We start from the raw sequence: 144,179 nt of genomic DNA, 5'->3' as shown, positions 1-144,179 counted from the left end.
AGAGATTGATTTAGATCATGCCTGAATGGTCTAGCAGTTTTCCATACTTTCTTCAGTTTAAGTCTGAATTTGCTAATAAGGAGTTCATGATCTGAGCCACAGTCAGCTCCCGGTCATGTTTTTGTTGACTGTATAGAGCTCCTCCATCTTTGTCTGCAAAGCATATAATCAATATGATTTCGGTGTTGACCATCTGGTGATGTCCACGTGTAGAGTCTTTTCTTGTGTTGTTGGAAGAGGGCGTTTGCTATGACCAGTGCATTTTCTTGGCAAAACTCTCTTACCCTTTGCCCTGCTTCATTCCGCATTCCAAGGCCAATTTGCCTGTTACTCCAGGTGTTTCTTGACTGCCTACTTTTGTATTCCAGTCACCTATAATGAAAAGGACATCCTTTATGGGTGTTAGTTCTAAAAGATCTTGTAGGTCTTCATAAAACAGTTCAACTTCAGTTTCTTCAACATTACTGGTTGGGGCACAGACTTGGATAACTGTCTATGTAATGGAGCATTACTCAGCCATTAAAATAATACATTTGAATCAGTTCTAATGAGGTGGATGAAACTGGAGCCTATTATACAGAGTGAAGTAAGCCAGAAAGAAAAACACCAATACAGTATACTAACACATATATATGGAATTTAGAAAGATGGTAATGATAACCCTGTATGCGAGACAGCCAAAGAGACCCAGATGTAAAGAACAGACTTTCGGACTCTGTGGAAGAGGGAGAGGGTGGGATAATTTGGGAGAATGGTTGAAGCATGTATAATATCATGTAAGAAATGAATTGCCAGTCTAGGTTCGATGCAGGATACAGGATGCTTGGGGCTGGTGCACTGGGATGACCCAGAGAGATGGTACGGGGAGGGTGGTGAGAGGGGGGTTTAAGATTGGGAACTCATGTACACCGTGGCAGATTCATGTTAATGTATGACAAAACCAATACAATATTGTAAAGTAAAATAAAGTAAAATTTAAAAAATAAATTAAAAAAAAATGTCACAGTTAGTTTGGAAAACATTGGCAGTTTCTTAAAAGGGTAAAACATATACTAACTATGTGATCGAACAATCTTGTTCTTAGGTGTTCATCCAAGAGAACCAAAAACATATCCACACAGAGATCTATATTCGAATGATCACAGCAGTTGTTATTCACCATCCCCCAACATAGAAAGCAGCACCAATGTCCACCAAATCTTGAGTGAGCAAATAAAATATTGTTCATCTATACAAACATACTCAGAACTAAGAAAGAGTGAATGATACACACAACATTAATAAATAAATGCATTACACTGAGTGAAAGATGGCATTCTATATGTTATATAGTATATGATTCTATTTCTAACATCTGTAAAAGTTAAAAATTCAGGAGACAGGAAAATGTTTAGAGGTTATCAGAGAATGGTGTTAGGGGAGAGAACTGACTACAAAGAAACACAAAGAATATTTTTGAAGAGATGGAAAATCTTCTATACATTGATTACCATGGTATTTATACAACTATAAACATTTTTCAAATTAACAGATTTGTATATCCTTTAGGTACACAATTCTTTAATTGTTTAGCTGCTAAGTCATCTCTAACTCTGCAATCCTATGGACTGTAGCACACCATGGTCTTCTCTCCATGGGGTTCTCCAGGCAAGAATAATAGAATGGATTGTCATTTCATTCACCAGGATAATTCCTCAATAAAACTGGTTAAAAAATAAGTGACAATGTCTTGTTAATATTACCCACAGAAAACAATGTCTTTGTTTTATGTTCACAAGCTGTCCAGGTAAGTTTTGTTTTTTCAAAGCTATATGCTTTCAAATTATCTGCAGATCAAATGGTTTCTCTGAGACTCTCGCCCATGTATCCAATTCAGTCAGTTCAGTCGCTCAGTCGTGTCCAACTCTTTGAGACCCCATGAATCACTGCACGCCAGGCCTCCCTGTCCATCACCATCTCCCGGAGTTCACTCAGACTCATGTCCATCGAGTCAGTGATGCCATCCAGCCATCTCATCCTCGGTCGTCCCCTTCTCCCCCTGCCCCCAATCTCTCCCATCATCAGAGTATTTTCCAATGAGTCAACTCTTCACATGAGGTGGCAAAAGTACTAAAGCTTCAGCTTTAGCATCATTCCTTCCAAAGAAATCCCAGGGTTGATCTCCTTTAGAATGGACTGTTTGGATCTCCTTGAAGTCCAAGGGACCCTCAAGAGTCTTCTCCAACACCACAGTTCAAAAGCATCAATTCTTCATCCTTCAGCCTTCTTCACAGTCCAACTCTCACATCCATACATAACCACAGGAATAACCATAGCCTTGACTAGGCGGATCTTAGTTGGCAAAGTAATGTCTCTGCTTTTGAAAATACTATCTAGGTTGGTTATAACTTTTCTTCCAAGGAGTAAGCGTCTTTTAATTTCATGGCTGCAGTCACCACCTGCAGTGATTTTGGAGCACAAAAGAATAAAGTCTGACACTGTTTCTATTGTTTCTCCATCTATTTCCCATGAAGTGATGGGACCGGATGCCATGATCCAATTACATAATTGTTATTTTCACTAATATGTTCAACAGAGATTCAAAACCATCATATTCAAAACAAAGCATAATCACTGTCACCTCTGCCTCAAATTTGCTTTACATTTTTGTTTATTATTTCAGATAGTAGGGTCAGTTGTTCAAGCCAGGATTTCTCAGATTAAGCTTGTTCCCTTTTATTCTCTTTCCCCACATTTGGTCAGATTCAATCTGTATCTAGTAAATAGTACAAAAGCAAAATATATTTTTGAATGAGTGAATAAATTAAAGAATTCTGGTCCTGGGAATAGAATCAATGTTTGAATGATACTGAATAAAGAAGCCCATGGCTTCAGATAAGCATCATGAAATATTATCTCTGCTTTTAGAAGCAAAACAATGCCATTATGGACAGCATATGGGAGCGGGGGTCAAAATTAATCTGCTGCTGAGATGCACAAGTTAAATATATTTAGAGAAATGAGGACAGATTGATTGAGCAAAACTATCACAAACCCTTCCATGTTTATCTCCTTAAGTTTTATGTTCTACATCCTGGGTCTTATTTATAATTCTTATATCTGTCTCTATATATGAATTCACAACTGCCTTGTTCTCTCATAGGCATTCCATTTCTCTATATTTTATGCCTGGCTTTGCTAAATCAATTAGGTTCAATTGAATTTAGCTAAATAAGTCACAAAACTAAACTCAGAAGACCACATTAACAGAGACATACTGCTGTATTCCCTCCCAATGAATATTTAGTAGTATCCATATTTCCTCAATCTGAAAGCTTATTTGATTTATTATATAAGCCTGTAAATAGAAGAAAATTGATTGGTCTTAAAATAATAGGCACTCTCATCTAAAGGGAAGAAAAATGGAGCAAACTGAAAATAGTGGTGTTGGTGACAGCTATCTTGGTCATTCAAAAATAAAATGTAAATAGTACTCCTAAAGACATGTGACAAGCCTCCCCTCCTCTCTTTCTTCATTTCAGTTTCTATAGAGACCAGTTGGCACTTATAAACTGAACTGGAGCTGCATATGACTTGTTTTCACAAACCCATATTGGGTAATGGCTGATGGATGGGACTGTGGCAACAAAGTACTGTCTTTGAACAAAATAGTTGTGGGACTTGAGGATATCATCTGCTTCACGAATGCACCAAGTTTCCCAGAAGAGCCGGCCAATAAAACTGCCAGATCAGGGAGGGTCAAGCACAAAAGAACTAATAGGATCTCAGGGGAAGAGCATTGCGGCTGGTGGTTATTACCACTCATGGCTAGACCAGGAGATACATTTTAAAAATATGTATCAGAACTCTTTCAGCAGATAGAATAAATAAACTTACTCTGCTCCATGTTTTTTTTTTTTCTTTTCTTTCTTTCTGCTCCATGTTGATCTTTCTTTTCCTGCACATAATCAAGACTGCATCATTTTCTGCCTTCACATTGATTTAAATAGTCATACCTTTAACTTTTTCAAATGCTCACTCAGAGTAGAGCACTTTTAATTTGGGTTATTAATAGTTTCTTATTCTTATTATTATTATTTTGTAAACCCTAAGTTGGGCATTCCTTGGAGGTCTGTGGTTTAGACTCTGCAGTTCCACTGCAGGGGGTGTTATTTCAATCCTTTGTTGGGGAAGTAGGATCCTGTAAACTGCAGTATGCTTGGAAGGGAGGTGGGGGAACAAAAGTAATGAGCACTGGATGAGGGCATGGCAATCTACTCTAGTATTCTTGCCTGGAGAATCCTACAGACAGAGGAGCCTGGCAGGCTACAGTCCATAGTGTCACCAAGACCTGGACACAACTGAACAACTTAGTAACAATGCAGAAAACAAGGAATATTTTATAATAATGTATATCATCAGATTATTTCTTGTCAATGTCCATAGTTTGATACTAAATAATAACATATTTTAGGAAAGTATCTTAGGTTGTTTTTCATGCATTAATTTAATCATTTTTCTAAGAAATGGATTATTACTATTTTTCATGAAAAAATAAGATGCTAAGATTAAAGAAAAAAGAGAGAATGCCGATTAATCTGACAATTCCTTATCATTAGAGCCATTTAGATGGATTAGACACATTTTATTAATCAACCGTTATCAGTGTATATGCGTACTAAGTCGCTTCAGTTGTGTCTAACTCTTTGTAACCCTGCCTGTAGACTAGCCTGCCAGACTATAGCCTGACAGGCCCTTCTGTCCATGGGATTGTCTAAGCAAGAATACTGAGTGGGTTGCCATGTCTTCCTCCAGAGGATCTTCCCCACCCAGGGATCGAACCAGCGTCCCTTACATCTTCTGCTTTGGCAAGCAGGTTCTTTAACACTAGTGCCACCTGGGAGGCCCCCACCACTGTTCATAGGTTAGTAAAAATATAAGTAACTAGTTCAGGTATTCCTAAAATGCATTGAGAATCTAATCATTAATCATTTTTTCCATGGAGATTCATTGATAATATCAACAATAATATCCTTTACATCATTAAGAGTTTGCAACATTTCTTTAAAACATTTGTGAACTATTCGTAAGCCACTCTTGGTATGCTGTTAAGCTAACTTTAGAAAAACACCACTCTGAGATGGTTATTCTACATGTTTGATTCGCCAACTCCCTGAAACCTGCCCCTAGAGCAAGTCAATCCTGAGGATAAAAACAATATCCCAGGGGTGTCATTAGATTATCTTCCATGCCTCTGTCATCCATTCTACAAATTTTCAACCTGGATGTTTATTACAGGCAGTGATAGTTATAGCATGACTATTCTCCTGCTGACATCAGTTTTAAGACAATGTCAATTATAAGATGCATAGTAAATCAAAACCACAATGAGGTACCACTTTACACCAGTCAGAATGGCTGCGATCCAAAAATCTGCAAGCAATAAATGCTGGAGAGGGTGTGGAGAAAAGGGAACCCTCCTACACTGTTGGTGGGAATGCAAACTAGTACAGCCACTATGGAGAACAGTGTGGAGATTCCTTAAAAAATTGCAAATAGAACTACCTTATGACCCAGCAATCCCACTTCTGGGCATACACACCGAGGAAACCAGAATTGAAAGAGACACATGTACCCCAATGTTCATCGCAGCACTGTTTATAATAGCCAGAACATGGAAACCACCTAGATGTCCATCAGCAGATGAATGGATAAGAAAGCTGTGGTACATATACACAATGGAGTATTACTCAGCCGTTAAAAAGAATTCATTTGAATCAGTTCTGATGAGATGGATGAAACTGGAGCCGATTATACAGAGTGAAGTAAGCCAGAAAGAAAAACACCAATACAGTATACTAACACATATATATGGAATTTAGGAAGATGGCAATGACGACCCTGTATGCAAGACAGGGAAAGAGACACAGGTGTGTATAACGGACTTTTGGACTCAGAGGGAGAGGGAGAGGGTGGGATGATTTGGGAGAATGACATTTTAACATGTATACTATCATGTGAATTGAATCGCCAGTCTATGTCTGACGCAGGATGCAGCATGCTTGGGGCTGGTGCATGGGGATGACCCAGAAAGATGTTATGGGGAGGGAGGTGGGAGGGGGGTTCATGTTTGGGAATGCATGTAAGAATTAAAGATTTTAAAATTAAAAAACAAAACAAAACAAAACAAAACAAAACAAAAAACATGCAGTAACATTACAGAGCCAAGCATAGGAAGCATTCCAAACCAAGTGTGAATGATTTGGGCGTCATCTGCATTTATATAATTAAAGCCACTCAGATTATTTGTTTAAAAAAAAAAAAAGATGCATAGTAATAGCAGTGTTCAACTCAGTGCAAATACATATCATGCCTAAAGATACACAGCTAGTAAATGGTCAATCCAGGATGCAAATTAAGTCCATTAAACACAAGAACTCACATCCTTAATGGCTTTTAATAAAGTATATTTCATATATGTATTAGCATATTAAATATTACAGAGAGAAATGGACTTTTTAAATAAAATTGCCATAATCTAATTTCTTTATTTCTGATACACTTCTTTAAAACTGCTATCCTGATGCAGGGAGCCTAGCCTGGCCCTCTGTGATGACCTTGAGGGGCAGGATGCTGGAGGTGGGTGGGAGGCAGGCTCAGGAGGGAGGAGGTATATATATAGTTGTGACTGATTTACATGATTCTAGAGCAGGAACCAACAATATTTAAAGCAATTATCCTCTAATTAAAAAAATAATAAAAACTGCTATCCTGTTACCTTTAGTTACACTGCACTGAACTATTCCAGCTGTGTGAAGTTACTCATCCATCCTTCAGTGCACAAATTTTTTCTTGCTTGGCACAGAAATGCATTAGGATATTGATGGCTAATGTAACAAATAAGTCCCCCAAGTAAAATCATCTCAAAAAGGGTTTTAGATATACACATTTTAGTTGAGAGTTCAGGTAAGTTTTCAGAGGTCACAAATTGTTGGAAGAAATCTTCAAGCCACTCTTTCCAAGATTATTTCATTCTGTAAGTGAGAACAAAGAATTATACATGGCAGGTGCACAATCCTTATGGAATGCATGGATAAGTGAATGGATTTGATGTTCAATTATCTTGAATAAAATATGAAATTTTTATCCTTGATGGAACAACCCCCTCTGAGAAGTCATACTGAAAAAGCATATTGAAAGCATCTGCCTTTCAATGAATAATTCCTGCTGACCCAGTTAAACCAGAGTAAAATTGGAAATCAATTTTCACTTTTATTTTTATTAAACAGTATCTTCTCATAGGACAAAAAGAGCTATCTCATTTTTAGTAGATTTTTTTAGGATGAAAATGATGGTGCAGTGTAAATGACTACCTAGTAGAAATGAAAACAACAATAAAAAAGATTTCAGAGACAAAATAGTACGTAAGTCAAGGATATCATGACCATATAAAGATCATGTAAGTGAACTTGCTTGGTACACAAATGCATTAGGATGTTGATGGCTAATATGGAAAAATGATGATTCTCAATATATTAGTCTTACTTAAATCAACTAATACTTTTAAAAGTTTTATCAGGAAAAACAGAAAAGTTTTTCTAGAGGTATTATAAGACTGTATATAATTATTTATAAGGTCTGACGATAGACAAAATTCTATCTAGCAATAATTAAAACAAGAGAAATGTATACTTTTCAGTATACATTCACATATGTTGTTCTACCCTAAATTTTCACTTGAATCTTTAAATTAGGATGAAAATTATCATGGCTTTACAAATAAAGAAACCAGGACTCAAGTTAAATCATAACTGACAAGTTCAAGAATTCAACTCCATTGTCTTCCTTTACATCATTTCCATTATCACGTTGAAGAAGAACAAGAGTGAGGTCATTTACCTCCTTCTGGTAGCCAACTCTGGCGTAAGAAAGCTGCAAGTATCACTATTAATTTGATATCTTAAACCAATGAAGGCTGAAGCTGTTTCACATATTTCACTCCCCTAACTGTTATATGTACCCTCTCTCATTGTAGTTCATTTGAAGTAACCTGTGGTGTGCAGCCATGCCTTGCCAGACTTGACCAAAACTCATTTCAGTTCAGTTCAGTCACTCAGTTGTGTCCAATTCTTTTTGACCTCATGGACTGAAGCTCACCAGTCCTCCCTGTCCATCACCTACTCCCAGAGCTTCCTTAAACTCATGTGCATCAATTCCATGATGCCATCCAAAGGTCTCATCTTCCATTGTCTCCTTCTCCTCCAGCCTTCAATCTTGCCCAGCATCAGCATCTTTTCAAATGAGTCAGTTCTTCTCACCAAGTGGCCAAAATATTGGAGTTTCAGCTTCAACATCAGTCCTTCCAAAGAATATTCAGGACTGATTTCCTTTAGGATGGGCTGGTTGGATTTCCTTACAGTCCAAGTAACTCTCAAGAGTCTTCTCCAACCTCATAGTTCAAAAGCTAAGCCCTGGCTACTTTGTCTACTTTAGTAGCCTTTTGACTATTTCTGACATTGTTTCATATTTACTTCTATTCGAATATTCTGAATATTCAAAATACCCTCCAAGCCTTCTGTATTTATTGGATATTTATTGCTTCTGAGTTTTCAAAACATAGATGAAACAAAAGCTTAAAATTTCATCTTGGTTTATAACTTCCCACAGAAACAATCATGTCTTCAAAGGACTGTCTTAGTCTAATTGTTCTGAATAAACTTCAAAGGAAGAAGGCTGTCCTATGATGATTTTTTTCCACTGAGGAATTGGCTTGATTTGAATGCCTGCTTATATTCATTTTGTGAAGATATGAATAGATTTACACAGAAATGTCATTGGAAGTTCACTCTGGATATCCTGGTTAGTGAACCAGTTGAAAGAGTTGAGAGTTTCTTATCCCAGTTCCACCTTCTCTCATCACATGGGGCTGTGCCCAATTTTAGCTTCTCATGGGACAAGTTGTTCCTCTTCCTTGACAGGAGAGGGTGTGACATCCCATGAGCACCAAGCTCTCCAGGTGCTGTGCAGCTGGTACTCCTAGACTACTCTGTCAATAACAGGCATAAAAATTCTAGACAGCCTGAGACCAAGCTCCCTTTGTTTTCCCTGTTTACAGCTACTTTCTCACCCTTGCTCCAAATAATGAAGAATAAGGGGAGTCAATGTCCCTCTTCTAAAATATAAACCACCCTGTATGCCCGAGCACTCAGGCCATAGTAATTTTCTCTTTTGGGGGAACTAGAGAAACTCAGACGGTAAAGCATCTGCCTGCAGTGCAGGAGGCCCGGCTTCGATCCCTGGGTTGGGAAGATCCCTTGGAGAAGGAAATGGCAACCCACTCCAGTACTCTTGCCTAGAAAATTCCATGGACTGAGAGGCTCCTCAGAGCCTGGTAGGCTACAGTCCATGGTGTCGCAAAGAGTCAGACATGACTGAGCAACTTCACTTTCACTTTACTTTCAGGGAAACCTCAACTTTCTCTTTGCTAGCTGATCTAGCCTTGCAAATAATACTTCATTGAATTCAGCCAGAATCTCCATAGAGAAAAGTTTAGAGACCCAGAAGAAATCCACTTTGCACAGCATAATGCTTTGCAACCTCTTGCTTCTGAGCCCTGCCTAACTAATTAGATAAGCATACAGACACTGAGTGACTTAGAAGCAATTTGCACAAAAAAGCACGGCTCTCACCTTCTAACCAGTATACTGTTACTAGCATAAGTATGGGGCTTCCCTGGTAGCTCAGTTGGTAAAGAATCTGCCTGCACTGAAGGAGGCCCTGGTTCAATTCCTGAATTTGAAGTAACAAGAACAAACAACTAGAATTAAATTCAAAGATAAAACTTCACCTTTATATAAATATTTATAGATATATTAATGATATTGTATTTTTGTATTATTAAGTTCACCATAAAATTTTCATTGCTATTATAATTTTAATATGTAATTGACAATTATATTCATTTTGTAATGTCTAATTGCAAAAGAAAGAAAAATACAACTGGTAATCTGAGTAGAGGAATTACAGGTAACTTTCCAGGTGAATTTTTTTCAATGGCCTACAGTTTCTAATTAATTTAGACAACTATTTTTTATCTAAGAACATTTAAAATGCCTTAGAGATTCAAAGATGGCATCTAAATGATTTTTAAAAAGCTTTGTGACTAGGTACTATTAACTATTTACAGGAAAATTATTGTCCAACTCAGAGTTTCTGGGAGAAGTATATAGAATGTTTAAGGAGAAAGACATACCAGATTACTTATACTTTTCTACAAAATCTCAATGGAGAGGAATTAGTCATCTTCTAGGGTTCTCAATTTTCTCATTCAGGTATTCACACAAGTGCATTCACTACTTAATCACTTTTTGATATGATAATTATATTCCTACTTTGGCTTCTTCACTTGGTAAGACTACCCTTTTGATATCCACCATAGTAATTAGGTCTTTGTAAACGAGCATATATATTACTGCAACTTACTGTTTTCTATGTGACAGGAATGATATTTATATTTGTCACAAGTACAATGAAAGCTGTTTAATTACCCAGTTTTTTTAACTTTATCTTTAATTGAAGGATAATCGCTTTACAATACTGTGTTAGTTTCTGCCATACATCAACATGAATCAGCCATAGGTGCACTTGTCTCTTCCCTTTTGAACCTCCCTCTTCAGAATTTTCTATGAGATTATTTTTCAACAGATATTCAAAACAATGCCCAGTTTTAAGGTAAGACAAATAAAGACAAGTGCCATTTCAAAAACTTGCCCAAGGTAAGCTACAAATAAGCAACAGAGTAAAAATTTAGATCCCACTCTTTGTCCAAGGAGCACATTGGCAGTTGAGAGGAAAGGCATTTACCTTCCATCATATACCCTAACCCTCTGCTCTGGCTGTGGAGCTGCCGTCTCCCAATCACCAACAGCCAAATGTGGCAAATGGTTTTGCCTTGGAGCATACAGCTAAGTATATGAGTGATCACACTTATGTACTCCCCCTGAGAATTCATGAATGAACACACAGCTGCTTTATCATTAGTATGAGAGAGCAATATACTGATGTAAGATTGCACTGTCATTACACTTTCTAAGTCAGAAAAATAACATAAAAATGAGAAAGTTGACCTCTCTGTGGATTCATATCTATACAATTTTCTTTGAGAAGTGCCTCAATCAATGGAAGTTCTAGCATTCATATTTTGCCAGTCACTGGTGGATATTAAACTTGCCTCACCTTTGCTGACTGTTATAGGAAAGGCTAAACTTCTTGATTTCAGACCATTGCTTGTAATTCGCCATGATGGTGGGGCTGTACACCCTGACCCAAGGGAAATTTGCTTTCCCTTTGATAAACTGGGATTTCTCAACACTCTGTAACAGCTAAGTGACCTCACTTGTTCTGGAGACAAGCTGTCCTCAGGTGATTCTCTTATTGGCCTAAATGAGAGACTAGTTGCTGCTTCAGAGGATGCCAACTGTTATGGTGTTGGTGAGAGGGAGGGTAGAAAAGTAAATGGCCTCATTTGCATTCAAATAAAGCCTCAGGTAAAAACAATAAGTGCCTTATGCTTAAGTAATTTACAGAAAAAAACCATTGTTTCAGGAAATTACACGCTATGAAAACAGGGAGGAAAACCACATATAGCAGCTTCAGTTCAGTTCAGTAACTCAGTCGTGTCCGACTCTTTGGAACCCCATGAATCGCAGCACCCCAGGCCTCCCTGTCCATCACCAAATCCCGGAGTTCACTCAGACTCACGTCCATCGAGTCAGTGATGCCATCCAGCCATCTCATCCTCTGTAGTCCCTTTCTCCTCCTGCCCCCAATCTGTCCCAGGATCAGAGTCTTTTCCAATGAGTCAACTCTTTGCATGAAGTGGCCAAAGTACTGAAGTTTCAGCTTTAGCATCATTCCTTCCAAAGAAATCCTAGGCCTGTTCTCCTTTAGAATGGACTGGTTGGATCTCCTTGCAGTGCAAGGGACTCTCAAGAGTCTTCTCCAACACCACAGTTCTAAAGCAACAGTTCTTCAGCGCTCAGCCTTCTTCACAGTCCAACTCTCACATCCATGCATGACCACAGGAAAAACTATAGCCTTGACTAGACAGCCCTTAGTCGGCAAAGTAATGCCTCTGCTTTTGAATATACTATCAAGGTTGGTCATAACTTTTCTTCCAAGGAGTAGGGGTCTTTTAATTTCATGGCTGCAATCACCATCTGCAGTGATTTTGGAGCCCCCAAAATAAAGTCTGACAATGTTTCCATTGTTTTCCCATCTTTTTCCCATGAAGTGATGGGATCGAATGCCATGATCTTCGTTTTCTGAATGATGATCTTTAGGCCAACTTTTTCACTCTCCACTTTCACTTTCATTAAGAGGCTTTTTAGTTCCTCTTCACTTTCTGCCATAAGGGTGGTGTCATCTGCATATCTGAGGTTATTGATATTTCTCCTGGCAATCTTGATTCCAGCTTGTGTTTCTTCCAGGCCAGCGTTTCTCATGATGTACTCTGCATATACGTTAAATAAGCAAATTGGCAATATACAGCCTTGACACTCGTTTTCCTGTTTGGATCAAGTCTGTTGTACCATGTCCAGTTCTAACTGTTGCTTCCTGGCCTGCATACAGATTTCTCAAGAGGCAGGTGAGGTGGTCTGGTATTCCCATCTCTTTCAGAATTTTCCACAGTTTATTGTGATCCACACAGCCAAAGGCTTTGGCATAATCAAAAAAGCAGAAATATATGTTTTTCTGGAACTCTCTTGCTTTTTTCATGATCTGGAGGATGTTGGCAATTTGATCTCTGGTTCTTCTGCCTTTTCTAAAACCAGCTTGAACATCAGGAAGTTCACGGTTCACATATTGCTGAAGCCTGGCTTGGAGAATTTTGAGCATTACTTTACTAGCATGTGAGATGAGTGCAATTGTGCAGTAGTTTGAGCTTTCTTTTGCATTGCCTTTCTTTGGAATTGGAATGAAAACTGACCTTTTCCAGTCCTGTGGCCACTGCTGAGTTTTCCATATTTGCTGGTATATTGAGTGCAGCACTTTCACAAAATGATCTTTGAGAATTTGAAACAGCTCAACTCTAATTCCATCACCTCCACTAACTTTGTTCACAGTGATGCTTTCCAAGGCCCACTTGACTACACATTCCAGGATACTGCACTTTTTCCTGAAATAAGGTGTTTTAGTCTGAGAACTTCACCTCTAATGAAGATATTTTATATATTGCTGTCTTTTTTTCCCCTGGTGTGTTATGCATATTGTAAAGATATTGGAGTAAGAATTTAATAACATTAATTAATTCTGAGGGATTTTAATCCAAGATTAAATGAATTCCAGATTCCTTTCAAAATTTTTTTATTTTCATTTAGGGCATTGTAGAAATAATATGTGTGATGTAGAAATAATGTGTGTGTGAGTTCAACATTCAGAAAAATAAGATCATGGCGTCTGGTCCCGTCAGTCAGCTCAGTTCAGTCGCTCAGTCTTATCCAACTCTTGAGATCTCATGAATTGCAGCACGCCAGGCATCCCTGTCCATCACCAACTCCCAGGGTTCACCCAAACTCATGTCCATCGAGTTCTGATGCCATCCAGCCATCTCATCCTCTGTCGTCCCCTTCTACTTCTGCTCCCAATCCCTCCGAGCATCAGAGTCTTTTCCAATGAGTCAACTCTTCATATGAGGGGGCCAAAGTATTGGAGTTTCAGCTTTAGCATCAGTCTTTTCAAAGAACATCCGGGACTGATCTCTTTTAGGATGGACTGGTTGGATCGCCTTGCAGTCCAAGCGACTCTCAAGAGTCTTCTCCAACACCACAGTTCAAAAGCATCAATTCTTCAGCGCTCAGCTTTCTTCACAGTCCAACTCTCACATCCATACATGACTACTGGAAAAACCATAGCCTTGACTGGACGGACCTTAGTCGGCAAAGTAATGTCTTTGCTTTTGAATATGCCATCTAGGTTGGTCATACCTTTCCTTCCAAGGAGTAAGTGTCTTTTAATTTCATGGCTGCAATCAACATCTGCGGTGATTTTGGAACCCCAAAAAATAAAGTCTGACACTGTTTCCATTGTTTCCCCATCTATTTCCCATGAAGTGATGGGACCAGATGCCATGATCTTCATTTTCTGAATGCTGAGCTTTAAGTCAACTTTTTCATTTTCTTCTTCCAATTTCATCAAAAGGCTCTTTAGTTCCTCTTCACATTCTGCTATAAGGGTGGTGTCATCTGCATATCTGAGGTTATTAATATTTCTCCTGGCAATCTTGATTCCAGCTTGTGCTTCTTCCAGACCAGCGTTTCTCATGATGTATTCTACATATAAGTTAAATAAGCAGGGTGACAATATACAGCCTTGACATATTCCTTTTCCTATTTGGAACCAGTCTGCTGTTCCATGTCCAGTTCTAACTGTTGCTTCCTGACCTGCATACAAATTTCTCAAGAGGCAGGTCAGGTGATCTGGTATTCCCATCTCTTTCAGAATTTTCCACAGTGTAACGTGATCCACAAAGTCAAAGGCTTTGGTATAGTCAATAAAGCATAAATAGATGTTTTTCTGAAACTCTTGCTTTTTCCATGATCCACCGGATGTTGGCAATTTGATCTCTGGTTCCTCTGCCTTTTTTAAAACCAGCTTAAACATCTGGAAGTTCACTGTTCACATATTACTGAAGCCTGGCTTGGAGAATTTTGAGCATTTCTTACTATTGTGTGAGATGAGTGCAATTGTGCAGTAGTTTGAGATTCTTTGCCATTGCCTTTCTTTGGGATTGGAATGAAAACTGACCTTTTTCAGTCCTGTGGCCACTGCTGAATTTTCCAAATTTGCTGGCATATTAAGTACAGCACTTTCACTGCATCATCTTCCAGGATTTGAAATAGCTCAACTGGAATTCCACCACCTCCACTAGCTTTGTTCATAGTGATGCTTTCTAAGGCCCACTTGACTTCACATTCCAGGATGTTTGGCTCTAGGTGAGTGATCACACCATCGTGATTATCTGGATTGTGAAGATCATTTTGTGCAGTTCTTCTGTGTATGTTTGCCACCTCTTCTTAATATCTTCTGCTTCTGTTAAGTTCATACCATTTCTGTCCTTTATTGAGCCCATCTTGGCATGAAATGCTCCCTTGATATCTAATTTTTCTTGAAGAGATCTCTAGTCTTTCACATTCTGTTGTTTTCCTATATTTCTTTGTTTGCATTGATTGCTGCAGACGGCTTTCTTATTTCTCCTTGCTATTCTTTGGAACTCTGCATTCAGATGCTTATATCTTTCCTTTTCTCCTTTGCTTTTCACTTCTCTTCTTTTCACAGCTATTTGTAAGGCCTCCCCAGACAGCCATTTTGCTTTTTTGCATTTTTTTTCCATAAGGAAGGTCTTGATCCCTGTCTCTTGTACAATGTCATGAACCTCAGTCCATAGATCATCTGGCAGTCTATCTATCAGATCTACACCCTTAGATCTATTTCTTAGTTCCACTGTGTAATCATAAGGGGTTTGATTTAGGTCATACCTGAATTGTCTAGCGGTTTCCCCCACTTTCTTCAATTTAAGTCTGAATTGACAATAAGGAGTTCATGATCTGAGGCACAGTCAGCTCCCCGTCTTGTTTTTGCTGACTGTATAGAGTTCCTCCATCTTTGGCTGCAAAGAATATAACCAATCTGATTTCGGTGTTGACCATCTGATGATGTCCATGTGTAGAGTCTTCTCTTGTGTTGTTGGAAGAGGGTGTTTGCTATGACGAGTGTGCTCTCTTGGCAAAACGCTATTAATCTTTGCCACGCTTCATTCAGTATTCCAAGGCCAAATTTGCCTGTTACCCCAGGTGTTTCTTGACTTCCTACTTTTTCATTCCATTCCCCTATAAGAAAAGGACATATTTTTTGGGTGTTAGTTCTAAAAGGTCTTGTAGGTCTTCACAGAACTGTTCAACTTCAGCTTATTCAGCATTACTGGTCGGGGTATAGATTTGGATTACTGTGATATTGAATGGTTTGCCTTGGAAACAAACAGAGATCATTCTGATGTTTTTGAGATTGCCTCCAACTACTGCATTTTGAACTCTTTTGGTGGCCATGATGGCTACTCCACTTCTTCTAAGAGATTCCTGCCCACAGAAGTAGATATAATGGTCATCTGAGTTAAACTCACCCATTCCAGTCCATTTTAGTTCGCTGATTCCTAGAAAGTCGATGTTCACTCTTGCCATCTCCTGTTTGACCTCTTCCAATTTGCCTTGATTCCTGGACCTGACATTCTAGGTTCCTATGCAATATTGCTCTTAACACCATTGGACCTTGCTTTTATCACCAGTCAAACCCACAACTGAGTATTGTTTTTGCTTTGGCTCCATCCCTTCATTCTCTCTGGAGTTATTTCTCCACTGATCTGCAGTAACACATTGGGCACCTACCGACCTGGGGAGTTCCTCTTTCAGTATCCTATCATTTTGCCTTTTCATACTGTTCATCACTTTATGGGAAATAGATGGGGAAACAGTGGAAACAGTGTCAGACTTTATTTTGGGGGGCTCCAAAATCACTGAAGATGGTGATTGCAGCCATGAAATTAAAAGATGCTTACTTCTTGGAAGGAAAGTTATGACCAACCTAGATAACCTATTAAAAAGCAGAGACATTACTTTGCCAACAAAGGTCAATCTAGTCAAGGCTATGGTTTTTCCAGTGGTCATGTATGGATATAAGGTTTGGACTGTGAAGAAAGCTGAGCACTGAAGAATTGATGCTTTTGAACGGTGGTGCTGGAGAAGACTCTTGAGAATCTCTTGGTTTGCAAGGAGATCCAACCAGTCCATCTTAAAGAGACCAGTCCTGGATGTTCATGGAAGGACTGATCCTGAAGCTGAAACTCCAATACGTTGGCCCCCTCATACAAAGAGTTGACTCATTGGAAAAGACCCTGATTTTGAGAGGGGTTGGGGGCAGGAGGAGACGGGGACGACAGAGGATGAGATGGCTGGATGGCATCTCTGACTCCATGCACATGAGTTTGAGTGAACTCTGGGAGTTGGGGATGGACAGGGATGCCTGGCATGCTGTGATTCATGGGATTGCAAAGATTTGGACATTACTGAGAGACTGAACTGAACTGAACTGAACTGATTTGTACGTTTCTGTTGTGGCCAGCCATTTCCAGCTCTTTGCGGCCTCATGGACTATACCCCCGCTAGCTCTTCTGTCTATGGAATTTTCAGATAAGAATACTGGAACAGATTGCCGTTTCTTACTCCAGGGTATCTTCATGACCCCGGGATAAAAGTGCATCTGTTGTTTCTCCTGCATTAGCAGGTGGATTCTTTATTGCTGAGCCACCAGTGAAGCCCCATAGAAATAATACAAACAAGCATATCAGTTAAAGGAGATTTAAGCATTGTAGGAAAAAAAATAAATATTTTCTAACAACTAATGAATTTCAAGAACAGAATTTATCCATATTTACTGTTCCATTTTGTCTTGTCTATAATCAGGAATGACTATATTATCTGGTACAAAAATATATATCAGTATAAGTAAGATGGATTCCATGGGAAAAGCAAAAGGTATTTGATTAAATTTCAAAACACTTTACATCTAGCAATTTCAAATATACTAGACAGATTTGGATGGGGAAAGATATTTGTATGGAACAAAAATTCTTGCTTGATGGAAGCCATTGATAACTCTGTTTGTGTCCCTCCAAGTCAGAAGTATGTTTCTCTCACGTGTGGCCTTCTGATGCTTTCCCTCCTGCCCAAAGATCATCCTAGATGATCACATACAACAGTTCATCTTGGGATACATACACCAGCTCATCTTGGGATTTCTTATAACAGAAGTTAACTATATACAAACATTTATTTATTTATTTATTTCTGTTGTTTCCCTCACTTTGACAGCTGGTCTACTTGGAAAAGGTCAAAATATGTCTAGCTTAGTTTCCTTGTATGAGTTGGCCATTTCATTAAGAAAAGGGCTCATTTTGGCCAAATAAAACTTTGGAAACAAAGGGGGCTCTCCTTGGGGCCTAGAAATGAGGTTTTACTATCATCAAGAGATAGCTTCAAGCTGCCTCTCACCTTTAGATTTACCTGGGAGTCAGGCTCAGTTCCAAGAGTTCAAATTGTCCCATGCTTCCGAACTCTCATTTTGCTCTGATCTTGTTCCATAGAAACTCTAGATCTACATTTACCAATGAGTATCTGACATCCACAGATATATCAAAATTCTCGTAATTCAATCCCACTATACACAAATGTCTTGAAGTTACAGAAAGTTTAAATGCATAACAATGAATACTACTGACTTTAAAGAAAAAGCCCCCTTCTCACAAATCTCATTTTTCAGTTGTATATTGGACAAAAGTGGTTGCTGGATAAGAAGCAGAGAACCTGTGGTCAACTGTTGCTGAGCAAGTCCTGATAACATGATGTTTTTAGAACCTTCCTTTAGAATTTCACAGACTATCCCTCACTTTGGGGATTCAGTCAATATTTTGCACAGTTATTAAAAAGTTTAGCATTTGCTTTGCTTTTGAGAAAGACTAAACCCTTTTAGAAAGGAATTTGTTTCAGAAAATCTATTAGGAGGTTTGCAAATGAATCAACCCAGAAAGCTCTATACCTCAAAACTCAGGAGAAGTGGAGAGGTTAGGCACATTCTCTTCCATCAGACACACTACAATTGAAAGCAAAAGAGGAAGGCAGGCACTGTAAGTCAAAAGAAACTAACCAGTCTTTTCATTGACTTGTGTATAAAATTCTGATTGAATCTCTAAGGTAAGGATCATGACTGAAGTGAGTAAAGAGTCTACTAATAGAACTTGGCTCATTTGCCTCATATCTTTCACAGATATGTGATATTTTATATTATAAATATGTGTATAATGTACCTGACAAGTATACAAATATGATAAGTATATTATATGTATATGTGATATATATACATATAATACATATATGTATCTAAATATACATATGTGCATATAATACATATTATATATGCATATATACATATGATAGGAACATTATGTGTGTGTGTGTGTGTGTGTGTGTGTGTGTGTATACATGCTTGCATGCTCAGGTGTGTCTGACTGTCTGTGACCCCATGAACTGTAGGGCCTAGTTTCTTAGTTTGCTATATATGACAAATAGTGTGTGCATGTATATATATATATATAGTGTGTGTGTGTATATGTATATATATATACTCACTTTCATACTATATATATATATATATATATATATAGTATGAAAGTGAAAGTGAAGTCACTCAGTCATGTTTGACTCTTTGAGACCCCGTGGACTGCAGCCCATCAGGCTCCTCTGTCCATGGGATTCTCCAGGCAAGAATACTAGAGTGGGTTGCAGTTTCCTTCTCCAGGGGATCTTCCTGACCCAGGAATTGAACCTAGGTCTCCCACATTGCAGGCAGATGCAGGCAGACACTTTAACATCTGACCACCAGGAAGCCCATTATATATATAATATATAGTATGCTATATAATATATAATTTATATATATTACATAATATAAAATATATGCATACTTTTATATTATAATTAAATTTTGTATTATATAGTCTATAAGTGTATATTATATAATGTATAATTATATATTTTGATAATATATTATATATATAATACATATATATGTATATACACACACAGTCATTAGTCCAATCATATCTGGGAAGGATTGGTTTTCCAGGACCAATACCAAAATCAACAGATATTCAGGTCCCATCATCAGCCCTTCATATGCAGATTCAACATCCATAGATTCAACGAACCACAGATCCTAAAAATAGTACATGATTTACAGTTGGTTGAATCTGTAGATGTAAAACTCATGGATATGGAAAGTCAACTATGTATTTACTGGAAAAAAAAAATGTGTAACTTGACCTGTGCGGTTAAACACATGGTGTTCAAGGGGCAAGTATGTATTTATATAGTGTTTTGGCATCATTGATATATAGTCTTTGGTTGTTATATACTAGAAGGACTCAACATATAGTCATACTCAAAGTTATAATTCATTACAGTAAAAGGATAAAGCAAAATTAGCAAAGGAAAATAGTGTATGGAAACTGCTATAGACTGAATATTTGTATTCTCCCCAAATTCATATGTTGATGCCCTAGCTCCCAATACTACGGTGTCTGGAATTAGGGGTTTGGGAGGGGATTAAGATTAAATGAGTTCATGAGAGTGGAATCTGGTCTGATGGAATTTGTGCCCTTATAAGAAGAAATACCAGACAGCTCTTTATGTCTAAATCTATATATCTCAATCTGTATATTTTGAATTTCTCACCCATGTGTAGCTATAATGAGATGGTGTCCAACTGCAAGCTGTAAAGAGAGTTCTCACCAAGACCCAATATTGCTGCCACCCTCCTCTGTGATTTCCAACCTTCAGAATTATAGTAATTTTCCATTATTTAAGTTACTCATTCTGTGGTATTTTGTCATGGCAGTACAAGCTAACCAATTCAATGTCTTTTCAGAGGAAATTAGGTACAAGCTTCAGAGAGTCCTCTTCCAGTTGAGTCACACAATATGTGCTTAATTCCTCCAGCAATGTGCTGTGACCATGTATGTAAAAGGCTGCCTACCAGAGAAATTCATTAGGGTCTCAGTGCCCAGGATTTCAACTGGAAGTTGGTCTGTAAGCACCCTCTGTTAGCATATTCCAAAATCCCAGAGTCCCAGAAGAAAAGCAAGTGTTCAGCATAAACTTTATCATTTGTACGGACAGTCTAGGCATATTAAGCCATTTTTAATAGTTTGGGGAATGACAGAACCCTTTCTAAATCTCAGATGACAGACAAAGGCGGATCTTGCAAATGGGCTTTTTGAAGAATAGCAATCAAAGGCCTGCTGGGTTAACTGTTTTCTGCCTGTAGCCCAATCTGAGTTGTATCAGGTAGAGAAAACTAAGGAATTCTGCAGAGGAAGAAAAGAAACTGTTGAAAGATGAAACTTTGAATGCACTGAATATAAGAAAGGAGCATTCTAATATCAAATTTCTGAGAGTTTGAAAAACAGTGACAGTTAATGTAGGCTTTAGGGAGGTACCTTTGAGGAGGTGCCTGGGGTGAAAGTAAAGACTGCAATATTACTAGAACTTGATTGGTTACTGGCATTTGATGAAGAGTTTGACAGGAGAAAAATTGCAGGTGAGACATATGTGGACTGTGAGACCATCTGGCATAAGAAGTTGAAAAGAATTTTAGCTTTGTAATAACACAAAAATATTATTTTCAAAAGTCAGTGGAGAGGAAGACCAAAGGATGAGACTGAGAAAGCTAGACAATAACAAAGGACATGTAATTGGGACTCACCTTGCTGCCAAGCTACTTCAGTCGTGTCCGACTCTATGTGACCCCATAGACGGCAGCCCACTAGGCTCCCCCGTCCCTGGGATTCTCCAGGCAAGAACACTGGAGTGGGTTGCCATTTCCTTCTCCAATGCATGAAAGTGAAAAGTGAAAGTGAAGTCGCTCAGTTGTGTCCAACCCTCAGTGACCCCATGGACTGCAGCATTCCAGGCTCCTCTGTCCATGGGATTTTCCAGGCAAGAGTACTGGAGTGGGGTGCCATTGCCTTCTCAGTGCTTCTCCACAGGGGTCCATAAACGTAAAACATAAGGAACTCACCTTACTTGATAAATAAATCTGGGTTATTTTAGCCTCAACCCAGGACTTTCAAGGAGCCTGAGAGCTTCCTTCCCGTGAAGGTTCTCCATCATTGTTAGAATAATCCAAGTGGAAAAGGTAAAAGTCATAAAATACAAAGACCCACCCTGCCTACCTAATCTACACACACACACACACACACACATACACACACGCACACACACACACATCTTTTCGCAGCATGAGTTTAAAATGTATGTGTAAAAAAATAAATAAATAAATAAAATGTATGTGTAACTGTGTGTGCTCAGTCATGTCCAACTCTTTGCAACCCCATAGACTGTAGCATGTAGGGCTCCTCTGTCCATGGAATTTTCCATGCAAGAACACTGGAATGAATTGCCATTTCCTTCTCCAGGGGATCTTCCTGACCCAGGTGTTGAACCTGCATCTCTTGCATTTCCTGCACAAGGATATCACATTAAATGAGTAAAGCAGACAGCCAGAGAGCAAAACAGACTGTTGTGTTGGTGGCCACAGTAAAACAAGCAGGAATTGAAACACTGCTAACGTCACCTTCTACAACCATCACAGATGCATGTAGAAAACTGGCCCAGAACACAGTGAGGAGTTTGAAAGTTGTGACACAGAATTTAAAAGTTTATAAATTGTCATCAGAAAAATGCCGTTCTGATGACAATTTATAAACTTTTATATTCTTATTACCTTGGTCTTGGAATGGCATTGTTTTCACTAATAAATAGATATATTAAGGTATTACAATGCCCAAAGACAGGGAACCTTAGCCTCAAGGATGTTTCATGAGGAAGACTGTGAATGAAGACTGTGGGCAGTGGAGAAAAAAGATGTTGTCTTACATTTGATTCTCTGTTCTAATGTGTTCTAACAAATGATTTAATACTGAAATATGAATCAGGGATAATCTAAGGACACTGAGAAAAGTGAAGTTTCAGGAGAGTTTTGCAGCATTTCATACATAGAGAACGATCTTTCTAGGGCTCCATGGTATTAAAAATTTTGTATTTTCTCCTTGATCCCTAACACAGCTTCTACAGAAGAAGAGAAGTGAAGTCACTCAGTTGTACTGGAGTCTTTGAGACCCCATGAACTGTAACTTGCCAGGCTCCTCTGTCCATGGGATTTTCCACACACACAGCCTCTAAAACTCTCAGAATTCTCTGAGAGGTATAAGCATTTAACATTATTAATAAAAAAGCCCTTTACAACACTTGAGTTTATGCCATAGGGATTAACTACGGTTGGAGCCCTCAGTCATTTCTGGATTTGGGCTGGTCACCCGGCAATCAGATGATTGGAGACTTGGAAATTTCCACCTGACCCTCTGACCTCTGGAAAGAGTAGGAGGACTAGACATTGAGTTATAAATGAGCTTTGGAGAGATTTTGGGTTGGCGAATATCAATATGCTGAGAAGGTGTAGTGCTAAATGAAAGCTCTGCACCCTCGAACCCCAAACTTTGTCCTATAGAACGCTTCCACTGGCTGTTCCTGAGTTGTATCTTTTATAATAAACCAATAATTGTAAGATTCTAGTTTGGGGGGCTCCAAAATCACTGCAGATGGTGACTGTAGCCATGAAATTAAAGGATTTTTGCTCCTCGGATGAAAAGTTATGACCAACCTAGACAGCCTAACAAAAAACAGAGACATTACTTTTCCAACAAAGGTCCATCTAGTCAAAGCTTTGGTTTTTCCAGTAGTCATGTATGAATGTGAGAGTTGGACTATAAAGAAAGCTGAGTGCTGAAGAATTGATGCTTTTTTTTTTTTTAATTTTATTTATTTATTTATTTATTTTTTTAGTTTTTTATTTTTTAAATTTTAAAATCTTTAATTCTTACATGCGTTCCCAAACATGAACCCCCCTCCCACCTCCCTCCCCATAACATCTTTCTGGGTCATCCCCATGCACCAGCCCCAAGCATGCTGCATCCTGCGTCAGATATAGACTGGCGATTCAATTCACATGATAGTATACATGTTAGAATGTCATTCTCCCAAATCATCCCACCCTCTCCCTCTCCCTCTGAGTCCAAAGGTCCGTTGTACACATCTGTGTCTCTTTCCCTGTCTTGCATACAGGGTCGTCATTGCCATCTTCCTAAATTCCATATATATATGTGTTAGTATACTGTATTGGTGTTTTTCTTTCTGGCTTACTTCACTCTGTATAATCGGCTCCAGTTTCATCCATCTCATCAGAACTGATTCAAATGAATTCTTTTTAACAGCTGAGTAATACTCCATTGTGTATATGTACCACAGCTTGCTTATCCATTCATCTGCTGATGGACATCTAGGTTGTTTCCATGTCCTGGCTATTATAAACAGTGCTGCGGTGAACATTGGGGTACATGTGTCTCTTTCAATTCTGGTTTCCTCGGTGTGTATGCCCAGCAGTGGGATTGCTGGGTCATAAGGTAGTTCTATTTGCAATTTTTTAAGGAATCTCCACACTGTTCTCCATAGTGGCTGTACTAGTTTGCATTCCCACCAACAGTGTAGGAGGGTTCCCTTTTCTCCACACCCTCTCCAGCATTTATTGCTTGCAGATTTTTGGATCGCAGCCATTCTGACTGGTGTGAAGTGGTACCTCATTGTGGTTTTGATTTGCATTTCTCTAATAATGAGTGATGTTGAGCATCTTTTCATGTGTTTGTTAGCCATCCGTTTAAACTGTGATGTTGGAGAAGGACTGATGCTGAAGCTGAAACACCAATTCTCTGGCCACCTGTTATGAAGAACTGACTCATTTGAAAAGACCCTGATGCTGGTAATGATTGAAGGCAGGAGGAAAAGGGAACGACAGAGGATGAAATGGTTGGATGGCATCACCGATTCAATGGACATAAGTTTGAGTAAGCTCTGGGAGTTGGTGATGGGCAGGGAAGCCTGGAGTGCTGCAGTCCCTGGGGTTACAAAGAGTCAGACATGACTGAGTGACTGAACTGAACTAAATAATTGTAAGTAGAGCACTTTCCTGAGTCCTTTAAGTTGCTGTAGAGAATTGTCAAACCTGAGGAATAGGTCATGGAAATCCTCAAAACTGTGATTGGCCAGATAGTAGTGTGAGTCACCTGGGAAACCCATTTATATCTAGTGTCTGAAGTAGGGGCAGTCTTGAAAGATGGAGCCCTTCATTTGTGGTATCTGGGCTCCATACATATAACATAACCATGTGGAACATGTAAACATATATAAGATAGAGATTATAGTCATACTGCAGTAAAGTTATCTTAAATGGTTTCAAATATACACCCGTATTAGTACTGTATTTCAGTTCATGTTGCTCCACATCCTCGCTGATATTTGATTCTGTCTGTATTTTTCAATTTAGCCATTTAGTTGAAAAGTAGTATCAACTTGTGGCTTTAATGTGCATTTCCCTGATGACTAATGTGAATCATATTTCTAATATTCAATGGCCTTTTGAACCTTGTCTTTTACAAAATATTAAGTCTTTTACCTGTTAAAATAATCTGATTGTCTGGTTTTCTTTGATTTGCAGAAATGAGTTAATTATTTTGGCTAGGAGATCTTTATGCATATATGAATTATGAATATCTTTTTCACTTTATAGTTTAAATTTTCACTCTCTTAGTGGTGCTTTTTGATGCACCAAGGTTCTTAATTTTAATATAGCTTAATTTGTCATTTTTGCGAGTTTTGCATCCTGTCTTAAAAAATTATTATCTGCTCCAATATTGAAAAATTATTTCTTGATTTCTCCTCAAACCGTTATAAATATTTTTCTTTCATAGTTACATCTATAACCCATTTGGATTTTATTTTTATATATAATTGTGAGATGCCAATGAAGAAATTTGCTCTTCATAAATATTGGATTGGCCGAAATATTCATTGAGGATTTTTCGGTAAGATGGAACGGAAAATCCAAATGAACTCTTTTGGCCAACCCAGTAGATGTTGAATTGACATGTATTGAGACCACAATCATTTCCACGTTTCACTGACATTATCACCATTGTTAATTAAAGATCATATATTTTGATGTAGCTTCCCAGGTGGCCCAGTGGTAAAGAATCCATCTGCCAAAGTGGGAAATGCAGGTTTGATCCCTGGGTGGGGAAGATCCTCTGGAGAAGGAAATGACAACACACTTTAGCATTTTTGCCTGAAAAATTCCATGGACGGGGGACAGAGGAGCTTGGTGGGCTATAGTCCACGGGGTGGCAAAGAGTCATTTATGACTGACCACACATGCACACCATACAGAATCTATATCTTGTTCATATTGTTTTCTTCTTTTATTCTTTTATCTGAACACAATATGTAAGTATAGCTTTGTAGTTTATTATAGTGTTATATTTAGTACTATGTAATATTGCTAAGATTGTTCTTTTACTAGGAGGTTATTCTGCCTTTCTTTTTGGCTCTATTTTTTTTTCCCCCCAACTCATCTCTTTGTATATCCACATGACTTTGTAATCTATTTATTAACTTCTGAGGGGGAAAGGAAGCTATGAATATATTGATTGATATTTCAAACATATAAATAAATTTGACCTATTTACAATATGGAGTCTCTATAAACAAACGTGCTATTTAGTTGGTCATCAATAATTTTTTGAATAATATTTTTTAGCTTTTAGTGTTAGATTCTTACTAACTTTTGTCATATGTGATATTTTCATTGCTGTTTAAGTGATATGACTTCTTAAATTTCCAATTGTGTTGTTCTATTTCTATAGAACATTTTTTTCATATTGACCTTGAATTTAATAAGATGGTTTATAGAATATTTGAATTTTTAGTTGTCATGTTATATTTAAGAAAATGACAATGTTACTGATAGTTCTTTACCTTCATTTCTTATCATCATAAGAAATTTTTTTACCCATTTTTTACCTCTCTTTTACCCTTGCCTTACTGCAATGTTCAGACTCTTCATAAAAATATAAAAGTGGAAATAGTGAGTATCTTTTTCCTCTTCACCCTCTACAAGTTTTCAACTTTTATTTTTTAATCACCAAATATATTTACCTTCTATGTTTTCTGTAGATATTTCTTGTTGTTTAAAAAAAAATTACTTTTTGTCCTAGCTTACTGAAAGATTTTTCATGAAAGTGTGTTGAATTTTAGTTAAGTGCTTCTATATGGCTTGTGTTGATTTTTTTTTTTTTTCTATCTTGATTCTTCCTGACCATATTTAGGATTCATCGTTCTGTCAGCCTCATAAAAGTAAAGGTCACTTTCATTTTTTTTTCCAGAAATTTTGAGCAAGATTAGAGTTTTTTTTTTAATAATTATAAAAATTAACTATTAAAAGCATCTGGTACTGGAGTTTCCTGTGGAAACTTTTTTAAAATAACAAAGTTAATTTCTTTAACAGATGCTTCAATAGTAAGATTTCATATATCACCTCTTAACTTCAGTAAACTGTAATCTGTGGACATTTGTTCATTGTACCTAAATTATATTTCCCTTCTTCAAAGTTATTCATAATGATCTTTAGTTATTTGTATTACAGATCTATATTTATGCCATATTTTCCATTTTTATTTTTGTTATTTTATTTTTTATCTTTTTTGCCTTGATCAATCTTGTTAAGCATTAACAAATTAAAAAAATTCAGGCTTTTCAAAATTCTAGATTTTGACTTTGTCTTTTTCTCTATTCTACAGTATTTTTAAAATGTTCTTCATTTGTTTTCATTTTTAGTATTCCTTTCTTTTTTCCACTCTCATCCTTGAAATAGAAAGTTGATTTTTTTTAATTCACCCATCCTTTTTTTTTCATATATGCATATGTCTATTTTTTTTTTCTTTAAACATTGCTTAACATATCCCACAAGTTTGGATCTGTTATATTTTATTATAATTCGGTTCAGTAATTTTCTGTTATCTATGCTGATTCATTTCTTGATCTATGAATTGTTTAGAAATGTATTATTTAATTTTCAGGTAGTACACTTTTTCCTAGTATAATTTTATTATTGATTTCCATTTTAATACCATAATTAGAGAAAATAATTTGAATTACTTCAAATATTTTAATATTTCAACTTATTTAAATATTTTAAATTTTGTTGAAGCTTTGTTATAATTCACCACATGGTTGTTTTTGATGAACTTTAGATATGCACTTACAAACAAAATAAATTCTGTTGTTGTTGAGTGAGTATTCTACATATGTCAGTTTGTGTTGTGATCTTCAGAACCTTTTTTCCCCTATTTTTGAGTGATTTTTCTATCATCTGTGAAGAGATATGCTGATAATTGAAGTCAAAATAATTCCAAATGAATTTCATTTCAATGAATTTTTAATATTGCCTCACATTATTCCAAATTGTATCCATTCTGGAGAAGATTCAGGTGAGAGATCTATGTCTTAGTCATTGAAATAATCTTAAATGGATGACAACAATCCATTTATTGCATAAGTTTATACTAAACACACATCTTGGGCAGCTTTCCAGAATAGTCCATTAACAATTTTTATTTTTTTTAAATAAGTCTTTCCAGTTAATGCAATCAAGTAGAAAAACATTTCTTTCCTATATAAATATTATTTTTAAATCTAACAAATAGCATTTTGTGAATGTATATAATTAAGTATTAAAGGAACATGATATTTTGATAAAATCTGTACTTAGCTTTCAATATTAAAAAAAAGACAACTTTATATATGCTATCTGTCTTGTTATCCTATAAATCACAGAAGATGATTCTTATTGTGAACTTTTTCCCTTACCAAATATTCTTAGATTTTATTTGGGGTTCAGTTCAGTTCAGTTCAGTCACTGAGTCGTGTCCGACTCTTTGCGACCCCATGAATCGCAGCACGCCAGGCCTCCCTGTCCATCACCATCTCCTGGAGTTCACTCAGACTCACGTCCATCGAGTCCGTGATGCCATCCAGCCATCTCATCCACTGTCGTCCCCTTCTCCTCCTGCCCTCAATCCCTCCCAGCATCAGAGTCTTTTCCAATGAGTCAACTCTTTGCATGAGGTGGCCAAAGTACTGGAGCTTCAGCTTTAGCATTCCTTCCAAAGAAATCCCAGGGTTGATCTCCTTCAGAATGGACTGGTTGGATCTCCTTGCAGTTCAAGGGACTCTCAAAAGTCTGCTCCAACACCATAGTTCAAAAGCATCAATTCTTCGGCACTCAGCCTTCTTCACAGTCCAACTCTCACATCCATACATGACCACAGGAAAAACCATAGCCTTGACTAGACGGACCTTAGTCGGCAAAGTAATGTCTCTGCTTTTGAATATGCTATCTAGGTTGGTCATAACTTTTAATTTCATAGCTGCAGTCACCATCTGCAGTGATTTTGGAGCCTAAAAAAATAAAGTCTGACATTGTTTCCCCATCTGTTTCCCATGAAGTGATGGGACCAGATGCCATGATCTTCCTTTTCTGAATGTTGTTAACAAGTATTAAGTCAGCATTTTTAAACTGAGAGATGTTATATAAAATGGTAATGTTAATGCTTTTGAACTATTGGAAATTTGACAAAAACCAATGCTGTAACCTTCAACAGCATTTTCTCTGCAACCTACAGCCTCCAGTTTTGGGACAGATATCTTCATCTTAGTAGCTTCACCCACTTAAGTTCCCTACCTAGCAAATGTAGAGAGATATTTGTGAACCCTGCCCTAAATACAGTTGTGTGGTCTTTAAGCATCTTAGTAATCATCATTCAGTCCACATCTTGTCAACTGGAGTGTGTTTGGGGTGCTGATTGAATGGAGAATATTGCAGATCAAACTATAACAGAGATTGTGAGGAGCAACTGGCAAATAATATGTGAAGGAGTGTGCATTTCATTTGTAAACCATAAGCTTGGACATTATTCTATCACATGCTTGGAGTTTATTAGTGATATTTTAATTAAGCAAAAGATATATCTGAGAGTTTTTTAATTAAGAAAAAGATTAAATACAGAAGAACACAACCCTAATGGTGGTAATAGGACATCAGAAAAATAGTAGCAAAGATCGAAAACAAACATGGGTGGAAAGACTGAGACCTAATTATTACTTTAAGAAGCCTTCTTCTGTTCCCCAAGTTTTTTGGGGAACTTGGGGAACAAGTTCTTCTCTTCCCCAGATCTTTGACACAGAAAAACAAGAAAAAATTCCCCACAATGAGCAACATATGTATACATTATGTGAGTTACCTGCAATGGTCAGGAAGTTTAGGCTCAAAATCCAGTGTCTATGCCGCATAATATCATTTAATGTTAACATAGCTTAATGGCAGTTTCTGGAATAATGACAATCATTTTTTTTTTTAAGTGTCATTTTCTGGAATCAAGATATTCATTTAGAAGGAGCCTGAAGGAAAATTCACCTGATCCCAAGTTTCTAAACCATATGAAGTCAGAGGTTATGACATCATTTTGCCTAGAAATGTTGTTAATCCAATTGTTTAAGATGAGGATGCTATTTTCAGAGAGGAAAAATTTAATCTTCCCAGCATTTGTGGCAGATTAAATAGTTATTGACATTCATTTCTAAGGCGAGAAATAATTCACTGCGGAAGCTATTTGCTTCTTCAGATCCAGAGACACAGCCAGGGCAACTGGATTTGAATGTACTTCCAAACTGAAAGAAAATGGACTGATTTCTTGGAGTCCATGTACATTCTGGTGTGTGCTCTGACTGAACAAAACCAAATAGCAAGATTTTAAATACCAAGAGCATTCTCTTACACTAAGAAAAATGGATGAAACTGTCTTTTTTTTTAAATTATAAGACAGAGAAATAAACAATTGAAAAGAGTGTAACATTTGGATAACTAGACAGAGAGCTGAAACACAGAAGAGGGTCTCTTTTTTGGAATAATATGGGTAATTTTTTTTCTCCTAAGCCAGTATGACAACATATATCTGCCAGGAAAGCAAAAAATGAAAATGCCTAGTACCATAACATTTGAATAATACTATAGTAATCATTGGATTATAGCACTGATATAGCTTAAAAGTTCACAAGAAAACAGTTTCTTCCACCTTAATTTATATATATATATATGTTTATATATATATATGTATATTTGTGTGTGTGTGTGTGTGTGCGTGTGTGTGTGTTTATATATATGCTCATATGCAGGTCAAGAATCAACAGTTAGAACTAGACATGGAACAATAGACTGGTTGGTTTCATACATATATATAAAGTTTCTTATGTCAACCATATTAAAAAGCAGAGACATTACTTTGCCAACAAAGGTCCATCTAGTTAAAGCAATGGTTTTTTTAGTAGTCATGTATGGATGTGAGTTGGATTATAAAGTTGAGCCCCAGATAACTGATGTTTTTGAACTGTGGTATTGGAGAGGACTCTTGAGCATCCCTTGCAACTGCAAGGAGGTTCAACCAGTCCATCCTAGAGGAAATCAGCCCTAAATATTCTATTGGAAGGACTGATGCTGAAGCTGAAACGATGTGAAGAACTGACTTATTTGAAAAGACCCTGATGTCGGGAAAGATTGAAGGTGGGAGGAGAAGGGGACGACAGAGGATGAGATGGTTGGATGGCATCACGAACTCAAGGGACATGAGTTTGAGTAGGCTCTGTGTGTTGGTGATTGACAGGGAGGCCTGATATGCTGCTGTCCTTGGGTTTGCAAAGAGTCGGACACGATTGAGTGACTGAACTGAACTGAACACAACACACATAGATGGAAAAAGTTTTTATAATCTACTATGACTGTGTTTGCCCAAATATTATCTGAATGAACAGTTGAAGGTTTCCAAAGATGTCTGCATCTTATTTTCACCCACATGGAACTTCCAAAGTATTCCCTGTGAAGAAGTATTACGAAAACATAAACAGTTGGCCTTGAAACTTAAATATATAATTGGAATTCCCCCCTCCCTATGCAGATAAACAATAGCTCTGGTTGAAGCCTGAGATGGCTAGTAATTCAAAATCCACTTTATAGTTTTATTTCAAACCCATTCAGTTTGATATAGACACAAGTTTAAAGCTAATGCCAAATAAAGCCAAATAACATACTTTTTAAGCATTTAAAAGAACTCATGAGCCAGTTTCTGCTGGCTCTTTTTGTTTGTTTGTTTGGCACTCACTTGTGTCTGACTCTGTGATGCTATGCACTGTAGCCCTCCAGGCTCCTCTGCCCATGGGGTTCTCCCAGCAAGAGTATTGGGGTGGGTCGTCATGCCCTTCTCCAGGCCATCTTCTGGACTCAGGGATCAAATCCATGTCTCTTATGTTTCCAGCACTGGCAGATGGGTTCTTTACCACTAGCGCCATCTGGGAAGCAACAAGCAGAGAGAAATAAATTAGTTATAAACGAGATGAGAAAGTAAAAAATATATTACAGAGAGAACAATAGAATAGAGAGTATTTGGATGTGGAAAAGAAAGAGAAACGTGAAAGATTTATTTCACAGTGAGCTCACAGCTTAATGGTGAATCTCTCTGAAGCAGAATACAAAGGAGCAGGGCCACATTTTGGAGGGAAGATAAAGAAATTGGTTTTGGATAAATTAATTGAGATTTCAATAAATGAATCTGTTGTCTCTTCAAAGTATTTAATAACTGAGACAGCAAGGGCTATGATTAATCAAGAGGATGTTGGCTAATTCCCTGGACTAGGGTCCTACAGGCTCCATGACATGCTGGACTCTGGGGAAGAGAAGAGGTGCCTAACTGTGGATGGTTACGAGATCCATTACACCAACTTGGAGCAAGGATCCCCAGTCCAAACAGATGATACTTACGGGTATGAGACAGCAGCTTCAACCAACTCATACAGTGTATTTCACGTGTCTGTAGTCATATCAGTGTACCAGTATGAATCAGTCATGAAAATGTGGACTTTCATATTAGATGAAGGTAGTGGTGCAGTCACTAAGTTGTGTCCTACTGTTTGCAACCCATGAACTGTAGCCCACCAGGCTTTTCTGTCCAGGGGGAATCTCCAGGCAAGAATACTGGAATGAGTAGTCATTCCCTTCTCCAGGGTATCTTCCCCACCCAGGGATAGAACCTAGGTCTCCTGCATTGCAGGCGGATTCTTTACTGACTGAGCCACCAGGGAAGCTCACATATTAGGAGAAGAATCTGTATTAGAAGCAGATGTTTGGGAGTTTTTTCTCTTTGCAGTAGTGACCAGAGTCCTTCATATGGGTAGAATTTCTACTCTTTCTGTTGTATTATTCAATAAAGCTTTTACTCAATTTCTTACAGACTTATTTCCCAAAAAACAGGGGATATTCTTTTCTCCATGCCTTGAACTAAATTAATTAAATGGTTCTTTTATATAAAAGTGTCAAACAAAGAATAATAACCGGGGCAGGGGGTGCTCAAAGACAGATTTATTCATAGGGAGTTTTAAGCATGTTACTTTTAATTTTCTACTTGGGTTAATGTTAGACTAGATATCATCTATTTTGGCTTATTAATCATTTCTTTCTTTTCTTCCATGTCTAAAATGCAAAGTGGGATATCTATACTCACAGCATGTCTCAGAGTGTCAAGTAGTGTGAAGAGTCTTAGATTTTAATCTCCTTGCAAGCTAACAGGTGAGCCTGCCACTGTTTTATGGATGCTAGCAGAAGGCATGACACTCCTGAGTCAAATAATTTTATTAATCACAGCAATTCCAGGAGCCAGAATATCAGCATTTTCTTGAACAAAGTTCCTCAAGCTGCAATTCCCTTGGGGCATGGCAAAGATGGCCAGATAAAGCCTGCACGTGAGTGAAATCTTTAATAGGAGAGAAACTCTGAGTTTAGGAAACCTAATCTTTGATCACAGATACTAAGCTTGATTTCCCTTTCATTCCAGACAGAGACACTATTTTACTGTATTGGGCTATGAATAGATCTGCCCTTTGTGTTGAAAGGAGATATTTCTAGCTTTCAAGGCTCTTTGTTGTGTAAACATCATTGAAAGTAATCTTGATCAAGATATGCAGGACAATAAGAGACTTATAGAAGACTGTCTCCCATTAATACCTGCCCCTCATTTTTCACAATTCTGACTTCTGGGAAATGTCCTTATAAGAACACATCTCCACTGACTATTTTGGTTAACTTGACAGACAGTGGCTAGGACCAAATCTGTTCCATTATTTTCCTTCTGCATTTAACCTAGGCTGTTACATGAGTCCAAGCAGCAGGATGAGCCCTTCCTGCAGATTTCAAACGTGTCCTGGCATGCTGGTCTCTACTGGCTGAACAAATCCCATAAACTATCATGGTCTACCTTAGAAAGGCATGTTCTGTTTTTTGGTTTCTAAATTTGTCATTCCATGAGACATGGATCCAGTGCCCCAGGACTTAGTACTAATTACCAGACTCCATCTCTGTGCAAAAAATTAATTTTAGGAGGAATTCCCCTACTTAGAGCATGAATTTATGGTAACCAGTGGAGAATGTGTGAGGAGAGGGATAGTTTGAGAGTTTAGGACTGAAAATATTATCATATTTAAAATAGGTAACCAACAAGGACCTACTGTGCAGCTTAGGGGACTCTGTTCAATATTCTGTAGTAACCTAAATGGGAAAAGAACTTTAAAAAGAATACATGAATATATATAACCAAATCACTTTGCTATACTCCTGGAATTAACACAACATTGTTAATCAACTGTACTCCAGTATAAAATAAAAAGATTTTAAATAAATAAATAAAATTGGGGAAATAATTCTATGGAACATCTAAATTCAAAGCATACCACTGAACTGAGGATAATCTGAAAGTCTTCTAAGGCCAGAGGAGTATTTTCTTAAACACTTGAAGATCACTTAGAACCATATCTAATGAGCAAGTCACCATGTTTCTGAAAAGGAGGCAGGTTAATACCTGGTTTTCAGCCAAGAACTGTAGTCCAAAGTCCCCAGTTTAGTTTGAATAATTGGCTTAGTACACAAGGACATTTTTATTGAACTTATAAAGATCTACTATGTTCCTCACTTTCACCTGCATGGCATGGTAATGAATTCAGCCAAATGGTCATTATCTTTATGGTCTAAGACTATGCTTATTTAACATGGTAATCTAGCTAACTTAACTTAAAATGAGTATAGCGTTATTCCCTCCTAAAGGAAATCAACCCTGAATATTCTTTGAAAGGACTGATTCTGAAGCTGAACCCCCAAAACTTTGGCCTCCTGATGCTAAGAACTGACTCACTGGAAAAGAGCCTTATGCTGGGAAAGATTGAAGGACAAAGGAGAAGTGGGCGGCAGAGGATGGGATGGTTAGATAGCATCACCAACTCAATGTACATGAATTTGAGCAGAGTCTGGGAGACAGTGAAGGACAGAGGAACTTGGCATACTCAAGTCCATGGGGTTACAAAGAGTCAGACGTGACTTAGACACTGAGCAACAACAAGGCTTATTTCCTAGACTCCCATCAGGATGCCACTCGGGGTGTATACTAATCAGATTGACCTGAAGTTGCCTTTACAGGAAAGAATGAAGCATAATACTTAAGAATGGTGGAGGTAGGAGCCTGAAATAGGTATATATAATCTCCAAGATGTTCATCTTGATCATTATCCAGGAAGTAATTGAGAATGTATTATCCCATCTGGTTACAGTCACATTCAGAGACAAAACATCCTTCCTAAGATATGTGAACAAAAAGGAACTAAGATGGCAGTCAGAAAATGTTTTATTGGGTTGGCCAAAAAGTTCATTTCAGCTTTTCTGTAATATCCTATGGAAAATCCCAAACAAATTTTTGGCCAATACATCAATTTTGGAAGAGACGTTTCTAATATGCAAATATACCAGATGTCTATAAATGGTAAAAAGCATGAAAGATCCACTGAATACCTTGAAAATCATTTATTGTTAAGTGGTTTTTGTGACAAAAGCCTACCAGTATCAGATTTCAGATGGTCCAGAAATTGAAAATTACATGTATTATTTTCAAGGGCTGAAGTGGTATAGCAGAGTCAGCAATTGAGCTAAAGCAGCAAGTCTCTAAACTAAAAGAGCATCAACAACAGTAATGCATAACATTTCTAGCTCCTGGGGTCTCCTACACCATGTAAGCTGGGTCATCTAAGTATAAAAATTAATGGAGGTTGGAAACTATCACATAAATAACTCCCATAAAAATGATGCCTCTCATTCCATACATGAATAATTCCACCCTCCATCACGCTCTTTCCTATTTAGCATGAGTATTAGTTTGATGGGCTTCCCTGATGGCTTAGTTGGTCAAGAATCTGCCTGCCGTGACAGAGGCCTGGGTTAGACCCCTGGGTCAAGAAGATCCCCCGAAGAAGGGAATGACAAGCCACTCCACTCTTCTTGCCCGGAGAATCCCATGGACAGAGGAGCATGGTGGGCTACAGTGCATAGTATCACTAAGAGTTGGGCATAACTGAGCAACTCACACTTTTAGTTTGCTAGGGCCACTGTAACACAGTACCACAGACTGGGTGGCTTAAACAATAGAAACTCATTTTCTCACCATTCTAAAGGCCAGAAAATTAAGGTCAAGGTGCTTCCATGTTTAATTTCTTTTGAGGTCTCTCTCTTTATGATGATCCTCTGTGCACATGCACCTTTGGTATGTCCTTGTGCGTCCAAATTTTCTCTTCTGAGATGAACACTGGTCAGGTTGTATTAGGGCCCACCTCCATGGCTTCACTTCATCTTAATTACCTCTCTGAAGTCCCTATCTACAAATACTGTCATATCCTGAGCTGCTTAGTTACAGAGCTGTTGACTAAAACATATAGCCACAACCTGAAAGTAGAGAGTCATTTTTTCAGTGGGAATGAATAAGACTCCGAGCCTGGGAGACAGCATCACAGTAGCTCTGAGAAAACTGCTCCAATGAGGCAGGAGCAAAAGTCAGGCTGTGTACAAATTTGCAACAGAGCAAGTAGGCAGTCTGAACATCAAAGATCAAGTATCAAGTTAAGGAGTTTAGCATTCTATGTATGGGAACATGCAAGTCTCTGGGTTCACTGAATTCATTCCTTTCATATGCACCTCAGCTATCTGGGGCTTGCCTGGTGGCTCAGATGGTAAAGAATCTGCCTGCAATGCAGGAGACCTGGGTTTGATCCTTGGGTTGGGAAGATCCCCTGGATAAGGAAATGGCAACCCCCTCCAGTATTCTTGCCTGGAGAATTCCATGTACAGAGGAGCATAGCAGTTTAAAATCCATGGGGTCAGAAGAGTCAGGCACAACTAAGTGACTAACTCAACTATCTGGGGGCAAATCCTGTTTCTTTGTTCATTCTAAGGAGTGGTACATACTGCTTCTTGCATTCCCCCAGGTCTCCAGCCATCACCATAGGAGGTGGCAGCATCTGCTGGATCAAAGTTCCGGGAGCCTTCACTCACTTTTCAGTTCAGTACAGCCACTCAGTTGTGTCCAAACCTTGGAGCCTACCCAAATTCATAACCATTGAGTCAGTGATGCCATTCAACCATCTCATCCTCTGTTGTCCCCTTCTCCTCCTGCCCTCAATCTTTCCCAGCATCAGGGTCTTTTCAAAGAGTCAGCTGTTTGCATCAGGTACCCAAAGTATTGGACTTTCAGCTTCAACATCTGTCCTTCCATTGAACACCCAGGACTGTTCTCCTTTAGGATGGACTGGTTGGAACTCCTTGCAGTCCAAGTGACTCTTAAGAGTATTCTCCAATACCACAGTTCAAAAGCATCAATTTTTGGCACTCAGCTTTCCTTATAGTCCAACTCTCACATCCATACATGACAACTGGAAAAACCATAGCCTTGATTAGACGGACCTTTGTGGACAAAGTAATGTCTCTGCTTTTTAATATGCTGTCTAGGTTGGTCACAATTTCCTTCCAAGGAATAAGCATCTTTTAATTTCATGGCTGCAATCACCATCTGCAGTGATTTTGGAACCCCCCAAAATAAAGTTTTTCATTGTTTCCACTGTTTCCCTGTCTATTTGCCATGAAGTGATGGAACCAGAAGCCACGATCTTAGTTTTCTGAATGTTGAGCTTTAAGCCAACTTTTTTACCCTCTTTCACTTTCATTAAGAGCCTCTTTAGTTCTTCTTCATTTTCTGCCATAAGGGTGGTGTCATCTGCCTATCTGAGGTTATCAATATTTCTCCCGGTGATCTTGATTCCAGCTTGTGCTTCTTCCAGTCCAGCGTTTCTCATGATGTACTCTGCATATAAGTTAAATAAGCAGGGCGTCAATATACAGCCCTGACGTACTTCTTTTCCTATTTGGAACCAGTCAATTGTTCCATGTCCAGTTCTAACTGTTGCTTCCTGATCTGCATACAGGTTTCTCAAGAGGCAGGTCAGGTGGTCTGGTATTTCCATGTCGTTCAGAATTTTCCACAGTGTATTGTGATCCACACAGTCAAAGACTTTGGCATAGTCAATAAAGCAGAAATAGATGTTTTTCTGGAACTCTCTTGCTTTTTCCATGATGTAGCAAACGTTGGCAATTTGATCTCTGATTCCTCTGCCTTTTCTAAAACCAGCTTGAACATTTGGAAGGTCACAGTTCAGGTATTGCTGAAGCCTGGCTTGGAGAATTTTGAGCATTACTTTACTAGCGTGTAGAAACCAGAAATCGCTGATGGCTGTGATATTTATTGTTTATTAACATGGCAGGAGATATTTTCATTTCACAGAGCTTTAACATATGAATTTTGGAAGGATACAATTCAATCCATTTTAGCATGTTTCCTTATATATTTGTGTTCCAAATTGTCCGTCTCATCAGGGTTACTACCTTTCATACGTTAAATGTCAGAAAAATTTCACTAACTTTCATGGAATAGACTCAGAAAAAGGAGAATTTTAGAAGCCACGATTCAGCAAAGGAAAAAAAATATGTGTTTTGCCCATTCTATCATCCTGCAGAGGGCATGTGAGGGATGATTTGGGACCCAAAAGATGAATATGCTATCTAGTGAAGGGACCTTCTTAGAATACGCAATCTGATCCACAGAGAAACACATGCAATTTCCAGATTTGAGTGTCAGGCTGTCTGGCTTGGCTTCTAAGTGCTTTCAAGAGTTGTCTGGAAGAAGGGGCATCTCGGATATTGAATGAGTCTCTCATTTCCACAGGAGAGTGAGATGACCTGAGGTAGTACCTCGTAAACCTCCCACCATCTCTTGTTTAGAGGGGATCACAGAATAATCCTCTAAGACTCAGACAGCAGTTCTTCAAGTCTTTCCCCAGGGATCTATGGAGAATATACATGAGGTTGTCAGGACAATGTGGTGATTCCAATCTCCATCCAATTCGCTTGCATCATTTTTCTCACAACCCACGGTCAAGATTCATGATCATTTTTAGAAAAACCCTACTTTTTGTAACAGCTAGGTATAGTTTTATTGTTTAATCGTGAAGTCATGTGCAATTTTTTTCTGATCCCATGGACTGTAGCCTACCAGGCTCCTCTGTCCATGGGATTTCCCAGGCAAGAATACTGGAATGGGTTTCTGTTTCCTTCTCCATGGGATCTTCCCAACCCAGGGATCAAACTCATGTCTCCGGCATTGGCAGGTGATTTCTTTACCATTCAGATATCAGGGAAGCCACTAGATAAATAGTACTTTGTGCTAATCAACATCTCTCTGATTCTGATGCAAGAGGAGTGATTTCTGTGTATCGGTTTGATTACAAGATGGAACTTATGTATTCTGTAGACATAATGTGATTTTGGAGCAGTAAAATAACTTATTTTAAGAAAAAAAAAAAAAAGTTATGGTTGAAGACAAAGATACATTAGTGTAGATTGCCTGTTATTTCTCTCTTTGATCTCACTGACCTTAAATGTTATTGACAGGAATTTGGTCATTCTGTGAGAGGTTACTAGGATCTTTTGTGCAAAACAAATTTTAGCAGATGTTTTAAATTTCAAAACACCACAGTTCTTTTTAAGTCATTTTACACTTAAATTATTCAATGTGGGCAGATAGTTGGAGCCATCTCATTAATGATGGTATCTATGAGTTCTTTTTTTCTCTTTTATGTAAATCATGGCAATTGTAATGATAGTTTAGGTCACTTTAGATGACTGGAGGCCAGAAACTTTGAAAGAAGCCCAGGATATTTTAGAATTAGAAAAGCTCTGTTCTCCATTTCACTCTAATATGAAAAAAATAGGAGATTGGCACCATCATACTGAGATTAAAATAGACTCATTCAACAAAATGTCTTTTTAGTTGTGACATGTATATTATTTGATTTTGCAAAATGTGAGAAACTGAATCTTATTTCCTGCCATAATAGCATGTGATTTTAATGTGTGTGTGTGTGTGTGTATATATATATATATATATATATATGTATATATTCACACAGATAAATTAATGTCATGAGCCAAATGATCATCATTAGTCAAATGATCATATAATTTTAGTTCCTCACCCCTGCAAGTTGAGAAAGAAAATACATTGCATCATAATACCTTTCACTGAAACACTGCAGAAATAGACAGTTTTAATAAGCAATAGTGTTCAAGAGACATTAAAATAGAGTACTAAGCTTCAGCTTGGGAATACACAATGAGGATTAGTCACATTGCTTATTCAATATCATACCCCATAGCATCTAACTAAATCTGTACTATATTTGGCATTAACAGCTCACAATAGAAAAAGAAGAAGACGATTTAATAGTGGGAAGTGATCTGTGTTGGTTATCTAATATAGCAGTTTTTAATGTGGAGAGCAAGATTGCTGGGGGGGTCTACAATGCAGTCTGGTGAGATGCTCAAGGATGCTGTTTGATATACACCTTTGTTCTGTCTCTTCTATTTTATTTTCATCTTCAGTCTTTTAAATATGTTTGTTTATTAGCATTATGCAAATATAAGTTGTATAGTCATGAGAGAGTCATTTCCTAGATAGGTTGATAAGAAGTCTAGGGGTCCTCAAGGAGAGAGGGGTCTGGAATTCTCAAGGAGGAAGAAAGGACAAACTTTTTTCTTTTCTACATTCCTTAGGATTATATAACAACAATGTATTCTGCCTGAGGACAGTCTCTGGATTAAACCTTCTGGCTAATTCTGTTATCTTAAAATGTAAATTATGGGAGTAGGTCCGGTGAGGTCTTTACAACCTCCAGACATTCTTTGGATTTACTGGAAAGTATATAACTTCATTGCTAACACTAACAAGCGGGTACTCTTTCTACCCCCTTCTGATGCCTATGTCAAAAGCTTTCTTTATCTCCTTTGTACTTTAATAAAACTTTATTACACAAAATCTCTGAGAGATCAAGCCTCATCTCTGGCCCCAGATTAAATTCTTCTCCTCCGGGGGCCAAGAATCCTGGCATCGTGATTCAACAACAACCTTTCAGTCACACATGCATATAATTTAAAGAAATATAAACATGTTTATTATGTGTAATTAATTTTGCTCATAAAGATGAGAAAACAAATGAATTTAAGAACAAAACGAAAAATATATTCTTTTAGACAAATCATTCCATTATTTTTTTGTTCCATGCTTAGAGAATAAAAGGCAAAAAGTATCATATAACTTATATTCTGACAATTGGATGTTCAAAAATATTTCAATGGTTCAAAATATTGATAACAGCCAACAAGCTCAAAAATCAATTATTTAAACATGACTTTGCAAAAATTAATTTTCATAATATGTCTTTGTTTCTTATTGTGACTGCAACAAATTCCAACAAATTCAGTGGCTTAAACCAACATATATTTGTTCTGGAAGTCTATAATGGGTGAGCAGGACTATGTGATCTGAGGCTCTAGGAGAGATTTCATTTCCTCACCCTTCCCAGCTTTGAGAGGCCACCTACAGTCTTTGACTCATGGCCCTCTTCCTCTGATTTCAAAGCTGAAACTGTAGCATCTGCAAATCTCATTTTGTGTCTCTCTGCTTCAGTAGTTACATCACCTTCTGTCTGACTTGAACTCCTCTTGTGTCCCTTATATATAGACCATTGTGATTACAGTGGGCCCACTTATGTAATCCAGGATAATTTTCCCATCTCAGAATTTTCAACCTGTTAACATCTGTGAAGTCTCTTTTGCAATTTAAGGTAACAGTCACGGATTCTGGGTGGGCTTCTGGGTGAGATTCTGGGTGCTGAGTGGTAAACAATCCACCTGCCACTGCAGGAGACATGGGTTTGATTCACGGGTTGCGAAGATCCCCTGGAGAAGGAAATGGCAACTCATTGAAGTTGGTTATACTTGCCTGGGAATTTCTAGGGACAGAGGAGCCTGGCAGGCTACAGTTCATCACCTATTCTGAGGATAAGGACAGAAACATCTCAGGAAGCCATTATTCAACTTACCATACATATAAAACATGTTTAGCTTCCTGAGCTCCTCCTAGTCAAAAATAGTTTCACATAGTACTGATAGCCACTCAGAAATATGTCTTTAGTCTCTTCATACTATTAATTCCTTGAAGAAGGACTAGGGAGGGTAAGAGAAGAAGAACAAGAAATTGTGTGTAAGCTCAGGAAGGGCTCAGGTTTACCCTGCAGACGTGGAGTTCAGGCACAGTTATAAGATTCCAGCTAACTAGATTTATTGGCGGCAGATTCAAACCAGGTAAGAGAAGTCTAGGCAAGTGATTTTTATCATAGTTCTGTCAATCTTTAATTATTAATCTTGGTCATCATTTTGCTTTTGTCTAAAATCTATCTTCAAGTAATTTTTTCAAAGTGTCTATGATGTCTATACTCTAATATATAATAATATTTTACTGTCTTTATGTATGAAAATTTTACTAGTTATAAAATTCCCAAGGGAGAAGATCATTTCCTTTTTAAATGTGAATACCTTACTTCAGTCAGTCAGTTAAGTCACTCAGTCATGTCCAACTCTTTGTGACCCAGTGGACTGCAGCACACCAGGCCTCCCTGTCCGTCACCAACACCCGGACTTTACTCAAACTCATGTCCATTGAGTTGGTGATGCCATCCAACCATCTCATCCTATGTCATTCCCTTCTCCTCCTGCCCTCAGTCTTTTCCAGCATCAGGGTCTTTTCAAATGAGTCAGCTCTTCACATCACATGGCCAAACTATTGGAGTTTAAGGTTCAACATCAGTCCTTCCAATGAATACTAAAGACTGATTTCCTTTAGAATGGACTGGTTGAATCTCCTTGCAGTCCACAAACTCTCAAGAGTCTTCTCCAACACCACAGTTCAAAAGCATCAGTTCTTCAGTGCTCAGCTTTCTTTATAGTCCAACTCTCACATCATACATGACCACTGAAAAAACCATAGCCTTGCCTAAAGGAGCTTTACAATATTCAGTCTAGGTTGGTCACAACTTTTCTTCCAAGGAGTAAGCATCGTTTAATTTTATGGCTGCAGTCGCCATCTACAGTGTTTTTGGAGCCCCCAAAAGTAAAGTCTGCCACTGTTTCCACTGTTTCTCCGTTTATTTGCCATGAAGTGATGGGACCAGATGCTATGATCTTCGTTTTCTGAAGGTTGAGCTTTAAGACAACTTTCTCACTCTCCTCTTTCACTTTCATCAAGAGGCTCTTTAGTTCTTCTTTACTTTCTGCCATAAGGGTGGTGTCATCTGCATATCTGAGGTTATTGATATTTCTCCTGGCAATCTTGATTCCAGCTTGTGCTTCATCCAGCCCAGTGTTTCTCATGATGTACTCTTCATGTAAGTTAAATAAGCAAGGTAAAAACATACAGCCTTGACATAGTCCTTTTCCTATTTGAAATCAGTCTGTTTTTCCATGTCCAGTTCTCATATCCTAAAAGTATGATTAACACAATTTTTCTCCCATGTGAAAACTTTCCTTCCCTTTTTTATTTTCTTTTATGTTAATTAATTCTATCAGCTAGGAACTTTCAGAACTACTTTACATGATCCTATTTAACCCTTGAAAAAATCTAGAAATAGGTGAAATTATTAGCTATTAATTAAAGATTAATAAAACTGAGTCATAGCAGAATAATTTTCTTACATAATGTTGCTCTGATTAAACACCCTGTTATTCAGAATGGCTACATTATGTTGCAGTTAACAGCTCCTGTAATCCACAAAAGGTTGTTTTTAATAAAACTCAGATGTATAGTTAGACACTGTCTCAAGGCAACGATACTCCTTGCGTTGGCTCAGCTGCTTGATCTGATGACCTGCCCTGTGCTTCTATACCCAAAACTGTCAGAGAAGAAAGCACAGAAATTACACTGGCTATTAAAAGACTCAGAGTGACATACGCTAGCCAGACATATGCACCAGAACCAGTCATAAGGCCCTGTTTAACTGCAAATATGGCAATAGGTCATCCTGCCATGTGTACTGGAGGGGATGATGATTTGTTATACTTATTTGTAAGTAGTTTTCAAAAACGTCTTCCACAATGGCAGAACAGCATTTCAAGCCTGGACAGTCTAGCTCTAAACCATAAGTTAAACTACTTGGCATCATGTATAATTTTTCTCTGTTTTTATAATATGACCTGTATCAGGATTTATTCAATTAATTGAAAATTCCCATTTGTTTCTACTAAGTGCCTGGCAATATTCTTGAAGCTGTGAATATTGCAGTAAATAAAGTTCCTGACTTCATGAAGCTTAGATTCTAGACACTGGTCTTTTCTCACTGCAAAGATCCGTTTTAATCTGTCTCCAGATTGAAAATTCAGTCTTTTTCATTTTAGCTCTTTATTTCTTTTTGAAAATACAGTTCTTTCTTCATTTACTCAGCTTTATCAGTTCAATATCCCCATCAAGGGTGCAACATACCATTATTTTAATTTTACTATGAAATTAAAAGTCCTGCCAATTAAAATATGAGACATGTTGTAAGCTTCCTTCTTATTTCAAAAATATTAGCATATGGAAAAGTAGGATATTAGAACTGGTTAAATACAATATTTCTTGAATTACTACTTTTATCTTTCTTTTATTCTAACTAAAATAACTCTATTACTTTGGCACTTTTTTTGACAATATTTACGAACATCTGCCCGGAGAAATATCAATAACCTCAGATATGCAGACGACACCACCCTTATGGCAGAAAGTGAAGAGGAACTAAAAAGCCTCTTGATGAAAGTGAAAGAGGAGAGTGAAAAAGTTGGTTTAAAGCTCAACATTCAGAAAACGAAGATCATGGCATCTAGTCCCATCACTTCATGGGAAATAGATGGGGAAACAGCGAAAACAGTGTCAGAGTTTATTTTTCTGGGCTCCAAAATCACTGCAAATGGTGATTGCAGCCATGAAATTAAAAGAAGCTGACTCCTTGGAATAAAAGTTATGAGCAACCTAGATAGGATATTCAAAAGCAGAGACATTACTTTGCGACTAAGGTCCATCTAGTCAAGGCTATGGTTTTCCCAGTGGTCGTGTGTGGATGTGAGAGTTGGACTGTGAAGAAAGCTGAGTGCTGAAGAATTGATGCTTTTGAACTGTGGTGTTGGAGAAGACTCTTGAGAGTCGCTTGGACTGCAATAAGATCCAACCAGTCCATTCTGAAGGAGATCAACCCTGGGATTTCTTTGGAAGGAATGATGCTAAAGCTGAAACTCCAGTACTTTGGCCACCTCATGCAAAGGGTTGACTCATTGGAAACGACTCTGTTGCTGGGAGGGATTGGGGGCAGGAGAAGGGGACGACCCAGGATGAGATGGCTGGATGGCATCATTGACTCGATGGACGTGAGTCTGAGTGAACTCAGGGAGATGGTGATGGACAGGGAGGCCTGGCGTGCTGCGATTCATGAGGTCGCAAAGAGTCAGACACAACTGAGCAACTGAAATGAATTGAACTGAACTGAACTGAACTGATTTTTCATTCATCTCTTTTGACTTTAAATTCAGGTAGTGTGCATGAGTGTCCCCTATAATTTGATATTCTCAGCCAATTCTCTTTTTGAATTCATTTACTTTGAAGTTTTGCCATCCTGTCTTACTTTACCATCTTCCTTTTTATCTCATCTTACCTGATTTTTGTTTTACTCCTATTTCAAAGACATTTTTGGGTACCTGCCCAATTTTCAAATACTTTCTTTCCTAAAATTATAGGCTTCTGTTGTGGATAACAATTAGATCATACTATAAGTAGAACATACTGTTCACCTTCAGGGAAGAAAATTGCCATTCAGCCTCCAGCTGTCACCTCATTCATAGTCAGCCTCAACTGTCTTGTTCCAGGTTATCATTCTTCTGGAACAAGCCACCTCTGCTGATGGAGTAGAGCTGAGTCTAAATGCCTGGCCATAACAGCCTAAAGGCAGGCAAACTTCATAAGCAGTATTTGCTTGAACATTTGCCAAAGCTTAGCCTGAATTTCTGTTCAATTTGTCCCTCTTTACAAGTCTACTTCCTCTCCTTTCCTTTCAAAAACACTGATACTTAATTAATATCTTGGGCTTCCTTGTAGCTCAGTGGTAAAGAATTTGCCTGCTAATGCAGGCGATGCAGTTTTGATCCCTGGGTTGGGATGATCCCCTTGAGAAGGAAATGGCAACACACTCCAGTATTCTTGCCTAGAAAATCCTATGGACAGAGGAGCCTGGTGGGCTACAATCCATAGGGTCGCAAAGAGTCAGACACGTTTTGGGACTAAACAACAACAGTGAACATCCTTCGCTTTAAACTGCAGCTCAGTGTACATAATCCAGAAGAAACATCCTGCTACACAAACTGCATCTATTTGGAGTTTGGCCACAGGGTTATATTAACTTTCACGCCTCTGTCATAACACTGCCTGAAGACAAAGCTAGACCATTTCATTCTTACAGAGGATCACATTTATCCATTTTATTGGTAAGATCATGCTTATTGGGCTGATCCTACCAGGTAGGATGATATCTACCACTGGCCACCCCAGTACCAATACAGTAGGCACAGGACAGGAGTGTTCACTATAGCAATGGCCAGAGAATAGGCATGGGCCTGACAGAATGGACCTTTGTTTACCACGGCTGGCCCAGCTACTGTTATTGTCAAATGTCCCGTCTGCTAGAAATAAATAACATTGCTGAGGCCCCAGTATGGCACTATTCTTCAAGGAGACAATCCAGCCACTCACTGGTAAGTTTTCTGGCTTAGTCTCTTTCCATATCAAAATGGCCAGCAGCTTGATGTCACAGAAACGGACACATATTCTGACTATGAGTTTGTCTTTCATGCCCTCAGACCCTCAACAAGCACCACTATTTGGACGTTTGCAAATTTTTTAATCCAATGACGTGGATCTCAGCTAACACCCTTTGGGACAAGGGATCCACTTTCTAGCATATACATGGTCACACAACCATGGGATCAATTGGTTAGAGCTCGTACTGCATCACTCAGGATCTGGTGACCTGATTGAAGCAATGGATAATGTATACTTGAATCATTAATCTGGATATAACTAACATTCTTTGAAAATGGGATGTCATTCCCCAGAAGGCAGTATGCCTATCAAATCAAAGACCTTTACGTGATTCCATACTCAATATAAAGAATACATGCCTCTAACATACAGTATGACTCTATCATACAACAAGGAGATCAAACTGTCAATCCAAAAAGAAATGAACTCTGAATATTCATTGGAAAGACTGATGCTGAAGCTGAAGCTCCAATACTTTGACTACCTGATGCAAAAAGCCAACTTACTGGAAAAAAATCCTGATGCTGGGAAAGATAGAAGGCAGGAGGAGAAGAAAGTGACAGAGGATGAGACGGTTAGATAGTGTCACTGACTCAAGGAACATGAGTTTGAGCAAACTCAGGGAGAGAGTAAAGGACAGGGAAACCTGGTATGCTACAGTCCATAGAGTCACAAAAAGTTGAACATGACTTAGCGACTGAATAATAATCATACAGTAAGCTCTATCTGCTTACTAACCCTTTTTACACAAAGGCTACTTTTGTCTATGGGTTTTTGCAGTAGATAATTTTCAGACATTTGCTTTCCTCTTGCATCTTTATGGTAATATTTCCTTAATTTTCTATAGAATTTCAATAAAGGCTTTCTTTTTTTCCTTTAATTTCTTTATTACAGATTGAGCAAGAAAAAAATATTTATATTTATTATTTTTATTAATCAAGGTGTGGAAATATCCTTTACCTGGGCACACATTTTGCATGATAACTGGCTATATCTCCTCTTCATATGTAAACTTGAAAGTTGGTTTTGGAATACATAAACCTATTCCCATAAGCTGACTGCATTCATAGAACATAGGTTTCTTATACTGAGCTCCAACTAAGATCATTGTTAGGTTTTCTGATAATCTAAAATAAAGAACAACAAGATGTTGAGAATGTGCTATTTCCAGGAATATTCTCATATCTACCCTGCTGAAAATGCTTTATTTAGGATGAAAATGCTTCTAGGTTGTAATGCTGTATACTTCTATACCACTTTCCGTCTTTCTGACTCCCTGCTGCATTGATTTCTTACAATTGCAATCCCCAAATGGCTATAAAACTATGGGCAACAGTACAAAAGCCTCTTCAAAATGTATCAGCTGTCCAGCATAATAGTAGCTATCCAGTTTTCCAGTTGGTAGAGCCATGGGTCTCTGGGTTAGACTATAATGAAGTTTCTATGTTTCTGTTGATAAGTAAGCTCAATTTCTTCAGTAAAGTGTAAGTCAGGCTATAATTACCTTTCTCAGTCAGGTTCAATTATCCCTGTAGTTGGTGGAAATACTTCCAGACCTTCATATCAATTATCTCAGTGTCTCACTCTGGTGATTTTATTTCATCTCATTTCATCCATTCATTCATTCACCAATTTCCTTGTTTATTTTCAGCTGGCTTCTGCTCTAAGTTTAACTATTTTGAAGTCATAAATTACTTTGCATTTGTTTACTCTGTACCTGATTTTCTCTTCCATTGTCTGCATTCTTGATCGTGAACTATCAATTATTACAACAGCCTTCATAGTCGGCACTTTTTTTGTGCTATTATTAAGCCACTCTGTCTTTGCGTCACACTTTGCTTTCTATATTCAGGCTTATTTTGCTAAGGCTATTGCTTCACGAACCACCTTACTCCATTGGCTAAGTGGCACCTGTGACTTAGGAAACAGTGTGTATGAATTTTAATATGATATGTTGATTGAAAAAGAAGCCAAACAAAAAACTGCATGCATACTGTATCATCTTACTTATATGAAAGGCTAAAGCCAGGCCAGATAAATTTAAAGTTACAGAACTCAGAATAGCCTTTGTGGTAAATGCAGACTAGAAGAGGGCACAAAAATTACCTTAGAAGATTCTGTCTCTATTGGTCACATTTATCCAATTGTACACTTAATATGTGCACATTTGTATATTCAACCATGTGTAGGTTTTAACTCAATCTAATGATATATTATCCAGATAGAGCTAAGAAAAAAGCTAAATCACAGATAACAATGAAACCCACAAACCAAAACTAAAAATGCAGCAAAATGCTAGCCTCAAAATGAACCTATAGCTTTAAAATACATAGTGGTTATATTTCAAACAGGCAGATAGTGACTAAATGGAATGTGATGGAAGCTTCTGGAATGCTAGAAATATTTGTATTCTTGTTATGGATTATGGTTCTGAGGATATGTTCAATTTATAAAAAATCAATTGACTGTACATATCATATTGATATATAAATACATCAATAAAATAGATAAAATGATATCTTAATAAAAATTTTATAAAAAACTCTGCAAGGATTTTTTATAAGTCAATGATTCATCATTAAAATGTTTTTTGAGATAATTATAACTGAGAGAGAACATAGTCATTCACAGTTTTGATTATTATCAGCAAAGAGATAAATAAATGAAAAAAGAAAAAGCACAGCAGAGGAGAAAGGCAAGGGGTGATGATCAACCAGATGAAACAAAGGCCACTTTATAAGAGACAAAGTTCTGAGTCTTAAGGAGTAGTGGAGTTTGTTTCATGCATCATGTAATGTGAGCAATACATTTCAGCTCTGCCCTCCTGGCTGACAGCTGTTCTTTGGATAAGAAAGTGAGGAATTAGAATGATTTCTGCTTGAAGAAAACAGATGGTTACTTAAGTGTGCTAATTTCTGCCATTTAAGATTAAAAGCAGAAAGAAACATACTTTGTACATGGTGTTTATTTTTAGACTTTTGTTGAAACTGCTTGCCTGTTGGCTGCTTTATTGCCATTTTCAGTTGCCACTAATGTTGCCAATTTTAAATAAATAAATACTATAGTCACTAAAACTGTTCCATGTTTAATGTGCATGTATGTACTGTATTGTTTGATGTGCATATATATACTGTCTTTTCAATATACATATCTTTTGTTATATATTTATTTTCCAGTTTTACACATCTGTCTATATGCATTTTCTTTCCATATATATTAATAGATGCACTGTTGATCTATTATTGGCATAGATATTAATAATTACAAATCTCCTATAAAAACACAGTCATCCAATTTTCTACATGAGAGAAATGCTTTTACACGAGAATAGTAACTGAGCTACACTAGTATAAAGCTGTAAGCACTTAAATTATTGCAAAGGTGTTTTAATGATCTAGCGATATTTTTCATGATCTTTACTGAAGAGAAGCCAAAAATATAGTTTGCTATTCAATTATAAATCTGTCAGACTAAATTTCTGGATGTGTAGTCTAAATCCATCCTCATGAGCATTCCTAAATTGTACACTGGAACAAAAGACTTCACATGGTGTATGTTCTTGTTGGACCAGGTTCCTTTTATCCCTTAAAAAAAAAAGAAAAAAAGAAAAAGAAAATTAAAAATCCATGGAAACCTTTCTCTTCATATACTTCTAATAATATGAGAAATACTTCAGAGAGGGGCCTATTTAAATGAACTACAAGAAAGGCCACACTGTACATTTAGTCTCTGGGTCGCTTCCCTGTCTTGTTACCTGAGTAGAAATAATGCAAAGTCGGTGAGAGAAGAGTTATAGGTCCATCTTTGGGATGAGCCAGAAAGAAGAGGGCTTCTTCTGGGAAGGTTGGTAAGTCAGAAAGAGATCTTAAAATAATCTAATATCAAAGTAACACCCTTCATTCACATCCACAGACAAAGATGATTCCCCAGTCTCCAGAAAATGATGGCTACAACTCTGTCATTGTCAAGCAAAACCTGCTGAGAGGTCTGTTTATTTCGTCTGACATATTCCAGGAGGTATGTCCAGTCACATTGCAAAGAATCAAGGAAATAAAGCCAACACTGAGAAGAAAGAAGGCAGTAAACTACATGTCACCTTATCTGTAGAATTTTAAGCATAGTAAGAATAATACACCTGCTGTGGGGACCTCAGTGTTGAAACAGGAAATAAACAGATGTTTTCATTTTAATTTGGGAAATTATAGATTATTTCTTGGTCTTCAAACAAGATGTGTTCAGTAATTTTTTATTGTATTATCCCTGAATATTGAGGCATAGTTAAGATAGTGATCTATCAAATATATATTATATATATGTGCACATATATATTATATACAGATACATACACTTAGCTTTACACATCTATGTACATACTATAAGCACATTAATACATATATATATATGTATTTAGCTTCATATATATGTATGTGTGTATGCATATGTATAACACACACATTTTTTTTCCATAAGATGTTACAAAAAACCCAAATGAACTTTTTGTCCAACCCTGACTGGCGCACTAAGCGCAGGGGAGAGGAGCTACCCCACGTCCGAGGCAGGGGCAGAATCCTGAAGGACCCCATGTCTGAAGGGTGGCAGCCAAGAGGAGTTACCCCATGTCTGAGGACAGGGGCAGCGGCTGAGAGTGCCAGGCTGCAGCGGTGCAGGAACAGCCGAGAGGAACTACCCCACGTTTGAGTTCAGGGGTGGTGGCCGGGAGGAACCACCCTGCTTCCGAGGCCAGGGGTGGTGGCTGGGAGGAGCCACCCCATGCCCGAGTCCAGGGGCGGCGGCCAGAGGAACCACACCACGTCCAAGGAGCTGTGGCTGGGGGGGCACAAGAGGGCCTAGAGGAGCCATCCCATGTTGAAGGTCAGGAAGGGTGGTGGTTCGGAGATACCCCTCATCCAAGGTAAGGAGCAGTGGCTGCGTTTTGTTGGAGCAGTCGTGAAGAGATACCCCACACCCAAGGTAAGAAAACCCAAGAAAGATGGTAGGTGTAGCAAGAGGGCATCAGAGGGCAGATACACTGAAACCACACTCACAGAAAACTAGTCAATCTAATCACACTAGGACCACAGCCTTGTCGAACTCAATGAAACTAAGCCATGCCCGTGGGGCAACCCAAGACGGGTGGGTCATGGTGGAGAGGTCTGACAGAATGTGGTTCAATGAAGAAGGGAATTTGGTAGTAAGGAGTTAATAATCTGAGCCACAGTCAGCTCCTGGTCTTGTTTTTGTTGACTGTATAGAGCTTCTCCATCTTTGGCTGCAAAGAATATAATCAGTCTTATTTTGCTGTAGACCATCTGGTGATGTCCATGTGTAGAGTCTTCTCTTGTGTTGTTGGAAGAGGGTGTTTGCTATGACCAGTGCATTTTCTTGGCAAAACTCTATTAGTCTTTGCCCTGCTTCATTCCACATTCCAAGGCCAAATTTGCCTGTTACTCCAGGTGTTTCTTGACTTCCTACTTTTGCATTCCAGTCCCCTATAATGAGGGCTTCCCTGGTGGCTCAGACTGTAAAATGTCTGTCTACAATGATGGAGACCCGGGTTCAAGCCCTGGGATGGGAAGATCCCCTGGAGAAGGAAATGGCAATCCACTCCAGTACTACTGCCTGGAAAATCTCATGGACAGAGGAGCCTGGTAGGGGTCCATGGGGTCACAAAGAGTTGGACACGACTGAGCAGTTTCACTTCACATCCCCTATAATGAAAAGGACATCTTTATTTGGGTGTTAGTTCTAAAAGGTCTTGTAGGTCTTCATAAAACTGTTCAGCTTCTTCAGCATTACTGGTTGGGGCATAGACTTGGATAACTGTGATACTGAATGGTTTGCCTTGGAAACGAACAGAGATCATTCTGTCATTTTTGAGATTGCATCCAAGTACTGCATTTTGGACTCTCTTGTTGACCATGATGACTACTCCATTTCTTCTGAGGGATTCCTGCCCGCAGCAGTAGATATAATGGTCATCTGAGTTAAATTCACCCATTCCAGTCCATTTTAGTTCACTGATTCCTAGAATGTTGACATTAACTCTTGCCATTTCTTGTTTGACCACTTCCAATTTGCCTTGATTCATGGACCTGACATTCCAGGTTCCTATGCAATATTGCTCTTTACAGCATCGGACCTTCCTTCTATCACCAGTCACATCCACAACTCGGTATTGTTTTTGTTTTGGCTCCATCTCTTCATTCTTTCTGGAGTTATTTCTCCGCTGATCTCCAGTAGCATATTGGTCATTTACTGACCTGGGGAGTTCCTCTTTCAGTATCCTATCATTTTGCCTTTTCATACTGTTCATGTGGTTCTCAAGGCAAGAATACTAAAGTGGTTTGCCATTCCCTTATTACCAAATTACCAATGGTTTGCCATTCTCCTTATTACCAAATTCAGACTCAAATTGAAGAAAGTAGGGAAAATTGCTAGACCATTCAGGTATGACCTAAATCAAACCCCTAATGATTATGCAGTGGAAGTGAGAAATAGAATTAACAGTCTAGATCTGATAGAGTGCCTGATGAACTATGGAATGAGGTTCATGACATTGTACAGGAGACAGGGTTCAAGACCATCCCCATGGAAAAGAAATGCAAAAAAGCAAAATGGCTGTCTGAGGAGGCCTTACAACTAGCTGTGAAAAGAAGAGAGGCAAAAAGCAAAGGATAAAAGGAAAGATATAAGCATCTGAATGCAGAGTTCCAAAGAATAGCAAGAAGAGATAAGAAAGCCTTCTTCAGTGATCAATGCAAAGAAATAGAGGAAAATAACAGAATGGGAAAGACTAGAGATCTCTTCAAGAAAATTAGAGAAACCGAGGGAACATTTCATGCAAAGATGGGCTCGATAAAGGACAGAAATGGTGTGGACCTAACAGAAGCAGAAGATATTAAGAAGAGGTGGCAAGAATACATAGAAGAACTCTACAAAAAAGATCTTCATGACCAGGATAATCACAATGGTGTGATCACTCATCTAGAGCCAGACATCCTGGAATGTGATGTCAAGTGGGCCTTAGAAAGCAACACTACAAACAAAGCTAGTGGAGGTGATGGAATTCCAGTTGAGCTGTTTCAAATCCTGAAAGATGATGCTGTAAAAGTGCTGCACTCAATATGCCAGCAAATTTGGAAAACTCAGCAGTGGCCACAGGACAGGAAAAGTAAGTTTTCATTCCAGTCCCAAAGAAAGGCAATGCCAAAGAATGCTCCAACTACCACACATTTGCACTCATCTCATAAGCTAGTAAAGTAATGTTCAAAATTCTCCAAGCCAGACTTAGGCAATATGTGAACCGTGAACTTCCTGATGTTCAAGCTGGTTTTAGAAAAGGCAGAGGAACCAGAGATCAAATTGCCAACATCCGCTGGATCATTGAAAAAGCAAGAGAGTTCCAGAAAAACATCTACTTCTCCTTCATTGACTATGCCAAAGCCTTTGACTGTGTGAATCACAATAAACTTTGGAAAATTCTCCAAGAGATAGGAATACCAGACCACCTGACCTGCCTCTTGAGAAATCTGTATGCAGGTCAGGAAGCAACAGTTAGAACTGGACATGGAACAACAGCCTGGTTCCAAATAGGAAAATGAGTGTCAAGGCTGTATATTGTCACCCTGCTTATTTAACGTATATACAGAGTACATCATGAGAAACGCTGGACTGGAAGAAGCACAAGTTGGAATCAAGATTGCCGGGAGAAATATCAATAACCTCAGATATGCAGATGGCAGAAAGTGAAGAGGAGCTAAAAAGCCTCTTGATGAAAGTGAAAGAGGAGAGTGAAAAAGTTGGCTTAAATCTCAACATTCAGAAAATGAAGATCATGGCATCTGGTCCCATCACTTCATAGGAAATAGATGGGGAAACAGTGGAAACAATGTCAGACTTCATTTTTGGGGGCTCCAAAATCACTGCAGATGGTGACTGCAGCCATGAAATTAAAAGACGCTTACTCCTTGGAAGAAAAGTTATGACCAAGCTAGATAGTATATTCAAAAGCAGAGACATTACTTTGCTGACTAAGGTCCATCTAGTCAAGGCTATGGTTTTCCCAGTGGTCATGTATGGATGTGAGAGCTGGACTGTGAAGAAGGCTGAGCGCTGAAGAATTGATGCTTTTGAACTGTGGTGTTGGAGAAGACTCTTGAGAGTCCCTCGGACTGCAAGGAGATCCAACCAGTCCATTCTGAAGGAGATAAACTCTGGGGATTTCTTTGGAAGGAATGATACTAAAGCTGAAACTCCAGAACTTTGGCCACCTCATGCGAAGAGTTGACTCATTGGAAAAGACTCTGATGCTGGGAGGATTTGGGGGCAGGAGGAGAAGGGGACGACATAGGATGCGACAGCTGGATGGCATCGCTGACTCGATGGATGTGAGTCTGAGTGAACTCAGGGAGTTGGTGATGGACAAGGAGGCCTGGCGTGCTGTGATTCATGGGGTCGCAAAGAGTCGGACACGACTGAGTTACTGAACTGAACTGAATCATAGATATAGGCTTCCCTGGTGGCTCAGTGGTAAAGAATCTACCTATCAATGCAGAAGATGTGAATTTGATCTCTGATTTGGGAAGATACCCTGGAAATGAAGATGGTAACCCACTTCAGCATTCTTGCTTGAAAAATCCCATGGAAAGAAGAGCCTGGCAGGCTACAGTCCATGGGGTCACAAAAAGTTGGACATAGTAACTGAACAACAACTTTATGTATATAGATAAATAGATAGATAGATATGACAGAGATAGGGACAGAGAGAGAGTTAGAGAATGTATATGTTCTTTAGGTTGAACTGAAGGCAGTAGCTTCCAAACATGTATTTAATTATAAGTATCCATGTACCTAAATACTTATCTGGCTGGATATGTAATAGATATTTCTAGCTTTTGAAACACAATGATTATTATAAATGTATAATGAGACAATATAAAGATCTCAATTCCAATATAAAGACTCAAGACTGTATTCAGTTCAGTTCAGGTCAGTCGCTCAGTCGTGTCCGACTCTTTGCGACCCCATGAATCGCAGCACGCCAGGCCTCCCTGTCCATCACCAACTCCCTGAGTTCACTCAGACTCACGGGCATCAAGTCAGTGATGCCATCCAGCCATCTCATCCTGGGTCGTCCCCTTCTCCTCCTGCCCCCAATTCCCCCCAGCATCAGAGTCTTTTCCAATGAGTCAACTCTTCGCATGAGGTGGCCAAAGTACTGGAGCTTCAGTTTTAGTATCATTCCTTCCAAAGAAATCCCAGGGCTGATCTTCTTCAGAATGGACTGGTTGGATCTCCTTGCAGCCCAAGGGACTCTCAAGAGTCTTCTCCAACACCACAGTTCAAAAGCATCAATTCTTTGGCGCTCAGCCTTCTTCACAGTCCAGCTCTCACATCCATACATGACCACTGGGAAAACCATAGCCTTGACTAGATGGACCTTAGTCAGCAAAGTAATGTCTCTGCTTTTGAATATACTATCTAGCTTGGTCATAACTTTTCTTCCAAGGAGTAAGCGTCTTTTAATTTCATGGCTGCAGTCACCATCTGCAGTGATTTTGGAGCCCAAAAAAATGAAGTCTGACACTTTCTACTGTTTCCCCATCTATTTCCTATGAAGTGATGGGACCAGATGCCATGATCTTCATTTTCTGAATGTTGAGATTTAAGCCAACTTTTTCACTCTCCTCTTTCACTTTCATCAAGAGGCCTTTTAGTTCCTCTTCACTTTCTGCCATAAGGGTGGTGTCATCTGCATATCTGAGGTTATTGATATTCCTCCCGGCAATCTTGATTCCAACTTGTGCTTCTTCCAGTCCAGCGTTTCTCATGTTGTAATCTGCATATAAGTTAAATAAGCAGGGTGACAATATACAGCCTTGACGTACTCCTTTTCCTATCTGGAACCAGGCTGTTGTTCCATGTCCAGTTCGAACTGTTGCTTCCTGATCTGCATACAGATTTCTCAAGAGGCAGGTTAGGTGGTCTGGTATTCCCATCTCTTGGAGAATTTTCCACAGCTTATTGTGATCCACACAGTCAAAGGCTTTGGCATAGTCAATGAAGGAGAAGTAGATGTTTTTCTGGAACTCTCTTGCTTTTTCCATGATTCAGCAGATGTTGGCAATTTGATCTCTGGTTCCTCTGCCTTTTCTGAAACCAGCTTGAACATCAGGAAGTTCATGGTTCACGTATTGCTGAAGTCTGGCTTGGAGAATTTTGAACATTACTTTACTAGCTTATGAGATGAGTGCAAATGTGTGGTAGTTGGAGCATTCTTTGGCATTGCCTTTCTTTGGGATTGGAATGAAAACTTACCTTTTCCAGTCCTGTGGCCACTGCAGAGTTTTCCAAACTTGCTGACATATTAATTGCAGCACTTTCACAGCATCATCTTTCAGGATTTGAAACAGCTCAACTGGAATTCCATCACCTCCACTAGCTTTGTTCGTAGTGATGCACCACTAGACCATTCAGGTATGACCTAAATCAAATCCCTTATGATTATACAGTGGAAGTGAGAAATAGATTTAACAGTCTAGATCTGATAGATAGAGAGCCTGATGAACTATAGAATGAGGTTCATGACATTGTACAGGAGACAGGGTTCAAGACCATCCCCATGGAAAAGAAATGCAAAAAAGCAAAATGGCTGTCTGAGGAGGCCTTACAAATAGCTGTGAAAAGAAGAGAGATGAAAAGCAAAGGAGAAAAGGAAAGATATAAGCATCTGAATGCAAAGTTCCAAAGAATAGCAAGAAGAGATAAAAAAGCTTTCTTCAGCGATCAATGCAAAGAAATAGCTGAAAACAACAGAATGGGAAAGACTAGAGATCTCTTCAAGAAAATTAGAGATAGTGAGGGAACATTTCATGCAAAGATGGGCTCGATAAAGGACAGAAATGGTGTGGACCTAACAGAAGCATAAGATATTAAGAAGAGGTGGCAAGAATACACGGAAAAACTGTACAAAAAGATCTTCATGACCCGGATAATCACAATGATGTGATCACTAATCTAGAGCCAGTCATCTTGGAATGTGAAGTCAAGTGGGCCTTAGAAAGCATCACTAAGAACAAAGCTAGTGGAGGTGATGGAATTCCAGTTGAGCTGTTTCAAATCCTGAAAGACTGTATTAGCCAAGCACATATGTCGATTATTTATTTTGAATAGCAATACCAATCATTATATGAAAGTTTGCATGAACACAGCCTCGGTTAATTTCTTTCTGAAACAGAACGTTTTCAATATTAGAGCACTAAATTTGAAACTTAATATCTGTTCATACCCTGGTAACTTGTATAAGCTCTGTTACATTTGTATGCTGAGGAAAACAATGGAAGAAATATAGAAAACGTAGTTGTTGTTTTTTTTTTTTTTTTCAAAATTACTTCTAATGAGTGAAGGATATTAATAGGTAAAGATAGCTAGCATTTATTCATTGCTTAATATGTACCATATAGCTTTCTAAGTGATTTATATATAATGACTCATTAAATCTACATTAGCAAAAAAGTAGCCGATTATATAAATGAGTAACCTAGGGCAGAGAGAGGTAAGATAAATTACTGAGCTTATTACTTACTCATGTTCTGTGCTTGAGATGTCAGGAATTTGAACCCTGACATCCCAGCTAAATTCATCATATGCTTTACCTTGTGCTGTATATTTTCTTTACTTTCCTTATAACTTATCATGTATCCCTAGATTTATAGATTCAAGCCTATATTAAACTGACTCCCTGAATTTTCAGTTAACATAATATTAACTTACACAAAGAGTTTTCAAAATTGTGTATAATTTTCTGTTACTTGTAAATTAGTGTTAATAAATATGTAAAAGGAGCCCATCAGGCTCCTTTGTCCATGGAATTTCCCAGGCAAGAAAACTGGAGTGGGTTGTCATTTCTTTTTCCAGAGATCTTCCCAAACCAGGGATCAAACCCTTGTCTCCTATGTCTCCTGCATTGTAAGCAGATTCTTTACCTGCTAAGCCACCAGGGAAGCCCCATAAAATGGATAGAAATAAATATAATTCAACTGACCTCACTATTGTGTATATGGATAACTTTTAAAAAAATATTCAAAATAAATGTATTAAAGCAAAAAAGGATGTGATAAATGCCCAATTATCTAAATCCCGCGAAAAGCAATGGTAATATATAGCATGCGAATATTCAACTTTTCTTCTGCTTTCAATGACTGGTGATGTAGAGACTGAAAAAAGTTTACCCATACTGATTAATCTCTGACATTATCCTGTGACTTCTGAGTCATTCCCAGTACATACCATGCTTTCAAGCAATATTGTAAAATGTAAGTATTAGGCCTGCTACTAATAAGTACAACATAAGCTCTTGAATGATTTGCATGCCCCCAAGATAATAACTATAAAGAAAAATCAAGATGAATTGTGACCTTAGTTATCCTCACTGGAAACTCATTCTAGAACGGATACGTAAGGTGGTCAGACTTTTCATCTCACCCTATCCCACTTTGTGCTTGAAGTCTCAATAAATTTCAAGTGATATATGAAACTAAATAGGAAACACTGATAAGTGATGTTCAACTCTCAATTCTTAATGGGGATATTGTTCTTCTTTGGATGTTACAAATGGCACTTCCTTTTCACTTTTCCCTCTGTGATGGCTCTAAATCCTTTGAAAGACCCTCTACCAATCACTCTTGTCATACTTAGCACTGAATAGCTGTGAGCTGCCACGGGAAGGAAGGAAGAAACCAAATGTTTTAGTGGCATCAACCTAGAGGCATATGTCAAAATAGTTATGTACAAAAATCACAAGATTTATTAAACTTATTGTCAAATTTCTGGCCTTGAATATTTACAATTAGCCACATGGGAATATGGTTAAAGTTGTTCTTCAAACCTCTTTGATTCATTACCCTATAGTGCTCCCTCTTCTCTCTCTCTTCTCTCTCTCTACCACCTTCCCTCCCTCCCTTTCTCTCAGTCTCTTTCTCTCCTAAGAGAGAAAACCATGCCGTAATTTAGAGGTGATGCAACATTTATCTTTGCATGGAAAATGATTGATTCATTCATTCATTCAACACAGACATTGCCCCAAGTGAAGTCTATAATTTATTTAAAAGATGACAAATGTCAAGCTTCTCTAGTGGCTGAATGGTAAAGTACCCACCTGCCAATGCATGAGACCTGGGTTTGATCCCTGATATGGGAAGATCCCTCCTGCCTCAAAGTAACAAAGCCTGTACCTTGCAACTATTGAGCTTGTGATCTAGAGCCCAGGAACTGCAACTACTGGGTCCAAGTGTCCCAACTACTGAAGTCCTAGAGCCTGTGATCTGCAACAAGAGAAGCCACCACAATGAGAATGAGAATTGAGAATGGACACCATAACTAGAAAGTAGCACCCATTCTGCAACTAGAGAAAAGCCCACACAGCAACAAAGACCCAGCACAGCCAAAATAAGCCAACAAACCAAAACCAAGAAAGATTACAAGTGTCATCAACCTTACTTTTACTTGAAGGATCAAGAGTTCACAGGAAAATCAAGCATGCAGTTCTGTCAGAAAATGATTAAGAAAACCATGTGTTTTGGGGTTGAGAGGCATTTATGCTCTTGTTATTCATTCATTTTTACCTGGTCTAATTGATATGAAAATAATCAGAATTTTCAATGATGAAGTAATCGAGTTTGCTGTACACATATCCAGTTTGCTCTATTCCTGAATTTTTACCTCTTGAATATCTAATAATTAACTCCAATTAAAATACAGAGGCTATGCAGTGTTGTTTTGGTCTTCCCTGCTTATTATTAATTACCCACTCAATAAAATTTGTCTTCAAAGCAATAATTTTTGCTTGTGCTCAACATCATTGCTATCAGGACCCTATAAAGATTGTATCTTTCATTTGAACCATCTCATAATTTTTCTTTCTCCATTTGACCCCCTTAAACAAATTTTTTTTTTAAGATCTGAATAATGATACACCTGAAAGAAAGTATGACTGTTCCATAATCCTGTCTAAAACTCCTCACTGTCAGCCTGGCACACATTATGGTGGTTTTCAATTGGAAGAGCTTAACTAGACAGAAATTGTAAAACTTGCCCTCCCAAATCTATCTATCCCATTCCTTTTCTCATTATTATATGAAAAGTTAAAGTGAAGTCACTCAGTCGTGTCTGACTCTTTGTGACCCCATGGACTGTAGCCTATCAGGCTCCTCAGTCCATGGAATTTTCCAGGCAAGAGTACTAGAATGGGTTGCCATTCCCTTCTCCAAGGGATCTTCCTGACCCAGAGATCAAACTCAGGTCTCCCTCATTGCAGGCAGATGCTTTACCATCTGAGCCACTAGGGAATATACATAGTATTAAAAGTTACTTATCTTAAAATTCTCTTAGGTGATTCTGCCTCAGACATCATAATTACTAACCTTTTACCTACCCTTCCTTACTTTGAGTGGCAAAAGTCCAAACTGCTTGAAGTAACAATAATAATACCAATAAAGCTTGTCCTATTCTTCCATCCCCATGAAACTTGTCTCATTACTTCTTTTTGTGTTGCTGTTGCATAGCTCAGTCATGTTCGACTCTTTGGAACCCAAAGGACAGGCTGCCCTGTCCTTTACCATCTCTTGGAGTTTGTTCAAACTCATGTCCATTGAGTTGTTGATGCCATCTAACCATCTCATTATTTCCTTAAACTTCCACAATACTTACCATTAATAGCCAGCTATTTTTAGATCATTCTGCAAATCATATTTATCCACTCATAGATACAAACCTGTCAGTCTTAAAGGAAATCAGCCCTGAATATTCATTGAAAGGAAAGATGATGAAACTGAAGCTCCAATACTTTGGCCACCTGATGTGAAGAGCCAACTGGTTGGAAAAGACCCTGATGGTAGGAAAGATAGAAGGCAGGAGGAGAAGGGGGTGACAGAGAATGAGACCGTTAGATAGTATCACGGACTGAATGGACATGAATTTGAGCAAATTCCAGGAGATATTGGAGGACAGAGGAGCCTGACATGATGCAGTCCATGGGATTGCAAAGAGTTGGACATGACTTAGCAACTGAACACCAACATACTAACATCTTTGCCTAAAACAGGGATGAGTGTTTTACCTGTTTTTATAGTTTTATTGGCACATAGCCTGATCCATTTCCTATGTATGATCTGTATCTGCTTTCACACTACAGTGGCAGAGTTGAGAAGTTTTAATAGAGGCTGTGTGCTTAGTCACTCAGTCATGTCTGACTGCCACCCCATAAAGTCAATAGAGTCAACAGAGCCTGGGTGACCTTCAAATCCTAAGATACTTACTATCCATTCCTTCTTTTACAGAAAATGCCATCCAATCCCTAACCTGAAAAGTGAATATATCCTTTTACTTTGCAACTTATAACTGGTATTTATAGTCAAGATACAAGTGTGTTTTAGTTTTACAAGAAATATGAGAAATGTGCATGCCGAAATTGGGTTATTGACACTTGTCTAAGCAAACCTTTCTTCTAGACAACCATATACATTAGGCATATGTATATTAAAGTTTTCTATAGATTTGCCTGTCTTCTTCACTCTACTTTGCAAGAGGCGCTTTCCTTTTTAACTTCTGTATTACCAAGTGCCTAGAACACAGCAAGCAGACAACATTGGCAGTTTGAAGTGAGTTAATAAATGCCAGCGACTGTGCTGGGGAGTGAGGAGACCAGGATAATAAAGGTGCTGTAACAGCAGTCTAATAGATGACATTGTAAGAACAAAAACTTTCAATTATTAATTATTAGAATGCAATATGATAATGATGCTAGTTGTGACAGTAAACAAAGAGAATTGGAGGTTCATAAAGAAAAAAACTAATTGCCAGAAAGGAAGTTTGTCTAGAAAAAAATGTACCAATAAAAGATTTTTAAAAAGGAATCGGAGCACCAAACATATGTCAAATGTGTCTAGCTAGGATGGAATTAATGGTCCAATTATGTAACTAAAACTGCGAGAAAGAAAGCAGTATGACTAAATCACAAAACAAGGGAATAGATAAGCACTGAGTTTTTTCACTTTCTGAAACTCTTTCTCACTATATGAGAAAAAGTTGCCCCCTTGTCCTTCTTCTTAACATAGTGATTAAAGCCTGAAAAGAAAATACCAATCTCAGCCTTGACTCAAATTCTGTCTCCTGCCCTCCCTCAAAACTATGCAGGCTTGTACTTGGAGTGTGGAGTAGATAAGAAAATGGAGCTGGCTTTTTACCAGGCTTATAACTCCAAACTCTTTGAATGTGAGATGGGGGCAAGATTTGATTCTAGGAAAACTTTTACTCTCTTAATTTCTAATATCCAGTTTTCTCTCTTTTTTAAAATATAGCATTTTAAGTATTGTTAATCTCTGTTCTAGTACTCTGCTTCTGCATCCAAAGACAAAGAATACATACAAAGAATATATTCATCATAATTGTAAAGTTGAAATATATATTATTCTATATAAATTCAATAAATGTACTTAAAATACATCATTGGTGTGTGCTAATTGTTTCAGTTGTGTCCAATTCTTCCCAACCCTACAGAGCATAGGCCATAAGGTTCTACTGTCCATGATATTCTCCAGGCAAGAATACCAGAGTGTGTTTCCATTTCCCTCTCCAGAGGATCTTCCCAACTCAGGGATTGAATCAATGTCTCATATTTCCTGCATTGGCAGATGGTTTCTTAAACATTAGCACCACCTGGGAAGCCATCATTGGAATATATGAATATATCTGTTGATACAATTCTAATATATTAAGAAAATGCATTTTTAATAAGTTCAGGAAAATATATGGGAATACACTCACCAAAATATTTTAAAATATTCATATTTCTATAAGAAAATATTTTTTAACATCAATACATCCACCAGGAAATATGTTTGAGTATTATCTTAAATAAGAAAATTCACAGAGACTTCCTAAGATCCTCTGCTTTCTCCTTTTACAGACCATTAACAACTCTAAGTTTAATGATGATTCCTTCTCATTCCAATGGCTTAGGCTACTTCAGACAAAATTTCATGCTTAAATACCTCCAGCAAAGAAGCAGGCACTGGACTCCGGTCATAAGAATGGCCACAAAACAGGTGATGCACATGACATTCTCCTACAGACACCCTTTCCATGCTCTCTCCACCTTGGTTAAAGGAATTTAACCAAGACCTTGATAAACCCCAGTTTATCAAGCATGTTGCCAGGGACCAGGATTTTATTTCCCTATTTGTAGACACCTCAATACCAAAGGGTGATTATCTCAGGCTTCTTTAGTGGTAAATAACCCACATGCCAACGCAGAAGACCTAAGAGCGGCAGGTTCAATCCCTGGCTCAGGAAGATCCCCTGGAGGAAAAAATGGCAACCCACTCCGTATTCTGTCCAGGCTCCATGGACAGAGGAGCCTGGTGGGCTACAGTCCATGGTGTTTGTTATAAAGTGTTGGACAGGACTGAAACAATTTAGTATGCATCTCAAGTTTTTGCTTGAGAGTAAGAAAGGAATTAGGCAGAAATCCTTAAGTAACCTGATTCCCCATTTACTCTTTTCTGCAGTCTAAGAAAAATAAATGGGAATAGGGATGGAGGAGCCTGGTGGGCTGCCATCTGTGGGGTCACACAGTCAGACATGACTGAAGTGACTTCGCAGCAGCAGGGGTGATGGGTTTGGAGTAACAGATCTAGAGTGATCATTTTTAGAAATATTTTTGACTAATCGTTGTATGATTTGATGGCCCTTTCCTTGGAAACTTGAGTGTTTAATGTTTCTTTTCCATCCTTGAATCCTAATTGTTGTATCTGAGGCAGCTGGAAAAGGTACCACTAAGATTACATCTCATAGGTATTAAAACTTGCATTATCAGAGAGGAAAGGTCAACTGAAAACAGAGCATTCAAGTCACAGGAATCAGTATATTACAGTACACAGAGAAATAAAGGGACATTACATGTTGAACAGCACTAAATACTCAAAATTTTGGAATGTAAGTATTAAAAAAAAAAAAAGAAGTAAGAAGGTGAAGAGAAAAAGGTTACTGGGGAACAGATGAAGAAGTGTCTTATAAGGATAAAGTTTTCAGTTCAGTTCAGTCACTCAGTCGTGTCCGACTCTTTGCGACTCCATGAATCGCAGTGCACCAGGCCTCCCTGTCCATCACCATCTTTTGGAGTTCACTCAGACTCACGTCCATCGAGTCCGTGATGCCATCCAGCCATCTCATCCTGGGTCGTCCCCTTCTCCTGCCCCCATTTCCTCCCAGCATCAGAGTCTTCCAATGAGTCAGTTCTTCGCATGAGGTGGCCAAAGTACTGGAGCTTCAGTTTTAGCATCATTCCTTCCAAAGAAATCCCAGGGCTGATCTCCTTCAGAATGGACTGTTTGGATCTCCTTGCAGTCCAAGGGACTCTCAAGAGTCTTCTCCAACACCACAGTTCAAAAGCATCAATTCTTCAGCACTCAGCCTTCTTCACAGTCCAATTCTCACATGACCACAAGAAAAACCATAGCCTTGACTAGACGGACCTTATAAAGTCTTAAAGAATATCTATGTTTTAAATTTGCTTTATTAAACATATTCTGATAACAGAAACATTTTCACTATAAATATCTTAAAATATAAATTCTACCAGAATTGAGTCCTTTGTCTTTATCCAGAGGATCCAATGAACTTTATATGCATAAAGGGTAAAATTTATGTAAAAAATATTTTCTTTTTATAAAATGTTACTTTACACAGAAAGCATTCTCAAAATGATTTTTATATATTTTAAATGTTAACACAATTTAAATATTTGAATAAAGGTACTTAGTACAGTTTAGCTTACAGCTCTGTGGGAAATTCTTGAAAACTAGACCTCTGCAATAAATATCTATTCAGGAAGATATTTGAGACAGCTTAACAATAGCAGACTACTAGACTGAAAATCAGTTATACACACATACACATATACACAGGCCAATGTAAGTGTACTGGGTGTTCTTGAAGCGATAAATTACCCTCAGTTACTCACCTATCTAAAAAATCTGTGGGTTTTCAAATGGATATTAAAGGAAGTCTCATTATGCAAAGAGCAGATTTTTATAGCTCTAGAACGAATATGCCAAATAGTATAAAAATCTGTATGCATGGTTGAATAATGTTATCAGTTTCAAAGGTAAAATGGGAAAACTTAAGAATAAGAGTGTTGTCCATTTCTATGCTGCAAACTCCAGTAAAAATAACCAGTTTCAAGTGATGACAATAAGTAGAGGCTGGAAAGTCCAGCTTTATTCTATAAATAAATATGTTACATTTTCAAGACTAAGAATATATATTCAGTAGAATTGGGTGAGTATGTCTAAACATGAAACTGAATATCCTTAATGACTCAAATTTGACTAAGCATAAAGGTGATTCTTTTTTAATGATACATATTCTCAAATAGAAAAAATGTCATTTGTAGACTTTTTAAAAAGCTATTTTTATTCCTAATTAAATAAATATTATATAAGTATAAATATTTTAAACATTGTTAAAAAAATTTGTGGGCTGCAATGCTACTTCCAGAAAGGATGCTAAAAACAATTCATAACAATCAGAGCTCTTTTGTTTGTTTGTTTTCCTTTACAGAATTTTATTTTCTGTCAAACATCAACATGAATAGCCATAGGTATACAATCATTTCTTATTGTGTAATGTAAAATAAGGGGTTAAGTAAAAGATAAGAAATTTTAATTTGCAGAGAAGGCTTTCCCAGGTGGCTCAGTGAGTAAAGATTACTCCTGCCCAGCAGAAGACCTAGGAGACACAGATTTGATCCCTGGGTTGGGAAGATCCCCTGAAGGAGGGCATGGCAACCCACTCCAATAATCTTGCCTGGAGAATTCCATGAACAGAGGAGTCTGGCAAGCTACAGTTCATGGGTTTGCAAAGAGTGGGACATGACTGAAGCAACTCTGCATGCACAGGCCTTTCAAGAAAGATGAGTTAATCTAAATATGCATATTGATTAAAATCTACTCTGAGCAAGTTTGATTTTCAGATTTTAGTATAAAAGTCTTTTTCTTTTTTTTTTTTTAACTTGGGATGAAAACATGTCTAGGCAAATAATACAAAACAAAAGTCAATTCTCAAAAAAATTGACAGAAAGCTAGCCCTTATAGAAGTACTGCCAATAAAGTATGATTTCTGAGTACTTTGTACTTCAGTTGAGACTGAGAATATTGTACCTTGGTGGAAAAGAGCAAGAGTGGATAGTCAGGGAAACATAGATGTTTTAAATTTTAAAAAAGGCAAAGCCATGTCCCACAGTCATCGTGTCACTCAGAAGTCATATTCTACATATCTCACAATCCCTACTGATGATAATTTTAATATCACAAATTCTCTGTCTCCACTTTGTGTCTGTGTTGTGTTGATATGAATCATTCCTAAAAGGTGAATTCTGATAATAACTTTATACATTGAATGTCAGCAATTTCTAATCATCAAAAATTTCAGTTACTTCATTTTGCTCTATAAACCTCTCCTAATGTTATGTCTTCACTAGCATGAAACACTTATGATAATTCATATAAAACTATTTCATTAATAAGTTGTATAAGTTGCATCTGTTGTAATGGGAAAAGTATGTAGTTATGGGAAAAAATGCCTACAATTGCTCTAATTCTCCATTTCTATTTTTTAGTGGATTTATGAATTTATAAATTGTTATCTCAATATGTGCTCTAAACTTAACATAGGGTAGGGACATTTTCAAATATATATTCTCCAGGGATGCTCACTTTATTTTATTTTAGTTATGATTCAGTGTAACTATCTGTATTGAATCTAGAGTGTTGATGTAGACTTTGTTTGCAATTTTATCATCTTTTGAGACTCTTATATAAGAGAAACATATAGAAAACAAGAAGATTCCAAAATGAAAATAAAAACTAAATGCTACTCTCCCATCTTCTGGGGAAGACAGACACTTAGATCACTTTCATAAGATGTGAAAGTACAATCACAGAGATATTCACATAGAATTGCTGATTTACAATGAAGGTTTTATTCAAACTTGGAAAAAAAGAACCGGTTTTCTAGGTAAATTGGAATTGGTTTTCATGCCAATCCCAAAGAAAGGCAATGACAAAAAATATTCAAATTACCACACAATTGCACACATTTCACATGCTAGCAAAGTAATGCCCATTATTCTCCAAATCAGGCTTCAACAGTACTTAAACCATGAACTTCCAGATGTTCAAGCTGAATTTAGAAAACACAGAGGAACCAGAGATGAAATTGCCAACATCCATTCGATCACTGAAAAAGCAAGAGAGTTCCAAAAAACGCATCTACTTCTGCTATATTGACTACGTCAAAGCCTTTGACGGTGTGGATCACAACAAACTGTGGAAAATTCTTAAAGAGATGGAAATATCAGATAACCTTATCTGCCTCCTGAGAAATCTGTATGCAAGTCAAGAAGCAACAGTTAGAACTGGACATGGAATGATGGACTGGTTCCAAATGGAGAAAGGAGTATGTCAAGGCTGTATATTGTCATGCTGCTTATTTACTTATATGTAGAGTACCTCATGCAAAATGCCAGGCTGGATGAAACACAAGCTGGAATCAAGACTGCTCTGAGAAATATCAATAATCTCAGATATGCAAAAAATACCACCCTTACAGCAGAAAGCAAAGAAGAACTAAAAAACCTCTTGATGAAAGTGACAGAGGAGAGTGAAAAAGTTCTATTAAAACTCAACTTTCAGAAAACTAAGATCATGGCATCCAGTCCAATCACTTCATAATAAATAGATGGGAAAACAATGGAAACAGTGAGAGACTTTATTTTGGGGAGCTCCAAAATCACTGAAGATGGTGACTGCAGCCATGAAATTAAAAGACACTCGGTCCTTGGAAGAAAAGCTATGACCAACCTAAATAGCATATTAAAAAACAGAAACATTATTTTGCCAACAAAGGTCCATCTAGTCAAAGCTGTGTTTTTTCCTGTGAGACTTGGACTATAAAGAAAGCTAAATGCTGAAGAATTGATGTTTTTGAACTGTGGTGTTGGAGAAGACTCTTGAGAGTCCCTTGGACTGCAAGGAGATCTAACCAGTCCATCCTACTTACCTGAATTGACAGCAAATTGTCATTTTGTTTCCTTTCATTTTAAACAATGAACACTCTCACATTAGCCCTGACCTCCACACAGAAAGGAAGAAAAACTACAAGAACAATCCCCTGCTATCAAGGGATAAATCATTATGGTTATGAGGAATTTGTCAGAGTCAGAGTGTCTTGAGAGTCCCTTGGACAGCAAGGAGATCCAGCCGGTCAATCCTAAAGGAAATCAATTCTGAATATTCATTGGAAAGACTGATGCTGAAGCTGAAACTCCAATACTTTGGCCACCTGATGTGAAGAACTGACTCATTGGAAAAGACCCTGATTTGGGGAAAGATTGAAGAGGAGGAAAAGGGGAAAACAGAGGATGAGATGGTTGGATGGCATCACTGACTTGAGGGCATGAGTTTGAGTAAGCTCCGGCTGTTGGTGATGGACAGGGAAGCTTTGCATGCTGCAGTCCATGGGGTCACAAAGAGTCAGACAGGACTGAGCAACTGAACTGTTCCTTAACTGTTGTGTTTCTAGGTAAGGGCTTCCCTTGTATCTCAGTAGGTAAAGAATCTACCTGCACTGCAAGAGACCTGTGTTCGATTCCTTGGTCAGGAAGATTCCCTGCTGAAGGAAATGGCAACCCACTCCAATGGCAGGCTGATTGCAAGAGTTGGACACAGCTTAGCTACTAAACCACCCCCAGGTGATGGAGGTTTTTCTAGGTAAGGTGTCACTAAACTGGAGCAAAAACATAAACTGGGAGAATAATCTAGTGTGGAACCAGGAAGATGGAAGTAGAAAAATATTTCTGTCTAAGAAAACCATCCACATGAGCAAAAAAATAAATTTATCACAGAGAGTTCAACACCTTTGAGCTTTCCAGGTGTCACTAGTGGTAAAGAACCCAACTGCCAATGCAGGAGACATAAGAGATGGGGATCTGTTCCCTGTGTGTGGTTGATCCCCTGGAGGAGGGTATGGCAGTCCACTCCAATATTCTTGCCTGGAGAATCCCATGGACAGAGGAGCCTGGCAGACTACAGTCCATAAGGTCTCACAGAGTCAGACATGACTGAAGGGACTTAGCATGTGTATACACATATTCACCACCTTTAAATTATAAGGCTAACACTTAAGAGTCTTTTTCTCTTTCATCTTTCTCCTGAACATCAGATTTAGTCAATAAAACAGAATTCCCCATAACTTCACTTATTTCCCCCTTTCTTCTACTAACTAGGAGAGAGAACAGTCTAGAACTTGATACTGAGTTATAGTTTTATCTTATTTATTCATTTTTTGGACAATGTGTCCCTTTCATTCTAGAAAACAAACAAAAATAAAAACAACTAATTGTGCCTGTATGGCTTATTCCATGAACTATTTTTTATTAAATTATAATAAGTATCTTCTTTAAAAAGACAGTTACACTATCATAAACATAAGAATTTTTGTATAAATCCCAGTAATTAATGTGTTTGAAAATAAGCTTCAATGCTCAAATAAAGGGGAAGAAAAGAAAAAGCCTACAATAAAAGTTTGTTATCTATGCCATTCCATTTTTTTAATTTATTTTATTTATTATTATTATTTACTTTACAATATTATATTATTTTTGCCACACATCAACATGAATCCATCATGGGTATACACGTGTTCCCAATCCCGAACCCCCCTCCCACCTCCCCTCCCACACCATCCCTCCTGGTCACCCCAGTATACCAGCCCCAAGCATCCTGCACCCTACATCGAACCTAGACTGGTGATTCGTTTCTTTTATGATATTATACATGTTTCAATGCCATTCTCCCAAATCATCATACCCTCTCCCTCTCCCACAGAATCCAAAAGACTGTTCTATACATCTGTGTCTCTTTTGCTGTCTCGCATACAGGGTTATCATTACCATCTTTCTAAATTCCATATATATGCGTTAGTATACTGTATTGGTGTTATTTTAATTTAGGAACATTTTCATGTCTGAACGTTTATGGGTCTCCGGTTACAGGGAAGCAAAGTATAGCATAAGTTTCTGAAAAACACACCAGTTTCCTGCTTTTCTTTGCTGTTTGAGTTACCTTCATAGTAATAATACAAACTTTAGGAATATATCTCATAAACCTGGCTTGAAAAGTAAAACTTTTTTTCTTGTTTTTGTTTTATTTAGTTTAGATATACATTTAGAATATATTTTCCCAGGATCATAGTAGTCCTGATCTGTTTCAATGTCTCCCCGTGTTAATATTTTATAAGGTTTACATGGGACTTGTGACATGACTTATTTAAAGTTAGCAGGAGAGCAGCCATTCTCCTTTGGCAATTCCAGTTCGCATACTAAATGCAGGTTTTCTCATGCGGTACAACACCTGCATAAATTTGAAAAATTGAGAATCATGAAAATGGTATTTCAATAGCAGTTTATTTCAGCAAAAGGACAAAATTTACCATGCAGTATGACACCATGAACAAGGTTAATGCCCTGTGGAAACTACATTTCCCTGAAGATTTGTTGCCAGTGATGATGATTTTAAATAAATACATGCATAATCCTCCTATTACACATACTTTTCTGTCACATGGATATCAAAATATTGCTAAAAGATGTCTATGTCATGTAAAGAAAAACCTATGCCTACAAAAAACATAATGCACAAGATTCCCATGGAAAAAAAAACACTAACACAGCTGAGTGGGAGTGGATCAATAATTCTTTTTCAATAATGAGCATCTGATGTAATTTTATCTCATTGACAATAAATGTTTGTTACTTTTAAAATTTCCCTTACCCATCCCCATATTCAAGTTAATGACAACTCTCACAAAAGAGAATATAGTAATATACTTACCTGATTTGACAGCAAATTATCATTTTGTTTCCTTTCATTTTAAACAATGAACACTCTCACGTTAGCCCTGACCTCCACACAGAAAGGAAGAAAAAATACAATAACAATCCCCTCCTATCAAGTGATGAATCATTATGGTTATGAGTGTCAGAGTCAGAGGCTTCTAAAATTCCAGTGTCTATTAAATTTGAAAATATATAATATATCAAAAAAGTATGTCCATTATAAATGAATCCTTGAACTCAGCCCAGGCTAGCATGTATATTCTCTTAGTCTCTGTCTCTTTGTCTCTTATCTCTGTCTTTCTCTCCCTATACATACACCCAGACACACTCACATACACACACAAGCACACAGAACTTTTCCCAAAAGTAATCAAAACTAATCACTGAAAATCCTTGAAAACCCCATTGTTTCATAGCCAAGAAAATAATAAATATTGACTTAAAATCATTTAGAGAAACCCTAGAACAACAAATAAATGTAGAATAACTTGTTCAATAAAGATTTGTAGATTTAATTTACATTTCTCTAATAATTAGTGATGTCGAACATATTTTCAGGTGCCTATTGGCTACCTGTATGTCTTCTTTGAAAAAATGTCTATTTAGCTGTTCTGCCCACTTTTTGATTGGGTGGTTTGTTTAATACACTGAGCTGGATAAGCTGTATATTTGGAGATTAATTCCATGTTGGTTGCTTTGTTGGCAAATATTTTCTCCCATTCTGTGGGTTTTCTTTTCATTTTGATGATGATTGTTTTCTTTGCTGTGCAAAGACTGTTAAGTTGAATTAGGGCCCATTCATTTATTTTGGTTTTTATATTCATTACTATCAAAACTACAATGGTACATCAGCTAACGCTGTTTAGAATGGCTATCATCAAAAAATCTACAAACAATAAATGCTGGAGAGGGTAGGGAGAGAAAGAAGTCCTTCTACACTGTTGATCGGAATGTACATTGGTACAGTCACTATGTACGGTATGTATATTCCTTAAAAAACTAAAAGTAGAGCTACCATATTATCCAGCAATCCCACTCTGGGCATGCTGCTGCTGCTGCTAATTTGCTTCAGTCGGGTCCGGCTCTGTGCAACCCCATAGACGGCAGTCCACCAGGCTCCCCCATCCCTGGGATTCTCTAGGCAAGAACACTGGAGTGGGTTGCCATTTCCTTCTCCAATGCATGAAAGTGAAAAGTGAAAGTGAAGTCACTCAGTCGTGTCCGACTCTTAGTGACCCCATACACTGAAGCCTACCAGGCTCCTCCATCCATGGGATTTTCCAGGCAAGAGTACTAGAGTGGGGTGCCATTGCCTTCTCAGCACATATACATAATTACAATAAAAAAGTCATTAATTTAATATTCTTCAGTTCCTATTTCTAAAATTAATTTTGAAGATGCAAGTTTAAAAATCAGCTCAAATAATCAAATCATCAATTTTTCAAAGGAAAACTCAATATCATTAAGAAGATACAATATTATAATTTTCTAGTAATTGATAGAAACATTTTTCTCTTAAACTTGGGAACTATCAGAATGATGACTAAAGAAAAGTCTGGGCAGGCTTTCTGCAACTATCAGATTCAACTAGATTAAATAATTATTTAAGTCTCAGAAAGTATCTTTGGAAATATTTTAGGAAATTATAGTTGAAAATTGTTCAAATATATATCTTTGACTAAATATATGTATGTACAAATGTATATGTTTGTATGTTTATCTGTTTATATATACATATCTTCATTCAGGATTTTAAATTTCCTGAAGAATCTTGCTTATAGATTTTGTAGTATAATTTTCACATATTAAAATAGCATTAGACTTTTCTTTTAAAAGTTTCTATTTTAATACTGTGGTCTAGGTGATATGGGAAGATGGTAACACATTTCCCACTTTAAATCAAATAGTAAAGTCATGGAAAATCTTATTGACTGTGCAGAATTGAATATTGATGACATACCAATAGGAAAATGCATTATTGCTGTAAAAGTACCTTGTCCTTCTCTACATAGACCCTTATTCTAGTGATATATAAATATTATAAAATAAAAACTGACAATTATAAATTGATAATTGGTAGAGAGATAATATTTTGTCTCGGCAGTAGTAAGAGCTGTGAAAGTCAACAATAGCCTTCTTAGAGAATCATGTCCTGTATCCAACTCTAGAAATAGAAAAATCAACACATTTTTTGCTTACCTCAAGAAATTCAGGCTTATCTTCATGTTCCCTGTTTTCTTTTCCTTTCCTTACAAACATATCTCCCCTACTTGCCAACACTTTCATTCCCTTCCATGAAGGCACACACATATTCATACAGATGAGACTGTAGGAAGCCTGTAGAGTAATTAATATTGATTGTACCAAGTGCATCAAATTCAATATTTCCTTTAAATTCCAAATAATCTAGGGAATTCGCTTAACACAAGAAGGAAATGCTAATATACAAAGAAAAGGGGTTATGAAATCAGTATAAAAAACTAAAAGAAGACAGAGAGGAAAGTATGCCAATCTTTGCTGCAGTGTTGTAAGAAAGCCTCGAGGAGATCAAAATTGAGTTGATTATTTTGAGTCGTATTTTACCAGATGGTCATTGAAATTTGGGATGTAGGAAGAGGAGCCACTTCAACTAGACATTATATCATATGAAAAAGTGTAGAAAAGGGAAAGGAATAAAATCTTGTAGTGTGGAAGTATATAAGTAAAAAGAGGTCAGATAAGGAAAAGACGTGTTAGCACTAAGATATTTAAATCTTTGACAATCAGGTGGTATGGAAAACATGAAGCAGAGAAATATAAACCTCTTTAATTTGGCAGTTACATTTTTTAGTACTTGAATGAGCATTTTTAATTTTGTAGTTTGATTCCTTATATGTTGTAGGAACAATATTCAGATTCTAATTAAGATCAGCATTCCTCCTGCTTGTTGTAATATACTGACTCTGGTCTGCCTTTGTCACACTGAATTGAGGTTTAATGCTTATAGTCCTACAACATCCATGCTTTCAAGATAAGAACGATATTTCTAATTCACCTAGGTGACCCCTAACCAGTTAAATAAAATAAAATTGTAACAATTATTTGATGAATTAATGAATGGATGACTCACTTTTCCTCTCTCCCTGTCCTTGGGAAGTATTTGCTCTTTAACCATTATCTTCTCTCTCAGTAAATGTTACCACAGTCCATCTAATTAGCCAAGATATTTGCCTGGAAATTTTCTTTACTCCACTCTCATGCAAGCAACATTAATCTATGAGAAAATACTCTCAGTTCCTTAAATTACACCATGAATTTGATGACCTTTCACATACTGAACCATTGTCTTAACTATTGCACTATCCTGCTGACTTATTTCTCCAGTTTTTACTTGACAGTCTCCATCCATAAAGCAGCAAGAGTTATCTTTTAACAAAGATATAAATCAGAACCTGACACTAATACTGTCAAAATGATTTTCTGGTTCAACATCTGCTTTGGATATGGAAAGGTGGAAAGAGCATCACCCCCAATTGGACAACAGTAAAAATCCAAATTATAAATTTAAAGGTTTCCTTGAACCTATAATTCAATTTCCACTGTCCAATATTAAACATTTAGAGAGTCAATCACAAAATGTAAAACTCATGAAAGAAATAAGGGGGAAAAAAAACATATTACCAAAGACAAGGCAATCAACAGGACCAGACTCAGAGATGAACCCTATGTAGTAATACACAGAAAGATAATTTATAACAACTGTGATTAATACGGTAAATTGCCTACTGGAATGTGAAAAACAGATGAGGAATTTCAATAGACACAGAAAAGGTGAAATGGAAATGTTAGTGTGGAATGGAAACTCTTCTACATACAGTGCTGTGGGACAAGAATACACATTTTAACATAGATATAATTCAAATTCCAGATGGATGAGAGAGAAGGCATGAACAAGAATATAAGGCTGGATAAAAAGTACATCTATACACAAAATATGAAGGGCTCTGAAATCTGTTATAATTAAAGTATATATACAAATAATTTTTCTCCTTATGTTAAAGCAGAGGTCCTAAACCAAGGGCAATTTTACTCCCCAGGGCCCATTTGGCAATTTCTGGAGACTTTTTATAATGTTTATAACTAGGACAGTGATAGCGCAATGTATTAGATAGAGACCAGAGATCTTGCTAAACATACTATAAAATAAGACTGTTCAGTTCAGTCCTTCAGTCATGTCTTTTTGTGACCCCATGGACTGCATCACACCAGGCTTCCCTGTCCATCACCAACTCCCAGAGCTTCCTCAAACTCATGTCCCTCAAGTCCAGGATGCCATGAAGCCATCTCACCATCTCATCCTCTGTAGTCCCCTTCTCAGGCCCTCATTCCTTCCCAGCATCAGGATCTTTTGAAATGAGTCACATCTGAGTCACAAATGAGTCTTCACATCAGGTGGCCAAAGTATTGGAGTTTCAGCTTCAACATCAGTCCTTCCAATGAATATTCAGGACTGATTTCCTTTAGAATTGACTGGTTGGATCTCTTTACAGTCCAAGGGACTCTCAAGAGTCTTCTCCAACATCACAGTTCAAAAGCATCAATTCTTTGATGCTCAGCTTTCTTGATGGTCCAAATCTCATCTCCAAATATGACTACTGGAAAAACCACAGCTTTGACTAGACAGACTTTTGCTGGCAAAGTAATGTCTCTGCTTTTTAATATGCTATCTAGGTTGGTTATAGATTTTCTATAAGCAAGTGCCTTTTAATTTCATGCCTGCAGTCACCATCTGCAGTGATTTTTGGAGCCCAAGAAAATAAAGTCTCTCACTGTTTCCATTGTTTCCCCATCTATTTGCCAAGAAGTTATGGGACTGGATGCCATGATCTTAGCTTTTTGAATGTTGAGTTTTAAGCTAACTTTTTTAACTCTCCTCTTTCACTTTCATCAAGAGGCTCTTTACTGCCTCTTCTTTCTGCCATGAGGGTGATATCATCTGCGTTATCTGTGGTTATTGATATTTCTCTCAGCAATCTTGATTCCAGCTTGTGCTTCATCCAGCCAGGCACTTCACATGATGTACTCTGCATATAAGTTAAGTGAGCAGGGTGACAACACATCGCCTTAAATTATCCCTGTCCTGATTTGGAACCAGTTTGTTGTTCCATGTCCAGTTCTAACTGTTGCTTCTTGATCTGCATGCAGATTTCTCAGGAGGAAGGTCAGGTGGTCTAGTATTCCCATGAAGAATTTTCCACAGTTTGTTGTGATCTACACAGTCAAAGGCTTTGACATAATCAATATAGCAGAAGTAGATATTTTTGTCGAATTCCCTTGCTTCTTCTATGATCCAGTAGATGTTGACAATTTGATCTCTGGTTCCTCTGCATTTTCTAAATCCAGCTTGAACATCTGGAAGTTCATGTTTCACAGGCTGTCGAAGCCTGACTTGGAGAATTTTGAGCATTACTTTGCTAGCATGTGAGATGAGTGCAATTGTGCAGTAGTTTGAACATTCTTTGTCCTTCTTTAGGATTGGAATGAAAACTGACCTTGTCCTGTCCTGTAGCCACTGCTGAGTTTTCCAAATTTGCTGACATATTGACTGCAGCACTGAAACAGCATCTTCTTTGGGTTTTGTTTGTTTGTTTTTTTGCAGTATGAAAAGGCAATAAACAGGACAGCCTGGACATCAAGAAATTACCTGATCCAACATGTTACAAAGATAGTTTATGTTTCAAAAGTGAATGGTAGTAATGTGCTGTGCATTATAGCACAGATCAAAGTAAAATGCTTTACTATAATAGCACAAAAATTTTGGTGATTGAGATTAGAAGTGTAGAGCTATATGTTTACTAAAGGTAAATGGATATAGTGTTATTTGTAGAAAAACTCTGATATTTTAAAAAATACTATTTAAATCCTAAGAAAATCACAAATTTTCTTTTTACAAGTAATAAAAGCAATGAAGAAGAAATGAAGTGAAATTGTCTCAGTCATGTCCAACTCATTGCTACCCCGTGGAATGTAACCCACCAGGCTCCTCTGTCCATGGGATTTTCCAGACAAGAATATTGGAGTGGGTTGCTGTTTCCTCTTCCAGGGTTATAATCCCAACTCGGGGATTGAATCCAGGTTTCCTGGATTGCAGGCAGATTATTAACCATTTGATTCAATTCATCTAGTGTGAAAAAATCAGGTACAAATAATGAGTCAATAGTGAAGAATAAAATGTAATTTAAAAATGAATGCACAATTCATCCAGAGTCAAGCTAAGTAAATAAAAAGAGGTCAAGGAAAGTAAATAATAAAACAAATAGAAAAAAAGTTATTAAGGTAAATTTATCTAACTATGTAAAAATAAATTAGTAAGGGTAGATTTATTAAGAAATTAGTAAGGATAGATTTGATCTAAATGTAAGAAAAATTGTACTAAATGTATATTATCTAAAACTAGCAATTAAAGACATTTATGGTCAGATCAGAGTAAGAAAGCCACATTAGATACAAAGACACATATAGAGAAAAAAAGCACAAAGCCAAAAATCAAGTGTATGCCATGCAAACATCAAACACAAGAAAACTGGAGAGATTAAATTGATAGTTGACAACTTAAGTATTTGAATAAGAAATGTTACTAGCAGGGAATAGAGATGTTACATAAACAGGTCAAGAGACCAATAAGAGATAACAGTCTTCAGTGTGTGCTGTAGCTGACAAGAGAACTTTAAAATATAGGAACTGATGGAACTGAAATTAGAAATGAAAAATATGTACAGTTATAGTTGAAGACTTAAAGATTCTTTTTCAAAACATCAGTAAAAATGTAGAAGATCTGAACAAAACTCTCAACCAATTTGGCCTAATTAACATTTATAAAATACTCATCAACAATGTTAGAATGTAAATGATTTCTAGGTTCACAGAATCACATTCAACAAGACAGATGTATACTTGACCAAACATTTTTTAAGAGTCTCAATATTTGCAAAATAATTAAAATCACATCAAAGAGTATTCTTTTATTGTTATTATTAATTTATTTATTTTAATTGGAGGTTAATTACTTTACAATATTGTATTGGTCCTGCCATACCATCCCTCTTGGTCATCCCAGGGCACCAGCCCCAGGCATTCAGTATCATGCATCAAACCTGGACTAGCGATTCATTTCAGATATGATATTATACATGTTTCAATGCCATTCTCCCAAATCATCTCACCCTCTCCCTCTCCCAGAGTCTGAAAGACTGTTCTATGCATCAGTGTCTCCTTTGCTGCCTCACATACAGGGTTATCGTTGCCATCTTTTTAATTTCCATATATATGTGTTAGTATACTGTATTGGTGTTTTTCCTTCTGTCTTACTTCACTGTGTATAATAGGCTCCACCTCATTAGAACTGATTCAAATGTATTCTTTTTAATGGCTGAGTAATACTCCATTGTGTGTATGTACCACTGCTTTCTTATCCATTCGTCTGCTGATGGACATCTGGTTGCTTCCATGTCCTGGCTATTATAAACAGTGCTGCGATGAACACTGGGGTACACGTGTCTCTTCCAGTTCTGGTTTCCTCGGTGTATATGCCCAGCACTGGGATTGCTGGGCCATAAGGCAGTTCTATTTCCAGTTTTTTAAGGAATCTCCACACTGTTCTCCATAGTGGCTGTACTAGTTTGCATTCCCACCAACAGTGTAAGAGGGTTCCCTTTTCTCCACACCCTCTCCAGCATTTATTGCTTGTAGACTTTTGGATAGCACCCATTCTGACTGGTGTGAAATGGTACCTGATTGTGGTCTTGATTTGCGTTTCTCTGATAATGAGTGATGTTGAGCATCGTTTAATGTGTTTGATAGCCTTCTCTATGTCTTCTTTGGAGAAATGTCTATTTAGTTCTTTGGCCATTTTTTGATTGGGTCGTTTATTTTTTTGGAATTGAGCTGCATAAGTTGCTTGTATATTTTTGAGATTAGTTGTTTGTGAGTTGCTTCATTTGCTATTATTTTCTCCCATTCTGAAGGCTGTCTTTTCACCTTGCTTATATTTTCCTTTGTTGTGCAGAAGCTTTTAATTTTAATTAGATCCCATTTGTTTATTTTTTCTTTTATTTCCAGTATTCTGGGAGGTGAGTCATAGAGGATCCTACTGTGATTTATGTCAGAGAGTGTTTTGCCTATGTTCTCCTCTAAGAGTTTTATAGCTTCTGGTCTTATGTTTAAATTTTTAATCCATTTTGAGTTTATTTTTGTGTGTGGTGTTACGAAGTGTTCTAGTTTCATTCTTTTACAAGTGGTTGACCAGTTTTCCAAGCACCACTTGTTAAAGAGATTGTCTTTAATCCATTGCATATTCTTGCCTCCTTTGTCAAAGATAAGGTGTCCATAGGTGACTGAGACATTTTGCTTTCTTATCAGGTCAGTTCAGTTCAGTTCAGTCACTCAGTCATGTCTAACTCTTTGCCACCCCATACATTGCAGCACACCAGGCCTCCCTGTCCATCACCAACTCCCAGAGCCTACCCAAACCCATTTCGATCGAGGCAGTGGTGCATCCAACCATCTCATCCTCTGTCATCCCATTCTCCTCCTACCCTTGATCTTTCCCAGCATCAGGGTCTTTTCATCAGTCTGCTCTTGGCATCAGGTGGCCAAAGTATTGGAGTTTCAGCTTCAACATCAGTCCTTCCAATGAACACTCAGGACTGATCTCCTTTAGGATGGACTGGTTGGACCTCCTTGCAGTCCAAGAGACTCTCCAGAGTCTTCTCCAACACCACATGCATGAGTATCCCAGTTGTTCTGAATCCCTGTCAGCACTTGATGTTTTCAGAATTATTAAAATTAACTGTAAGAGTTCTGTGATTTATGTCAAAGAGTGTTTTGCCTATGTTCTCCTTTAAGAGTTTTATAGTTTCTGGTCTTACATTTAGACCTTTAATCCATTTTGAGTTTATTTTTGTGAATTGGTGTTAGAAAGTGTTCTAGTTTCATTCTTTTACAAGTGGTTGACCAGTTTTCCCAGCACCACTTGTTAAAGAGATTGTCTTTTCTCCGTTGTATATTCTTGCCTCCTTTGTCGAAGATAAGGTGTCCCTAGGTGCATGGATTTATCTCTGGGCTTCCTATTTTGTTCCATTGATCTATATTTCTGTCTTTGTGCCAGTACCATACTGTCTTGATGACTGTGGCTTTGTAGTAGAGCCTGAAGTCAGGCAGGTTGATTCCTCCAGTTCCATTCTTCTTTCTCAAGATTACTTTGGCTATTCAAGGTTTTTTTTGTTTGTTTGTTTTTGTTTTTTTCCATATAAATTGTGAAATTATTTGTTCTAACTCTGTGAAAAATACAGTTGGTAGCTTGATAGGGATTGCATTGAATCTATAGATTGCTTTGGGTAGTATACTCATTTTCACCTATACAAAAATAATGAGAAAATAGAAAGAGAAATTAAGGAAAGAATTCCATTGACCAATGCAATGAAAAGAATAAAATGCTTATAAATATATCTACCTAAAGAAACTAAAGACCTGTATATAGAAAACTATAAAACACTGGTGAAAGAAATCAAAGAGGACACTAATAGGTGGAGAAATATACCATGTTCATGGATTGGAAGAATCAATATAGTGAAAATGAGTATACTACCCAAAAAGTACTCTTTAATAGAATTAAAATTGGTATCAAAAACAAAGATCTGGAAAATACTGAATATTTTAGAAATTGAGCCAATCATTATCAAATGACATGATTCTAAAAGGAAGTCACAAAAGGAATAAAACATTATATTGTTTCAATGAAAATAATAACATATCTGTACCAAATATGTGGGAAACTAATAGATTAGTGCTTACAGAGAAATTAATAGTCTAAAAGGCTATACAGTAAGGCTTCAAATAAAGTATTTTTATGCCCACCTTATGAAACTTGAGGGCTTCCCTGGTGACTCAGCTGGTAAAGAATCTGCCTGACATGCAGGAGACACTGGTTCTATCCCCAGGTTGGGGAGATCCCTAGGAGGAGGGCATGGCAACCCACTCCAGTATTCTTGCCTGTAGAATCCTCATGGGCATAGGAGCCTGACAGGCTACAGTCCATGGGGTTGCAAAGAGTCAGACATGACTGAGTGACTTCAACTTTCACTAAGAAGCTTCAAAAACAAGAGGCTTTGAATACAAATCTAGTTGAAATATTAAAACAATAAAAAAGAAGAAATAAATTATTGGAAACAAAAATAATATAAAAAATGAAACAAAAGATGGTTTTTTTAAATCAATCAAATTGATTAATCTTTTTTTAATTAATTATTATTTTTTTTTACTTTATAATATTGTATTGGTTTTGCCACACCTCAAAATGAATCCACCACAGGTGTACACGTGTCCCCAATCCCGAACCTTCCTCCCACCTCCCAACTCCACACCATCCCTCTGAGTCATCCCAGTGCACCAGCCCCAAGCATCTAGCCCAAAAGATGAAGAAAAAGGAGAATACACAATTCATAAATCACCAATATCAGGTATGAAAGAGTAGCCCTTACTACAGATCATCAAGATATCCAAAACATAAAAGTAGGTCCTGGACCATACAAATATTCTAATAGCCTACTTTTATCTTTTGGATATCTTGACGATCTGTAGTAAGGGCTACTCTTTCATACCTGATATTGGTGATTTCTGAGTTGTGTATTCTCCCTTTTCTTCATCATTTGGGCTAGACAGTCAACAAAAACAAGACCAGGAGCTGACTGTGGCTCAGATCATGAACTCCTTATTACCAAATTCAGACTTAAATTGAAGAAAGTAGGGAAAACTGCTAGACCATTCAGGTATGACCTAAATCAAACCCCTTATGATTATACAGTGGAAGTGAGAAGTAGATTTAAGGGCCTAGATCTGATAGATAGAGTGCCTGATGAACTATGGAATGAGGTTCATGACATTGTACAGGAGACAGGGTTCAAGACCATCCCCATGGAAAAGAAATGCAAAAAAGCAGAATGGCTGTCTGGGGAGGCCTTACAAATAGCTGTGGAAAGAAGAGAAGTGAAAAGCAAAGGAGAAAAGGAAAGATAAAAGCATCTGAACTCAGAGTTCCAAAGAATAGCAAGAAGAGATAAGAAAGCCTTCTTCAGCAATCAATGCAAAGAAACAGTGGAAAACAACAGAATGGGAAAGACTAGAGATCTCTTTAAGAAAATTAGAGATACCAAGGGAATATTTCATGCAAAGATGGGCTCAATAAAGGACAGAAATGGTATGGACCTAAGAGAAGCAGAAGATATTAAGAAGAGGTGGCAAGAATACACAGGAGAACTGTACAAAAAAAGATCTTCACAAACCAGATAATCACGATGGTGTGACCACTCATCTAGAGCCAGACATCCTGGATGTGAAGTCAAGTGGGCCTTAGAAAGTATCACTATGAACAAAGCTAGTGGAGGTGATGGAATTCCAGTTGAGCTATTTCAAATCCTAAAAGATGATGATGCTGTGAAAGTGCTGCACTCAATATGCCAGCAAATTTGGAAAACTCAGCAGTGGCCACAGGACTGGAAAAGGTCAGTTTTCATTTCAATCCCAAAGAAAGGAAATGCCAAAGAATGCTCAAACTACTGCACAATTGCACGCATCTCACATGCTAGTAAAGTAATGCTCAAAATTTTCCAAGCCAGGCTTCAGCAATATGTGAACCGTGAACATCCTGATGTTCAAGGTGGTTTTAGAAAAAGCAGAGGAACCAGAGATCAAATTGCCAACATCCGCTGGATCATTGAAAAAGCAAGAGAGTTCCAGAAAAACATCTACTTCTGCTTTAATGACTATGCCAAAGCCTTTAACTGTGTGGATCACAATAAACTGTGGAAAATTCTGAGAGAGATGGGAATACCAGACCACCTGACCTGCCTCTTGGGAAATCTGTATGCAGGTCAGGAAGCAACAGTTCGAACTGGACATGGAACAACAGCCTGGTTCCAAATAGGAAAAGGAGTGTGTCAAGTCTGTATATTGTCACCCTGCTTATTTAACTTATATGCAGAATGCATCATGAGAAATGCTGGACTGGAAGAAACACAAGCTCGAATCAAGATTGCCGGGAGAAATATCAATATCCTCAAATATGCAGATGACACCACCCTTATGGCAGAGAGGGAAGAGGAACTAAAGAGCCTCTTGATGAAAGTGAAAGAGGAGAGTGAAAAAGTTAGCTTAAAGCTCAACATTCAGAAAACTAAGATCATGGCATCTGGTCCCACCACTTCATGGGAAATAGATGGGAAAACAGTGGAAACATTGTCAGACTTTATTTTGGGGCCTCCAAAATCACTGCAGATGGTGACTGCAGCCATGAAATTAAAAGACACTTACTCCTTGGAAGAAAAATTATGACCAACCTGGATAGCATATTCAAAAGCAGAGACATTACTTTGTCGACTCAGTTCCGTCTAGTCAAGGCTATGGTTTTTCCTGTGGTCATGTATGGATGTGAGAGTTGGACTGTGAAGAAGGCTGAGTGCCGAAGAATTGATGCTTTTCAACTGTGGTGTTGGAGAAGACTCTTGAGAGTCCCTTAGACTGCAAGGAGATCTAACCAGTCCTTTCTGAAGGAAGTCAGCCCTGGGATTTCTTTGGAAGGAATGATGCTAAAGCTGAAACTCCAATACTTTGGCCACCTCACGGGAAGAGTTGATTCATTGGAAAAGACTCTGATGCTGGGAGGAATTGGGGGAAGGAGGAGAAGGGGACGACCGAGGATGAGATGGCTGGATGGCATCACAGACTCGATGAACATGAGTCTTAGTGAACTCTGGGATTTGACGATGGACAGGCAGTCCTGGCATGCTACGATTCATGGGGTCGCAAAGAGTCAGACATGACTGAGTGACTGAATTGAACTGAACTGAACTGAACTGAAATTTGAGAACTAAGGTAGAATGGCAAATTAATTGAAAGACAAAGTATTCAAGAAGTCAGTCAGGAAGAAATAGCTGTGTCTGAATAGTACTAAATCTATTACAAAAATTAAGGTAATTATTAAAAGTATTTCTAGGAAAGATAACTCCAGACTCACTGGCAGCAAATTTTAAAAATAGGAAGAAATAATATAAATTCCACAAAAAAGCCCTTCTATAAATCAATACATCATTATTAAATACACTAATAATATATTTTAACAGAGACAATCTAATAATTATGACTACAAAATAGTGATCAATGTAAAACACATCTACAGCACAATATCTCAAATGGAATAGGATAAGGAAAACATGTATGATTTCTATGGGTAACAAAGTGCTGATGTGATTTATTATCCACATTTCTCATTAAAAGAAAACAAAAGGTTAAATGTCAGTATGAGACTGATTAAAGCAAATATGTAATTTTTTTTTTTAATCTCAGTTCATGGATTTCTTATATCCATGTAGCTCTGGATTGACTGAAGACATCGATTTAAAACCTCTGCTTAACAGAACTATACACCTTTCTAATGCTATTCATTTTTAACAGTAGACAAAATGGTATTTAAAAATTTAGTTTTCAACAATGAATAGATAACCTGTCTCTGTGTCTCTATGTCTCTGTCTTGTCTCTGTCTGTAAATAGATATATATGTAGATATAGATAGATAGATAACCCCTTAAGAATTTTGCAAAATAAAAAAATACAAATTAATAAAAACACAATTTTATAGAAAGATTTCTTATCATGAGTGAATTGAAGAGAGTTTCCTGCCTTTACAAAATGGTGCTTGCTTTTCAAATAGGTATCTTGGGATCCTTAGCTATTTCACAGGAAAAAGATCTGAAACAGTCTAGTGCTCGGGTTTGGAGAGTTGGTTACAGAATAGTTCTCTTGAAAGTGTCTGATAGAATCCAGAGATAAAGAGCCAAAGGTAATAGGGAGGTCTGCCAGAGGACTCTATAGAATTGAAAGTATTTGCAGAGAAGTGCCCCTCAGGTAATTGATAAAAAGCAGAGGTATAGTCCACTGAGATAAGAAACTACCAAGCATAAGAGAATAAAAAAATGTCTTCTGGGAAAAGCTGAGCTAATCTATCAACTTTATTTATTTATTTTTTTTTAGTCTTTTTCTATTTCACTTTCCTTCAATAACGTTTTTATTTTGACAATGTGGAAAGGTTTACACAAACAGCTTGTAATGGAAAAATATAATAATCCCTAAATTCACTTTCTAGGGCAAGTTTACTTGCAACAAAAGAAGGTAGAACATTGGTGGTTTTTTTAGCACATTTGGGCTAACTGTAAGCAAACAGGGCTTTACAAAAACGTTGTGGAAATTTATTTAGTTTGCTTAGCTGAACAGAACTCTGGCTTTTAGTGGGGGGAAAAAAAGTAGAGGTTACATTAAACAGCCAAAATATATTTCTGCTTTCCATGTAAAAATATAGCTCTTTACAATATAAAATCTTCTATTTTATTAAAAATTGGTACTCTGAAACCATTTTCATATTTTTATTGAATGAGTTATACAATCGTCAGGGAAGAGACCAATGTTTGATATTAACTATATTTATCAGATATTTTACTTGGTGTAAGCAAAAGTACCATAAAATGTATTAGTTAAAGGATCATAGAAAATGGATTTTAGCAGTTTGTCTCCAATGTTTTGGCTCATGAGACATAACCCACCAAAAATAAAAGCCTTTAGCTATTATTCTGCTGTGACCCTAGGAATCCCCAAAGCAAAGTATCTCACAAAATTCTAAATTACTGCCTAGTGGCCTATACGTCACTGACCTAGTTTTCCCTTAGCGTCTCTGTGCCTTTTTGTCTGTGTTCCTCCTATTCTGCACCAGTCCACCTGCTGTGGTCTGCTGTGTGAACGCTGTTTTCCTTGACCAGGCTTATTGACCTCTGACCACCTTAGGGAAGTCATTCCCTTGGTAGTCACTCCTCTGAGTTCATCATCATTTCTGACTGCTTCTGTGGTTTTTACTTCTCTCTTAGGAAAATAGGAAAACATATTCCCTTGGGCTTGTCTGAATTGTGTAAAAAGAGGTTACAAAGCAGAACTATTTGTGCCCCCAATGATTCAGTTCTGTTATTGTAGTCATCTTTCCAGGATCACCAAATGATAATATTGAGAAGTTAATGAACAATTTTACATTCTACCCAAAATGGCTGGTCCACTCTACCATGAAGATCCTGTTCAATCTGAGCCCCATACAGGGTCTTTTCTCATTAGCAGACATATTTTTTTCTCTAAATTATCTCATTATCTTTTTTTTTATGTGTATTTTTTGGCATTCTATACTCACCACCATTCTGTCAGATGGATTTACATGTCTTTTTTCTATATTGCGTTAGGATTTGTGACTGTAAATATGGAGAAGTATTTGGATACAAGTTTAGAAAAATATTAAGCATTTGATAATGATTAATGAGTTATGTTTGCCCAGAAATCCATTTGGTAGTTCTCAGGAGCCAATCTAATCACATTGGCTGGCCTAGCCAGCAAGTCCCAAATTCAACTAATGCTCCAATAAGGCAACATGTGGCACAGCCCCTCACACAGATATCATCTCCCTAATTCTCACTATAACTCAGCAATGCTGTTTAGAATTACTATTTTGTATTTTGTAATAAAAGAAATCAAGATAAATTGAAGTCAAATGGGAAGTGGCAAAGTCGGAGAAAAATAAGACATACTTAAACCCCCAAATATATATTCATTATTCAAAATATCATTAGAGTTATAATAAAAATTGGTTGACTACTAGAAATAAATCCAGTGCAGCAGTCCCTTTTCCTTTGTAGCCCCAGTAGCTGAACAAACACTATCAAATGAACTTATGTCTGCAAGTAATGTTCCTGGATAAAAATCAACATAGCAGCTATTAATTTTAGAACCTCAGGAAACAAAATAACTTTGCTTATTCCTCCTGTTTCTGAATCAAACTGTTTAGACTCTCTCCAATATTTTGTGGAAGGCAAGGTATGTAGTGGTTAGACCCATGGTCCCTGGAATCCACAATCAATGCCTCTACATATCCCACATCAACTACTGACTCACATGAATTTGAGATGAAGTATTTCATATTTTTGATTTTGTTTTCTTATCTCAAAAGGAGAATGCTAGTAGTATGTAGTAGAATCATGTTGAAAATTAAATGATATATAACTTGTAAAGAATGTAACACATTGCCTGGCATTCAGCAGGTACTTAACGAATACTAGTCATTTTAAATTTGAAAAAAAAAAAAATACAATGCAGAAATCAAGTCAGAAAATAACGGAAGAATCTGAGGAGTGTGTGTTTTAAGTTTCACATTTCTGTATCTCAAAAATATTTATTAAGTCTTTGTGGAAACTGTTTACTGACTATGGTTAATATCCACTTTCAAGGAATTAACATAATTTTTTTCTAGTACTGTTATAATTTATAAAATATAGTTGATGTTTGAGGACAGAGGGAAAGCTTCACAATAGTTGCTTTATTGTGGGAGGTTAAATGGACTAAGAAAATGTGGCAGGAATTCAGGGCAGCCTTATGGGGTCACATGTGATTAGTAGTCCTGAGTTTAAAGTTAGGCCAGCTAGAAAGACAGATTATTCTTTTTAAGTCACATGGTTTTAGTTATAATAGCTATTAATAATACAATTTAACCAAGATAGTCCTTTTGCTATTAGAGTGCACAGAATGGAGAGGCTAGATGTATCATTTAGGAAAACCTAGGTTATGTTGCAGAAAATAGATAATACACAGTAACTCAAGTTTATGTCTTGTTCATGTTGCAGCTTCATCACCATCAGAGGCAGTGGAGGGTTGCTGGGTAGATTCAGCCTCTGGCATGTCTCCATTTGATTAAATGCTTCAACGTCAAAGGATGCTTAAATCACTTCTACTCAGAGCTCATTGAGGAGAATTGGGCAAATGGCCCCACCTAACAATAAGAGAACTGGGAAGTGTGGTACTATCTGACCAGGAGACCACCAGAATATTTAATAACAACACTAGTGCTTGCCACACAAAAGTGGAAGAAGCATCTTTGTGTATACTGACATCAAGGGCAATGTGTGATAGATAGCTTCAGTGTAGGAGTGAGTTTAAGTGAGGGAAGTAAAAAGTGAGGGAGGTAAAAAGATAAAGGGTAGATGGTCACAAAATCAGTAAATAAGTGGGAAAAGAATGAAGAACAGGTAGTGAAATCAGATAAAATGGATTTCAAAGCAGAAATGAGGTAGAGGGGGTAGGGTCAGCCTGAGGAAATGAGTAGTAAGACAGGTGTTGTCCAACTTCAGGTTTGATACTTATTCCAGTATTCTTGTGTGGAGAATTCCGTGGACGAAGGATCCTGGCTGGCTATTGTCCGAAGAGTCGCAAAGAGTAGGACACTACTGAGCAACTAACACTTTCACTTTTCAGGTTTGTTTTACTGAGAGCTGCACAAAAAAAAAGTCATTTCAGGTGAAAGTGAGGTGTCATTTGCAGGAAAGAAGTAAGGAAATGAGGAGAGGAAAAATGTTTTAATTGTTTAATTTAAACTGTAGTCCATGGGGTCACAAAGATTGAAGGCAGAAGGAGAAGGAAACAACAGAGAATGAGATGGTTGGATGGCATCACTGACTCAATAGGCATGAGTTTGTACAAGCTGCAGTAGTTGGTGATGGACAGGGAAGCCTAGTGTGCTGCAGATCGTGGTCTCAGAGTTGGACATGACTGAGGGACTGAGCTGAACTAAAAGAGTTGGACACAGCTGAGAGACTAACACTTCACTTCAAGCAATGTACAGATCCATACTGTGATGTGTTTCCAGAGAATGAAGCACAAACTAGGCTTTCTGGGAATCTGATGATTCCTGATGGTCAAAGTGCAAAATGAAATTTGTGTCCATGCTCTCCAAGGCTTATTGCAGTGGTGACTGTGGAGAGAGAGAAGACACTTGCCCAGAGCACAAAGAACATATTGGCTCCATCTAATCTATATAATTTTCAACATTGTGAGTGTGGAAGAAGTCACAAGTGTGTTCAGTTCAGTCGCTCAGTCGTGTCCGACTCCTGCGATCCCATGAATCGCAGCACACCAGGCCTCCGTGTCCATCACCAACTCCCAGAGTTCACTCAAACTCATGACCATCGAGTCCATGATGTCATCCAGCCATCTCAGCCTCTGTCATCCCTTTCTCCTCCTGCCCCCAATCCCTCCCAGCATCAGGGTCTTTTCAATGAGTCTACTCTTTGCATGAGGTGGCCAAAGTATCGGAGTTTCAGCTTCAGCATCAGTCCTTCCAATGAACACTCAGGACTGACCTCCTTTAGGATGGACTGGTTGGATCTCCTTGCAGTCTAAGGGACTCTCAAGAGTCTTCTCCAACACCACAGTTCAAAAGCATCAATTCTTTGGCGCTCGGCTTTCTTCACAGTCCAACTCTCACATCCATACATGACCACTGGAAAAACCAAAGCCTTGACTAGACGGACCTTTGTTGGCAGAGTGATATCTCTGCTTTTCAATATGCTATCTAGATTGGTCATAACTTTCCTTCCAAGGAGTAAGCGTCTTTTAATTTCATGGCTGCAATCAGCATCTGCAGTGATTTTGGAACCCTCCAAAATAAAGTCTGACACTGTTCCCACTGTTTCCCCGTCTATTTCTCATGAAGTGATGGGACCAGATGCCATGATCTTCGTTTTCTGAATGTTGAGCTTTAAGCCAACTTTTTCACTCTCCTCTTTCACTTTCATCAAGAGGCTTTTTAGCTCCTCTTCACTTTCTGCCATAAGGGTGGTGTCATCTACATATCTGAGGTTACTGATATTTCTCCGAGCAATCTTGTGAGTAGTAGGATAGTACTGACAATTGTTTAAATTATTTACAATACAGCAGAAATACATTTGGATAATAAAATCTTGGAATACAATTAGTACCCCATGTAGAGTAACCTTTAAATTTACTCAGAAATCTGTTGTTACTTAGTTGCTAATTTGTGTCTGACTCTTTTGAGACCCCGTGCACTGTAGCTCCCGAACTCCTCTGCCCACGGAATTTCCCAGGCAAGAATACTGGAGTGGATTGCCATTTCCTTATCCAGGGGATCCTCCTCAACCAAGGATTGAACCACACCTCCTGTACTGGCAGGCAGGTTCTTTACCACACAGCCACCAGGGAAGCCCCCTGAGAAATTCCAGCTTATTTTCTTTCCTACTAATATATGGATGAAGAACATAATAAAAGTCTTAATTAGCTTGACATTCATTTCTGGGAAATAAATGATGGATATGTACATAATTAGATGTTGGACTAGATAAATTGCTGGAATTTTGCATATGATTCCATTCCTAAAGTTTTGTTATAGTGATGAGGTTTTTATGTTTTGTGTAGCTGAATTGTTAAGTAGATAATTATTTTAAAAAATAGATCTATTCAACTAAGGTATTAGGATGAAAATTTATTAAAGAAGATAGTGATACAATTGGTTTCTGACCCAGTAAATGGTAACTTGAAGAAATAAAGTTTTTAAATCACTTAATTTATCACAAAAGTGTTTGTTAGATTTCTGTAATTTAAAAGCATCATTGTTCCCATCTTTATTTCTAATGAACTTCCTATCAATTAGATCACCAGAATGCTTTCTCTAAATTCCAATTTGTAGATGTTTATACAATAAACATATCTACTGTACATTTCATATGACCAATTATAAATATCTTTAAAGATAAAATGTTTTGAAATAAGGAACTTATTAAAAAAAAACTCAACGTTTTGTGGTAGACTTGAAAAAGAAGTAGTATGTTATCTTAAAATTAAAGGTTTAAAGCTTCCCCTATAAATAATACAAAAGGGATATGTTTTATTCATGTACAGAAATGAACCTCAAGGAAGTATTTCTAAAACTAATAGTAAAAGAACAAAACACTGAATAACAATCATCTTGGCTTTATAAGAACTTAGTTTCAAGTCACTTTCTGCTTACTTTCTATTTTGATTTTCTAAAAATCAGGCCACAGTGAGGTTTTACTTAGCAATAAGAGATCACTGGGCAAGCTCTCTATGCTTCCAAGGCCAAGGTGAGATTAGCTAACCACATTCCTTAGAGAAATTTAATCTGTGTTATCCCTATGGTCTTACTTCCTATTTCTAAGAGATGTGTTTTGCCTGATGAACTAGTTTTTCTAGTCAGGTAGATCTTGACTACCTTTAAATAAATAATATACAGTTTGGGGGCTCCATTCATAAACAGCTCAGATAGCAAAAAATAAAATGGGGGGGGGCTCTGTGTACCAACTTCTACTGTATTTTGCATTATGTAAGTCTGAGTGCTATGTTTGTTAATGATATTTTCTGCTATATGTGAAGAAATATTAAAAGGGAGAGATACTGTGACATCAATGCTCTTAAAAATCATCATAGGGAAGATTTAAAGATGATTATGAACATTTATTTTAATATAGGTGTGGAAGATTTTATTAAGGTGGCACGTCAGATGAATTTGTTAGTTAATAAATTACACTCAAACTATGGTTGACATGATTACAATTTGTTTCTTCTGAGACAAGAGCTCTGAACCTAATGAACTTGGAACTGCAGAGGAAACTACTTTGCTGAGCTTGTTTAAGAGATTGGCTAGCCTCCACACTAGACTTGATTGTACTACAGGCAGGTTCAGATTAGGTACTAATTCACTGTGGCTAAAATGCCTTCAACTCAGTGAAATAATGGTTTTAAGCATTGCTGAGCAATTTGCTGATAATAATGTCACAATTTCAAAGTGATTGGCTGATTTAGATGAGAAAAACTCCTTGGGACATATGTGATTTATAAAGTTTCTCTCCTTTATGTCTGCTTCAGAGTCAAATACAGCTAATGACACTAAGAGAAAGGTTTTACTTAAAAACCAATGATATCCTTAAGGTTTGGAGGACAAGTTTATAATTTCAAGAATTATTTGGAAAATTTTTAAACCAATATAGTCAAATTTGGGGTTATTTGGCAATGATTGACCATTGATCATATGACTGATTACTGACTTAAAATTCCTTAAATTCTTGCATACTCAGATTCTTTAGTAAAGATTACACTAATATTTTTATTCCCATTGACTTAGCAACAAAAAAATCTATCAATAATTAGACTATGGCTAAAACTATATCATCATACATCATTGCTCTAAACAGTTACATTTTGAAAAATAGAAAGTATGTGTATTTAACACTGCTTTTCACATGGTTGATCTTAAGTTCCAAAACATGGTATGACAAACCCATCATGATCTTTGTTTTCCCTTGCTTTCCAAACTTATTTGTTTTATATCTCAATTTATTCTTTATTTTCTAGTAATTCAAATTAGCTATAGTTTGCAGAATCCATTATGATATTTTAGACTTCTTTTTCTTTATGTTATGAAACTTCCTAATCCTTAGAATACTTACTCTGTTCTTGCTACTGAACTTTTACTCATCTTTCAAAATACACCCGAGAAATAAATTCCTCAAGTAAATTTTACCTTGTAATGTGTGGAGGTAACTCTAGGCCAGATCTCCAGGGTCCTACATTTTGTAATATTTCAGTTCCATATTAAACAAATTGTCTATCATTTATATTTTGTGTTATAAAGCTCTTTTTCTAGATAATTAAAGTATGAAGTATATTCACTTTATCTATATATAATCAAAATATTTGCTGCACGAAACTATGTAAATAATAATTTATTTGAATCAATATGGAAATGTTTACTAGTAATATTGTATTGCATGTGGCAAATTCACATACATATGAGTTAGAATGCAAACTGTCTTTGAAAAATCTGCAAAATTCCCCAAACCCTAAAAACTTCAGGAGTTCTAGAAGATTACCAAGAGCAGTAGAACTGTTCAGAGAACCTTTGACTCATAATCTCTCTAACTGACTTTCCTGCAGCTCAAAACATTTCTTTAATCCCAAACTATTGTAATAGAAATGCATACAGTTGACATTGAGGGTAAAATCGGGCAGTGTGGATACAGGAAATATTTTATATTTTCTTTCCATGAATTCTCACAGATATTTTCCTTGCTATTTACATTTTTCAAGTAATTTATTGAATATACTTTATATTCCCTAAAATAAAAATAGACTATTTTTAGTTGTAATTTATTGAGACAGTAGCATTGTCATATATACATTACCATTTATAAAATAGATAGCTAGTAGGAAGCTGCTGTATTGCACAAGAAGCTGATTGGTGCTCTCTGATGACCTAGATGGGTGGGGTGTGGGAGGTGTGAGGGAGGCTTAGGAAGGAGAGGATACACACACACACACACACACACACACAAACACACATATAGCTGATTCACTATTGTCACCCTGCTTATTTAACTTATATGCAGAATACATCGTGAGAAACGCTGGACTGGAAGAAACAAAAGCTGGAATCAAGATTGCCGGGAGAAATATCAATAACCTCAGATATGCAGATGACACCACCCTTATGGCAGAAAGTGAAGAGGAGCTAAAAAGCCTCTTGATGAAAGTGAAAGAGGAGAGTGAAAAAGTTGGCTTAAAGCTCAACATTCAGAAAACGAAGATCATGGCATCTGGTCCCATCACTTCATGAGAAATAGATGGAGAAACAGTGGAAACAGTGTCAGACTTTATTTTGGGGGGTTCCAAAATCACTGCAGATGGTGACTGCAGCCATGAAATTAAAAGATGCTTACTCCTTGGAAGGAAAGTTATGACCAATCTAGATAGCATATTGAAAAGCAGAGATATCACTCTGCCAACAAAGGTCCGTCTAGTCAAGCCTATGGTTTTTCCAGTGGTCATGCATGGATGTGAGTTGGACTGTGAAGAAAGCTGAGTGCTGAAGAATTGATGCTTTTGAACTGTGGTGTTGGAGAAGACTCATGAGAGTCCCTTAGACTGCAAGGAGATCCAACCACTCCATCCTAAAGGTCAGTCCTGAGTGTTCATTGGAAGGACTGATGCTGAAGCTGAAACTCCGATACTTTGGCCACCTCATGCAAAGAGTAGACTCATTGAAAAGACCCTGATGCTGGGAGGGATTGGGGGCAGGAGAAGAAGTTGACGACAGAGGATGAGATGGCTGGATGGCATCACTGACTCGATGGTCGTGAGTTTGAGTGAACTCCGGGAGCTGGTAATGGACAGGGAGGCCTGGCGTGCTGTGATCATGGGGTTGCAAAGGATCGGACGTGACTGAGTGACTGAACTGAACTGAACTGACAAGCATGGGTGGGCTGATGTGACTTCCTGGTCAAGGAATAAATATTGTATCCTCAAAAATGTACTAAAAGTTAAGGAAGATAAAGAATTTGAATCAAATTGGTTATAATCTATTAGGAAACTAACATTTACTAGCCTGAAACAAGATTTACATTAAATGAAATCTAAAATTCCAAGGAGTAAACGAAATAATATTAAAGGGATCAGTAATAAAATAGATTGTTGTCCAGCTAGTCATTGCTCTTCATAACTGTTTCATAGATCCCTATTCATTATCAAGAGTTACTCAGTATTTCTATTGAGAGAAATTATGCCTCACATTTTTTTTGAACTTAATCATGAAATATGCTTTGACCAGTGGAATGTGAGTAAATGTGATATTTATTATGTCAAAAACCAAAGCTTAAGTATTACTCCATGGTCTGGCTCAGTCTCTCTCTTATTTGGGTACTATCTATTCCAGGAACTTCCCTGATGGCTCAGATGGTAAAGCATCTGCCTACAATGCAGGAGACCGGGGTTCAATCTCTGGGTCGGAAGATCTCCTGGAGAAGGAAATGGCAGCCCATTCCAGTATTCTTGCTTGGGAAATCCCATGGATGGAGGAGCCTGGTGAGCTGCAGTCCATGGGGTCGCAAAGAGTCAGACACGACCGAGCGACTTCACTTTCAGTTTCTATTCCAGGAAATGAAGTAGAAGTGAAGTCGCTCAGTGGTGTCTGACTCTGTGACCCCATGGACTGTAACCTTCCAGACTCCTCTATCCATGGGGTTTCCCCAGCAAGAGTACTGGAGTGGGTTGCTATTTCCTCCTCCAAGGATACCAAGTCCCAGACAGAGGCTGCTTTATTCAGTTCCAGGCTAGAAAACATGGGGAGCAGGGCAGAACAGCTGCCAACTTCCTGCCCTTACTGAAATATGGACAAGACATGAATACTGTAAAGTTCTGATATTTTGACCCTGTTGTTTTTCCCAGGACTTATAGAGTAATTATTACCAGAGTCAGAGTGCTGCTATAGCATATATAAAACTAAAATAGGGTGCTACTGACTTTGGGCCCAGTGTCAGGCAGTGTGGGCATCATTAGTAAAGCTTAGATAAATAACAATCCAAAGTTATTCCTGCTGAAATTTTGCTAAATCTATAAACTATTTTAAAGTTAGGTAGTGTATAAAATGAATTTGTGCCCCCTACACTGGTTATTTGGAGAAGGAAATGGCAACCCACTCCAATGGGGAATTGCCTGGGGAATTCCATGGACAGAGGAGCCTGGCAGGCTATAGTCCATGGGGTCGCAAAGAGTCAGACACGACTGAGCGACTATCACTCACTCACTCACTCACTCACACTGATTATTGGGCTTATCAGATGGCTCAGTGGTGAAGAATCAGCCTGCCAGTTCAGGAGATGCAGGAGATGTGGGTTCAAATCCTGGGTCAGGAAGATCCCTTGGAGGATGAAATGGCAACCTATCTTGCCTGGAAAATCCCATGGACAGAGGAACCTGGTGGGCTACAGTCCATAGGGTTGCAAAGAGCTGGACACAAGTGAGAAAACAAGCACACAAGCAAACTGGTTATTAGCTGTGTTTTGCATGGTACCACAGAAAAGGGATGAGTCTAAGAAAAAAAATAGGCTATTGGCACTAAAAGATGAAACAGACAAAGAATTCTCAAAATTCAGGACTTACAGGTTTGAAAGATGGATTCAATTGCAGTCCTCAAACATAAACTTGAGTAAAGGTCTGTGTTGCAAAAGCCAATGAAGACAAAGTCTTAAGAGAAACATCAAATCAAGGCACAAGTTAGGCGGGAGGTGATCATCAAGCTGTTTGCTAAGAGGAGTTGCTAAGACTTCTCACTGACTTATGAGCAGAGAAAAGAGACAAAAATTGTGGTTCCCCTAAAGGACTGTTGAGGTCAAAATAGCTACCGAGAGGTCTAGACAAGAGATAGGTCTCAAAAAGAATTGTGGGTGTGACTATTGGAACAAGAGATGGCTGAAATCACATAGCGAAAAGTCAGGTGTCTGAAAATTGTGCCTCCAAAAGTGCCACCAGCTTGGTTTAAAAAAAAGACTAAAATGCGAAACAATCCTTAGCTTCTTAATTGTTCAATGACAGACACAGAAAGTTACTCAGCTTCCACCATGCTCAGATTCTCCCAGGTGCCTTTTCGAGGTGACCAAGGAGGGTGACAGAGACTCCAGGAAGGCAACGTCTAAATTATGAGAAACATGGATTGGTGATCAGTAACCAACAGATGAGTGAATTAAACTGGGGGTTAATCAGGGAGTATTCCCTAAATTCCATGATGGAGGACCTTTACTGAAGAGGACCTTTATGGAGGACCTTTACTGAGGAGGACCTTTACGGAGGACCATTAACTGTCATTCAGTCAGGACTCCAAGTGTCTCTTCTTTTTCTCTGTATGGCTGGATATGTTTATTTTCTTAGAGTACTCCTGTTTCACCATAAAATATTTGGTGTGGATGAAGAATGTTCTTGTATTATTTGCTCATATGTTTCTAAATCGAAAAGAACTACATCTGGATCTGATTGAGATCATGAGATGTGGGACTTTGTATTTTATGCCTTAATTAAAGGCACTTGCTTTATTCCTAGGGGATGTATTGAGTGCCTTTTTCATGCAGGAGGAAAGCCAGTTATATCCCATCAAGAGTACAGATTGAAGTAACTGGTGTTATTGTTTGAATTATCTGCTCTCTCCCCTCTAAGAGTATTATACAGTCCTATATTCCAGAAAGTGGAGAATACTTTCTGCTTCAATGTAAGACATGTGGAAGTGGTTTGTCTTAGCCAATAAGCTGAGAGTAGACATGTCATACAAGATAACAGTTCAAACCAAATCTTTGGGTATAAATATAAATCTTTGTAATTTATTTTTATATATAAATAATATATAAATATAAATATTTATATTTATATAAATATAAATATTTATATTTATATAAATAAAAATATTTATTTATATAAATATAAATAAATATAAATATAAATCTTTGTAATTTATTTCAAACTCTTCCTTAAAAACAACATATCCCAGATGTTGGTTGATCCTTCACAGTGTTTTCTGGAGCTAGATGATGCAGGGGGCTAATCTGAGTTCAGTCAAATCCAGCCAAACTCAGCAGATTTCAATTAACCCAAATCTGACCTGTAGCCTACCTTCTGCCAACCCTAGAGTTGATTTTACTATAGTAAAAAATGAATGTTTCCTGTGGTGATTGCAGCCACGAAATTAAAGACGCTTACTCCTTGGAAGAAAAGTTATGATCAACCTAGATAGTATATTCAAAAGCATAGACATTATTTTACCGACTAAGGTCCGTCTAGTCAAGGCGATGGTTTTTCCTGTGGTCATGTATGGATGTGAGAGTTGGACTGTGAAGAAGGCTGAGCCCCAAAGAATTGATGCTTTTGAACTGTGGTGTTGGAGAAGATTCTTGAGAGTCCCTTGGACTGCAAGGAGATCCAGCCAGTCCATTCTAAAGGAGATCAGCCCTGGGATTTCTTTGGAAGGAATGATGCTAAAGCTGAAACTCCAGTACTTTGGCTACCTCATGCGAAGAGTTGACTCATTGGAAAAGACTCGGATGCTGGGAGGGATTGGGGACAGGAGGAGAAGGGGACGACAGAGGATGAGATGGCTGGATGGCATCACTGACTCGATGGACATGAGTCCGAGTGAACTCCGGGAGTCGGTGATGGACAGGGAGGCCTGGCGTACTGCAATTCATGGGGTCGCAAAGAGTCAGACACGATTGAGCGACCGAACTGAACTGAACTGATGGCAGTAAAGAAATAAGGAAAAATTCATATTTACAGGTAGGATTTAGCCATATTTTGGAAACTTGGCATCTGGATAACAAAAGGATGAAACAAAATATCTCTGAAGTAAAGGTCAGAGCAATTCCAAAGATATAGAAGCAGGAATAAAATGGACTTGTTGGAGAAAGAATAAGGAATTATTTTGACTATGGAAAAAAGGTTAAATGATGAGAAATAATAAGAAGTGGACTAAAACTCTGAGCACATTGTTCAGATGCACCGTCTCTGAGACTTCAGGAATGGCATAGTGGATTAATACAGACAGCCTGTGCTATGGTCATATGTTTCTACCTTCTGTTGTCTCTGTGGTTTGTGTGTATGTTGAAAATGCTTTCCTCTCAGAATGCTCCTAATTGTCACAAGATAAGACCTAGAAAAGCAAGTCTATTTTCAGGGTTCTCACTTTCCTATTATGGTTTCTTGAAACATATTTAACTCTTAATTTGTTAATGTAAAATTATTTAAGCTTTTATTGGCTCTGAATTTGCACTCTTAGGAATTAGTCACAATAATAATCTAAATGTAGAAATTGGCAAAAAGCATCATTTCAGTTATCTCTATTGTTTAACTGGATTTTAATTGTATAACAATTGAAGTAATAGTATCTTTTTCTGTAAGAGAATACCACTGTCAGCTACTGAGAAAGTTGCCTTTGAACTATGTGACCTAATGCCTTGTGGTTGCCCGGCAACAGCCTTCAATGACATTTCTTTTAATCCCAATGTCATCAGAGTCAAAGTTTGGGGAACATGAGTTTATTTCAGAAAACAGATGAATATTGAAGCAATTTTTCTTGATTCCCTTATGGAAAAAAATATGATTTTCAGTTTAATTCATTAAAAAAATATTTCATGGATGACAGGTGGTCTACAATAGTGAAATGTGTTTGTTTTTATTTAACCTGTGAAGTCCCTATGCCATTAGGTGATGGACTCATCTTCCAAATAATGGAATTTTATTTATTGGCATAAGGTAGGGTGTTAACCTTAACAGATATTAAAGCATTTGACAATGTGGTTCAAATCAATAATCCAGTGATTTGTTGATTCAATTGAGTTTTATTTTGTATTTAATCCTAACTGAATAGCATAAATTTCTTGGATTAAGATGTTACTTTACAGAAAAACAAGCCTTTTATATTTTCATTCTTGTGCACTGTAAACTTGAGATTGGCTTAGCAAGCCACATTTGAAAGCCAATCATACTATCTGGATATTAAATCTCATATTTATGTAGTTATGCATTAAAAGTAATTTTAGAACATCTATCTAAACATTGAAAGTTGGAAATATAACCTAATTGGTTTAATTGACTTTGTACTATAAGATTTACATTTCATAGTAGCCTAACAAAGTGATATTAAAGTTTTTGGGAGACCTCCTACAGATGCCTGCCCTTGGCTCAAAACAGATATGTTTCCAGGAAACTAGATGTATGACTAACAGAATTCTGCTCTGTGTCTCCCTAATATCTGTTCACTCCTGTCCTTTTTTCTCCTAGAAGGAAATATATGGAACTCCAAGTATTATTATTTCTATTTAGTGTCTGGATGCTTATAAATTTTAAAATTATAGCCTTATTAAAACATATGTCAAATACTTCAGGACTTTTCAAGTACTATTTTGAGACCCTTTAAAGTTTGTCCTTGGTTGTAGGATATATTATAGGCTCCATATAACCTCAGAATGCCTTTAAATTTGTTCTTGGATTACTCTCCAGAAGAATTCCACACCAGGTACCCAGTCCCTTTGATGTTATTTTGGTTCCTTAACCTTTTCAGGCATCACAGACCTCCTAAGTGCTGCAACACCATTCTTTCACCTCTTTTTTGTCTATCCAATGTCAATCTAATCTTCATGTCTCAAGACTTAAGCCATTTTTCTTGTGAAACTTTTTCTGAAGTCTCAGACTAGCTTAGCTGCCCCATTACAAACTCACTCAAAAAAGAGTATATGTTCCTTTATAATATTTATATTCTAATCTTAATTTCTGAATTTATTCTTTTTTAAGGAAGACATTGTTTTTTTTTTAATTTAATTAATTTATTTTAATTGGAAGATAATTACTTTACAATATATGTTTTTGCCATATATCAACATGAATCAGCCATGGCTATACATGATCCCCCTCATCCTGAGCCCTCCTCCTATGTCCCTACCCACCCCATCCCTCTAGGTTGTCCCAGAGAACCGGCTTTGAGTACCCTGCTTCATGCATAGAACTTTCCCGAGTCATCTCTTTTACATATGGTAATATATATGTTTCAATGCTATTCTCTCAAGTCATCTGACCCTTGCCTTCTCTTACATAGTCCAAAAGTCTGTTCTTTACATCTGTGTCTCATTTGCTGCCTTGCATGTAGGATCATCAGTACTGTCATTCTAAATTTAATACATATGCATTAATACACTTTTCTTTCTGATTTCTGGAATCAGTTTCTCTTTCTGATTCACTTCACTCTGTATAATAGGCTCCAGTTTCATCCACCTCATTAGAACTGACTCAAATGTGTTCTTCTTTATAGCTGAGTAATGTTCCATTGTGTATGTTTCACAGCTTCCTTATCCATTCGTCTGCCAATGAACATCTAGGTTGCTTTCATGTCCTAGCTATTGTAAACAGTGCTGCAATGAACACTGGGGTACACGTATCTCTTTCAGTTCTGGTTTCCTCTGTGTGTATGGCCAGCAGTGGGATTGCTGGGTTATACAGCAGTTCTAGATGGGGATGGGGATAGATGGGGAAACAACGAGAAATGATATATCTAACCATATGTAAAATAGATGACCATATGTAAAATAGATGACCAGATGAAACAATGATAGGCTTTTGGGCCATGTGAGAAAAGGCAAGGGTCAGATGATTTCAGAGAATAGCATTGAAACATATATATTACCATATGTAAAATAGATAACTAGTGAAAGATGGATGCATGAAGCAGGGCACTCAAAGTCAGTTCTCTGGGACAACCCAGAGGGATGGGGTTGGGAGGAAAGTGGGAGGAGCATTCAGGATGGGGGAGATAGATAGATAAATGGGGAAACAATGGAAACAGTGACAGGTTTTATTTTGGGGGGCTCTGAAATCACTGCAGATGGTAACTGTAGCCATGAAATTAAAAGGTGCTTGATCCTTGGAAGAAAAGTTATGACCAAACTAGACAGCATATTAAAAAGCAGAGACATTACTTTGCTGGCAAATGTCCATCTAATTAAAGCTATGGTTTTTCCAGTAGTCATGTTTGGATATGAGATTCATACCATCAAGAAAACTGAGCGCCAAAGAGTAGATGCTTTTGAAGTGTGATGTTGGAGAAGACTCTTGAGAGTCCCTTGGACTGCAAGGAGATCCAACCAGTCCGTCCTAAAGGAAAACAGTCCTGAATATTCATTGGAAGGACTGATGCTGAAGCTAAAACTCCAATACTTTGGCCACCTGATCTGAAGAACTGATTCATTTGAAAAGACCCTGATGCTGGGAATGACTGAGGAGGGAGGAGAAGCAAATAACAGAGGATGAGATGGTTGGATGGCATCACCAACTGGATGGCATGAGTTTGAGTAAGCTCCAGGAGTTGGTGATGGACAGGGAGCCCTGGTTTACTGCAGTCCATGGGGCTGCAAAGAGATGGACACGACTGAACAACTGAACTGAACTGAACTGAACTGATGGCAGTTCTATTTCCAGTTTTTATATAAATTTATTGATTTTAATTAGAGGCTTATTACTTTACAATATTGTATTGGTCTTGCCATACATTAGCATGAATCTGCCACAGGTATATATGTGTTCCCCATCCTGAAACCCCCTCCCTACTCCCTCCCGATACCATCCCTCTGGGAATCTCCACCCTGTTCTCCATAGTGGCTGTACTAGTTTTCATTCCCACCACCAGTGTAGCAGGGCTCTCTTTTCTCTACACTCTCTCCAGCATTTATTTGTTTGCAGATTTTTTTGATGGCAGTCATTCTGACTGGTAGCATATTAAAACCTTGGGAGATCATTTTTCAGTGTCTTATCTTTTTGCCTTTTCATACTGTTCATGGGGTTTTCAAGGTAAGAATACTGAAGTGGTTTGCCATTCCCTTCTCCAGTGGACCACATTTTGTCAGAACTCTCCACCATGATCTGTCTATCTTGGGTGGCCCTACATGGCATGGCTCATAGTTTCACTGAGTTAGACAAGCCTGTGGTCCATGTGGTCAGACTGATTAGTTTTCTGTGATTGCGGTTTTCATTCTGTCTGCCTTATGATGGAGAAGGAGAAGAGAGTTATGGAAGCTTCCTGATGGGAGAAACTGATTGAGGGGAAACTGGGTCTCGTTCTGATGTGCGGGGCCATGCTCAGTAAATCTTTAATCCAGTTTTCTGTTGATGGGCAGGGCTGTGTTCCATCCCAGTTATTTGACCTTGAGGACAAACTCTTGTGGAGGTAATTTTAGATAATGTTGACCTCTTTCAAAAGGTCCCATGCAAGCACTGCTACACTCAGTGCCCCCAACCTTCAGCAGGCCACCGCTGACCCATGCCTCCACTGGAGACTCCTGGACATTCACAGGCAAGTCTGGGTCAGTGTTTTCTGGGGTCACTGCTTCTATCTCTTGCATCCTGATACACACACCGTTCTATTTGTGCCTTCCCAGAGTCTATTTCCCAGTCTGGTGTAAGTTCTGGTGGCTCTATGCTGGGGTTGATGGTGACCTCCTCCAACAGGTCTTATGCCATACCCAGGTCTACTGCACCCAGAGCCCCCACCCCTGCAGCAGTCCACAGCTGACATGTACCTGTGCAGGAGACACTCAAACACAGTTCTGTCTCAGTCTTGATGGGGTCTCTGGGTCCTGGAGTGCACCATGTATGTTTGAGCCCTCTGAGCATCTCTGGTGGGTCTGGAGTTTGATTCTAAATGCAGTTCTGCCCCTCCTACCATCTTACTGAGGCTTCTCTGCCCTTGGACATGGGATATCTACTTACAGTCGCTCCAGCCAACTGAACTGATTCTGACCAACATGAGATGACACCTCATTGTGATTTTTGATTTGCATTTATCTAATAATAAGTAATGAGTACTTTTTCATATTTTTATTAGACATCTATATGTCTTCTTTGGAGAAATGTCTCTTTAGTTCTTTGGCCCACTTTTTGCTTGGGTTGTTCGTTTTTCCGCTATTGAGTTGGATGAGCTGATTGTATATTTTGTGCATTTATCTTTAAAACAAATAAATGGGAAAACAATGGAAATAGTGACAAACTTTCTTCTCTTGGGCTCCAAAATCACTGTGGACAGTGACTGCAGTCTTGAAATTAAAAGACACTTGCTCCTTGGAAGAAAAGCCATGACCAATTTAGACAACGTATTAAAGAGCAGAGACATTACTTTGCCAACAAAGGTCTATATAGTCAAAGCTATTGTTTTTCCAGTAGCCATGTATGGATGTGAGCATTGGACCATAAAGAAACCTGAATACCAAAGAATTGATGATTTTTAACTGTGGTGTTGGAGAAGACTCTTGAGAGTCCCTTGGAGTACGAGGAGATCAAACCAGTCAACCCTAAAGGAATTCAACCCTGAATATTCATTGGAAGGACTGTTGCTGAAGCTCCAATATTTTGGCCACCTGATGTAAAGAGCTGACTCATTTGAAAATAATCTGATGCTGGGAAGGATGGAAGGCAGAAGGAGAAGGGGATGACAGAGGAAGAGATGGTTGGATGACATTTCCAATTCAATGGACATGAGTTTGAGCAAGCTCCAGGAGATGGTGAAGGACAGGGAAGCCTGGTGTGCTGTAGTCCATGGAGTTGCAAAAAGTTGGACATGATTGAGCAACAATCTTCAAAAATATGTTGTGAGATAGAATGTTATGTTTGTCAATTCCTTCTTATTTATTTAAACCTGGGAAGAATAGCATGTGTAATTAATTCAGCTGAGAGTAGTTATCTGAATTGGAGAAAAAGTGTCCATGGTTGAAAGGAAAAGAATGCTAAACTCTAGAATTACAAAAACAGGCATGACCCAGAAGAAGGTCTAGTACATAGAAAAGAAATGTTATTAACTCTCCCAAGTATTTTTAGAATTATGTAAATGTCTTACTCCACTTGAGAATGATATTTTCATTGAATGCAAGCTATTTATTTGCCCACTTTAATTGTCCATCTAGACAGATATTTGGTAGCTGCAACATAAAGGTCAAATAACTCCCTAACATGTTTTTCAGCACTTTCAGCAGGTTTCCTGCAAGTTAAATTAAAGTATCAAATAAGAAATTGCAGTATCATTTTTTTCTCCCTAATTATAACAGAACTTTTTTATTACCATTTTGAGTGTTGCTATTTCACTGGCAATCTTGAAGTAGCTACTGCCTGATGCCTCTGGTAGAGGGAAGAAAGGTCATGGCTAACACTGTATTGGCATCTTGCCTTTGTCTAATCACAGCAGGAGCCATTGGTCTATGGAATGTTTAAAGAAAAGAAATTTGTGGCTTATATGATGATTGAGCAACTGTACAATACCCCAGTAGGGGGTTAATTAGAAATGAAAGGGCTTAAAATTTCTCTCAAAGCAGATCTCTTTGGGGAGATCATTTTCAGAAAGCATCTCATTTATGCATCTCTGAAGTGCTTTTTAAAAAACATATTCTTTTAACAAATGGAGAGTCAGCCAAAAATCAGGAGGATCAGAATAAGAAGAGACACATTAATGAATAAGAAGTAACTGTAACAATCCATTAGGAAACCTAGTAATTTCTGTATGTTTAAATAGTGCCATTTGCCTATATTCTACCACTGATATTATAAAATAATACTAATTTTTATGGCAGGCATTTTGTAATTGGTTGTTTCAGTCATTTTTTCTGTTTATATTAAAGGACAAATGGTATTCTTACATTAAATTATGTTCAGAGTAAGAGAGAATTATATAAATTATCTGAGAAGGAGAACCAGTTAATTTTGTCCTACTTGCATCATAAAATGGATGAGATACTGTTGAAACCATGAAAGAAAATGTGATGTTTCAGTGGAGACTCAAATGAATATAGGATCTTCTACTAGCCATAGAGAAAAGAAAAAGAAAACATACATTTACACAGTTTGTTTACACTCTAGTAGCTTATAGTCTAGTAGAAGATATGTAGTAGATTCAAAAATCATAATAAGATAATAGGTGTCTTTTGCTAGGTCCTCGAAAATGTCACCTCCATGATAACCTATGGATAAACCAAAGCCAAATATATTACTTCAGTAGTGGGGAGCCCTTGTATTAACAGTCTTCTGAGGGTCTCAGAAAGGAGACATCAATGGCAATATATTCAGAAGGTTTTGGAGATTTCATTTTTCTCCTTTTTCTTTGAGGAGTCACTTTAGAAATTTATAATTTTAAGTACCTTCTTCTCTTTGAAATGTATATAAATCCTTTTGAAGACTAGATTGGCATTTTGTTGGTGTATAGCCTAGGGATGTCTTTCTCAAAGACTTGAAGATTGTTTCTTTGAAATGTAATCATCAAGAGAGATAGCACCCCTAACTCCCAGTCTCTTCGGGAAGATAGGAGCCTATTTCTGTGGGCATTTCACTCTGAGGTGCTAAACTACTTCCTATCATAAAGATATGATGTTTGTTTGTCTTTTGAATAAAGCTAATTAATTCACACAGATGGAGATCAGCGTAATAAGTCAAAGCTAAAATGAACTATGTGTGATAAATGGTGCTGTCAATTCTCTGACTTGAGGACTACTTACACTTACCTTGAAAACCTGTAAGTAATAGGTCATATCTGCATGCTTGTGTAAAAATGTGAGACTTATTTTTGTCTTTGAAATCTCTTAGCAGATTGCTTGTAATGAACATCACACTCTGGTTTAATTAATGTTTACTCAATACCTCTGTGGAAATAATTTCTAGGTTGGGAGACTGTTTTTAATTCTGCTCCCCAATGCTGTTTGGGACTGGGCAAAATTTGTTCTGTAATAATTGAGGATTGGTGGGCAAAGGGAGAGAAAGGTTTTAAGTGAATCTTGAAAAGTAAAGATTTATTTGTTCGGCTAAATAGAGCATTATTATTCTGAGGAGGAGCTATGGGTAAGTAGACTCATCCATTGTTCAGATAAACAGATATTTAGTAAGTTCCTAAAGAAATGAATAAAGTTACTATAACTTCATTTCCATGGATAATTTTTTTCTGGAGTATTCAATTCATGTTAATTGCAGGCAATAGAATATTAAATTCATGTCAGTGTAAAAAACAAGCTGTGGGGCTGTAAATGGTTTTAATTCTCATGTGAAACTTGCCATTTCAATAATATAAGCCAACTGTTGTTGGTGTTCAGAGTAAAGAGGCATCATATTTTAGTTGTGACAAGAGAAGGCATGTTCATGATTCTTGAAACTCATGATTGCTTGAAGACAAGAAAGAATTTCAATATAAGGGCATGAGTAGCAAAGATGTTCTAGCTAGGATTGATTGAATAGGATAAGGAACTATCATCTTGGGAAAAGGAAGGGAACCTGAATATGTAGCTCCATTGATAAGTGGCCAGATGAGGCTGAAAGAAAAATAGGGGAGAGATTCAGAGGAACTGAGTGTTGACGTTAGGTTTCTATTTGGTAGGAATCAGGAAAAGAAAATCAAATTCATCACTGAATTAATAAAGACATATCAATGCAGTGATATCTCTAGAGAAAATATGACAGCTAGAATGTTTTAGAAACAAGATATATTATTATTATTTACTTTAATTATCCAGTATCAAAAGATGTCTGGGGACTTCCCTGGCAGTCCAGCAGTTAAGACTGCCTTCCATTTCAGGGCATGCAGGTTTGATCCATGGTTCATGCCTCCTGACCAAAAAATAAACATAAAACAGAAGCAATAGTGTAACAAATTCAATAAAATGACCTGCATTGAAAAAAAATCTTTTAAAAAGAGCAGTCATTAAAAAACAAAAACATTTAAAAAAGTATCTGGAGCAGTTGGTTCAAGGGTTATATTGAATGTAACTGAACTTCCTAACCATTCTAGGTCATCTTCATAGTATTCTCGTGTTCACAACAATCCTATAGATCAGGCATCACATACTCACGCAACCAGGTCCAATCTAAGAAATAAAAAGATGATTTTCTCTTAGTCATTTTTTTTTCTTTCTTTTTAATCACAAAGATATATACCTTTCAGGAAATCCTCCAGAAGACTTTAGATAAGATCAGAATGGACAAGATTAGGAAACATACTCAGAATCTTGTTGCAAGGAAGGAATATGAAAGTAGGTGGAAAGAAAGAAGAGGAAAAAATTACTCCCATACAGTTTTCAATTTACATTGTATAAAGTTTCAAAAATGAAAAAAGATCACTTTTGCCTCTAGAACTGACACAAGTGATAGATAATTTAATGGTACAGTTAAAATAAGACAGAAACAAATGATAATGAATACATAAAATTTCAGGAGACTCTTGATACTAGGTTAACTATTTAGAAAACAATCATTCCAGAACACCAAAGTAATTAATTGTGAAAAAAATGAAACTATAAACTAGACATGAGAATGTTTTCTTTTACTTTGAGATAAGATTATATCAAAGCATAAAAGCAATAGTGCAAAGGAAAAGAGATCATAAATAAAAAGTATTGAGTACAAACTTCATGACAAAAATAAAGCATCAGAAAAAATTGTAGAAGAAAATATTTTTGAAATATTTGTCTTTTATGAATGCTTATGCATGATTACTAATTTAGAAAGTTTTTCCTGGATTATTTTTAAAACACATATAAATAATCCCTAAATGGGTCAAGAGCAGAAAGAGAAAAATAATATAAAGAAAAAACTGTCAGAAGAAAGTTAGTAATAATCAAGAATTACAAATTTGAGCATAGTAGTACTTCCTACCATGTCAAAAAAGGATAAAAATGAGTATATAAGAGATGTTAAGAATGTTGGAAAATTAGTCTTTCATATTTCATTGGATGAAGCAAGTGATGAAAACATGTCTTATTTGTAAAAGATGATTTGGTAATATATATATATATATATATATATATATATATCAAGATATAAAAATCTGTTTTTGAGAGTATTATAGACTATAGATACTGAGTAATCCTGTTATGAAAGTACTGTTTTGTATGCATGATATATAGTAACCTGTGTCATTTGGATAAGCCTATGGAGTAGGAATCATCATTAATCTTTTCTACAGATGAGAAAACTACAGCCCTGTGGGATCAAATAAGCTCAGGGATACAGCTGATAAGGCTTCAGGGCAGATTTCAAAACTGGTGTCTGTCTCAACAGGTCACACACATAAATATCACATATCTTGTTTCTCTCCTTTCAATAATCTTATGTAAAGAAACATAGAAGAGGAACTAAAGAGCCTCTTGATGAAAGTGAAAGAGGAGAGTGAAAAAGTTGGCTTAAAACTCAACATTCAGAAAACAAAGACCATGGCATCTGGTCCCATCACTTCATGGCAAATATACGGGGAAATAATAAAAGCAGTAAGAAACTTTATTTTGGGGTGCTCCAAAATCACTGCAAATGATGACTGCAGCCATGACTGCAAGCATCAAAAGACGCTTGCTCCCTGGAAGAAAAGCTATGACCAAACCAGACAGCATATTAAAAAGCAGAAACATTACTTTGCCAACAAAGGTCCGTCTAGTCAAAGCTATGATTTTTCCAGTATTCACATATGTATGTGAGAGTTGGAGCTTAAAGAAAGCTGAGGGGCAAAGAATTGATGCTTCTAAACTGTGGTGTTGAAGAAGACACTTGAGAGTTCCTTAGAACTGCAAGGAGATTCAACCGGTCCATCCTAAAGGAGATCAGTCTTGAATATTCATTTGAAGGACTGATCCCAAAGCTAAAATTCCAATACTTTGGCCACCTGATGCGAAGAACTGACTCAGTGGAAAAGACTCTGATTCTGGGAAAGGTTGAAGGCAGGAGGAGAAGGGGAAGACAGAATTAGATGATTGGATGGTATCACTGACTCGATGGACAAGAGTTTGAGTAAGCTCTGGGAGTTGGTGATGGACAAAGAAGCCTGGAATGCTGCAATCCATGGGATCACAAAGAATCAGACACAACTGAGGGACTGAACTGAACTGAGCATAAAGAAATAGAGGAATTATAAAGGTGTATGTCAATACATTTTCATAAATACTTTTTAAGTAGTTACAACTTTCAGATGAAGTAAGCATCCAAACACGAATTTTGCTAAAAATGTTTGCATTTCTCAAAATTGGCAGTGATGATTTTTTGCTTCTGGTGGGCAATTAGACACACTCATATTCTTTACTTTAGAGATTTTTAAGTAAATGACAAAATTCATGTTCTGAAAATGTCTCATCTGTAGCTATTTTATTTTAATTTGAGTAACAGTTTGGTGAATTCTTAACAGGATCTGGAGAAGCATGGATTTCTGGGACAGAGGACGTAGGTAGGATGGAGTGTAGGATTGCTTGCAGACTGTCTTACTTTCCACCTTCTTCCTATCTCCCATAAAGAAAGTGAAAGTGTTGGTTGCTCAGTCGTGTCCAACTCAACCTCATGAACTGAATCCCACAAGACTCCTCTGTCCATGGAATTCTCCAGGCAACAATACTGGAGTGGGTTGTCATTCCCTTCTCCAGGGGATCTTCCCAACCCAGGGGTCAAACCCAGGTCTCCTGCATTGCAGCTGGATTCTTTACCATCTGAGCCACCCTGTTTCCCATTGAAAGCCAAAACATTCCCTTGCAAAGTGCTATGTTTGTGCTTTTTTCTATTCAGAACGTATGTTGTCATGTAGTCATTTCAAGTAGCGATCATGGACTGAGCCTGTTTTCTGCCTAGTCTGTTCATTAGTCTCTGTGTTAACTTTACCTTCTCTTAGGAAGGGATAGATGGTATAAATATAGATAGATAGATAGATAGATAGATAGATAGATACGCCATATAGCTCGTAATGGCTACAGAGGTGGAGGGTTCAGCCCTTGAGGTCATAAAGGAGCTAGGATGGCTTCTACCCAGCACCAGACTTCTGAAACAGGGAAACTGGGAACATGTCAGGAGTGTCTGAAATTGCCTGGACCAGCCAGAGGATATAGGCTCTGAGGATGAGCTAAAGGAGAGAGATCAGTTAAATGAAAGCATGAACTATGGGGTGGTTGGACCATATGCCCTTAGCATGGAGTGTTGTGAGAAACTTGAAATCTCAGAAACTACTGTGGACAGAGGGCCAGAAAAATTCTAGCCGGGATGTTTTGAGTTACATTAGTACTTGTTATAGGGACATATGAAAGGTTTTTCAGAAATGAAAAGTAACAGAAACAAAAACCCAGAAAATGTTTGCCATGAAGGTGCTTAAGAAGACAATGAGAGTAACAACAACAAAAAAAAGGTGCTAAAGATACAGCTCATAAAAAAATCCCAGGATGGAATATTCTGGAGAAAGTAAAGTATGCCTTCATTGTGGATTTAATTTATGCTTTTCTGACTGGTGGAGAATTCTACTTCATCCTTGAGTATCTCAGCAGAGGAGAATTATTTATGCAGTGGGATTTTCCAGGCAAGAGTACTAGAGTGGGGAGCCATTGCCTTCTCATGGTGGTTAGTATATGACTATATGTATTCATTAAACTAATAGAAGGTAAATTTTACTGTATATAAATTATATCTCAATAAACGCAACTCCATCCTTTCCTTCTCCAAAAACATGTTGGGCATGGATATGGAACAAAGTGAACTCTCATATACTCTAGTGAGAGTGTAATAGGTGAAAACAATTTGGGGGAAAAAAAAAAAAGAAAAAAAAAAGGAAATATTTATGTAACACACAACCTGCTTTACTTGCAGAAATCCCATGGCTTTTGGACATTTACATCAAAAAGTGACTATCTACAGACACCTGAAGCCAGAGAAATACTTATTCACAAGGTCATGGCAACTAAGAATTTGAACTGTTCAATTAATGTATTCATGGTGGAACAGTCACAGACACATTAGTAGTATAGACAAACAGCAGTATAGGTGACCCCTGAAATATTGATGAGAAGTGGCCATAGTAGAGCCGGGGATTAGTGGAGTTGGGGAGTATTAATATAGGACATGTTGACTGGAGCACCTCCTTAACTTGGGAGAAGAAAAAGATATGTCCTCCAGTGTAAACTCAATTTGCCTTCTTACCTCACACAAGAAGCCAGAGATCTGATTAAAAAGCCATTGAAAAGAAATGCTGCTTCTTGTCTTGGAGCTGGTCTTGGAGATGCTAGAGAAGTTCAAGTTCATCCATTCTTCATATGCATTAACTGGGCAAGAATTGCTGACTGTAAGGAGGAGCTCCACCCCCCCCCCCACCCTATCCCACCCCATCCCACCCCAGTGCACCCCCACCCCCTGCCTTTAAATTGCTGTTGCAATCTGAAGAGGATGTGAATCAAAGTTTACACACTGAACACCTACCTGTTGACAGCCCAGGTGACTCCGAGTTCAGTGAGATTGCCAGCCACCTGGAAATGAGGCATGTTTTGCATATGTGGCTCCATCTGTCCTTGAAAACATGGAAGAAAATTTTCCTCTGAATTAAAAATCCAGACACCTTGAAGCATTGGCAACCCATGGACACCTATCTGCCCCATCAAATTTCTGGGGATTTGGAGGGAAGACGTGCTACATCTAGCATGGCAAATCCTCAGCCGCCTGTGGAATAGTCAATAGAAACAAGTAGAATAGAGCAGATGAGTGTGACCACCAGTGAGGAACCACCACTTCCAAAATGACCTCCAAACTGCCACACATTACAAAACCAAGTTTTTCCCATGATATACAAACAACCAGAGTGCCAGGGGCCAGCGTGAGGAACTCCGCCCATGGCAAAGGTCATGAGGAAGGAGGCTTGGCATACGCAAAGGCGTGATCAAGCCTCAGGAAACCCACTGTTCCCGAGCATCTAACCCCAAAACCAGAGTCGGTTTTATGCTCTCACTTACACCTCTGACTTTACGGGGGGCTCTCCCCCATAACCGTTTCTCTCGGAGAAGGAGTAAACGTGCAGCTCCAAGGCGATAAAAATTCTTGGGCATGACAAGAGTGTTTCAGCTTACAGACTCCTCTGAAGGTTATCTAGCCTGCCTGTATAGGTTCATCCGGCCACATGTGATTGTTTACAGCCTCCCAATCTGAGAGGCACGAGATGTTTTAGACTTACTAAAGGCAAATTCTTTTGGGGAGTTAGAATTTATTAGTATAGTGGGTAGGTTAGGAATTACATTGGTGAAGGGTTTTTCATTTGTTGTGTCAATAATTGCTGCTAATTCCCTCCCCTGGGTGGGACAAGGATGTCTCAGGTCAAACCTCTCTGCTGACAGACTAGCTTGTGTGACAGGATTATCCATACTCCTGCCACTATGCACATGATTGTTTACTACCTCTCAACCATAAACAGCACAGAAAGTTTTGGAGTATTTTGAAAGTCTTAATTAGCATAGGGCTTTTTCTTCTCGTTGAGTCAATGATTGCCGCCAGGCCTCCATATCCTTAGGCACCTGGGAATATATTAATCAATGTATTTGGAATATAGAAAAGGAAATATAGTAGTTTTTAAGGTTAGCAATACTAGACTTTTTGAGTTAATGAATTTTCTCTTTTGTTATAAATCACTGTACTTTGTTACAAGTCACTGTGTCCTTGCTAGGTAAAAATGTAACTTTATCACTATCTTAAGACTAAATAGATCTTAAGGGGAGCATTGGTGAAAGGATTTTCATTTGTTGGGCTGATGTTTGCTGCTAAATCTCCATATTCCCTGCCCTTATAATGAATATAATACATAGGAGAAATAAGTATTAACCTTTAAGCATATAGGAGAAATAAGTATTAACCTTTAAGATTAATCATGTTAAACTTGGGTTAAATAAATTCCTTTCTTGATTGTAACTCACTACACCCTCACCCTATAGGAATGTAACTTTACCTGGAGGGTGGTGCCTGGTTTAAGAAAAAACACCCTTGGAAGAAATAAGTTTTTTGGTTATCAGAAAGAAAGAATCATAAAATGTCAGCAGGTCTCACTCATGACCAGAAGATGATGTAATATTCCTAAGACCTTTTTTATACATTTATGTGAAGCACCTGATTTTGATAAAGGTCAGGACTGCTGACCCCCGCATGACTCTGTATTCATCCCTACATGTAACAAAAGGTATATAAGCAAACCCAAAAATAAAGAAATCGGATCAGTTTCTGGAAAGACTGGTTCCCCCATGTCGCTTCTTTCTTGCTCCCGTTTTTCTGGCTGAATTCCCATCTAATGCATGGGTACCCACCAAGCCTATTAATTTTGCCTGGGTTTCTAAGATCAGTCCAGGGGGGCGTCAGTGCCTCCTCTCCTTCAGGAGAACGGGGAAGACGCCTACGGCCTACGTAGGTGGTGATCGGTATCCCATGTGAACCAAGTTATTCAGCCTCTTTTTCTCTGCTAATCTTCTAATCCCTCTCTATCTGTAATTAAATAAGTTATTTCCAACAATGCCAACTCCGTCGCCCCACCTTCGAATCACCCTGGATCCACCGGGGCTGGACCCCGGCACCAGAGCACCTGCATGTGAATCTATGACAGAGCAATGCTTTTAATGAATTTAGGACAAAAAAGTGGGAAGGGGAGATATGAGTATCCTTCGAGGTAAAACAGGAAGATAGCCTTGAAGAGTTAGTATCATTACATAAAATACTTCAGACAGGAAAAATAAACATGGATTTTTAAAAATCAATCAGCAATGCAAAGGAACTGAAGTGAAATAGTATTTCAAAACTCTTCTGCCTGCAATGCAGAAGACCCAAATTCAAACCCTGGTTGGGAAATATCCCCAGGAGCAAGAAATGGCAACCTATTCCAGTATTCTTGCCTTGATAATCCCTTGGACAGAGAAACCTGGTGGGCTACAGTCCATGGTGTCATAAAGAGTCAGACAGGATAGAGCATCTAATAAGGAGGGAGGCACATTGATCAATTGATTCCTAACAACATCTTTCAACGTTATCAAGGATTTTCATGCTGATGACTTGAAACTGGTAGTGTTAAGGGTATAGTGTAACTTCTGAATCACTGTCACGCTCTGACTGTATGGAAAAGAGTTATCTTTTCATTACCTCAAGTATGAAATCACCTGTAATACTTGCAGCTAAGAAAAATTAGCAAGAAAACGCGGTTAAGCTTTTTCCAGCAATATGGAATTAAAGATGAAAGAAACGTGTAAATTGATGGTATACATGCAAACAGCCTAAAAGATGCAAGTCATGTTCTGAGACCTTACTGACACCTTACTGAGAACTGTAGTTTAGAAGACAGCCTCTCAGTATCTAGATGGTGATGAAGACCCCTATTTTTTTTTTCTGTGTGAAAATTTAAAATATCAAAGAAAAATAATATTTACTAATGTAAAAAGAGAAAGTGAAAGACAATTTATGGGCTTGTTTTTTTTTTAATGTTTTCAAGAGTATTTAGTCTTATGAGAAACATTCATGGCATTTAAAATGATACAAAATCTACCTATATATAATATTTCCATTCAATACAATTCAATATATATATGCATATATACATATGTATATTTGGAAATTTTCTTACACTGAAAACTACGCTATAGAAACAAATTTGTTAACTCATTTCATTTTGCTAAGGAGCTGACCTACCAGGTAACAGAAATACACAAATATGCTGCTGTTGCTGCTATGTCACTTCAGTCGTGTCCAACTCTGTGTGACCCCATAGAGGGCAGCCAACCAGGCTGCCCCGTCCCTGGGATTCTCCAGGCAAGAACACTGGAATGGGTTGCCATTTCCTTCTGCAATGCATGAAATTAAAAAGTGAAAGGGAAGTTGCTCAGTTGTGTCTGACTCCTAGCGACGCTATGGACTGCAGTCTACAGGGCTCCTCCACCCATGGGATTTTCTAGGCAAGAGTAATGGAGTGGGTTTCCATTGCCTTCTCTGATACACAAATATAGGAATGAATAAATGAATGAATGAGTAAGTGAATGAATAATCAAATTAGTCAGGAGATTTTAAGCTAATCTGCTTTTAAAACTAGGCCAGTTTAATAATTAAAACCATAGATAATTCTTATTATAAGCATAAAAACAATTAGCCACTTGAATATTTGTTCATTCCTTTCAGCACAGCTCTAAGATGGATTTTGGGGTAGATGTGAGACCCTATATAATCTCAAAATACTGGCAGTGAATTCTGACTCTTCAATATTTTGAGCAGTGCTATACTGGTAAATTTTTTAAAATAAGCTACTTGGAATTTAAATGAATGAATGAATGCACATGTTCCTGCTCTGATTGGTGGCACTTGCCAATTTCCACTGTGTAAACACTCCAATGAATAGGAAGAGCTGTGAATAACTGGCCCTAAGAAGCCAGTAGGAGCCTGTTTCATATTCCTGTTTCTGAGACAATGGAGGTCCCATGGACATGGCTCCTCCAGTTTGTATTCCTTGGAGGCTGTTGTAACATACACTGTTCTCCAAATGCTTGCTTAGGACCCATATATTAGGCTTCATCTGTGCCCTGTTGAAACTCTAGACCTGGGGTTGGCAAACATTTTCTTAAAGGGAGAAAGAGTAAATATTTTAGCCTTGTAAGTGTTTGATTTCTGTTGAAACAAACTCAACTCAGCCACTGAAGCTCAAAAACAGACATAGACAATAGGTAACATGACAGATGTGTCTGTGTTCCAATAAACTTTTCTCCTGTGAAAACAGGCAGGGGTGCTGCAGAACTTATGTCTTTGTCCCTGCCCACTTACTCCTTGGAAGAAAATTTATGCCCAACCTAGATAGCATATTCAAAAGCAGAGACATTACTTTGCCAACAAAGGTCCATCTAATCAAGGCTATGGTTTTTCAAGTGGTCATGTATGAATGTGAGTGTTGGACTGTGAAGAAAGCTGAGCGCCAAAGAATTGATGCTGTTGAACTGTGGTGTTGGAGAAGACTCTTGAGAGTCCCTTGGACTGCAAGGAAGGAGATCCAACCAGTCCATTCTAAAGGAGATCAGCCCTGGGTGTTCTTTGGAAGGAATGATGCTAAAGCTGAAACTCCAGTACTTTGGCCACCTCATGGGAAGAGTTGACTCATTGGAAAAGCCTCTGATGCCGGGAGGGATTGGGGGCAGGAGGAGAAGGGGATGACAGAGGATGAGATAGCTGGATGGCATCACTGACTCAATGGACATGAGTCTGAGTGAACTCTGGGAGTTGGTGACGGACAGGGAGTACTGGCGTGCTGCAATTCATGGGGTCGCAAAGAGTCGGACACCATTGAGTGGCTGAACTGAACTGATGAAGTCCTGACAGTCTTTACGAGTTTGAAATTATTTTATGTGTTTATTTTGTATTGATGTATACTTGATTTGTGTGCTGTGTGCTCACTCAGTCATTTATGACTCTGTGATCCCATGGGCTGTAGCCCACCAGGCACCTCTGTCCATGGGATTCTCCAGGTAAGAACACTGGAGTGGGCTTCCATTTCCTTCTCCAGGGGATCTTCCTGACCAAGGGATTGAACCCATATATCTTGTATCTCCTGCATTGGCAGGCAGATTCTTTACCAGTGGGTGATCTGAGAAGCTGGACTTACAGTGTTGCTTATTCATGTTATACAACATATTGACTCAGTTATATATACATTTACATTCTTTTTTGGTATTATTTTCTATTTTAGTTTATCATAGAGCCTTTTATTTTTTTTTAATTGCAGAATATTGCTTTGAAATCTCTCTCTCTCTCTCTCTCTTTTTTTTTTTTTTTTGGTCTAAACATGCATTTCAAACCCACTGCCTTACTAAAGGGGTCAACTACCCCACAAACTCTGAATGATATTGTCATGATTCAGGATATAATTTAAAAGAGAGATTAAAGTACATTTGAGTCATTTCTATTAAGTGACTGTATTAGTATTAAGCAAAAATCAAGATAACCATAATACGGGTGTTAAGAAACTTTTTAAAAATTACACAAAAATATTTTAAATCAGAATCATTAAAATCTTCAAATACTTCAAACTGAAGAACCTATGGGGAGTCTATAAAAATATTCTACAAGTTACAAAGTGTTGGGGCTTTCCTGATGGCTCAGTGAGTAGAGAATCCACCTGCAATGCAGGAGTTGCTGGTTCAGTCCCTGGGTCAGGAAGATCCCCTTGAGAAGGAAATGACAAACCACTATAGTATTTTTGCCTGGAAAATTCTATGGACAGAGGAGACTGGTGGGCTGCAGTCCATGGGGTCGCAAAGAGTTGGGCATGACCATGACTGAGCACATGGCAAAATGTTATTTTCATGAGGATTAAGTGGAAATTGAGATGACAGACTAATTGGCAAATAAGGAAGGAAAGAGAGGGTACATCAAATGATAGACTCTCATGCCAAAGTTTACCTAAGCGTTTCAGCCACAGACAAGGGGGAATAGCTGGGTAAGAGGAATGTTGTGCCAGATGTTCCAATTTCCACGAACCTAAACTAATCACCCACTCTGGTTTTGGTCTATGGGGAAAAAAGTTCATTCAAAAGCAATAGGATTTGTGTTACATAAAATACCAGTTCTTTCTAATTCCCATTCTTAGTCCTCTCACTAAAAATCAAAAGAGATTTGAAATATGCTATTTGAATTTTTCAACTTAAATGTTACTTTACACATTTGGACCAATGCATTTCCCTATTTTATGGAACCTGATATCCACATTTGAAATGGGTTCCAAGGGACAGTGAAGAGGAATAAAGATGTGGAAGAAAATCTCCAGATAGATTTCTGCAGTTTAATTTTGTATTGGACAATTTCCAGAATCTAGTTTTATTTGTCTGTATTTTAGTCGCAAAATGATATTACATTTTATCCATGTGGAACACATTTAAAAACAATATTCTCCTTTAAAACAGTAGGAGATACATAGTATTGCATGCCTTACTGATAGATGAACATGATTAAGGAAATGAAATTGCACATGCCTAAATAATTCTTTAAAAGTGTGCCATTAGAAATATCAGATGATGACAAGTTGTAATTATTATCTTTTATAAAATATCACTATACTTAGAAAAATAAATATACTGGGATGCAATAGCCATTAGTTTTAGAGACAAGAAAGTAAAGCTAATGCTAATACAATATATGCTTATAGATTTTTTAACTAGATATTTTCTTAATTAACTTTATTAATGACAAGTTTGGATTAGAACAGCTAATCTTTTTATTTCAAATGATTTTCTTTGATTTATGCCATTGTTTTAAGACTAGAGATTAAAGTAACTTCCTTTGAAATATCAATATCAATAATTAATGTCACCACTTATTAACATCAAATTAAATGAAGAAAGAAACAGATAAATGCAACATTAACAATTCAAAGATGCTACACAGCTCATCTATGCATGTTTTCTTGGCTTATAGTTGAGAAAATTCAGACATTTATCTGCTCTCAACTCACAAATACTAGCAAAAATAGAAACAGTTCATGATTTTAGAATATACAGATGAAGAAGCTGAGGTGTAAAGGAAGATAATGAATGTCAGGGGTAAAATAAAGCCAGGAGTACTTAACTGACAATGATCAAAAGGAAGTTAAAATGAGGGTTGCCAGGGCTGAGAGGTGGAGGAAACAGGGAGACGATGGTCAAAGAATGCAAACATTTATTAAACTATATGGATGTCTTTCTTATTTTGCCTGTTGTGTGTAGTAAGTTTAATCATATGATGTAAAAATGGCTATATTCAAATAGACAAGAATATCTTCATAAATCCTGCTTGAGACAAATGAATGTTACTCATTGCTAACCATGTTAGCTGTGCCAAGACCAGAAAAAAATTGTGTTTGGGGTCTGAACATGTAAATTCAAGGGTAAGTCTATTAACAACTTAAGGCAGATGCGTGGATGGGAGGCTCCCTAAGGAATGGAAGGGCTCCTGCAAGTGATATAGAAAGTACCTACAGCACAGAGGAGATAATATGTCTTTTTTTTTTTTCCTATTCCAGTGTCTCTATGTGGAGCCAATCACAGACTCTTTTAACCAATGATAATCTATTAAGAGTGGTGGGGACTGTGACAAATCGACCTAAACACCAGATTAAAGAGTGTAGTTTTTCACTGAGCTCAGAGTGATTATTGACATATAGGAATGCAAACCTAGTTTTGTCAGAACTCCCAGTTTTTCTTTTTTTTTTTTTTTCTTGTTTTGATTTTTAGAAGCCTGAAATTTGCATGTTTTTGCAGTGAAATGTCACACAGACACAAACAGACATATGCGCAGTTAATTACAAAACTGGTTTGTCACACTGATGTGGGTCAAACAAAACTTTAAGCCAGATCTGCTCTATGGCTACAGTTCAAATCTTCTACTTTCATTGGTTTTTCTTAGATGTTTATTGAGATCCTGATAAGCTGTATAACTTTGCACTAGACTCTTTAAATGTTGAACAATGGTTCAAGAAATTTCTAATAGCCTATATCTTATTTAGGTGATGTTTAAATTTTTATGTAAATTTGAAAAAAAATATTTTATTGGATAGAAAATAAGGTTCCTAACTGTACATACATTATTGAAGCCTGGGAAAGACTATAAAGAAAGGGTGATAAATTTTTTATTTCTTTAATTTTACTGAGTTATTACCATAAACTTCATCATCAATATTTCTTAAAAAATTGTCTAAATAAGTAATAAAAATATCTTTAGAAGGCACTATGAACACTTAAAGGTGGAAGATGGTGAATATTTATAAGAAAAATTATCTTCAAAATAAAACCATTATCTCACTATTAAAATAATGCAAACTTTCAGGTGAATAAGCTGTAGCATGGTGACTATAATTAATAATACTGTGTTCTGTATTTAAATATTGCTATGACAGTAGACCTTTAATGTTTCACTGTAACAACAACACAGAAATGATAATTATATGCAGTGAAGGAACTGTTAATTAACTACTTTATTCTGGTAAACATTTTGCAATATGTAAGTGTATCAGATCATCAGCTTTATGGCTTACGCAATGGTATATGTCAATTATATCTTAATAAAGCTGACAGGGTGGTGGGGGCAAGCTAAGGAGACAGAGGTTTCAGATTTATCTCATTAAGTTCCTGGTGGCCAAATCAAAAGAGTACATATGTTTGATATTAAGATTCTTAATTCTTCAAGCTAAAAAGAAACCATTTGTCTAGGGTGAGTCAAATTTGTTTATTTGCTTGCTTGTTTGCTTTCCTGGTACTAATATCTGAGTGAAATGCCTCTAAGAAGTTTCTTATGATGTAGAGGCACATGTCCTCAAAATACCCTAGCGATTTCCAATTATCTCTTTTTATAACTTTCCTCAGTGAAAGACAGATTTCCAAGGGACCAGATCACTTATTATGACTCTAATTCTCTGATTCGATTTGAGTAAAATTAAGACTACCTAGAGAAGTGATTATTCAATAAAAACTACACAGCTATTTCAAAACTAACCCAGATCTCTGGAGTCATAAGTAATAATATCTCCAGTATTAAATTCTATAGACAATTGGTATATTCCTGGATAACTGAGTGGATTCAATCTGGTTTCTCTTATTTTTCCTTAAATATATATCCTTCAGAATAGACTTTGATAGATTTTTCACTTCAGAATGTTCATTCTTTGTTATTCTTCCAAAAATGTTTGTAGATTTCCCAAGCTACAGGTGAGGAAACAAGATGCTATCTGAAAAATAAATTGACTGAATATTCAATTCCATCAAATAACTGGATGTAGACAAAGCTTGCAAAGAATTCGTTTGCAGAGAATAAATGTACAAGTTCTTTGCAAGTTTACCCATAGTTCAAACACAGGTTAGATATAATTTTACAACCTCACATAATCATGCTTTTGGGTGAAGATCATTTTCTTCATAACCCTTTGTGATTTACGGTATTTCAAATAATGTGTAACACATAATACATGTTTAATGGATTTTATATGAATGTTTAGATGATAAATCAGTCTGAAATCAGTCTGTTTTACTCCATAATTGGACTCACCCATCAGTTATTAGTAAACCATTCATATTCCATTCAGCAATAGGAATAATCAGTTTTCTTACTAGATATGCTTTTCATCAATGAAGATAGTTCTAGATATAAATTATAAAAAGTTTAAAAAAAAAACTAGATAATACGATTTATTGTTCCGAGTAAATAGTATAGTCCAGGAAAGGGTGGTTTTTTATTAGTCAATTTACTAAACAGTGATATCGTTAAACACCTGAGTCCATTTACTCTTTCTGCTCTGTTATTCCTCGTGTAGTTCTGGAATACCTCATGGATACAGGAGGGCTGCACACCCGCAGGTTCAGTTCAGTTCAGTCACTCAGTCGTGTCTGACTCTTTGCAACCCCATGAATCACAGCACACCAGGCCTCCCTGTCTATCACCAACTCCCAGAGTTCACTCAAACTCACAACCATCGAGTCGGTAATGCCATACAATCATCTCATCCTCAGTCGTCCCCTTCTCCTCCTGCCCTCAGTCCCTCACAGCATCAGGGTCTTTTCAATGAGTCAACTCTTCGCATGAGGTGGCCAGAGTATTGGAGTTTCAGCTTCAGCATCAGTCCTTCCAATGAACACCCAGGACTGACCTCCTTTAGGATGGACTGGTTGGATTTCCTTGCAGTCTAAGGGACTCTCATGAGTCTTCTCCAACACCACAGTTCAAAAACATCAATTCTTCGGTGCTCGGCTTTCTTCACAGTCCAAATCTCACATCCATACATGACCACAGGAAAAACCATAGCCTTGACTAGATGGAGCTTTGTTGGCAGAGTGATATCTCGGCTTTTCAATATGCTATCTAGATTGGTCATAACTTTCTTTCCGAGGAGTAAGCGTCTTTTAAATTCATGGCTGCAATCACCATCTGCAGTGATTTTGGAGCCCCCCAAAATAAAGTCTGACACTGTTCCCACTGTTTCCCTGTCTATTTCCCATGAAGCGATGGGACCAGATGCCATGATCTTTGTTTTCTGAATGTTAAGCTTTAAGCCAATTTTTTCACTCTCCTCTTTTACTTTCATCAATAGGCTTTTTAGTTCCTCTTCACTTTCTGCCATAAAGGTGGTGTCATCTGCATATCTGAAGTTATTGATATTTCTCCCAGCAATCTTGATTCCAGATTGTGCTTCTTCCAGCCCAGTGTTTCTCATGATGTACTCTGCATATAAGTTAAATATAACATATTCTAATAGAATGCCATGGCATGCCCAAACACTGGCAAAGAGAATGGGGACATCTACCACTCCTGGGCCTGAGACTTGCTATTGTCTAAATCAAAGAATAGTATGATGAAAAACTTTTTGCTGAGAAGATTACTAAAAGTGTCTGCAACATACCTACATTGTATTGAGTTAGGAAGTTATTTTAATTTTCATAAAATGATAAGCATGAGAACTACTGAATATGCTTACTGTAAGCAGAACAATATGCCTTTTGAGATGTATCTGCAGTTCTAGTGCTCCTTCTCTATGCGATTTGGCTTGAGGTAGGCAACACAAGAGAGGTTGGTTTGATGCTTGGGTTGGGAAGATCCCCTGGAGTAGAGAATGGTAACCCACTCCAGTATTCTTGCCTGGAGGAGCCTTGGACAGAGGAACCTGGCAAGCTACAGTCCATGGGGCTGCAAATAGTTGGACACAACTGAACAACAGAGCACTCACACATACATACCTAAAATTTATATTTTAGAGTTTCCAAAATATTAGAAAAAAAACTCAATTTTTTACACAGCTTCAGGTTTATAGATTATAGAAATCAACTCCTAGTTTTCCTCAATTAAACACACTAATGTTATTTTCTTCTCAACTTTCCATAATGATATATGGGCTAAAAGGAAATCAGCACAAAAGCTTTAATAAAAGAAAGAGAGAAAAAAAGGAAGGAAGGGAGGGAGGGAGAAAGGAGAAAAAATAAAGAGGAAGAGAAAAAAGAAGAGAAAAAAAGGAAAACATATAATTACAAGGATTTTATTTTTTGCCAAGAAAAGTAATATTTAAAACAAAAAATGCAAAGTATTACAGAAGCCATATGAACCTTTTGTTTACCTGGTCATTCAGCAGCCATGATCCATTGCTCATTATGTGCTTACCGTGTGCCAAGGTAGTGTATTAGCTAAAAGAAGATTAAGACATGCTGCTGCTGCTAAGTTGCTTCAGTCGTGTCCGACTCTGTGTGACCCCATAGATGGCAACCCATCAGGCTCCTCCATCCCTGGGATTCTGTAGGCAAGAATACTGGAGTGGGTTGCCATTTCCTTCTCCTATGCATGAAAGTGAAAGTGAAGTCCCTCAGTCATGTCCAACTCCTAGTGACCCCATGCTCTGCAGCCTACCAGGCTCCTCCGTCCATGGGATTTTCCAGGCAAACCTGGTCATTCATCAGCCATGATCCAGAGCTCATTATGTGCTTATCAGGTGTCAAGATAGTGTCTTAGCTAAACGATGATTAAGACATAATTTCTCCCAAAATCCTTTAGACATTTTAATATTATTTCAGTAGATGATATACTTTATTTATTGAAGATGACTCTTATTTATTAATGAGCGGGATCTTCTTGAAGTATTTCTCTTTTGGCCATTGAACTCAATATTTAGGGGGGAAATGATTGATAAAAAAAAAGAAACAAATCTTGTTTTGAGCAGAAAATTTATCTAATATCAACAGCTATACACTATCTTAAAAAAATGATATGAATTTAGAAGACCTGTATTCTGTTTAAATAGAATTCAAGACATTGTCTCATTGCCAGTAGAAGTAACTCTTAAGTGGAACAGTAAAAAATAAAACCCTGATATTCACCAAGTGTTTATCTTTGTTAACATCAAAAACAGCCTCAGAGATCGTAGTTTCCTCCTCCACTACCCCACCTATGTTCTACCTGCTAAGTTTCTTCAGTCATGTCCCACTCTGCACCACCCTCTGGACTGTAGCCCACCAGGCTCCTCTGATTATGGGATTTTTCCAGGCAAGAACACTGGAGTGGATTGCCATGCCCTCCTCCAGGGGATCTTCCCCATCCGGGGATCAAATCTGTGTCTCTTACATCTCCTGCTACTGTTAAAGAATCTACTAGAGCCACCTGGGAAGCCCTACTTCACCCACAACGGAGTATAATGATGGTAGATGTAAGGACAAAAGCACTCATTAATGGCAAGTTTACATCTGAAGAAAGAAGTGACATTTTATTGTGGTAAATAAAAATAGCAAATATATTGACATAGCATAGAATAATTGTTTACTGTATAACTGAAATATGGGGAATGTGGTAAACAGTTGAGGGAAGACAGGGTCCGTTAGAATTAGTAGAAAGACTAAATTATATATTGTTCTTTGTCAATGAGCATTAGAAGAATTACTGATGTGTGCAACATGGATTCCTTCAAATAGATTTGGAGTAGAAGTTAGAAAACTGTTTTGAATCCTGGCGCCTGCTCAACTGTTATCAATTTAACTATTTATTATTGTAATTAGGCAATGATTTTAACACATTTTTATGATGGAATATGTTCAATATAATTTTGAGGCATTATTTTTTCAGGTTGGATTTTTCTTTATTAGTTATCTTCTTTGTTTTTAACAATCATAATCAGATGATAGTGAAAGTCTGAGGCTATGAAAAATAGTCTTAAGTCTCCTTAGGGAACTTTATTGGGAGCTTTGTTTCCTAACCTCAGTGTCTCTTCCTTGATGCAGGATGTTGCTGGTTTTGTGTGACTGTCACTAACGGAGAGAATGCAAGGCTCTGGGTTACTGGTTATTCACCACTGACCCTGGGGCTTGCATTGCATGTGTAAGTTTAGGTGACCGGTTTTACTCATTCATAAAAACTGAAATGCTGAAATTGTTTTTACTCATTCCAACTGAAATGCTGCCTTCGACTAGAGAACCCACGGAACTTTCCTATAGCTCAGATGGCAAAGATTCTGCCTGCAATGCAGGAGACCTGGGTTTGACCCCTGGGTCAGGAAGATCCTCTGAGATGGAAGTGGCAACTCACTCCAGTGTTCCTGCCTGGAGAATTCCATGGACAGAGTAGCCTGGCGGGCTACATTCCATGGGATTGAAAAGAGTTGAACATGACTAAGTGACACACACACAGGACACTCAAGGGTGGCTGAAGAAGCAGCAGACACCCTTTAGCCTAAGCTCACCCAACACTGTCACTGAGGACCATTCAGTCATTCCCACCACAGGCTCTCTGACCCCTGTCAGGCAGTTCTTGTCACTCTGAAACATCAACAAGCTCTTCCAAACAATGTCATCTATGTTTAGTTCAGTTCAGTTCAGTTCAGTTGCTTAGTCATGTCCGACTCTTTGCGACCCCATCACAAATCACAGCACTCTAGGCCTCCCTGTCCATCACCAACTCCAGGAGTTCACTCAAACTTATGTCCATTGAGTCAATGATGCCATCCAGCCATCTCATCCTCTGTTGTTCCCTTCTCCTACTGTCCCCAATCCCTACATTGCCTCTGATTAATATGGTGTCATGCTTTTCCAGGTATGTCACATGCTGAGCTAGATAAGGAATGGGCATTGCTTGGATAAATGGGACTATTTTTCTAGTGTTCTAGTCCCCTCATCTAGTCTTCATCCCTTTCCTCCATGATTTGCAGAAAAGTAGCGTATGTCCATGTCAAAAGAGGTTATAGTTTACAAATGCTGCTATTGTCTAATTTGTCCAAGAGAATAGCTTGTCCATTTACACTGTGTACTCCCAATGGTAAATTCAACATCACCAGAAGACTATTTATCATTCAAATTTTCCTGCATGCTCTGAATAAGACTGCATTTGTGGTCATTATGAATGAAGCACATCACAACATTTGAGGGAGTCATTTGAAGTCAGTATCCATTGTGGCACAGTGCGTGACACAGCATTAAGTAGTTTTAAGGCACCAAAAAGCCAAAAATGTTCACGTTGTTTCAATTCAGACAACCTGAGAAAATTCCTGTCATTATGTGTAATGGTGATATAGCTACCTTTTTCAAATGATGGGAGTAATAGAATTAGCAAAAAATGCCACATTTGATAGTTAAAAAAAAAAAAAAAAAAAGAATAGAAGGTCCCTGGGCCTGAATAGGAAAAGATAGTTTAGCACGATACAAAGAATCTTCCTATTCATTATTTTAAATCCTCATTAATAAATCACTCTATCCTGCATGGGTCCATGCATTTTTGTATCATGCTATGCTAAGTCACTTCAGCTGTGTCTGACTCTTTGTGACCTTGTTGACTGTAGCCCACTAGGCTCCTCTATCTCTGAGATGCTGAAGGCAAGAATACTGGAGTGAGTTGCCATGTCCTCTTTCAGGGGATCTTCCCAACCCAGGAATTAAACCTACATTTCTTATATCTCCTGCATTGGTAGGCGGGTTCTTTACAACTAGCACATCCTAGGAAACCCCCATGCATTTTTAACACACTAAAAATATCTAATTGCTTATATGTACATACACCAAAGATATTTGCTTACAGCCATATGGCAACCCACTCCAGTACTCTTGCCTGGAAACTCCCATGGATGGAGGAGCCTGGTAGGCTGCAGTCCATGGGGTCACAAAGAGTTGGACACAACTGAGCGATTCCACTTTCACGTTTCACTTTCATGCATTGGAGAAGAAAATGGCAACCCACTTCAGTGTTCTTGACCAGAGAATCCCATGGATGGGGGGACCTGGTGGGCTGATGTCTATGGGGTCTCACAGAGTCGGACATGACTGAAGCGACTTAGCAGCAGCAGCAACATATACTCTTGAGTAAGCCCTGCCCAGAAATATGGTATAACTGTGCAGTGTGGTCAATACAATAGCATGATCTGAAATTTGCTTTCTAATTTCCACTCATTGTAATGAGATTTTGTGGTCCCTTGTAATGAGATTTTGGAAAAAGTCATCTCTTTGTACTTCTTTGTGGAACATTTCATGCAAAGATGGGCTCGATAAAGGACAGAAATGGTATGGACCTAACAGAAGCAGAAGATATTAAGAAGAGGTGGCAAGAATACATGGAAGAACTGTACCAAAAAATCTTCACGACCCAGATAATCATGATGATGTGATCACTAATCTAGAGCCAGACATCTGGAATGTGAAGTCAAGTGGGCCTTAGAAAGCATCACTACAAACAAAGCTAGTGGAGGTGACGGAATTCCAGTTGAGCTGTTTCAAATCCTGAAAGATGATGCTGTGAAAGTGCTGCACTCAATATGCCAGCTAATTTGGAAAACTCAGCAGTGGCCACAGGACTGGAAAAGGTCAGTTTTCATTCCAATCCCAAACAAAGGCAATGCCAAAGAATGCTCCAACTACCGCACAATTGCACTCATCTCACATGCTAGTAAAGTAATGCTCAAAATTCCCCAGGCCAGGCTTCAACAATACGTGAACGGTGAATGTCCTGATGTTCAAGCTGGTTTTAGAAAAGGCAGAGGAAACAGAATCAAATTGCCAACATATGCTGGATCATGGAAAAAGCAAGAGAGTTCCAGAAAAACATCTATTTCTGCTTTATTGACTATGCCAAAGCCTTTGACTGTGTGGATCACAATAAATTGTGGATAATTCTGAGAGATGGGAATACCAGACCACCTGACCTGCCTCTTGAGAAATTTGTATGCAGGTCAGGAAGCAACAGTTAGAACTGGACATGGAACAACAGACTGGTTCCAAATAGGAAAAGGAGTATGTCAAGGCTGTATATTGTCACCCTGCTTATTTAACTTCTATGCAGAGTACATCATGAGAAACGCTGGACTGGAAGAAGCACAAGTTGGAATCAAGATTTCCAGGAGAAATGTCAATAACCTCAGATGTGCAGATGACACCACCCACCTTTATGGCAGAAAGTGAAGAAGAGCTAATAAGCCTCTTGATGAAAGTGAAAGAGGAGAGTGAAAAAGTTGGCTTAAAGCTCAACATTCAGAAAACAAAGATCATGGCATCCGGCCCCATCACTTCATGGGAAATAGATGGGGAAACAGTGGAAACAGCGGCTGACTTTAGTTTTTTGGGCTCCAAAATCACTGCAGATGGTGACTGCAGCCATGAAATTAAAAGACACTTACCCCTTGGAAGAAAAGTTATGCCCAACCTAGATAGCATATTCAAAAACAGAGACATTACTTTGCCGACTAAGGTCCGTCTAGTCAAGGCTATTTTTTTTCCTGTGGTCACGTGTGGATGTGAGAGTTGGACTGTGAAGAAGGTTGAGGGCTGAAGTATTGATGCTTTAGAACTGTGGTGTTGGAGAAGACTCTTGAGAGTCCCTTGGACTGCAAGGAGATCCAACCAGTCCATTCTGAAGGAGTTCAACCCTGGGATTTCTTTGGAAGGAATGATGCTAAAGCTGAAGCTCCAGTACTTTGGCCACCTCATGGGAAGAGTTGACTCATTGGAAAAGCCTCTGATGCTGGGAGGGATTGGGGGCAGGAGGAGAAGTGGACGACCCAGGATGAGATGGCTGGATGGCATCATGGACTCGATGGAGGTGAACGTGAGTGAACTCCGGGAGATAGTGATGGGCAGGGAGGCCTGGCATGCTGCGATTCATGGGGTTGCAAAGAGTCGGACACGACTGAGGGACTGAACTGGAACTGGAACTGTCCTCTCTTCAAAACGGAGATATCCAAGCACTTACATCACTAGTATGATGTGGATATTAATTACCCAAATAGAATGTCAATAATTGTTTTTTTATTGTATTGTTATCGCTACTAGTCTACTGCTCCATATATGTTGATTATTAGTAGCATGATGCTGGGTTAGATTGAAGGCAGAAGGAAAAGGGAATGACAGAGGACGAGATGGTTGTATGGCATGACTGACTCAAGGGACATGACTGAGCAAACTCCAGGACATGGTGAAGGACGGAGAAGCCTGGCATGCTGCAGTCCACAGGGTCACAAAGAGTCGAACACATCTGGGCAACTGAACAACATCAGGTAGTGGTAGTGGTGGGAAATTGTGACTTGAATTAAAGTGATGATCAGGGAGAATCTTTTGGAGACAGGAATGTTTGAGGTACTTTTAAGAACACATTCTTAAATATTTAGCATTAGATTGTTGCCTTGCCAAACTTCTGTGAAATTCTTTGACTGCTCTCAATTTTCACTGAAGTCTGGCATATACACAGCCTTGAGTCCATGGTCCTTGAAAGCAAATGGCTTACAGAAAATGACACAATAAAGAAAAAGTAACTTCTGGAGAGTGGCATTAAATAGGAAACAGACTAAAGGTACAAGAGAAAGAAAATCCAGGAGGGAGAGAGAGAAACAAATGTATAAGTGTAGAGATTGAGGCACTTAGGAAAAATGTGTAGGCAAGTCTTCTTTCAAATCCTTGGGAATCTCTAGGGACATTGGAAATACAGTATTTTTACCCATACCCACCATACACTGATAGTTGATTTAAGCCTATTTTACCTAACTAGTAAAGGAAAAGGTGACACAAGCAATTTGAACTTGGGAACATACAGCAACTTGCTTGCATATCAAGTTATTCCTGATATTGTAAAAGTGAATAAGTCTGTTTAAACTCAAGTCTCCTCTTAAAAACTAGTGAAGCACATATGTATGTGCTACTGAATGGGAAAACATTCTGATAATGTTGAAAGCTGAGTCATGACTATGGTTAAGCTTTTGAATAAATAAATCTGATATTGACCGCATCTTCATTTCATTATTTTGGTTCCCCTATAATGTCTCCCTGGATATATTTGGTTGTTGCTGTATCTCAAGAGGCACCTCTGTGGCCAGAAAGCTTGAGCATTTCAAGCTTTTGAAAGAATCCATCTCTAAAGAAGACATTCATGCTAGATCCTACAAGTCAAAACCCCAGGCCTAGCTTCAGCCTGCTTTCTGACACTAGCCTCCCATCCTTTTCAGAGATCTGTTGACTGTCTCACAATCTCTCATATGCATTTCCATGACTGGTCCTTTACCATGACAATCTGTCCATTTGGAATGTCTTCTCTTCTGCATGTCTCCATACTCCTTCCATGATTAAAGGCAACTTCCTGTCTTTATCAGAGAATATTTGTGATGATTTCCACGTGTTCGTTCACAGCACTTATCTTCTAAAGTGTGACTAGAGCTCATAATCATATATTTCCTAAGGAAATTCTATCCTGTTGACTTACATCATTGTTGTTTTTATCTGTACCTAAATTTATTGCACTGTGTTGTATACTCCTTTGCTTTGGATGGTACTCATCATATCATAACAATCATTGAGGCCTGATCTGAAGTTTTCCAAATACATTAGTTATATCATGCATATTTAGGATAGGATAAACTCTAGCAGGATCACTGAAGAAATTTTAGTGATATATAATTTATATCTAATTAAAAAAAATGAAATATGAAATAAAATATATGACATAGCACAAAGTATATTTTAGGCTCACTTTAAGCTCCTTAGTAATTAAAAACTGTATAAACATTCTCCAGATATCTCACAGATGTCTCACTTGGCCAGGTAAATGCCTGGTCAAGTCAGTTAATAAATAAACAAGCTAACAAATGCTGATAAACAAATATCAATCAATGGAATAAAGATTGGAAAAATACTGGTAGTCTTTGGACTGTGGAAGGATGCAGTTTTGAGCCTGGTATCTGGGGCTGTTGATAAGAAAGAACTTACATGTCAGTTATAAAGGTAAGTAACACTTAAAAAAAAAAAAAAAGACATTTTCCATACTTTTTGACTCTTACTATGAAGACAAAGGGCTCTCACAAATATAAGTAGCAATTTTATTTTAGAATGTTTTCTTCAATATGTAAATGTTTTAATAATAAATATGAGGCAATATCTCAGAGACTTGTGCTATAGAGACCATATATATACATATATTTGCTTATGCTTATATTATTTTGAAAGTAGAATTTGAAAATGTTCATTATTGTAAATGTGTGTGGAAAATATATCACTGATTAAAATTCTCATTTATGAAAAGTAAGCATTTAGGAATATTTTATAGTCTGTCAGTGTTTTACATGTATTTATAAAATATACAGAACTATAGATGTGATGAATGTGAAATTTTAAAGTAATTCATACAACTAGCTATTAAGAATAACTGGACTTATATAAGTATATGAGTGCATTATGTTACATACATGTATAAATACACAATGAACTGCAAAGTTTTTTTATTAATCCTCCACATTCTGAAAATATGTTTAGCATATTTATTTTGATGTATATAAAAGATAATTTAATATCTACATTCTACTGTTCTATATAACTAGATTGAAAAAATCTGAAGAAAATATTGTTGATCACTGATTGAATATTCATCACAGGAAAATTGAGAGTTAAATCATCTATAATACCTTAATTTAAATAATATTGGTTTATCTTTTAATATACCTTTACCTGCAAGTAACATAAAACTCAACTTAAATTGTGTCTTAATGCAAAGATGTATTATCAGAGCAAGAAACATGTTCAGGGTGCAGTGACATTCATAGGGTATGCATTGTTTGCCCAATCGTTCAGTCCTGTTTGACTCTTCATGACCCACGGACTATAGCTAACTAGGCTCCTCTGTCCATGGGATTCTCCATCTAAGAAAACTGGATCCTCGAGGGGATCTTCCCAACCCAGAGATCAAACTCAGGTCTCCTGCAAGGCAGGCAGATTCTTTACTGTCTAAGCCACCTGGGTATGCATGGACGTGGGCAAATATTTTTGACAGAGACCTTGTCAATATGAACAATGTGATTTTTTAAACATATGTTAAAGTGAAATGAAAGTCGCTCAGTCATATCTGCCTCTTTTGCGACCCCATGGACTATATAGTCCATGGAATTCTCCAGGCCAGAACACTGGAGTGGGTAACCGTTTCTTCTCCAGGGTATCTTCCCAACCCAGGGATCAAACCCAGGTCTCCCGCATTGTGGGTGGATGCTTTACCAGCTGAGCCACTGGCCAAGGTGAAGTATAGTGATTTATTGATGAATGATTATAATAACCATAGAGATGAGGGACATGGATATTTGTTCAATGACTAAAGAGAACACTTGAAGATTTGTTTTAGCATCTAGGCACCATCTTTTCCTGTTCAAGGCCAGGAATCATCGCTTCATAGACTTTATTGTCATTGTGCTATTTCTGAGAGTGTTCGTCTTCTATTGCTGCAGAATTGCCACACAAACTTAGCAACTTCAAACAACTCGAATTTTTTATCTCTCAATTTCCAAAGGTCAGAGGTCAAGGGACAGTATGACTGGATTTGTTCTGAAGGTCTGTATATGTGTGCTCAGTTGCTCAGTCATGTCCAAGTCTCCTCTGTCCACGAGATTCTCTAGACAAGAATACTAGAATGGATTGCCATTTCTTTCTCTAGGGGATCTTCCTGACTCAGGGATGGAACCTACATCTCCTTCATTAGCAGGCGTGTTCTTTACTACTGGGCCACCACGGAATCCCTGCTGAAGATCTAGATGGGCTTAAATAAAGGTTTGGGCAGGAACTGTGGTTTTCATCCCTGTGGGCCCAGGGATCTTTTCCAGGTTCACTGATAAATGATGATGGCAGAATCATTTCTTTGTGGTTGTATGACTGAGATCTCTTTTTTTCCTGCCACAAATGTTGGCTACAAAATGCTCTTAGCTCTAAGAGACTACCTAGATGGATTCATTGCCACTTGGCTCCCATAAACAATTTACAAAATAGACGTTTGCTTTCTTCCTGGATAGCCAAAGCACTGCTCTCTGAGGTTGTCTTCTTCATCCAGCCTGATAAAACATACAGTTTTTAAAGGACTCACCTGTTGTGTCAAGCTTACCCAGGACAATTTCCCTTTCACCAAATAACTGAACCCAATCGCAGAATTGATATCTCCATAGTTTCAAAGATTCCACCTACACTCAAAAGGGAAGGGATAACACAAGAGTAAGAGAATCCTGTCTACCACAGTGCCTGGCTTTATATCCACAATTAGAATCACAACGACCCAAAACCTGTGGGACACTATAAAAGCAATGCTAAGAGGAAAGTTCATAGCAATACAGGCATACCTCAAGAAACAAGAAAAAAGTCAAATAAATAACCTAACTCTACACCTAAAGCAACTAGAAAAGGAAGAAATGGAGAACCCCAGAGTTAGTAGAAGGAAAGAAATCTTAAAAATTAGGGCAGAAATAAATGTAAAAGAACAAATAGCAAAAATCAGCAAAGCCAAAAGCTGGTTCTTTGAAAGGATAAATAAAATTGACAAACCATTAGCCAGACTCATCAAGAAACAAAGAGAGAAAAATCAAATCAATAAAATTAGAAATGAAAATGGAGAGATCACAACAGACAACACAGAAATACAAAGGATCATAAGAGACTACTATCAGCAATTATATGCCAATAAAATGGACAACATGGAAAAAAATGGACAAATTCTTAGAAAAGTGCAACTTTCTGAAACTGAACCAGGAAGAAATAGAAAATTTTAACAGACCCATCACAAGCACGGAAATTGAAACTGTCATCAGAAATCTTCCAGCAAACAAAAGCCCAGGTCCAGAAGGCTTCAAAGCTGAATTCTACCAAAAATTTAGAGAAGAGCTAACACCTATCCTACTCAAACTCTTCCAGAAAATTGCAGAGGAAAGTTAACTTCCAAACTCATTCTATGAGGCCACCATCACCCTAATACCAAAACCTGACAAAGATGCTACACAAAAAGAAAACTACAGGCCAATATCACTGATGAACATAGATGCAAAAATCCTCAACAAAATTCTAGCAATCAGAATCCAGCAACACATTAAAAAGATCATACACCATGACCAAGTGGGCTGTATCCCAGGGATGCAAGGATTCTTCAATATCTGCAAATCAATCAATGTAATTCACTACATTAACAAATTGAAAAATAAAAGCCATATGATTATCTCAATAGATGCAGAGAAGGCCTTTGACAAAATTCAACATCCATATATGATAAAAACTCTCCAGAAAGCAGGAATAGAAGCAACATACCTCAACATAATAAAAGCTATATATGACAAACCCACAGCAAACATTATCCTCAATGGTGAAAAATTGAAAGCATTTCCCCTAAAGTCAGGAACAAGACAAAGGTGCCCACTTTCACTGCTGCTATTCAACATAGTTATGGAAGTTTTGGCCACAGCAATCAGAGCAGAAAAAGAAATAAAAGGAAAACAAATTGGAAAAGAAGTAAAACTCTCACTGTTTGCAGATGACATGATCCTCTACATAGAAAACCCTAAAGACTCCACCAGAAAATTGCTAGAGCTAATCAATGAATATAGTAAAGTTGCAGGATATAAAATCAACACACAGAAATCCCTTGCATTCTTATACACTAATAATGAGAAAGTAAAAAAAGAAATTAAGGAAACAATTCCATTCACCATTGCAACAAAAAGAATAAAATACTTGGGAATATATCTACCTAAAGAAACTAAAGACCTATATATAGAAAATTATAAAACACTGATGAAAAAAATCAAAGAGGACACTAACAGATGGAGAAATATACAATGTTCATGGATCAGAAGAATCAATATAGTGAAAATGAGTACACTACCGAAAGCAATCTATAGGTTCAGTGCAATCCCTATCAAGCTACCAACTGTATTTTTCACAGAACTAGAACAAATAATTTCAAGATTTGTATGGAACTACAAAAAACCTCGAATAGCCAAAGCAATCTTGAGAAAGAAGAATGGAAATGGAGGAATCAACTTGCTTGACTTCAGGCTCTACTACAAAGCCACAGTCATCAAGACAGTATGGTACTGGCCCAAAGACAGACATATAGATCAATGGAACAAAATAGAAAGCCCAGAGATAAATCCACACACATATGGACACCTTATCTTTGACAAAGGAGACAAGAATATACAATAGAGTAAAAACAATCTCTTTAACAAGTGGTGCTGGGACAACTGGTCAACCACTTGTAAAAGAATGAAACTAGATCACTTTCTAACACCACACACAAAAATAAACTCAAAATGGATTAAAGATCTAAAAGTAAGACCAGAAACTATAAAACTCCTAGAGGAGAACATAGGCAAAACACTCTCCGACATAAATCACAGCAGGATCCTCTATGATCCACCTCCCAGAATTCTGGAAATAAAAGCAAAAATAAACAAATGGGATCTAATTAAATTTAAAAGCTTCTGCACAACAAAGGAAAATATAAGCAAGGTGAAAAGACAGCCTTCTGAATGGGAGAAAACAGTAGCAAATGAAGCAACTTACAAACAAATAATCTCAAAAATATACAAGCAACTCCTGCAGCTCAACTCCAGAAAAATAAATGACCTAATCAAAAAATGGTTCAAAGAACTAAACAGACATTTCTCCAAAGAAGGCATATGGATGGCTAACAAACACATGAAAAGATGCTCAACATCACTCATTATTAGAGAAATGCAAATCAAGACCACAATGAGATACCACTTCACACCAGTCCTAATGGCTGTGATCCAAAAGTCTGCAAGCAATAAATGCTGGAGAGGGTGTGGAGAAAAGGGAACCCTCTTGCACTGTGGGTGGGAATGCAAACTAGTTCAGCCATTATGGAGAACAGTGTGGAGATTCCTTAAAAAATTGCAAATAGAACTGCCTTATGACCCAGCATTCCCACTGCTGGGCATACACACCGAGGGAACCAGAATTGAAAGAGACACATGTACCCCACTGTTCATCGCAGCACTCTTTATAATAGCCAGGACATGGAAACAACCTAGATGTCCATCAGCAGATGAATGGATAAGAAAGCTGTGGTACATATACACAATGGAGTATTACTCGGCCATTAAAAAGAAGACATTTGAATTGGTTCTAATGAGATGGATGAAACTGGAGCCGATTATACAGAGTGAAGTAAGCCAGAAAGAAAAACACCAATACAGTATACTAACACATATATATGGAATTTAGAAAGATGGTAATGATGACCCTGTATGCGAGACAGCAAAAGAGACACAGATGTGTAGAGCGGACTTTTGGACTCTGACGGTGAGGGAGAGGGTGGGATGATTTGGGAGAATGGCACTAATACATGTATACTATCATGTAAGAAACGAATCACCAGTCTATGTTTGATGCAGGATACAGGATGCTTGGGGCTGGTGCATGGGGATGACCCAGAGAGATTTTGTGGGGAGGGAGGTGGGAGGGGGGTTCATGTTTGGGAACTCATGTACACCCGTGCTTGATTCATGTCAATGTATGGCAAAACCAATACAGTGTTGTAAAGTAAAATAAAGTAAAAATAAAAATTAAAATTAAATAAATAAATAAAAAGAAAAAAGAAAATGGTAGTAAGAAAATGCAACAGCATTCCCCACATTCCTGTGACTCTTTAGGTGTAATTTATATTGGGACAATATATCTCCTCTTACAACTGCAGTCCCTGAATCAGTTTACTTAATATTGGTTTTATCATTACACACACCACTGCATAAGTCCTTGTGCCATCTACGAACACTGGCATGAATGATTCCTTCAAAAATTGTTATAGGCTTTGGGGATGACCACAAAGAGAAGTCTCAACGAAATTATGCAGGAAAATGTAAAAGATAGTTTATTTGGGGGCATGTTAAATATACTGTGGGCTTCACAGGTGGCATAGTGGTAAGAAATCTGCCTGCCAATACAGGCTATGCCAGAGATGCTGGTTCAATCCCTGGGTGAGGAAGATCCTTTGGAGGAAGTAATGGCAACCCACTCTAGTATTGCTGCCTCAGAAATCCCAAAGACAGACGAGCCTGGTGGACTACAGTCCACGGGTGGCAAAAAAGCCAGACATGACTGAGCATACACACACAGGCACTCACTTTTAGATGTACTTTTCTGGATTCTATAGCAGTTGATCTAAATAGCACAACAGCACATTTTTCATATGTATCTCCTCTTGAACCCTTGAAAACAGATCTCCAACCTTTTTGGTACCAGGAATCCATTTCATGGAAGATGGTTTTTCCATGGACCAGGGTTTGGGGAGATGGTTTCATGATGGTTCAAGTCTGCTACATTTTTGTGCACTTTATTTCTAATCTAATGCCACTGCTGATCTGACAGGAAGTACAGCTCCATGGCTCAGAGGTTGAGGAATGCTGCTATAGCCTATAGTCAATATATTACTTGAATTTGATCTCTTTCAATATTCACCACATATCTGTTTTTTTACCTGTCACCACCGATGGGGAGGATAGGATAGCAGAGCTTGTCTATCATATGTAAGGTCTGCTTTGCATTGCATCAGTGGTCTCAAAAATTCAGAGGACATAAATGTATCCATCTTTGGAAGACTGGAGAATCTGTGGCCAAGAGCTTGCAGCTGCAGTGAGGTGACTGCCTGGGTGCCCACAGAGGGTGGCCCACAGGGTAAGGAATGTCTCCTACCATCCCTGAAGCTCTCCAGTACTGTAGACAGGAGGCAGGACTCCTGAACACCTGCCCTCACTCTCACTCATGTGCTTGCATGCATGCTAAGTCACTTCAGTCATGTCTAACTCTTTGCAACCCTATGGACTATACCCTGCCAGGCTCCTCTGTCCATGGGATTCTCCAGGCAAGAATACTGGAGGGGGGTGCCATGCCCTCCCCAAGGGGTCTACCCCACCCAGGGATCAAACCCAAGTCTCTTATATCTCCTGCATTAGCAGGTGAGTTCTTTACTATTAGTGCCACCTGAGAAGCCCCCCTCTAGCTCATAGCTCAAGCCAAATTTCAGGACTTGAAAGTCATTGGTCCTAAACCCTGCATTAAGAGAGTCACCTGTATGATCAGAGTCATCTAGAATGGGTGACTTCATCTCTAGTGATCCTGGGGGAAAATAATTGAGATCAGTGAGTCATTGCTAAACTGTGCCACCTTTCTGAAACCCAACCATGCACAAGAATCCACATGACCCCATAGATCTCAGCCCTGGAGCTCCTCTGGACATCTGGTTGACATCACTTAGGGGGTTGTGAAAGGGTCAATGAGTCTATTAGGGGAATGAAAAGACTTTAGACCCACAAAGAACCTTCTCAGGACTCACAGTGTTGCACAGAGACAACTGCAGACCTGGCATGTCTTGAGCACTGGCAGGGGCCTTACAGCATTTCAAGGAAGGCCCAGGAGTCTGAGGCCAGGGCTGAGGCAGAGCACCTGTTTGTCCGGGTCCTAGGGATATAAATTGTTGTGATTTACTTTTCCCCTCCACCCCTCCCTTTATTTATTTATTTATTTTTGTTTGTTTACAGTCCACTTCACAAATTTCTTCCTCACAATCTATATACTTTCCTGCCCCCTGGCCCACTAGGGGGACATTCTGTGTGTTACCATTCTATAACCAAAATGGACCAACAAAACATTCTACTAAACAAAGACTGTTTTTATCAGAGGAATTCTCTCACCAGTTCCTACTTTTATCTCCCAGCAACATAGACTTGAACTTTTCCCAACATATAATTCCCTTTTACAGGGATTATAAGAATGTAAACCTCTTTTGTTTTGTGTGCAGTACAGACTGTATTAATGTGAAGTAGACAATCATTTCCTTTCATTTTCTTTGTTCAAAAACATCTCAAAATCAAATTTTTCTCTGCTTGGCTTTTACAATGAGGTATGACTTTTAAATCTGATTTTTATCATAGCCTCCAAAATAAATCTCAAACCCACAGGGCTAGCAAATTCCATTTGTATTCATCAGATTTATTGTTTTTTCCTTTAGTCATAACCTCACCCAAACCTTCACCTATAGGGTAGATAGAAAGATGTCTCCTGTTTTTAAAGTCTTCCTGTTCTACAAACTGTTAGGAGCTCTTTCAGATATTTAACAACCTCTCCTGTCAAGAAATTCATTTTCCTATGTCTCATTTTGTCAAGCCTCTTATTTGCTCTTTAAAAAGCAGCTATTGACATTTGTCTAGCCTTCTTTTTAACTCTTTTGTTGAACTACACATATATTGAACATAGTTGAATAGAAGAAATTATCAACTTTAATTTCCTTGAAATTTTATTTACTGATTCTAACTGGATAAAACTGAACAGAAATGTTCAGAATATATGATAGGATATTAGGAAAGATTCTGTCTTCCATTAATTATCCTTCCCGTTGAAAATTAAATTGCTGCAGTAATTTTTAAATTAAGGTTGTATTGCAATTTTAGATCAGATAATTATTAGGCAATAACAAATTATAAGGCTGTATATTCTTAAGGTAAGTTTAAATATGTAATTAAGTTACTGTGCAGGCAAAAATTTTGTCTCCAACATTATGTTCATGCTCCCAAATAATAACATTTCCTATTTTTTTCCTTGATTAAAATTGACACAATCTGTTGCAAACAAAAAGTTAAGTGAATACATGTGACTGTTTAGGTTTACCTTCTAGTAAAGCCAAGTCAAAGGAAGTTTCTAAGTCCAGTGATCTCATTTTACAGGAAAAAAAAAAAAAATTAAAATCCTGATATGTTATGTGATTTGCCCATTTAAATTTGGATGCAATTCAAATAATGCAATAAACTAAATGTCCAGTGTTTCTGTGCTGACACAATAAATCAAATTATTTGGCTGTATATGTCCATTAATGGTGAATAAATATATATGTTGACTAAAATATGAATTAATTTGTTATTTTCTGATGTATTGACAATTAACTTTCTTATAATTAATGGAAAAAGAATTCCTGGTTCCCCAATATTATTTACCTATCTAACTATAATATTGTTGTTCAGTTGCTAAGTCATGTCTGATGCTTTGTGACATCATGGACTATGGCACACCAGGCAGCTCTGTCTTTCATTATATCCGGCAGTGTGCTCAAGTTCATGTCCATCGAATCAGTGATGCCACCAAATCATCTCATCCTCTGCAATCCCCTTCTCTTTTTGCCTTCAATCTTTCCTAGCATCAGAGTTTTTTACAATGAGTTGGCTCTTCACATCAGGCCAAAGTATTGGAGCTTCAACTGCAGCATCAGTTCTTCCCAAGGATATTCAGGGTTGATTTCCTTTAGGATTGACTGGTTTGGCCTCCTTGCAGTCTATGGGAATCTTAAGAGTCTTCTCCAACTATAATAACCATATCATTATTGTCTCATTCCTAAAATAATAGGTACTAGATAGGTATATTTGAGTGAGGGATAGGAAATTTAGGTCTCTGCAGTGAGAAAGGCGATGGCACCCCACTCCAGTACTCATGCCTGGAAAACCTCATGGGCAGAGGAGCCTGGTGGGCTGCAGTCCATGGGGTCATGAAGAGTCAGACATGACTGAGCGACTTTCCTTTCACTTTTCACTTTCATGCATTGGAGAAGGAAATGGCAACCCACTCCAGTGTTCTTGCCTGGAGAATTCCAGAGATGGGGGAGCCTGGTGGGCTGCCCTCTATGGGGTCACACAGAGTTGGACACGACTGAAGTGACTTAGCAGCAGCAGCAGCAGTGCGAAAGCAGGGATAGGCTACAGGGAGGGCTACAAGTGAGGCAAATGGATCATGATAGTGGGAGTCATGGCTGCAACCCTGCCATAAATGCTCCCCAATGCATTGCCCAGCCAGACAACATCAAGTGTACACTGGGGAAGACTGGAAACAAGTACAGCTCCTAAACTTGGACTTGTAGGTTATCCTAACTTGTATCTTATCCTAAGAATAATTATTAAGAATGTCACATATTAATTATAGCTTTTCTTGACAGGAAGGAGATAAGATCTTTCCTTATAGCAAACAAGATCTAAGAATAAGCATTTATGTTACTATTGTGACTTCTCATTTTGCCCCTACTCCTAATTTTAGCACCACCATCTAAGCACATAAGGAAAAGACAGAGAAATGAAAACGCAACAGTAATCCTTAAAGCTTATGGGAAACTGGAGCATCATATGGGTGCTCTCAATTTCCTGGAACAAGATAATTACACAAACAGGAGTTGCTATTTTTGCTCTAGAAAGCTTTTGAGAGTTAGCTATGAGAGACAGGGAAGCTATGTAGTTTAAAACAAGATTTGACTGGAACCTCTGAATCAGCCACCAGAGGCCATGCTAGTCACATGGACATGGGGACGTTTTAAGCCTGAGTTGGACCAAGTTCAGGGTGCTTCCTTAGTCACTGTGGTGGTGTACAGGTCTACTTTATATTGTTGCTGTTTTTAGAATTTTATTCTTTTGTCTACATAATGTTCTTTCTTCACTTGACTGAGAATGCCTGGAGAAGGGGGAGGCAGACGGAAAATGTAAATGTTTGCGGAGGAGTGAGAATAGTTACTGGAGAGCTGGTTAGGAACATGTCCACAGGAATTTATAAGAACCTTGTTAAATAAATAAAAGTGTTTGAAATGATTATATTAAGTGAGCTGTGATACAGCAATAAAGATGACAAATAATAATGAAATGAATAAACAAATCAGTAAAGATTAAAAAAAAAAAAAGATAAACCTGGACTCTCTTGACAAAGGATCCTCTTACTGAGGAGAAAAAAAAAATGTATGTGTGGGTGGCGAAGTATGGGGACGTTGTCAAGCCTGCTCTATCAGTGATGTGACATGTTGGGAGTCAGACTGAGAGAGGAAGGCATTGGGCAAATTAAGCCAGAGTTCCTTTTTTGCAGGGAGAAAATAAGGCTTTATTGAGGGAACTGTTTCCCCGCATGCTGTAGGGAACATAATATAAATCATTGTTCAAATTGGGACACTTTTGAAAGTAAAGCTATGTGATATGCTGAGATAAGAAGAATAAAACAACTATCTGTGTAAACTAGTACCTTATCAGAGGAGGAAAACATCAGGGCCTCAACAGTCATGCCCAAAATGACAGTTACACTAACCATAATATCATCCTCGGGCTTCCCCAATGGCTCAGCAGTAAAAACTTTGCCTGCAAATCAGGAGATGGGAGTTGGATCCCTGAATCAGGAAGATCCCCTGGAGAAGGAAATGGCAACCAGTAATCGGAGAAGGCAATGGCACCCCACTCCAGTACTCTTGCTTGGCGAATCCCATGGGTGGAGGAGCCTGGTGGGCTGCAGCGACCCATGGGGTTGCTAAGAGTCAGACACGACTGAGCATCTTCACTTTCACTTTTCACTTTCATGCATTGGAGAAGGAAATGGCAACCCACTCCAGTGTTCTTGCCTGGAGAATCCCAGGGACGGGGGAGGCTGATGGGCTGTCTTTTATGGGGTCGCACAGAGTCGGACACGACTGAAGTGACTTGGCAGCAGCAGCAGCAATCTTGTATTCCAGGATTCTTGCCTGGAAAATCCCATGGACAGAGGGGCCTGGCTGGCTATACTCCATAAGGTTGCAAACAGTTGAACACGACTGAAACATGCATGTGTGCAATATTATCATCATATCTTCATCCTCCTCATTAGTTTTATATCTTGTGTTACTTAAATTCAATGTTGGATTAACTTGTTTCATTTCTTATATAGTTTACTCTTCATAACTAGCCTATGGGTTAGGCATTGTTTTTATCGCTATGATGATTATCCTCATTTTATGGTGAAGAAAGTAGTGAATTAGAGAGATTAAATGAATTGACAAATGTCATACAGCCAGAAAGTGGTATAATTCAGAACCCAGGTTTCTATTACCCCAATGCTCTACTTAACACTTTGTCATATAACATGACTCTGTCAGAGGATTCAGCTGAAACTTATTTACAAATTCCATGTTACAATGGATAGAGGTGGGTGGGAGACATGGAAGAGGCAACAGACACATCCAATGCCTGAAACTGGCTTGAATTCCTCTTAGGAGAAGAGGGCAGGAAAAACATAAAGAGCATTTTGAAGAAAACTGAATAAAAATTACTCATGGACTCTTAATTTTTAAGTGTGATACTGTTATTCTGTTATGAAAAGAAGCTATTTTTGTATTTGGGAAAATCATACCAAATATTTAGGGAGGTAGTATCCTGATGGTCACTCATATATATATATATATATATATATATATATATATATATATATATATATATATATGTGCATATATATATAAATATATATATATGTATGTATATATATATATAAATAAATCTATATCTATATTCCCCTCTCTATCAGTGTGAGTGAATAACAAGATGTTAATAGTTGATAAGTCACGGTAAGGTATAAACTGGTATTTCTCAACCTGTTGTATTAACATGCTTAATTTTCAAAACTGTAATTTAAATTTGATACCTTACTACAAGGCCACAGCAACAGTTAAAAATAGCTAACTAATAAATACATAAATAGAATATATTTATATATGTCCGAGAGTTTAATTTTCTAGGGATACCCTGGTGGCTCAGATGGTAAAGAACCCACCTGCAGTGCAGGAGACCTGGGTTTGATCCCTGGGTCAGAAAGATCCCCTGGAGAAGGGAATGGCAACCCACTCCAGTATTCTTGACTGGGAAATGCCAGGGACAGAGGAGCCTGGAAGGCTGCAATCCATGGGGTCACAAAGAGTTGGACCTGACTGAGTGGCTAA

The 144,179-nt window shown here is 37.8% G+C and overlaps 2 pseudogenes; both read left to right on the top strand.

Moving 5' to 3' along the window:
* The first annotated feature begins 50,644 nt into the window (after nucleotides 1–50,644).
* On the top strand, nucleotides 50,645–111,293 carry LOC138440223 (ribosomal protein S6 kinase beta-1 pseudogene; annotated as a pseudogene).
* Nucleotides 111,294–111,387: 94 nt separating this feature from the next.
* Nucleotides 111,388–112,274, top strand: LOC138440174 (ribosomal protein S6 kinase beta-1-like; annotated as a pseudogene).
* Nucleotides 112,275–144,179: the final 31,905 nt, after the last annotated feature.

This window comes from Ovis canadensis, chromosome 1 (genome assembly GCF_042477335.2).
Source record: "Ovis canadensis isolate MfBH-ARS-UI-01 breed Bighorn chromosome 1, ARS-UI_OviCan_v2, whole genome shotgun sequence".
Taxonomy (NCBI): Eukaryota; Metazoa; Chordata; class Mammalia; order Artiodactyla; family Bovidae; genus Ovis; species Ovis canadensis.
This window is presented reverse-complemented; position numbering and strand designations above follow the sequence as displayed.